We start from the raw sequence: 144,179 nt of genomic DNA on the forward strand, positions 1-144,179 counted from the left end.
AAATGATGCAGGAAAAGTTAAATGAGTAAAACAGAAGATTTCAGTAATACTTTTCACAACACTGACCTATGAATACCTATACAATGGAAATAAATGGGTTCCGAAGATGATTAGGTAGGATCTGGAGGTGGAACAAGGCCTCTCTCCCAGATTTCCAGTTCTTTGGCAGCTTACACAAGATAGAACAATGCTTAATAGCCTTCCTTTAAGCTTGTACTGAAGCCTCCAATAGTGGTTGTTGTCAAAAGCATAATAAAAGGCAAGAATGCAAGTAAGCCAAACTCATTCCAGTATATCTACTGGGTTGTATCCACTTATGTCCCTCTATTCATGGAAGGCTTTTTGCTACAGCAGAGGTTTGTGTGAACAGGAGATGCCTTCTCCCCTTCTTCTGCAGCACCCACCACCACCATACCGTTCCAATGGGTCCTCCAATCCTCTAGACCCAATTTTGTGGGGCACAGGAGGCTGGAAACAGAAAGGAGAATCGGCTAAACATCTTACCCTTATTTTCATTCAGGGAACCCTCTACTGGATCAAAGACCCTACCATGAGTGGAGGGACACGGTTGGGATACAAACCTATGTTTAATGAACGCCAACAGTATTTTAAGTGAACCATCTACATTCCAAAGACCTAATATGTATGCCTGGGAAGGGCATGTGCACTAGTTCAGTGCTAAATTAAAATACAGGAGAAATTCTCCAAGAAGCAAGAAAATATGCAGTGTCAAATACTGCATACCATGCTGCCTCTGATGACTCCATGGCTACCTCCTCCTACAATGCAGATGGGGGGGGGGGAGAGAGACAGGCGTCAGACCCAAGAAACAAAACATTCAGATGCATCTGGACTTCCATTTTTCCTCAGAACAAATATTTGGAAAAGTATCTTCATTTGAACAATCTGAATCAATAGAACCTTCCCCACCACATAGTCCCTCCATCACCAGCATTTATAAAAGACACAAAGGCTTCAATGCAAGGTGAAAAGATTTTGCCTTTAATGTACACTCAAGTCACAATATCTATTCAGAGGCTGTTACTCCAGGTAACGTTGTAATTGTCTTGTCAAGGGCAGCTATTTTAGCAACCTGCCTGAAGAAGGGACAGGCTTGAAAAAAGGTAACCCTACAAAACAGGGTAAATCAGAAACATTAAGGAACACATCGGCCAATGTTCTTCACCGTCAACTCAGTTATATCAGGAGCTGATCAACACTTTTAAAAAAATATGGAAAATCAGACTTAGTGACATTAATCCTACTCCCCCTACACATATACTAACATTAATTTTCCATTCCCAGAAATCAGTAGCATATGCAAACTTTATATGCTATTAAAGCATACAGACTGTCCAATTGAAAGTTTCACCCATATTCTTATCAGTTTCTGAAGCTTTCTCAAAACCAGAAATGTTTATGCTATTTTTAAAACACAGAACACATCTGAGACAACTCAATGCCCAAAATTTAATTTAGCTGACTTCATATCCTTGCTGATGGGTTCACCCCCATTGAGGGTTGGATCCATCTTTCTACTGATCTTGTTAAAGCCAACCAGCAGACTTAACATGACTGGAGAAGAAGAAAATAACTGCTAAAAAAGGTGTGCCTGCAAATGGTTTTTTTTTTTTTTTGCTATGTATTGAGTGCATAGCAAAAAAAAGTGCTCTGCAGCAGTTAACTTATTAAGACCATAGGGCTGAGGTGTCTTTCTTTGCTGCAAGCTATTTCACATGATACAGTGTACAGAGTAGAAGTGAAGTGCATTCCTTGAAGGATCGGAAGGGGCTGTGAGGAGAAAGGGAGGGAGAAGGATGTTCTGCATAAGTTCATGTGTCTCTAAACATAGAAAGGAGACCACGGCCTCCACACAGCTTCATTAGCTTGATCCCTCCTCCTCTTTGCCTACAGAAGGACTAGTTTCTAAATCTTTGCTCTGCTTTTCTTCTTCGTCATCATCTTCTTGAGGGTACAGATCCGGGTACTTCTGCATGCACTCTTGCATTGCACGAAACTGGTCCACACAATCTGATCCTTTTATTTCTTCCTTGCTATAATGGAAACAGGAAAAGGCTGACTTGAATTGTTCCCCACAAGGACCGCTAGCCATCCCGCCAAGGCAAGGACAATTCCAGTTGATATCTCCATTAGGTAATATCAAACCTAGAAAGGAAAAAAGAAATCAGGAACTTAATAGTAATGGGGATTTTTTAAAAAGACTAATACATCTATCTCATTTGAATGAACTAATGTGTTGTAGATTCAATATGGTGTAGAATAAGACTACCTATTTTATGCTGAGACTTACAGTAAGTCCCCTAAAAAAAACAATCTGATAAATTCTGTATCTGAAGCAACCTATGCTGACAGAATACTGCTTGTAATAGCAAACGTGGCTGAAGCTGAGGAAAGTCCCTTTTTTGCTTACATGAAGCCAAATTTGGGGCTGAAAATATGAAGTAGGTTACATGGGACCTTTGTGCAAAGCAGAAGGAATATAGTTTTGTTTTGCAAATAAGAAAACACAGAAGATGCCAAACAAAGAACAGAACAGCTGTCTGACACTTCAGGCCATTGGCTAACACTTTAAAAGAAAATCTGAGCCATTTCCAGAAGCAAGCCTTCCCTGATCGCCCTGTGCTTACTAAGTTCTCCATGTGCAATTAACTAAGCCCGGCTGCTACTTATCCAACATAAACAGCAATCAGGCTGGACATTAATAAAGGTTGCGCAGCAGCAAAAATTAACATATTGAACTCTTCAGGGGATTTTTTACTTGAGTCTGCTGTTCTAGTCACACTTATTGAAGAGTAAGTCCCATTGAACACAGTGGGGCATACTTCATATTGTATCATAGAATAGTAGAGTTGGAAGGGGCCTGTAAGGCCATTGCAGGAATCTACCTTAAAGCATACCTGACAGATGGCTGTCCAGATACTTCTTGAATGCCTCTAGTGTGGGAGAACCCACGACCTCCCTAGGCAATCGGTTCTATTGCCGTACTGCTCTAAGTGTCAGGAAGTTTTTCCTGATGTCCAGCTGGAATCTGGTTTCCTGTAACTTGAGCTCATTATTCCGTGTCCTGTACTCTGGGAGGATTGAGAAGAGATCCTGGCCCTCCTCTATGTACTTGAAGTACTTGTGTACTTGAAGTACTTGAAGAGTGCTATCATGTCTCCCCTCAATCTTCTCTTCTCAAGAGATCCATTCTTCCAGAGTACATACAAGAAACCTGACACAATTCATCAGGAAGTTCTCCTGCACAAGTCCCATTGAAACAAATGGGAGGCTGCACAAGAGCATTTCTGCCCCAGGGAAAACTGCTAACTGTGACAGACAGCTGCAACCAGGACTGAAGCAAATTCACAGGATCAATTTAACACATCTGTTGTGTGCTTGGTAATAATAATAATTTTATTTTTTAACTGCCTCTCCGTTTGGATCGAGGCGGGGAACAACAGTAAACATAAAATACATAAAACTGAATTAAAAACATAGTATACATTATTAAAATTCTATAAAACCAACTTTGCTATCTTGAAGAAACTTTTGCTTTTAAACAAAATTGTATTAAACATCCATGTTGATTTTCTCCTCAACAAAACTGCTTTTCACCAAAACAAAAAAAGAAGGGGGGGAGTCTCCTTCATTCATCTTTTTGTATTCATGGCCAGTAAGCAATTCAGTTCTACATCTTTAGAAGCTCCTGCAGAAGTCTCAGATAGGGGGATGCTGATGCTGACAGCCTGCAAAAAGCAGAAATCATTTCCACCCAATCTATAGACTCCAGGCTGGCTCTTGGCCAGTAATATGTCTTGTCTGAAGTTATAAATGCTGAAAGAGAAGGCAAGACACTCAACTTGTGCTTCTGCACATCTTTCTGGTATAAGATACAGATGGTGGCTAAAGTTGGGGGTGGGGGAGATCAGCTATTTCTTTTCATCTCAAGAAGGGTGCAAGGTTAACCTGAATCACATCAAGCCTGTAAGTCCCTTACTGGAAGAAGTGTGTGTGTGTGTGTGTGTGTGTGTGTGTGTGTGTGTGTGTGTGTGTAGGGGGGGAGGGGGGATAAATGGAAGGGTGTGCTTTTTTAGCATGAAGTGCATTAGCAAATACAGTCTAAGCACAGCTGTTTCTAATTATATAACTAAAGTTATACTTCATCAACCTTCTATGATGAGTCTCTCTCACAAACCCCACATGGCTTCAATGCACAGATGATCTCGCTCACCCTCACAGCTTGGGGAAAAGGTTGGCTGCTCACCAGAGGGCGATGCCACACTCCCCACGGAGAGTTTATTTATTGAAACCTACACTTTACAGATCTTCAGCCAGATATTAAGGGTGCATGCATGACATACATACGTATATTCATGCAATAAGTCTTTAAAAATAAATAGCGGAAATTGCAACAGATTCAAAATTCAGTGGCAAGGCTGCCAGTTGGATCTGGGCCACCCAGGTGCATCATGCCCTTGGCGCCTACCTATTTGTTTCTGGGCTTATTCAATGTGCTGGTCTTGGGATTTAAAGACCTGAACAGCCTGGGACCAAGCGTCTGAAGGACCACCTACACCTACTCGAACCTGCTCAATCAAAAGGGATCCTCTTCAGAGGCCTTCCTCATGGCTCTGTTTTATAACACTCATCCTACATTATGCCTCTTTTCGAGTTTAATACAACTATTTTACAACAGACAAGAATAGAATTACCAACTTCTACTGCTAGCCAGGCACTGCGTGCATATTTCAAAACAAATCCATGTGGCAAAGTTTTATGCTAAGAGAGAAGGCTCAAACAGTTTCATATCTAGAAGATAGTCAAAAGCACAGTGGAAATACAGCTTCCTCAGTGTGTGAATGCTGCCCCCTAGAGATTAAAGCCAAATGAAGAGTCCCAGCTACAATTTTTTAAGTAAAGTAATCTACACTAGGAAGTGATGGTTTTCATTTCTAATGCAAACACTACCTGAGGTTCTCCAGCTCAGTCACCTCCATGAATCAAGTAACCTGTTTGACCCTCCCCTAAAGAAAGTGGCTGACCCATTTCTCTCTTATTCTAGACCACAAAAATGCCGATTGGGTCACAAGACGAGGACAGGCCTGTGGCTCCAGTTTCAGTCAAGGTTCACATAAAGTCAGGGCTATGAGGTCAAGAAGGTGTTGATAGTTCTCTTTGCAACCACTCACACAAGAACATACGAAGCTGCTTTATAGGGAGCCCGTATAACATGTGTTGCCTAGCACAAGTGCCCTGTCCTCCACAATTCCCCCCATAACACATGCTGCTGCCCCACTACGCTGGGTACAAAAGAAGGAATGTCTTCCCCCATGCTGCCTGTGTAACAGCAAAATTGGGCTCCTGACGGCGTGCCCATCAGCTATTTGGCAGGAGCCCAATTCTTCTAGGCAACAGGTGCACAAAGATGGTCTTCCTCATGCACCTGTTTCTCAGCAGAATAAGCCCCCGCAAAAAGCCACTGCCGGAGAACGGATGCACAAGGAGAGTCACCCCTGCGCATCCATTTCCCAGCAGAATCAGCAGGGAAACAGGTGTATGGGGACAACCCTCCCTGCGCACTTGCTTCTCAAGTGAATCTGCTTGCGATCCAGGTTGTTGGGACTGGGGATGGAGAGGTGGGTGGGGGACCAGATTAAAACTCTATCGCCAAAATCCCAGTGACTTGGATCATGATCACTGAGAAGATGCTAACAGCACCCTCCTCCCAGCAATCATGATCCAAGTCGCTGGGATGGGGGTAGGGGAAGAAGAGTGTGTGTGTGTGTGTGACTGGGGGGGGGGTACAGGCATGGTAGTGGCGGGGGTGTGGCCCTCAGGAGGATGACACACACACACACACGGAGCACAAGAAGCTGCCCATCCCTGCCAAATAATATAAGTCTATCTAGTCCAGTACTGTCTATGCCAAGTGGCTGTGGCTTATTTGTGCCAAGCCTGGACATAAACCCTTAGTATAACATATTAGATTTTTCATATAAATCATGAGGAAAGGAGAGGTGGGAGACTGCAGGATTTATAGTCAAAATAGCTGGCCCATATTTCACAAAACAATATAGGGTATATTTGGATGCAATACAGGAATCCTAGTGATTGACTACTAAAACATAATGGTACGGAAGTGCCACTGGAAAAGGTAAAAAGGGAACACTATAGCCTTAAGATGTAGCTGAAGTAAGTCAAGAGTTCTCAAATACTGCCATAAAGCTCTTGGAGAAGGAGGTGGCTCCTATGGCAATGCTGAGTCTTACTTTAGGGATAAGCTGATGAAAGGAGGTGGAAGCAGGGCCATATAGGCCCAGAGCAGGTTGTAGTAATTTATTTCTATGCTGCCTTTTGGGCAGAAAGCCACCCAACCCCCACAAAGAGAGCTCAAAGAGACTAAAATGCAGATACCACATACAAACAATACAATAAACTACAACATTTTTAGGCTATTAGAAAAAGATATAAAAAGAAGAGTTGACTCCAGTACTGGTCATCAGCACAACAGAAAGAAACACAGCCTCTGCCTAGTCAAAACACATGGCAAGGGGAAGATCATACTAGGGTCAGACCTTCCTTGAAGGGGGCCTACCAACACTCCCAAGAACCCGTGTTTGTAAGCGAATGAGCTTGAGTTGGTCTAACATTCCTTTCAAAACTGCAGTTCAACTTGCCTAACTTGGAAAAGGCACTAGTGAACAAATTAACAAATGAGCTAGATTTAGAGGAGGGCAATTTATCAGAATAAACAATATGCAAACATTTGGCCATAAAACTACCCAAACTGACATATCCCTTGATTACTTAAGCATACAGGTGAGCATACAAACTGGAAGATCCTAGAGTCTCTCTAGGACCATGGGATCTTCAGGGTCCATGTGTTCACCTTTACACCCTAAGAGCGAAGTAGAGGTAGAAGACATGGACTTGCTGCTGATCTTACAACTGCAAAGCGGTTCAGGTTCCAACTTGTTAATTACAGAACACGAAAAATGCTACAAGTTATCAACTATAAGTTGATGGCTATGTAGTGGAAACATGCATGGCCATAAGGCGCAATTCTAATTTATTCCCAACATGTTTCAGTTGTCTACATCAGAATTTCAACAGGAAGCTAGGCACACTAGAGCTACCAAGACAGAGACTGGGCTTGGATGATCGTGCAGGGGGAAGAAGTTATCATGGCTTCTCCCCTTGCCCCTGTACATGCCACATGCGTGATGTCAATTACATAATTCCCCGCAATAATCCCCTGTGATGCAGCATGTTATCTGAACCCAGTGTGGAGCACGTGTGTGTGTGTATGGCTTCTTACCCACCCTACAACCCATGATATGCAGTAGAGTTTGCAAGGTAGGTACAAAGCCATGCCTGCCATGCCATGCTCCAGGTTTGCCATGCACTGCATTGCAAGGGGATCATGCAAATAGAGGTCACGTGCGGAGAGAGGAGCCACAATGGCGTCTTCCCCCTATGTGATTGTCCAAACACATCCATAATGTCAAACCATGGTTTGGTATTAGGAGCACAAACAGGCACGAGGCTTGGGTTCACATGCTTCCAATTTGCAAACCATGGTTTAGCCACAAACCAGGACTGGAAACTCCAGTTGACCATGGTTGGTTGCAAACTGTAATCAGAAGTTTCCAATCTCACCACATGAGGGAGCATGTGAGCCTGAAGCGAATTCTTGTAATGCTAAACCATGGTTTGGTGTTATATCTTAATAGCCTTATTGTTCCTAATTGTAGGCAGTGAAGAAAAGTACTAATTTTTACAATTAGATACTCGTTAGATCTAATCGTTAGATACTACCTGCCATCCAGTCACAAACTAAAGCATGTATAAAGTACGCTTGCTTGTGAATATTTCATTTCATTTCCGGAATTAGAATATACCCAAAAAATTATATTGTGCCTTGGACCATTTCTGAGCTTTGAGGGTTTATTTAAGTGGCCAACTGCTATTTTTTTAGGTTAGAACCAGAGTTAGTCAAATTAAACCTGTTGGTATCAAAAGGACTTGTTAATCATACAAATATAGGAAGCAGGCTTATACTCAGTCAGACCATTGGTCGATCTAATCCAGTAATGTCAACACTTACAGGCAAGCAGGACTCCAGGGTTTCAGGCACAAGTTTTTCCAACCTTACCTGGAGATGCCAGAGATTGAACCCAGGACCTTTGACACATACAGCACGGACTCTAGCTCTGAGCTATGACTATCTTAAGTCCTATTGATTTCAAGTAACTAAGTTTGATCCACTCTGTTAATGATTATTAAGCCACAATGATACATAACAAATATGGTAATACATTCAAATAAAATTAGTTGGATTTTCTTCCAGATCCACTTTATTTCAATATAGGAAGAAACTAAACACATATTGGAGCATGCTTAAATGAACACTGCTCATTCCCATACCACTGACCATGGTCTTCATAAGGATCATTGGGATCATCTGCCACCAATTCAGCACTGCTTGGTGTCTCATGGTCTTCTTTGGTCACAAATATAATTCTGTCCTTTCCTGAAAATTAAAAACATGAACACAAAAACCTCAGAAGAACATTAGGCACAGGTAAAACTGGGCTTCAAAGCTGTTGCCAAAAGAAGTCTTTGAACAATTCCATAAATAGATGCATTCCTCTTAGATGCTAACAGTTCTCTTCCACGTGGCCCTGGAGAGGCTTGTCACAGCCATGTATGGATCCTAGTATTACATTTGGTTAGAGCAAACTGGAGGGCATTCAGAAATTAAGGATAAACATAGGCTTGGATCCAAAGATGCTTTAGCCCCACTGGATACAATCTATGATATTTTCCAAACTTCTATGAAGCCTTGCAATGAAAGTGTGAGAGAAGTAGGCTGTGCTAATTCTAAAAGGCAGATTACAGTCTACAAACACTTTTTTTTAAAAAAAAGAAAAGATGGTATAAAGGGGTCAGAGATCAATTAATCTCATTAGTCAACAAAGACAGGACAAATAGTAATGAGCTTATGATGTCAGCAGGGTAATTTAACTTCCATTGTGAATCAATTTGCTTTGATTTTATAGTGTGGAGCTGGAAAAAGCCGAATACGGTCACATGAAACAGCTATCCTGGGATGACCCTGCAAACGAGATTGTCCTAGGACACATCTCACTGTCTAGCCCCGGAACACTGAAATCATGCATCAGCACTTCTATGGAAAGGTTCTGCCTAACCCAAAGTAACCTGGATAAGCCAGAGACGACTGAAGCATTAAACAACCTTAGAGCAAAAATATTATATTTTATTTATTTATTACTTTTCTGTACTGCTCCATAGCCAAGCTCTCTGGGCAGTTGACAAAAACTAAAACCTCAAAGTACAGCATAAAACATTGTAAAATATAAAAAAGCTTAAAACTACAATATAAAACATATTCACCCCAGTCATTTCATAAGAACCACAGTAGAACCAATTAACATAATTCTGATCTAATTTTAGCCAAGTGAGACTACTTAGTTAGAAGGCAACACTAAAGAAGAAGGTATTAATACAAATAACTTTTGTCCAATTCTGCAACAGCTAAGGTAGCCTCAAATATTTTGTCAATGTCAGATTTCAGTTTTGTTCTGAATCCTAAATACTAACAGCATTCTCCAAGTATGAATCCTTATGTTGCCAAAATAGCACCAACCACGCATGCTAAGGAGGTTTGAGCAGGCTTGGGGGAACCCGAGGTTTGTGAAATTTTAACACTTAATTTTAACTTAAATTTAAATTTTACTGTTTTAACTCTGTATTTTAATCTTATAATCAACTTTGCTGTGTGGTTTTATCCTGGTTGCGCTTTTTATACTGTATTTCGTAATTGTGTTTTTAACCTGTTGGGTGTTTTTTGCGGTTTTAATTTTTGTGAACCGCCCAGAGAGCTTCGGCTATTGGGCGGTATAAAAATGTAATAAATAAATAAATAAATAAAAGCACACACACAAAACTTTAGAAAAAAACTCAAGAGGGGAACCCAAAACAGCCCAATGAGAACTGAGCATGCTCAGTGCACATCGAATGTCGCCTGACTGTTGAAGGGGGGGGGAGCAGAGAATGGAATGGAGTATCCTAGAAGCAGGCATGGCTTCTAGGGTTTTGCTGCAGGTCACACTTGTTTAAAGCAACTGTATTACATTCAAGAAGCATCATGACCTCCAACGAAACGGCTGCTACAATCAATTTCATGGCCCCATCTGCACTTGCTTAAAACACCACCAACACTGGACTATCTGGCAGAGTTGTCATATACTACACTAACACACACACACACACTTCCACAAAATGGGAATAGCAATGCTGGGCTACTTTGCAGGATTTGTGTAGCTCATGCTTTCTCAGCCACAGCCCTGCCTCCTGCAATATGGGTATACTAATGATGAACTTTATCTGTACATATTACCAAGGTAATTTTTAAAATGTTTATAAACTCAGGAAAAAACATATATTAAAAGACCTGTCTTTGCAGCTACCTTTTGTTTTTTGGTAGATACACTACTGACCACTACTGGATGAAATTTGAAATGGCTGTCTTCATAATGTGACAGCCATTCTCCCCATTTTTCTTACGTTCTCTTTCAGTAATTTCCCAGCCTTTGTAGGTGAAAGCACAGGGTTTTATTTATTATTTATTTATTACATTTTAATACTGCCCAATAGCCGAAGCTATTTAAGGTGCTTTAAGTTTTAAGGTGCTTTCACATGCCAACATTAACAGCCCAATCCTATGCATGTTTACAGGTGTGCGTTGGGGAGTGAAGCCAAAAAAAGCCAGTGTACATAAGGAGTGCATCTTCCCGCATGATTCTGGGACGGACAGGGATTGTACTTACAAGCAATACACACACATTTCCCAGATGGGTGACATTTCTGTGTTCTCCCCCCATCTCTCGGCTGGAAAATAACTCAATTGTTCACTTTAAATTCAAATTAAAGTGAACAAAGCCAGGGGCCCATACCAGGTGGAACAGGATAGGGAGTCTGGGATCTTCATAGTCACAGTCAGTGAGGGAGCCTGTCATACTACTGCTTGTAGGCACTCCTACAAGCTACCAGACCAAGAGCAATCAGGCCACAGCAATGCCTGGCTGGGTCTGCCAGGAAGCGAACCTCACTGCCCCTTCCAGATCCACATTCCACCATTTGCATTGCAGCCACTCTCAATTGAATTCAATGGAATCCCCACCCACCCAGATTTAATTTACTGACATCCCCTAGCTGGGCGTCACCCACCCATGTTGTTGCAGGGAACTGATAAGCAGAGATAGATAGGGCAGGAGTGCACAACATGAGGTGCTGTTGCCTCTCTCAGAATGGAGCAACTTTCTTATGCTGCGGCCCGCTACTACCTCTTTGCCTTACAAAGAGGTGCTCACACGATGCCAATTAAACTTAAGGGCATACCCCCCTTACTTAATTTACTGACCTCCTCTCCTATCCTGAACTTTGCTTGAGTGGCTGGAAACTGAAAATATAGACAGGCTGGGCAGATACAGCAGCTGTTGTTGCTGCTCTCAGAATGTCATGTCTGAAATCTGGACGGGGGCAGTTGCACCCCCTTTGCTCCTATAAACGAATGCCCATGTGAAGGCCCGTTCTTGGTGTCCTAAGAATGAGAGTTGGGAGATTTGAACTAGGGACTTTTCTGTAGCCACAAACTCACTAGTAAGCCTTAGCTAAGCCAGTAGTCTCACACTGTAATCCAGGGAGAACAACACTAGTTTACCTCACAGGGCTTTTGCAATGATTACCGAAATGGTTACAGGAAGAATTTTGAACATTTGAAATGTGCTATACGAATGTTTATTATTACATAAAATTTAATCTCCGAGCGTTGTACACTTCTATGAAGAGTCTGGAGCTTACGGGGGATTTTTGTAAGATATGTGGCATGCCGACATCTACAGCATAAACTCATTTAAGAGCAGATTATATCTTTCTACAATTGACAGGCTCAGCCGTTTATTTGGGAGAATGGTAGGGTGGGGGGACAGAAGAGGAAATGTACCCTCACTTAAAGGAAATAACAATTTGTTATTGTTTACATATGGTGTTATTGAATAAGGTAAGTGAAGAATCTTGGGACACTAGCTGTTCTTGGCTTTCAGCCAATTCAGCCCTTGAAAATATAAGCAAATTCAGGCACTCTCAGTCCAGAGTAACAGGCCTAGTGAGTGTATGAACATATGTTCAGAAAAGTTACAGAAGAAAGAATGAAAGAGCATTGAGGCTACTTTAAAGGTCAACAAATTGCTGTATATGCTTGGGCAGCTAGACCCACTAATCCATTAAAGCCACAATCAGTTTGCTAGCCTTTACGGTAATATAAGACTTGTTTTTAGACGAAACGTGTGCTCTTCGGCACAGCAGATAACTGCAAGGCAAAAAGTCACAGTCATCGTTGTAGTTTTCAAATATATTACTTTGTAAAGCCTTTGCTCCAACAGCTATTAAATATAATTATAAGCATTCGTTTAAGTCTTCACTTGACTTTAGACTTAAATTACCATTTGTTGCTTTCATTTAAATTTCCTTACTTAATCACTAGCATTTTATTACTATCATTCAGTCAATACTAATTGTTTACCTAGCTTTTTATTATATACTTGATTCTCAACAGTTTAGTCAATTACACATTTTGTAATTTATACTGCTAGTGGATGTTACTGTTTGATCTTTACATTACTTGACAGAAATTGCTAGTCAGTGTCATCCTTTTATTCATTCTGTTCTATTGGGAAAGAAAGGGAAATGGGGCATGAGGGGAGAGAAAGACTGAAAGAGCCTCTATTCAAGAATTACTGGTAAAAGGAACACCACCTTACTATCAACATCAAACCAGATGCTAGTATTTTTTTAAAAATAGCTTTGGGCATGTCATCCAAGTTCAAGGTCTCACTCAGCCATAATTATATGCATGTATCAAGTAGACAGAATTGGTTGGGGCTGCCTTTTGTAAATTAAGATATTGGAGCCATGCCGTGAAATTGTCTTCCATCTAACCTACTTTACAGTGCCGTTAAGGAAATAAAAATGTGATAGAAGCCCAGCATAACTCTCTATGAGCCCTTAGGTTAGAGTAGTAGTATGTTCAGTTGGAATTCTTTACTTAAAGGCGTCAGAAGTCAATATCAAGTGTTTTAATTTCACGCGTGTTTTCATCCTGCAGAGTTACAGCGTAAGTTTGAACATTTGTCAAATTTCACCTAGCATCGACAATATAGGGCAGCTTTCACCCAACTTGATACTCTGCAGATGAGCTAGACTACAACTCCCAGGCCAGCATCCAAGCCAGCCATGCCGACTAGGGGATCCTAGGAATTGTAGTCCAACATATCTCAAGAGCACGAGATTAGGAAAGGCTGATATAGGGATGTGATGAATCAATAGGTGCAGAGCTCTATTTTCAAAAAGAGTCTTAAACGAATGGCACTAGGAAATGTTGTGATTATGTTTTAAGCAAGTTTAAGCGCAAACTGACAGTGAACTTTTCTTAAACCCTACTCAACTGACAATACTTGAGAACAGACCACAGGTGATTTTTAAAAAAAACTGCCAGCATTGTTAAGGGCACAATCTTATGCGTATTTAGAGAGAGAAAAGTCCTACAACTCTCAGCATTCCCCAGCCATGGCTGAGGAACGCTGGGCGTTGTAGGCCTTTTTCTAGCTCTAAACGTCCATAGGAGGGCACCCTAAGAGAGATGAAATATGCCCAGGGTTCAAATCCCTGCTGAGCCACATGACCCTCACGGAGTGACCTTGGGCCAGCAATTCTCCCCTAGCCCAGCCGACCTCACAGGATTGTTTCGAGAGGAAAAGGGCACCGCATACACTACATTGAGTCCTTTGAGCAAAGGGCAGATAAAACTGTAGCAAAGGCACACAGTAAAATAAATATTGTAGCCGTTTATTCTGAGTGGCATTTTTAAAATATAGCTTAAACTGCTTTGAGCGTGCGGGAAATTGGCATAAAATATTGTAATGAAATTAATAAATACTCCTCCTCCCGCAGAACTAGGCGAAGTTCTGGACAGAGGCTACAAGAAGGGATGTGGCCGCACCATCATTAATCCTACTGCTACCACCACCACCAGCACCTATTTCTCCTTCCCCATCCTACCCATCCCCCTTTTCATTCGGCCCGCGGGCCCCGGTACCTTCTTGCCTGCAGTAGGACATGGCTGGGGAAAGCAGAGAGCGCGTTACCCCCTCCACGACGCAAAATGATCCAAACCCCGACCCGTCGGCTGGCCTCACCACAACCACTGCTACTGTTAGCCGGCGGTACAGTGGAGCGCGCGAGGTTTTTTTTTCTTCTCCTCCTGCTTCCAGGCTCGCTCGCGACGACCTCTCACCCCACTGCGCGAGAAGGACCCCAGGGAGAAGGCCAGAAGCCGCCTGAGCGCCTCTTTCTTCCCCTTCACGGGTCCACAAGGAAGTCCACGAGCGATGCAAGACCGCCCCGGCAAGGCCAGAGTCTTCCTTGTTGCGTGATCAAAAGGAAAGGGGAGAAAATACAAACAGAGCCGTTATTCACGACGAACTACATCTCCCATCACGCTGTGCGCCTTATCCCTCTCCTCCCGCCGTTTTCCCGACATGCTTTGTGTGACCTTTAGTCATTATCCCTCCCCGCCCTCGCCGCGCGTTCTCATGTAGCCTCAGAAAGTTCAATGATATTCCCAGCAATGCTTTGCGGAAAATGTGATTACCTGGCCTCTCCTGTTTAAAGACTACATTTCCCAGCATGCTCTTAGGTACGTGTTAAAAGCTAGAGAGAGCCCGCGCCTAGACAGGGTGGAGTTTTTTTTACTTGGCCGTAGATGGGCGGGGCAGTCTGTAAGGGTGCGACTGCTTAACCCTTGCTGGGTGGGGAGGTTTGGTCCAGGACTTGTCTCAGGTCTATTGGGATTTGCATTCTGCACTTTTCCTTCCAGTTTAAGCCTCGTTCGTTGGAGTTTGGAGACTTAAGCGCTCGAAATGTAAGCGTGTCTTTCTCTTTCCTTATTTAGTTCCTTTGACGATGGGGAGAAAGGTACAGAACTGTACAGATCCTACGCATGCTGATCACTGGGGTGTAAGCCTCGTTGAACTGAGATGTCTTTTAGGATCTGTTTGCATGAGAGTTGCTGACTTGCCAGCATTGGCTTTCTGCAAGAAGCTTTGATGGGGCAATTGAGAAGATTCTAGGTTAGATGGACTTACATAGATTGGGAGGTGTTGGAGAGCAACGGTTTCTTAGTCCGATTTATGCTACTGGTGAAATACTGTGGCTCTGGAAAGATGATGGGCTGTGTATGTTCCATGGGTTACTGAGCGCTTTTCTGCTGCTACCAACTTGCACTGATGTTCCCTTGGAAAGGGGCGTCTGTTCCTAAATTGTTCCAGGGTGTTGTCACTTACAATGCTGGGAAAAAAGGCCTTTTGTTTTTCAGTGCATACAGACACGTATGAGCTCCTTACTTTGGCTACAGTATATACACAGTTTAAAACTCTTTCACGGTTCCTGCCCCCTCCCCCCATTAACAGCATTCTGTTATAGTAGTCAACGACTTTCCTTGAAATAAGCCCCTTTGAAGTTAATGGGACTTGCTTCGAAGTAGTTATGCATAGACTGCTCTGTTAAAAAAGCTGTTAGGTTACATTGCTTAGTGTAATAAAAGGCAACAAGTTGCAGCAAACAAGATTTCCCCAAATTTAACAGTTTAGTAGGACTGTTAAATTGCTTGTGGTGTGTATATGCTTGTCCCACTTTAAGCTCTGGTGAGCAGGTTTTTGAGTTATCTGGTTAACAAACCATCGTTTATTATCATGGCTCGGTATAGACAACACAACAACCCATACTTCAACAGCAACCCATGGTTCAAGGACAACCCATACTCAACCTGGAATGTGAGCTGTCATGTTGTGTGAACCCAGTCAGTGGGTTGGAGCCAGGATCTGCCTCCTGCAAAAGGAAGGGCTGTGGTCGTGATCATGATTTTTGGAGATCTTCGATCTCCCCTATTCCCCCCACCCCCATCTTGCACCATTCAGCAGGCTCTCTTTACTCCTTGTATAGCATTTTCAAGGGACTGGAGGGGCTGCCATGGGAAGAAGGGAATGAGGATATCTGTTTGAGTTTTGAAAGAAAACATCAACAATGTTCTTCAGAGCTGCAAAATTCTGTAACCTAAGGGATCAGTATTAGAAGGCTGGTGCTGGAAGTCTGGGAAGAAGAAAAGTACTGGCTGAAGGTAGTTTATAGTTGCTTGGCTGCTTTGGAGCACCAGCAAATTGGCTACATTGGGCAGAATGGTGGCAACATGAGACAAGGATGTGAACAAACCTTGAGTGAATCGTTAGGTTTCATTCCCGGGGCCGAACTAGGGAGTCAAGAGTAAGTCTGAACAAATGATTTGAAGGAGGGAGTTAATAGATTAAAGACAAAGTCCTATGCATGTTTAGACAGAAAAAAAGCCCTGCTGGCTGAGGTAAGGGAGTTGTAGGCCTTTTTTTCTGTCTAAATGTTGTTGTTGTTGTTGTTGTTGTTATTATTATTATTATTGTTTTTCCTTAACTACATGAACGTGCTTCTTTCTATGCTGCTTTCCCCAGTATCATTCTTGTTACAGTTGCCAGGTGAATATTATTATGTAAGTTCTTTGTTTCAGCATCTAGGGTTTGTTTGGCTTTTATAGCTTCTGGATCAGAATTTTAACAGTAAAAGATAATGTGAAGTGATGGAGCTTTTTCTGTATTGTACAAATGATGCTTATTATGTTTTGTGCAGTTTTGATATTCTGGGCATGGTACTGGTTGACAATATTGAAGTTGGTTACTAGTTCCTTATTTGCATGGAAGTTCAAAACAGAATTCAATCAGTAAACTTCATAAAGAACTAATGCTTATAGTCCCCAAATAATCTTACTGTTACCCCATATTGTTCTATGACAGGGAACTATCCCCCTCACTATCCACAGTAATTACTTCCAATCAGTTGTCATTTTTGCACAATGCTCATTAATGTGTGATGACAACATATGTCAATTATAAATAAGGAGGTGGCATAGTGCACCCTACAATAAGCTTTGGGCCACTGCAAATGATACGCTTGCACCTCCAGGACAGTGTCCACTACAAGATGGCCTTCCACTGTGTCCATCCCAATTTTTTGTTTGGACACGAGGGACTGTCAAGGGCATGGTCTCACATAAATAATAGCCAAATTGTGTAGAAAAGAATAAGGAACTGGGTGTGTGTTCTGCATAATAAACTTTAGGACACTCTTAATCATACACCCAAATTTCAGGAGAGTGTCCACTGTGAAATGCTAATATTGGCACAGAATTACTATGCTAGCAGTGTCTTGCACCTAAACAAAGCATTGAGCTGGACACAATTCTATGCCAGCTCATGAAGGACAATCTCCCCGGAGGCATGGGTGTATGATTTGAGGTGGCCCAAAACTTACTTTGCGATGCTTGGCTCCAGGTTCTGATTTTTAATTGTCATGACACTTTAAAGAGTATTGTGGGGGGAAATAGTGTTAATGGCTGAACATTTTTTCAAATGTCAAAGGTGACAATCTCCTGGTTGTGGAGATAAAGGCTTAGTTCAGACATCACGTTTCTCAATGGTGGTTTTAGAACTCCACGGTGGAGTTTTAACACTACCGTTGAGAAATGTGTTGTCTGACGGGAAAACTCTGTGCAATGGCAGAGGTGTTTTTTTTGGAAAACACTCCATGCAGAATATCAGTGCTGTGCAGAAGAGAGTTCCTGCACAACCTGTGTGTTGTGTGGTGGGCTCTGTGGAGTTTCCCAATGTGTTGAGTTGACTTTTCCCACTGGCTACAGAGTTCTCTGGCAAGAGCAGTGAAAAGAGGGAGTGCCACTCTAGGAAAGCTGCCAGGATTGTTTTTTCGCAGCAGTGGTTGATGGGATACCATCAGGAGGAGGGAGGGTGGAGGAACTGTCAATCAACATCATGATGGATTTTATTCAACTCCACGATAGCCCACGGTCACGCAACGGTAGAGTAAGAATATGTTGTGTGGGAATTGCCCCCTAAAAACTCAAACGTTGAGTATTGTTTTCACACTGCATTGACATTTTGTCTGAACTGAGCCTAAGCCTATTTTTGGATTTAAGGATATATAAATTTCAGTTTCTTATTAAGCCTTCTTACTGAACTGTGTTGTGAACTTCCATGCCAATAAGGAACGGAGAGCTAGTGACCAACTTCAGCCTCATTGTGGTTCTGTGTTTTTATTTTATATATTAGTATTATTATTAGTATTATTTATTTCAATTTATATCCTACCTATCTACAAAATATCTTAGGTGGTATACAATTTAAACAAGATAAAAACAATCAGTAAAACAATACAATAGGCAGCATGAAAATGTTAAAAACAATAAAACTACACAGCAAAAAACAAAACAATATATAACATTCATCAATAACATTTTAAAAAGGGAAGGCCTGCCAGAATAATAGAACTTTAATGCCTGCTTAAAGGCCTTTCATTGTTTTAGTCAGAAAGGTGTTGGCCAGACAACCCCAAAAGGCTTACTTTAGATTACTTTGTGTTTTCTTTCTACTAACTTGTGTATAAACGCATCAAAACAAACCTTTAAGCATGATCTTGTTCTAACTTCTACCCTGGGGTTTAAACATGCTGAAGTTAGCTAGAGTAGCACATGACATATGAGCCTGTATGGAGGTTCTTTGCATGTTGCCCTGGGAAACAAGTGTGTATCAATACTTGGCTCCAAAACATGTTACTACAGGCAACTATAGAAAATATTTTGGAGTTGACACACCCTCTGATGTGCTTACACCTAGACAACTGATAAACCTTCAGTGCCAGTTCTTAATGCAACTTTTTAATTGAATTATTTAACTCTGTGTCCTAGTATATTTTGAGGGGCAGGTCCTGTTAATGATGTGGAGTCATACTGAATGTTTAATTTGAGTGTGTTGTGCTCCACTAGCCCTATCGCAACCTTAAACAGTTAAAAAAACAAAGCAAACATGTAAAACCAGGTGCTACCACTCTGCACAATGCTCATTAGATCTTTAGATCTTTGATTCAGAAACTATTCACTGTGAAGACAGTGGATTGCTTCAAACACAATGTGCACACTTCTCTATTGTGCATATAGGGCATTACATGATCTGGATGTTCGACGAAGAGGTGTGAGTCCACATAGGCTTGAATCACGCGGTGTTTCCACCCAACTCACCCATACAGGTGGAGTGGCCACTTAGAAGGAAATGCAAAAGAGTTTGCATAAAAATGCATACTCTAGTTTATATGTATGGATGTAAATTTAGAAAACATTGCTATAATTTAAATAGAAATACAGTACCACACCATAGCATGGAAGTCTGTAATCAGATGACCAGCTTGCTGTCCAGGACAGCCTTTCAAATAGAGTCCATCTTCAAATACAAGACAGTCCTCTCACAGCCCTTCAAACAGAGGGCTGTTCTCTATAAAAGAGGATACCTTTCCACCCTACAGAAGGGAAGGATTGTGGGAATTGCTGCTTTATGTGTACAGGCTGAAGTGTTGAGCATTTGGCTCATATAATGCCATATACTCTCAGTGGAAGATGCACATTATCACTGTCACAGAATTACCATCCTTGGATGACTGAGAGCACGAATCAATCCATTGTGACTGCTGTAATAGACCAGAATAGTACTCCAAAGTAAGTGATTTGAGGACTTCTGTCTTAGTCCTTTAAAATGATTTCCTTTCTAGACTATGCACAGTCTGTGTAGTGTGGGATTAATCATGCATTCAGTAGTGTGGGTCTAAAACTTGGCAGCTGAGATCCAAGATAAGATCGCAGTTTTTGACTGTCGCCATTTTGCCCCCAAATAAAAACTGCCATGTACCACTATTCCTGTCCCGCACCATTTTTCTTGGGAAATTGACAACCCACCTATTTAGTGCCGGAAGTGTGCTATGTGGAAATATAGTCTCTGTTGTTTATAAGTCTTTAGTGTAGAAAACTCTTTGTAGGGGATTGCTCCATGGCTGCCAATTTCTGACATTCTGGTAGGAACTCTTATGAATAAATATTTTCTGTTCTTTTTGTTTCTCTTTAGCAAATTCTTTGCCATGAGTAGCAAGAAAGAACATGTTAAAATCACGAGTGAGCATAAGCCTGGGTTTTTGGAACGCCTCGGTGAGACTTCTGGTGGAATAGTCATTGGGCTTGCTACTTTTGCACTCTCTTTCTACATTCTTTTTACCAATGAGGTAAGTTGCGGGGGGTGCGGGTGGGTGGGAGAGAGAGATTGGAAGGATATTTGGGCTGTTTTTCATAAACTTCAGGGATATCAAAATTAAGGCCCAATATGGCCTTTGACATCCATACCTCACTTCATGCAATGGTGCTGTTCACACATAATTTCAGTCTGTGGGTTAAACAAACCATGGGCTGTCAAGGCTGAGCAGGAGATAGTGTGTCAGTCACATCTGCTTTTAATCAACAAGCTACAATTGGTTCGTTCATAGTTTTTTGAGCATGATTTCTGGACTGATGGATTATTTAGGGGCTAAACAACCCAGTGGTTAACCCAACAACAAACCCTAAACCCTTTAAAAAGAAATATTTAGCATTAAGTTCTATTGACTTGTTTACTGCCTTAGATGTGCTCTTCCCAACCACTGCTTACCTAACCTCTCTTTTAATTACCTGTAGGGGCGAGCTTTGAAGACCGCCTCCTCTCTAGATGAGGGGCTTTCTCTGGTGGTCCCTCTTGACAACATCCAGAATGTATTACAAGAGAATGAAAGGAAACTCGTGCACCTGTCCGGTGCTCTTAGAACATCAAAGGTAAACCAAATGGATTTTATTGCAACACTTCTTTTAAAAATATGTGCTACTTCTGCTGTTCCTGTTAGATTTGAATGCCTTACCTGAAAAAGCTCATGTTTGTCTACTTCATCCCATCCCACATTTTTAATGTACACTTGAGACTCTGCATCTGCAATCTGGATCAAAGGATTAATTTGGAGTGGGTACCTAGGACTTGCAACATTGGTCTGCAGATCAGTTTACCTTGTCGCCTGTCCTGAAATGGCTTCAGATGGGTCCTTGGCTCTAATCCAACAGGCCGCAGTACCTTACAACTATGTAGACAGGTCTGGGTTCAGACAACATGATAACCAGCAGTGGTTTATAGAGTCGATGGTTGGTTTTTTAACCCACCATGGGTTATCGTGTTGTGTGGAGGGAGCTTTTTAACCAGCAGTTGGTTATTTGGCCAAAATAACCAATGCAAATAGCCAACACTGTCCAGAATTGGCTATCTGAGCCACCATTGGTTATCGTCTTGTGTGGAGGGCACCATTGATTATTTCCTCAGGCAGTGTTGTTTATTTTGTCAGCCACAGAGTCGTGTGGAAGAGCGGTCAAAGTGGTGGCTACCGCTCCAGTCCAGCTGGCAGGATAGATTTTTGGCAGCAATGGCTGATGGGATACTAGTGGGAGGACTGAAGGGGAGGGGGAGAATGCAGGGGATGAATGAGTCAATTCAGTGTGGACTAATAGTCAACTCAACACTGATCCTAATCCACACCACGGTTGATTATTATGTTGTGGGGAGTATCCCGAAGATAAACAACTGTAGAGTTGATTATTACCCCACTGTTGGCTATTGTGTTGTCTTCATCTCAGATTTAAATGTTGCCTTTCTCTTCTTTATCTCTTTGCCTACCCAAATCCTATGAAAATATTTATAAAGTCTCCTACTGATTTAAGCTTTCTTTATATTTGTTAGCTTTTGTATGATCCCAGCTATGGCCTTTCTATCCGGGCTGTCAAACTCAAGCGTAACGTGGAGATGTATCAATGGGTAGAGCATGAAGAGTCCAAGTAAGATTCACACATCATTGCAGAGAAAAGAGTGTGTGTGGTAGAATTGGGGAGAGGTGCTTGTGTGTGTTGGCTTGTACTTTAAATCAAGTTAGAGATTAAGAGGAAATATTGACATATATTTATGCTGGCTTGTAGCTTTGCTTCTAATTTATTTCAGCATTCTGCCTTTTGGGCCTATAACAATGATTTGACCAAGTCTTTTCTTTTGGTGTCCTGTATTTTTTGCTACACTGGTGACTGAGGATTCAAAGCTATAAAGAGCGAATGAACACAGAACTATGAGTCATTTGTTTATACTTGGATTCTGGTGTGGAAAATAAGAGTAATTGAGCTAAGGTGGGGGGGGGGAAGAAAAAGAAAAAAGCCAACAACACTGGTAACCATGCCTTCAATGCCTTTCCCAACCATGTCTTGGGTGAGTTATGTGCCAAAAGGGGCTATAGCCAAGTGGCGCATAGGCTGGCATTTTGCCTATTGCTTCAGATTCCTCTGTCACACCAAACCTGAGCCCATTTTACTGAATATTCTGCCCACTTAAATGAGTGAATTTTTCCATGAGATTTTGAGAGTGGTCAAATCCCCATAGTCTATGGACCAGAAGGCTTGTCATTACTATCCGGGGTGAATAAACAAGGTAGCCTTTTTTGGATAGCCTATGGCCCCAGGAAAATTATTAATCATGACAGCCATCTGTAAGGAGTAGCTGTCACTGAAAAAACCTCACCTTCATTTTGCTGTAAATGCATCATACTCATTTGAGACTATAATTTGATGCCTTTTGCTCAATTAAAGGCCAAAACCGTTCAAGGTGATCAGAAACAATCCATACTGTAGCAAAGTAGTTTTGGGGAACATTACTGAAAAGAAGCAGAATACAGAAAGGAAAAACTGTAAGTCAGGAGTGGGAAAAAACCTAGTTTTTAAGATTTCATTAATGGATAAAATTGTTCATAGAGGCCAAGGTCTGTCTTTGGCATTTTATACACCAGTCCCCTCCCCCATTTAGCCTGTTATCTGACACTGATAAATGGCTGGTCGTAAGTCTATTGAGGTAATAGTCTTGGTGTATGACAATACTATTCCTTCACCCCACCCGTGTCAGCACAGTTCCTTCCAAATACATAGGCAACTTGAATGGAGTAGCTGGTACCATCTTGAGGGATTCAACTAGATACTATTTTTAAAAAAATGGTCTATGACCCTAGTAAAATTATTCACCATGATGTCTGCTGGTAATGTGTAGCTTTTACTGGGGGGGGGGGGACACCCCACACCATTATTGTGTAAAAATGGAGAGAAACCCCCCGAAAATACTTCATATTTAAATCTGAGCACAAGGTGATGAAACAAATTTGCAAATGCAACATATTCTAGGTAAAATAAAAATCAGAGAGATGAAGAGCTTTTCTAGATGAAGCGTTTAAAGTGCACTCACTATTTCTCACAGTTTATGGATGCCTTAGATAACATTGCCACACTACAGTTTTGCTTCTCTTTTTTAAGAGTACATTTGGGGGTGGGGGGAGGGGTTGGAGCAGGGAAAATGCAGTATTTTTTTGGCATTGTGAAACAAAGCGCATGTCCCCACCAGTGTAGTTGCATTATTTTGCTATACCACAGCACTGCCTAGAGGTTATGTAGTGGAAAGTACAGAGTGGTGGTGGTGGTGGTGGTGGGGATAACTTCATGTAGAGCCCCAATCTTAGAAACACTGAATTAAACAGCCTCATCTAGAAAAGCTTGAAAATGAATGAGAACTTGATCCCATGACAATACTTTTGTATTATATCAATACCATACCTGCATTCACAAATCCACAAAAACAGCAAAGTTGAAATACAAAAAATTGTTTTCAAATGTTTTAACTATGCATGAAAATCATTGTTGCGTGTTGTGTTTGTGTTCTCCTTGTAGAGAATATGAAGAGGATGGAGAAAAGAAAAGAGAAACCAAATATTCATATAGTAAGTTGACTATCACAAAAAATTGTTCTGCTAGAACTGTCACTGACTGTAGCTCTGTGTATTCAAACAGCTTTATAACAGGCAGAAATTCAACAGGGGCAGCTGTTACCAGCACTTTTCTCATCTCTAAGCTGGGAAAAACTGTCTAGAGTTGCTGGAACAAGTGATGATGAGAGCTGCCTCTGCTGAATTTCTGCCTGTCATACATAGCTGTTAAAGGCACAGAACCACAACAAGAGAATATATTATCCTCAGTGTTCTGAATGTAAAATTATGTTTGGGTATTATTTATTTAGTACATTTGTGTTCTGCACATCCTTCATGAAGCTCAGACTGGAATAACTAGGGCTATCCTTTTGATTGGCAACAGTCAGACCTGGTTCACACAACATGACAAGCCAGAGTACAAATTGAGTATGGGTTTGGTGTGGGTTATCATTGAACCATGGGTTATTGTTGAAGCGTGGATTGTTGCACTGTGTGATCCAAGTTGTGCTAACAAACCATGCTGTGCTAACTGCAAACAGCCTATAGCCCAACAACAAACCATGCAGCCTGTTCGCATGGCATGACAACTCACTGAGGATTAATTTACCCTCAAACAGCCTGGGTTTGCAGGAGACAACAAACCATGGCAAGTTGGGTGCCATACAAAAATAGTGCTGGTGTGTGCCCAGCACAACGTGACAATCCCTGAGGATAAATTAAGCCATGGGGTAGGCTGTCATGTCGCACAAACCACGTCATTGCTTGTGGTTAACAAAGCATGTTAGCATGGGACCCTTACATTACACAACAGCTCGTGGTTCAACAACAGCCCACACTCAAGTCATACTCAATCCATACTCTGGCTTGTTGTGTTATGTGAGCACTGCCAGTGTACTGAAGTAAAGAGAAGCCTCTTCCGCCCTTCAGCAAGAATACCTGTGTATTCTTAGTGAGGTGCCAGCATCTGTCTCCTGGCAGTGGCCCCCTCCCTCCTCAGAAGGGTGTCTGAGGAAACATTTTTTATTATTATTATTATTTCATTTTTATATCCTGCCTTTTTTCCTCCAAGGAACCCAAGGTGGCATACATAATCCTCCTCTGCTACATTTTATCCTCAGAACAGCAACCCTGTGAGGTAGGCTGAGCTGAAAGTCTGTGACTGGCCCAAAGTCACCCAGTGGCTGAGTGGGGCTAGAGTGGGGACTAGAATCCGGATCTCCTGACTCTCAGTCCGACACACTAGCCACTACACCACACTGGCTCTCTATCTTGCACGAAGGGGGCTGGGAGAGAGAAAAGATTAAGATTGAATTCAAAAGACGAGAGAGAAACTATAGAAGAGAAGTAAGAAAAGAACAACCCAGTAAAGAACATGCTACATAGAAGGACAATAGATATAGTGTAAACCTGAGTACAATTGACTCCAAAATAGGTTTCTTCTGGGCAACTAAATCAGCTATGACCACCATGCTTCCCCCCCCCACCGCACTTCCCTTATATCTTGTGCCTTTTTAGCTGGCAAGCTGCTCTGAGTGCCTTTTGAGTAAAGAGCAGGATCAAAATGCTTTGAAATAATTATTAAATCAAATTAATAATTGTTAATAATTTAGTACATTAAATAAATAATAGATAAGTGATGTCCAAGTCATGCCAAGGCTAACTGGGCTTCTGTTCTCAGAAAGTGCAATGAGCAAGCCTGCCGTTCAGGAACATAAGAGAGAAATGACTTGAAAAATGGCCAGAAATTCCATTGCCTTCTAGAAAATAGGCAAGATTCTGCTCCACTATTTGGCCTCCCTCTTCTATTTTGTTTTTATTGGCTTATTCTGGCATTACCTCTTGGTAATGGCACAATATTTGTGTAAATATGTTCAGAAACAGTAGAAATTGAGAGAAACATCCTGAAGTATCTCAGGGAGAGAGCCACACTATTCTGTGATCACCAAGACACCCTCCAAGGATCCATAGGACTGCAGCCTTAGTATCTCTAAATCTATCCTATTTTTCCTTCCCTGTTAGATACCGAATGGAAATCAGAAGTGGTGAACAGCAGAAATTTTGATCGAGAAATTGGTCATAAAAACCCTAGGTAAGGTCATTGTGAAGGTTTTGGAAGTCTGGCTCTTCCAATTCTGTTCTTGCGATACTGAACTATGGGGCATCCCACAGAAAGATTTGTTTTTGATTCACTTAATCCTGAACTGAAATTGTTAGCTATTCTGGAACCAGTATAGGTTGGCATTGTGAATCACTTAATACATGCGTTTGTGTATGGTTTTCTGACATAGTGTGCTTGTAGGGCTGTTGTTTTACTTGGGAATACATCTTTGCTGTGGTAGATGGCAAGACAACTTGACTGGCCTTTTTTGTGCCCATCCATTGCACCGGATTTCGCCTGGCTATTGTTTTTGTCCCCACAGTGCCATGGCTGTAGAATCTTTCACTGCGGTTGCTCCTGATGTCCAAGTGGGCAAGTTCTTTCTTTCCAAAGGTAAGGCGTTAGTTTAATTAGGCTATACTCTTTTTGAAAAGCAGTTTTAGATCATCCCACAGCTGGGAAATTGGGAGGGAAATTGATTAAGGACACTTTAACAATCTCAGTTTCCAGTTCCATTTTGTTTTTGTTGAACCCTTGCCGAGCAGAGATTACCTAAGACAAAACCAAAATGGCTGCATGGACCGCTGTGTTTAAATGTCTTGTACTCATGTACAGAACAGGACTGGTGCTCTCTTCTTTCACAGGCCTCATTGAGAAGATCGATAACTTCAAACAGATGAGCTTGTCAAAACTGGAAGATCCCCATGCTGATATTATCCGCTATGGGGATTATTTCTTTCACAGCGAGAATCCTCGACGTCCAGAAGTAAGAAACTAAAGATAATAACATTTTTTAAAAAAACAACAACCCCAAAACTGGTATCTCCTGAATCCCCATCTCCAGTAGCTGCAAACACGATGCTTCTCTTGTCTTACACTATGTCTGAAGAGCCTCATTGAGTCAAAGGGCCAAATTTAGTTTTGGAGAAACTCTCAGGGGCTGCATTCTAGTGGTGGGCAGCAAGCAAAGGGGGTGAGACCAAAATTGTAAAAAAATACCAGCATATTGTAGCTTAAAGCTCTTATTCTCAGTGACTAAGCCTTAGGAGAAACATTTCAACTTTTTAGAATTTGGTGTGTGTGTGTGCACTGCACAAGAGCCAGGGAACAAAATTTTCTTTTTTCTTTTCTTTTTCCTAAAGCTTTTAAAACTTAATTTTGTTCTGACTTTATACTGTTAGTTTTACCCTACCCAGTGCCTGTTTACCCTACCCTGTGCCTGTTTGCATTCTCTTCCCCTCCTTATTGTTTTACTATGATTTTATTAGATTGTAAGCCTATGCGGCAGAGTCTTGCTATTTACTGTTTTACTCTGTACAGCACCATGTACATTGATGGTGCTATATAAATAAATAAATAATAATAATAATAATAATAATAATAATAATATGATTGGTGGTCGGAGTAAAGGGGTGTGGCCAGGTGAAGGGTCGGGGCCATCTGGGGAACCCTGGAGGGCCAGACAGGCTGGACTCCTGACTTACGCCTTTGCTGCTTTATCCACATGCACAGTTCACTTCAAGTGAAAGAATCTACTACTTGTAGGAACTGAGGTATGCTGAGTCCAAAGACTGATGCTATTGCAGAATCAGGAACGCTGCCTGGGAGCTTCATTTAAAGCATAGGCAGAGCCTGGGCTCAGAGGAATGTGGAAAGCCCACACCCCAGTCCCCGCTTGTATGGTCATCACCTTTACTTGTTCGTTTCCTCTCACTTTCAGGTAGGAGACCTTCGTGTTTCATTCTTCTATGCAGGTTTGAGTGGGGACTCGTCCCACCTGGGTCCAGCGGATACGGTAAATTTGCCATTCCCCTCTAATACCTCCCCAAGAAAAAAAATAACGTTGCACAATTTAAACGTGAAAGACTCTTCTAAACCTTTTTCATTTTTCACCTCCGCCCCCTTTTCAGGTGACCATAGTTGCCCGTCAACAAGGGGACCAATTGTTCTCATACCAAACTAAATATGGGGATGTCCTGCAGATTTTGTATCCTGGTGAGCTCTCTGCTGAGGTAAGAGTTATTGATCAGTACAGTGAAGAATAATGGAAAGAATAGTATGTTCCCTCTCTGCAGAAACCAAGTTCTTCCCTTAATGGGGAGCGATGAATTATGGGGGCGAGCAGACCGGCAGCGAAGGGAGAAAGGCTGGTAAAGAGCAGCTGCACAGTCGCAGCAGCAGCAGCAGCAGCGCCTTCCCAGGAGGGGACTGCTGAGCCAATCAGCCTAATGATGGGGCCAAAGAGGCGGACCCAGCAGAGTGAGATCTCTCTTTCGTTCTGCCTCCAGTTCAACCTGTGGCTCCCATGCGGCTCCAGGATTGCCACCAGCAGTCAGAGTAGGCCGGGGTGGGGAGACCTTTTCAGGCTGGTGGCGCATTTACAATTCTTAGAAGGTGTCACACAAGAGACACAGCCAAGTTGCTCATTTTTCTCTCTCTTCACTGGTCTATGGCTGCTCCATTCTCACATCATAGGAAGCTGGGACCTTTCTCGCATCATAGGAATGACTTATGAAAGCACTTTGATAAATTGGTCATAGAAAGTCTTTAGAAATCCGAAAACAGGGTGTGACAAGAATTCAGATTTAGAGAAAATTTTCTAGGCTTGCAGAGATGTATCTCTAGTAGGGCCTTTTTTATAATACTGAAATGGTACACAATCCAAAATCCATTGTTCTTTTATTAAAAACTCATGCACCATTAAAAAAATAATAATCACAGGAATAGCAAGATGTGACTTTAGAAGATAAGTTGTATAAATTCCTGGAGGCAATCAATAGCTACTAGCCCTGATGCTTGTGTGCTGTCTCCAGTATCCGAGGCAGTAAGCCTGTACGCACCAATTCCTGGGGAACATGGATGGGAGGGTGCTGTTGCACCATGTCCTGCTTTGTTGGTCCCTGGTTGGCCACTGTGTAAACAGAGTGCTGTATTAGACGGACCCTTGGTCTGATCCAGCAGGGATCTTCTTATGTTCTTAAGAGATGACTACAGTAATGCCTCTCTGACTTTCTGGTTTGCATCTTTGTTCTGATTCATGTTATATCTTTGCCTTCTATTCCAGCAATATGATTTAGTCTCACCTCCCCCTTCCCCACTTCCATTGTCCCGGCATGTTTCCCACATCTTTTTTCAAGGCCCTGCTTTCACCCAGTCCTTGAAACTCCTGCCCCACCCCATTAGCAAAGTTCTAGAAGCAGCCTGTGTCTGTGTTGCCAGATACGGGTGGCTGGGTGTGTCCTTTACATTCTTGAGCAGCATAATTCCGCAGAAGGATTATCTCATACCTTGCCCCAAAAGAGTAATTTAGCATTGTTGATCTGCTGAGTGGACTGTCATTTCATAATGTGTCATAAAGGCAGAAGGTGCCATAGAGGGAATTCCGTTCTGCTTAAACCCAATGGGATTTTGCAGTGTTTCCAGTCATATTATTTTGTGCACATTAAATACACATTTTTTTTCAGATCCCTTGATCTTCACAAATAGGATTGTGGTTTTTTTCTTCAGGTCTTAAAATTTGTGCAACAGGGGTTGTAATTTTTTTTAAAAAACTTTTTGTATCAGGGCTCTTGCACAAGTGTGCATGTGCACAAGTCTGCTTGTCTGCTATGAAGCCCCGAAGAGGCATATTTCCGTTGTGAATATCTTTTTTTCCGTTTTATCCTCTCCATGCATACTTTGTGTACCCCAGCAGAGCCATATTCTGTACATGTCAATTCCATCCATTTGCACAAATTTAGAGACCCAAAGCAAGTGGGAAAGATCTCATTTGCACAAATCTCCGGACCTGAAAAATGAAGAGAGAAAAAAAGACCCTGAACAAAACAATCCCACTTTGCAAATCATGGGACCCAAAACACACACGCCCAATACACAATCCCATTTGTGCAAATTGCTGCCACCATGTTAAAAATTCTGAAATCCACAAATTGCATCGACTCACTACAGATAAAGTCAATGCCTGTGCGTGAAAACAAAAGGAAACCCGCCAGGACTAACCCATTAAAATCCGTTGAGTTTGTACTTAAAAGCAGAATTTTCATAATCCATAGTCTCAGATGGCTATTTTTTTTTTCTTGTGTGGTGTGGGGAAAAATCAAATAATCTTGGTGGGCTTCAACCTTTGTTGAATATTATAAGGAGTATAAAATGGTGTTTTCTCCCTTTGGCCGGGTTGAAAATGATGTCAGGTGGGCATACCCACGCACCTGACTTCATATGGCCCGTGGGGGCGGTATTCTGGCCCCCACCCAATTCCAGTTCTGCACTTTGATATAGGCCATAACTCAAAACCTATATACTATATCCCGAAGCCTTGGGCTTAATGCTGAAGCCTTGGGCTTATGCATTCCTCCTCTCCCCTTTTCTGGCCTGATGTGGCCAAAAGGAGGAGATTGGAAGCATTTGCTTCTGTTTTTAACTAACCTGCATTTCTTGTTATACCCATACTGGGATATCTTTCATTAGTTTTAACTATTAGTTTGTCTGGGAAAGCCGATTTCAAATCATGGCTTACAATCTAGGAGTGTTGAAATGATTCTCAGTTCCTGGTAACTACAAACTTTTGTTTTAATTGAAAAGCAAAGCAAATGGTTTCAATCTCCTCCTGTGCCCAAAGAAGAGAAGGAAGCAGAGTCATTCATGTAACACGAAACAATGGTATAACGTTTTGTCTGAACACAGTCTTTGCAGAACCTACCTAATGGGTTGTTGAACCATGGGGTATTGTGTTGTCTGAATGCAGCACATTTTCCACAGGATGTGTTGTTGATTTGACTGAATGCAGCATGTTTTCCACAGGGTGGCTTGTTAACCACCCTGAACAACCCAACAACAAGCTCTGGCTTGTTCGAGAAAAATGAACCTCGCTGCATGGTTAACATATGCTCACTGAACACTGTACCCTTTTTAGGAGGTGTTCCAGAAAGAACATGAGAGTAACACCATGAAGACCTGGGGCCTACGGGCTGCTGGATGGACGGCTATGTTTGTAGGCATCAGCCTTATGACCAGAATTTTTTACACCCTGGGTAAGTTTTGCTGATGGCATGTTGGCTTGATCTGTACATCTTGGGTTCAAGCAATTTCAGAACTAGGCAACTCTGCATTTTAAACATGATCAGGACATTTTACTTTCACTATAAAGAAGTATCAATCCTGACCCTAGGCTTGAACAGTGAGGAAATACAACTCCATCTTCTGCTTCCCATACTTTGCATGAGCTTTTATATTGATGGTCCAGGAAGCAGAGTTATGGAGAATCTTTCATTGCACTGGGCACGCTAGTTTTGAAGATGGCTCATTGGGACAGGAGGGAAGGTAATTGGTTATTTCAGCATCGAGCTACATCCCTCTCTAAGCCGCAAGAACAAGGAACTTTGCATAAGCTCTTACGGAACTAAATGGAAACCATGTTATACAGTGAAACATAGGCACACTCCTGCCACTATTTCTGCAGAATGTTGTCAAGAGCCTGGGTTAAAGCACTTAGTTTCTGCAAAACTTCTCTTTCCATCATTGTAAATGGGTGGATGATGTCCCTTGTCAGTCATGTTTCCAAACTGATTGGAAATTACTTCATTTGTTACATTGGCATTCCACCTTTCCTTCTCTAAGGCGCTCAGGGTGGCTTTTTTCAGTTTATCCTCACCATAACAACTCTGTGAGGTAAGAGAGGCTGAGAAATGGTGGCTAGGCCAAGCTTACTTTGTGAGCTTTGTGACCAAGCAGAGATTTGAACCTTGGTCTCTTCAATTTAGCTTCAACATTGTCACTCTTCATTAACATAATACACTAAGCGATGATGGTTTATTTTCTGTGGGAACACATGACTGGTTTGCATGTTGTCTGTGGGATGTTTCTGCCACCCACGATGGCTTAATCTGTCCAAATGCCCCATTCTGAGAACATACAATCTGCAGAATGGGCATAGAGGGCTGTTTGCATAATCTACAATGCATAGTGGTTAGCAAGTCATCATTGCTTAGCGTTACATGTGAACCCAGCCAGTGGCTCTTTAATGCTCAGAGATGTATATAACATAGAAGTAGGTAAAGGCCTGATCCCTCATTGATTTAATGGGGAAGAAGAAGACTACAGTAAAATCAGTGATCATTTAGCAGTCGCATATATCTTGCTGTTTCTTACAGGTGTGTTGATGTTTCTTTTTTTTCTTTACCATTCTTCTCTCCACTACAGTGGATTGGTTTCCATTAGTCCGGGACCTGGTTAACATTGGCCTGAAAGCATTTGCCTTTTGTTTAGCCACTTCTCTGTCCCTGCTGACCATTTCAGTGGGCTGGCTGTTCTACCGGCCACTCTGGGCCGTAATGATTGGATTGCTGTCTGCTGTTCCCATTGTGATTGCGAGATCTCGGGTCCCGCCAAAGAAGCAGCAGTGACAGCATGAAGAATGTGACTTGCTTTGGAACCATGATACATCTGGAGCTTCTTTCATATTCAAGGCAATTACCATCGTGTGTGTGTGTGGGGGGGGGGGTTAATACAAAACCTCCTTGACATTGCAATACAGATGATGGACACCAAAGAGTTCCATAACAGACCCGGATGCAAAATTTTTGTACTGTTTTGTATGATGTTATCAAATGAAAAAATTACAACTGTCCAAACTTGTCTTTGCCAAGAGGTTGATAAAACATGAGACAGAACATTTGTGTGCCTGATAGCAAGCACAATTAAGACACCTTTGTAACTTGATTAAAATACCAGCCGGTCCTCTTAGGGAAGGATAGGTGGTATATGGCTTTGAAAACAATCTGTAAATCATTGCAACATTAATCTACCTTTTCTTTGCTGTATCTTTATATGTTTTTAAATATTTGGAGTTCTTTTCACATCTCACTCCACCTTTCTCTTGCTGTACTAGTTCTAATCCTTGTGTTAGATTTCTTGTGTATTTAAGTTACCCTAACTGTAGAACCCTGAGTGATGCAAGGAGTAAAATGGACTTTCTCTTGGCTTTGTTAAAGTGTTTATTGCCCCTTTTTCTTCTTCTGTTATCCTTGAGTTTGAAACAGTTGTATCCCAGTTTTTAAAGTGCAAGAAAGCTTTATCTTGCTCCTATGTCCCCCTTTTTAAAGAATAATGCAAATATAAAGATGCTCAATGAACTCAATTAGATTTGTACCAGTCATAAAGTGTGTTCTTCACGTTGAGATTATTTCCCCCAAATACATCATGTAATAGTTTAAAATTCCAAATCAAATATACATCACCTGGCAGAGGGGTGTGTGTCTAATGCCTGCATTAAGCAGGTGCATGTATTATTTTTACTGATGGTTCAGTTTGTAAATCATCGTGTCTAGCAACAAGCATCCCTGTACCTCTTGGACAAATGATGTATGAACAGCTACAGGTACAGTTACTGTTAGTGTTCACGTCTCTTATACTTCTGATGTAGTCAGAAATATAGGGTAGGTGTCTGTGTATTAAACTTAATCACTGCCACATATCAGTCATTCCCAGGTGATTATTAGGGATTAATCATATTGTTTTTAACCTAATAGTAACCACTGGAAGAGAGTACTGGTCCTACTACTGGATATCCACACATAGGACCTCTACTGTTCATAGACGTCAATACTACCAGGCATGGAGTCCTGGGCCACATAATCTGGTCACTGCTTGAAAGGATAAATGTTCTCAACATTTCAACTCAGTCCAGAAAAAAAGGGATTGATACCACCTGCTGTTTAAGATGCTTGCAGGAGTACTGATTAACATTTTATTATTGCATCAACTGTGTGCTAGACTTTGGTACAGAATGGAAGTATTATGCCTGTTTGCAAGCTAAAAGTTAACCAGTGTTTGTGTGCTTTACAATAGCAACTTTTGAAATTCTTGTTTTCTATGGGTGGAAGTTCCAGACTTTAATGTTTTATGAATAAAGCTTCATAAACAGTGGGAAGTGTGTGTTTGTTTTAAGACAGAATTAACTATTAAGATTACCTGTTCAATTAATTCTTGGCTCTGGCATGGTAACATAAAAAGTTTGTTTGCAGTGGTAGGCAGAAATCTGATTTGTACTGTGTTCTGCAGATACCAGTGGCAGACACCACAAAGCAATTTGTGATACCAGTTTTACGCATATACAGGAATTATGCACAGTTGGTGTTATGCGGGCTCTGTGCAAGCTACTGCACTGTAGATTGTTCCTCAACCAATGGTTAACTGAGCAGGTCTGGACCATCTGGGAGGAGTCTAGGAGATGGCTCCTTTTGCCTTCAGCATTGCCCATCTGGAAATTGCATGAATGGTTAGGAGCCGTGGCTTTCTTCATGTGCTTGAAGGCTTCTGATGTTACCCCAGCACTGCAAGCAAAGGTGCTGCAGAACTTTTTTCTTAAGGAGTAAAGTTTGAGAAACATTTGAGGCATTTGCTTAGCAATATCTTTTCAGATGTCTTCTCTAAACAAGTACACTGCTGGAACGGTCACATTCCAGGAAAATGCAAGGTTCTATTCTTAAAAGGAATGGCTGGAATTTTTTTGATGTAATAATCATGTATCACATTTTGATTGTGTTTGAAGCTTTCCTGGATAGCCTAAAATCCCATTGTTGTATACCTATCGAATCCTCAAGCAAGTGATAGGCAAGTGCATTATGTCTCCTTTCAAAGGCTCTAGAGCAGGGTTAGGAACCTTTTTTGGTCAATGGCAAGCATGGTTGGGGCCACAACTGGGCGTGGTTGCCTAGACATACACATTCCATGTTCACACAAACACCCCACATCGAAAGGTGGCAAAATATCCATTAAGGGGAGGCATTCTACAACTTCCTTGAGCAATTCTTTTGCTCATCTTTTCTTACAAATAAGAGTTTCTCAACAGCCAACATTACCTAGATTGTTGTTCCTTTATATGGCAGGTTTCCTTACCTAATGCACTGTCAAGATGAACTGTCTCCCACCTATATAGCAGGGGATTTAAGTATAGAACCTATCAGCACAGTCTGCTTGCAGTATTGATGGATGCACCAAGAGATATGTCCTATGCCTAGGATAAGTTAAAAACTAGATGGAAAGAACAAGACCTCTGTAGTAAATTTCACATCCATGGAAGACTGACAATGTGCTCTTTAAGATGAGGGGGTGCTAAAAAATGAAAGACTCCCCCCCCCCACAAACCTATTTGTGATATTATTTTGACATGTTCCTTAAGCAACAATGCTTTACAAATCAGGCTTTGTTTTAAAAGTCTGCATTCTTGAAACAACTCTCCTCTACAGTTCTAGCATTTATTGCAAAGAACAGCTTAAGGCTGGGGTAGGCAAACTTTAGCTTCCAGGATCATTTTTTTTAAAGTATACCAGTAAGGTCCTCCAACTGTGAGTCAGATGCAAAATAGTGGCTCATGTCTGATCATATATCTAGTAGAATTAAGGAACGGGGTGCCTCGGAGCACATGGCTCAGACTAAAAAAATGTTTAACAGAACTGAGCTTGCACATAAATATCCACTTCTGCTTTCCACCCAAGCTTCATTTCAGCAGCCTATTTAGAGTAAGGGGTGGGGGTGGGTTCTTTTTATTGTTGCTATTAAACAACTGGGAGTCTGAAACCCTTACTGAGCTATTGCAAATTACTCTGGGGATCTACTACTAGACTGTGGATTATTTTGCTGAAATAATCCACACAAAGCCAATGACATGCGGAGTGGGCTATTTAAACCACTGATGGTTGTGTCATGTGGAGGGCACTGTTGGCTATTTTCATCAGCTACAGAGTCACTAGGCAAGACCAGTCAAAGTAAGTGGCTGCTGCTCTACTCAAGTTGTCAGAAATCTATTTTTGGCAGCAAGGGATAGAAGCGGGAGAACAGAGAGGAGTACGGAGGTCGGGGGACGAGTTAGTCAATACACTGTCGATTAATAATACACTCACGGTTAGTTGCTTATAACCATCTCATGGTTCGTTACTTTTCTGATCATGTGGGGAGTACCCACAAAATAAGCAACTTTGAGTTGAATATTAACCCACTGTTGATTGTTGTGGTGTCCAAATGCAGCCAAAGAGTCATGTGTTCATTCATGCCCCTCTATAGGCACAGGAGGCTTCTGGCATTTCTTGTGCTGCATCAGGGTGCTTTATCAAGGGTGTGGGGACTAGAAGAGATTACCTTAAAAAGCACTCCCTTTGTGGCCCTCTGGAATCAACCCACAACTTAAGCTACTCATAATGTTGAGAATCTGGAGACAGTAATGTAATCTGAATTGAACTATGATGAACTCCAAAGAAGTGTGAATCAGGCACCTGTCGCATGCATCCACCAATGATAACCTATGGAAAAGGATGAAGACTCTTGTATAAGATAGATCTTATTAAAGCTTTTATTTTTGCCAAGAGCTTAATATAAAAATATTTTTTTCCTGAACATATTTACAATACTAAAGTTAGCTCTAGTCAGGTCAAATGTAGGGAAAAGAGTTGTTTTTAAATCAATACAGATCTAGGCCAATAAAAAGAGGTAATGTTTAAAAATTCTTGTGTAAAACAGCTGGCATAGTTAACATCTTTTTCATGGGGGAAAACTGTACAAATCAAAGCACACTGAATAGCACAATATGCAAACAATGATAATGAAGTCTGTAATGGCACACTTCAAGCATGAATTCTTTTCCCCCCTTGTAAGACCCATTTAGATTACATTAACTTGCATCATAAAAAACAGGGACCACAGAAACTTCTCTTCAGTGCTCACTATGTAAAAATCAATGGGGATACAGAAGGGGTGGGAGTGGGGAATCAAAGCCCAAAAAACCCCTAACACATTCTTGAAAAGTCTTCCTCCCCAAAGGTCCTATGATACCAGCAAGAATGTTCACATTTGTCTCTCTTGCACAAGCTCCGCTGAAATGAATGGTAGTTGTGCAAGGCCATACGCCCTGCTCTTGCACAGTTCCCATTTATGGTGCTTGGGCAGGACAGCTTCCCGGTGGATTGCACCCTAAATGCGGACAACATTTCCTATAGCCAATAAGGATTCTAACTTACTTACAAGCAAAGAGCACGGCTTCACTACCTTCAGGATAATAATGACACACTTGGGACCTTTCTGTATCAAACAAGTAAATTGTTTTTGAACAAACAGAAGCTAGAGACAAAAACAGGAAAGGGCAGTGAAAGGATACCACTAACAAAGGGTGATGCAACTGAGGAATTATAAGGATGTCCAAGAGAAAATTAAGTCCACAAGAAGATGTCTCAAAATTTAACAGATCTGTTCGTCGTAATTCCACACGGCTTTAAAAGAGGAAGGCCCAAAGCTCTTTAAAAAAGATGAGAGTAAGACGTGGCTAACTGAGCTCTTAAAAAGAATTCAAGAAGATTCACACGTCAATCTGCATAACCTGATACTGTGTAATGGAGTAAGGTACATTTTATGGCCTAGATTTGTAGAGGTCCTCATTAGCTCTGTGATTTATTCCCATAAGGAGTACTTTTGCATATAATTAAACAATGCTCTCTTTATAGAATGCTTCAAAACCAAGTTTCCAACTTGCAGAAAATATACATAAAATATTTCCTAAGCTTGAAAGTATTTACAAATTGGTCTGAAAGAAGCTCAAAGTGCCTTTTTTTGCTTGGCAAAATTTCAGCACAAACTCTTCTCATCACAGCTTCTCAAATGGGAACAAGTGCTTTTCTTCTCCTTTCTTTTCCCTCTTGCTCTTTCTGGTTCTTTTTTCTCCCTTACTCTGTTCCTCCACTTGCCGGTTTTGGGGCCAAGAAGCAGTCACATCCCCAGCAGGTGTCTCTGGACTTGGTCCTTTATCATCATCATCATCGGAGGAGGAGGAGGAGGAGAACCCAGCCAATTTTTCCACCATGGCTCCTGCTGCCTCATTCTGGAAGAGAAAGGAATGAAATATTAAACTGAAGTTGTGTTAAACTGCCTTCAAAGTAAGAGGACTCTGCAAGAACACCAGAAACATAAAGAATTTTCCACTGGCTGTGCAAATCTGCACAGACCGATTTCCAACATTGACATGGCAATCTTTGACAATTCTACTGCATCCACAAGAAAGTGGAATAACCAGAATAAAAGGCAAATGTTTTCAAGGCTTTTTGCCACTACCATAACTTTAGGCAAGATGCTGGGTGTAAAAGAGAATGCTTTCTCTATAATGTTTTGGCCCATGGGAACCTACCTCCTGAAGTAGGACACCATGCCTCTTTAAAAAACAAACAAACCAGCCTCTTGTTACCCCTCCCACTTAACCTAGAGGAGCCACTATAAGTTCTGAAGTTATTAAACAATAAAATACACATATTTATTGCCCACTATCACCATTCCCAAATCACAATTCCCATCACTCCTTTTTTATTTATTTATTTATATCCCATCATTTTCCCTCCTTAACGATTGATTCCAAGGTAGCATACAGAATCCTCTTCCTCTCCATTTTATCCTGACAACAACGACCCTGTGAGGTAGTTTGGGCTGAGAGTCTGTGATTGGCCCAAAGTCACCCAGTGAGCTTCCATGGCCAAGTGGGGACTAGAACCCAAATCTCCTGACTCCCAGTCCAACACTCTAGCCACTACACCACACTGGCTCTCCTTATGGCAACTCGGTGGTACCTAAAGACTCCCCAAATAATGGGTGTATGTATGAAAGAAAGAGAGAGAGAGAAATAGTTTATATCTTGCCATTTCTGAAGTTCAGGAGAACTGATTCCCCTCTAACCAGCCTGTAACTACATTAATGTTTCTTTGCTCTCTTTTAAAACTTTTTTACACAATTTATGGCTATTTTAGACAAGCGGTCTTCAACATTTTGATGTGAGCTGCTGCCAAATCATTCTGTAATCCTGACAGCAAGATCACGACACAAACTGCAATTCTACATTTGTCTACTCAGTCAAATGTAAGATTGCAGTAAAGCTACTCAGTAAGCTTTACTGAATTCAATGGGGCTTACTCCTACATCCATGTGTCCAGGACTGCGGTCAAAAGCAATCAGTTTTATACCCTTGAAACAATAAAGAGTAAAGGCCTTTCAGTGCAGGCTTTTCACAGTTGTTGAAATGTATAAGGGATAGTTGTGAGCACACACAGAGAGATTTATGGGGAAGGACTGTACTTTTTAAAAAACTGGAGTGAAGATACAAGCACAATAGTCTATACAGTACATACACATTAAGTTGCATCCAATGTTAGTTGAACTTAAGTGCCATTTGTTTCAGTGAGTCTACTCTAAGCAGTACTAACTTTGGATACAACCCAATACTCTTTTTCTCCAGAACCAGAATGTCTTCTCCCCAATATCCACATTGCCCTGGATAATCTCAGCATTAACATTCTTACAGCAGTAAAAATAAAGGCGCGCCAATCTTCTGTTACCTTAGTAGAGTAGCGTTGCTTCAGTCTCTCTTTGATCAGAAGTCCTTTCACCATCAATTTCCAGTTCCCCAGCACTCTCTTCTCTCGCTTCTGTTTTTAAAATTCAATCAGAATTTTAGAGAAGGGCACACACACACAAACAAAAAAAGAAGTGGTTGGCTTCACATTTTACAAAAGAATGGCACGTCATCGAGAGAATTCCATCAAGACAGACAGAAGTGAGGGGATATTAGAACTTATAAAATCCACGCTCAAGTCAGGGCTTTGTAGAGATTGTTTAGCTTGGGCATACGAGAAGCAGAAAACCTTTGGGAATACAACACAGGGCTTAAATTAGGATGTTTTTAACCATGCAGAGTATGTTTTAATTCAGTTTTATGTATTTTATATTTACTGTTGTTCCCCGCCTCGATCAAAATGGAGAGGAGGGTAAGAAATATTATTATTATTATTATTATTATTATTATTATTATTATTATTATTATTAATGATTAAATTTGAAAAACAGGATTTCAGTTGCCTATGCAGAGCATTTCCTGACATAAAAGTTCACAGGGCAGTGTGGGAACATAGGCAGCAGCCTTATACTGAGTCAGACCCAGGGTCCATCTAGCCCAGTACTGTCAACACTGACTGGCAGCAGCTCTCCAGGGTTGCAGGCAGGATTCCTTTCCTTGCCCTACCTGGAGAAGCCGGGCATCGAACCTGGGACCTCCTGCATGCAGAGCACATGCTCTGTCATACTGAGCTATGGCCACTCCAACGGCACACTGGCTGACAGTCTGGGAAGACAGAAATGGGTAAGAAGTGCTACCGGAAACTGCAAAAATATTCACTACTCACCAGCTCTCATTTAAATTAGATGTTTAATTAGCTCGTTCTTGATGCCCACTTCTAGCAATACCAAGTCAATTCCCCTCTCCCCACCACAAAGGGATTCTCACCTCCTTTTCTTTCTTTTCCCTCTCTGCTTCTTCGTTTTCCCAGGCAGCAACAAGCACCTCTCTGTACTCTTCACAGATTACGTAACCTTCAGTGCTAGTAAGAAAATCACAACAGCTTGTCACTTATGCACTGAACCAGGAGTTTTATCTGATTGAGCAGGCCATCCAACACAGCCAGAGGGCACCGGGTTGGGGGAGGCTGTGATCAAGGTAGACAAATATTAATCCGGATGCTGTTTGCGTGTTTATGCCAATAGGGTAGATAGAAGCGTTTTCAAAGAACTTTAGGAAACTGGATTGAAAATATCGGGTATCCCATGAGTGGGCTGAAAGATGGGGATATAAATATTTGAATTAATTGCATCAGTTTCACCTATGAAGAAGGAGTCTTTACTGATTTAGTTTGATCAACTTCCAACTGCCTGAATGCCATGGATGCAAGTGGAAAAAACACAGCAGCTTGAACTGCTTTTGTCCACCGCTGGAAAGGTTGTAGGAAGGGGAGCATTTAGAACCAGGATGGGGAACCTCTGGCCCATGGAGGTTCCCCACCAACCCGCAAAGGCTTGGGATCTCTGCAGGCCCCACTCCACCCACCCCACCTGCCCCCTGGTCTGGAAGCTACAGACAGCTTGGGGAGGGGGCATGGAGTGGAATCTCCTTGTTACCTTTGATCTGTGATAATCCCTCTGATCCCTGTTTTAAATGTTTCTGTCCCTACCACAAACATCATTAAAATGAGAGAAGAGAGGCAGGGAAATAAAGGTTTAATTGAAAGAGGTCTATGTTTGTTCCGAAAGTTAAATTTCAGGACAGGATCCAGTCAAATAATTTATTGGGAATTTTGTAGGCTGCAATATGTTTATATATGTTTGGAATATTGGGAAGATGTATAAAAAATGAAAGACAAATAAGACTGGTATAGTTTTATGAAATGCAGATATTATGAAGATTGAAATAGAATTTAAAAATGGGGTAGGGGGCAAATGTTTAGCAATGATGCTGTTTTGAACATGGCAAAGTGACAGCTAAATCTCAGCCTACACCACCCTCTGACCTGATTTGTTATGGTGGCAATTCCTGGGTTAAAAAAGTCCAGGAATTATGGGGATGAGTGGAGAATGCAAGCTGTGTTCTTGCATTTACAGTTTTAATTAACAAGCCAGGAAGACTGGGTTGTTTCATGGTGTGCATACCCAAAACTCTGGGTTGTTTATAGGCTAAACCACCCAAAAGTTAACCCAAAAATTGCCCAATGTTTGTTGTTGGGTTATCTCTAAGTTATATAACCAACAAACAATCCAGAGTTTCTGGATTCGCACAATGTGAAACAACTCAGGAATGGCACATTCTTGGTTGTTAATTAAAAGCAGAAATGGTGAATACACAGTTTGCATACTCCATTCGTCCCCACAATTCATGGGCTAAACAAGCCAGGAATTGCCGCCATGACATGCAAACCAGGTCTTGTGATTATTGAGTAGCCACATATGAGAGAAATATCCAAGACACATTCCCCACTGACAGAACAAATATGAGGCACCACCAATGAGGACTATCACATGCCCTAGTAAAGCCAAACAGCAGGATTGTGACATACACTGGGTGTGAATAACCACCATGAAAATCAAATCCCGTAACAGCTGGAACACAGTCAATATCCAATTTACGTGCCACTCTATGAAGGTTAGGAAGCTTTAGTTGCACACAGCCTATTGGTAACATGCTGGGTTGGAAGAGATACACGTTCCCAAATTCATTCCGGGGAACCTGAAAGCAAGAAAAGAAGGAAGAAAAACAAATGTTTTATGCTAATGTTTTAAAGCAGAAATTTGCTCTTACTGAGATAACAAGTGCACAAGTGGAGCTACTTAAAATGATGCATAGTAGAAGGAATTATGTTGAAAGTATGAAAATCTATGCTGTATATTTACAGGAAAGCAGAGAGAAGGAATAAATGGTAAATTCTCTCAATGGAGGGAAGTAAATAGTGGGGTCCCACAGGACTCTACATTGGGACCAATGCTTTTCAACTTGTTCATAAATGATCTGGAATTAGGAGTGAGCAGTGAAGTGGCCAAGTTTGCCGATGACTCCAAATTATTTAGGGTGGTGGGGGGGAAAAGTGATAGTGACGAGATCCAAAAGGATCTCTCCAAACTGGGAAAATGGACATCCTAATGGTAAATGCAATTGCAAGGGTGAAGTGATGCACTTTGGGGCAGAAAGCCCGACCAGCTTACCCTTCCATCCACGGCCACTGGGGGCTGATACTCCTCTGTCTGCCAGAAGCCAAAGAGCGGCAAGTCCTTTTTGTCCCGGTTTGCGGGTTCTGCCATTCGGGCTTTCCTTGCTTGATTGGAGAAACCTCTGACCATCTGTGCAAACACAGCAGAGTCCAATATCCAGATCCCCTTCCCGCTTCTTGCTTGTAACATTCAAAGCGGTGACCCGCACACATCTCCCTCGTGGTGAAACACATGAGAGCTGGCTGTGCGCCCGCAGCTTGCGGATCTCACAAGGAGGAAGGAGAACCCTTTGTCCCTTCTGATGTCACACTGGACGCGTGGAAGAGGACACGCAAGTCACTCCTGCATTGCCTCTCAGCAACATGCAAGGCCACCGTCAGAATGCTCGGCTACAAAGCGACTGCATCATAGTAAGTGAACTGCCCAGAGAGCTCCGGCTATTGGGCGGTATAAAAATGTAATAAATAAATAAATAATAAATAAATAAATAAATAAGTTGCAGTGATGGTCCATTGGCTTAGTGCTACTTGCCCTGAACGGGAGTAGCTCCTGAACGCAGCTCTCCCAAGCACAGGTCTTTCCCAAGCTAGTTACCCTACCTTTAGCTTAAACAGGATATGAATGAGATCAAGCCACTAGTCTTGATGGCTAAGTGATCCCTCCAGGATCACAGACAGAAACAACAGTGGGAGAGGGTTAATGCCCTCACCCCATTTGGGGGCTTCCCAGAGGCATCTGGCTGGCCATGGATGCTGGAACTGATGGACCTTTGGTCAGATACAGCAGGGCCCTTCTTACGTTCCTTAGCTCATGAGCATCTCTGGCTATTGAGCTACAGACCACGAAGCCCCCTGACGACAGGTGCGATCGCCTTACCTTATAGGGCACTTCTCCAATCCGCACCACTCGGGCTTGCTTCAGCCAGGTATCCTTGGAGTGCAGTGTGTGGATACAATCTCTGAAAGAGCCCAAATCACCCTTGAAAATATATTCTCAGTGTGACTAACATACCCATCAACTTTGGCTACTATCATGTCATATTTGCAGTGGAGGGGGAGGGGGGATGATGCACTTGGCACTTAAAAAATAAGCATCAAAACTCTGTGGCATAGCAAGCAGAACTCTGTGAGCAAATTTGATTTGATGCTGAATAGTTTATTCCACTTCTACTATCCAAGGGGCTGCATAGAGTACTATCCTCCAACCAACAGACATTATTCTGGGATTTCAAGTCAATCTTCGCAGTCATAAGGGCTTAAACCCTGCTTGTTTTTAAAGGAAAAGACAGCCTAGATACTCAGGATGCTGAATTCAGTCCTCAAAAACAAATCCCGCCCTTTTCCTGTGCTTTCAAGAAAACCTACAGCCCTGATGATTATTTTAACTAACACAAAAACCTTTGGAGCTCAGGTTCTGGTGTTGGGGCTGGCTAGTGCTTTGCCTGCCAGCCACCAAAATGGCCATCCCCAACCTTCCCTTACGGAGGTGGAGATCCTATTGGCGGAGGATGGCCAACGCCCCCAGGGAATCTTGGCCAACTGCCATCAAAATAGCCAGTGTCTTTGGGTGGCAGAAGGCCGAGGTGCTCAGAGCCCCAAAACCCCCAGCCCCAACCTCTCCCTCTCTCTAGCCTGGAGAGAGGGAAGCAGGGAAGTTCTGTCTCCACTGCCTGAGACCCGCAAACTTGGTTGGGATAATCCTCACCCACTTCCCAACTCCAAGCTATGCAAGAAGGCGAGATGACCCTCGCCAGAGGTCGATGGAGCATCCACTGTTGCGAGCAGAAATGTGGAAGGCAATATCAGGGCCAAGTTCCATATGTGGGTGCATTATTCAAGCAAGCGAGGGCCTGCAATGCTGCCCCAACAGTGTATCCAGCGTAAAGCCTTTCCCCAACCAGGTGCCCCCCCCATTGCCAGATGTGTTGGACTACATTGGTTTACCGTTGGACTGCATTTTTTTTACCGTTTTCCAAAGGTACTTGTGTAATGGGGAATCTACTATCTGATCACAAAACAGCGTGCCAGATAAAGCCACATTTCATGGCATACACACCTGAGGGATGCCTCACCTGGAGTACACGGCCTCCCCTCGGCAATATCCTAGGATAGCAGCCGTCTCAGGGTAGATGGCTTCATATTTAAGGAGATGCCTCTTCAAGCCATAAAGCGGGTGGTTCTTGTACTCTCCGATGGCTTTCGGCAGAGGCTGATCTTGAAGCTTCACTTGAAACTGGGGATCAAGCCATTTGTGATAGACTTTAAGAGTTTATACTACCTACACACGGACGCACACACGAATGTACATATATTCTTCAATTCTTGGAAGTCTAGATTAAAAGCAATAGCCGGGCCAACTTCCGTATGCATATTCATTTCTCAATCAAGCAAAGGCCTGCATCACTGCTCTAACCAGTAGTGTAGTGGTAAATTTTGAAATGCAGATGCTCCTCGTGACAGTCCCTGTAGCCACGCCCCCAAGGGGAGGTAAAAAACGCAGGCAGCTGTGTTGGTCCCAATCAACACACCATTTCTAGCAATTTTCATCTCCACCAGGAGCAGGGCCTTTTGAAAATCTCATCGATCTTAATTGTCCATTCAAGACCAAGACACCCGAAAATATTTTGTGCTATGACAGGGATGACTCGCAAATATATGTGGTTGTTGTGAAGATTGCAGCTTAGCTCAAAAGGAATTTGGAAGTCCGAGAGGGGTGGCAGACGACCTCATCGTCCCTGCTGATCTAAAAGCCCTGGCGCTTCGACCCTACAAATGGCTCTACAGCACTGGCTGTATCACCACAGACAGAGCGTCTCTGTCAATGGAGACCACTGCCTCAGGCACCTGACACATTCAGCTGTGGCTCAGTTCAGACAACACATTTCTCAACAATGGTTTTAGAAATCCATGGTGGAGTTGTTACACCACCACTGAGAAATGTGTTGTCTGGAGAGAAAACTCTACCCTAGTGGAGTTTTTTTTAGAAAACACTCCATGCTGAATATCCACGCTGTGCAGAGGAGAGTTCCTACACAACTGCTGTGTTCCATGTTGTCTGGAGGGCTCAGTGGAGTTTCTTGCTGCATTGAGTTGACTTTTCCCACTGGCTACAGAGTTCTCTGGCAAGAGCAGTGAAAGGAGAGAGTGCCGCTCTAGGAGAGCCGCGAGGATTGTTTTTTCTCAGCAATGGCTGATGGGATAGCATTGGGAGGACTGGGGGAGGAGAGAGGGAGGAGGAACTGTCAATCAAATATTGCATTGAGTTTTACTCTACTCCATGGTAGCCCACATTCACATAACGGTGGAGTTCAAACATGTTGTGTGGTAAGTACCTCCCAAAAACTCCACCACTGAGTAGAATTTTCACACTGCATAGAGAAAAGTGTTGTGTGAACTGAGCCTATGAATCATTGAATGTGAAAAAAACAAGTGCGGAAACCTAAGCAATCTACGTGCATGTGAGAACCAGCTCTCAGGCACTTGCTCAGAAAACAGAAGAAAGATGTCCTTCTCATCAGAGCCTCATGCGAACCAGTTTTCCAGTTCAGGGCTCAGTCAGATAAGTGGCTTCTTTGAGCACTCTCCTCCTGGTCAGTGTTACTTTGATTGTACAGAGATATACCAGCATCTCTCTGCCTCGCTGTATCAAATTCTATCAACAGCTATCTCAACAGCATCTCTCAAATATAAATTCTGTGGATTGTTTTCCCCGTAACACTAGAGCAGCCTTCACCCACCTGCTGCCTCCCCAGGTGTTCTGTACTACAACATTAACCCCCGGCCAGCATTTCTCTGGTAGACAGCCGATGATGATGATGATGATGATGATGATGGCACTATTATAAAACTGCTCGGAAAAACCCTTCTGACACAAACACTCTTGAATCCCTTCTGCTTACCTCCTGTGGTGTACTGGAAGCTAAATGGCAGCCTCCTAACTAAGAATGTCGACATAAACCTCAGTACAAGGCTTTTGGGGTTTTAAATTACCATTCTAGCACTAAATTTCTATTAGACACACACACACACACACACACACACACACACACTGTGGAAGTTGACTGTAGGCTGCCAACTGCCTGCCCTTATTCTTCTCTTCCCCCCTCCTGTTCCTCTCTAAGACTAAGCTCAGGCCATGTAGAGAAACCCATTCAGCAAAAATGCAGAGTATACTTTACTCATAGAAAAACAGGTAGGGGTGTGCGTATGTGGAGAGAGGGAGAGGTTTTCAAATTGTTGTACACCATCTTGATGGTGTACAACAGATTCAGCGGTATATAAATGTGAACAATAAAGAAGATATCTATTTCCACACACACAAATATACATTTCCCTACATTTACACAACCTCATAATCCAAAACTATCAGAACAGAGTGGAGGAGTACTGAGCCAATCCGAACCTAGTTTTGGTCATGGGGAAAAAAGACCACCTGGTTCCATTCTATTTACCTCTCTTTCTTCTTTTCTCTCTCGTTCCACAAAAGAGCTCCTGTACGGCTCCAAAGTGTCCTCCCACCACTGGGCATCCACGCGGCATTTCCTCGTCAAAGTCATCCAGGCCGGGTCGTATCTTTGCGTTACATCCTTCAAGCACCCGTCGTTGTCAATGCCGACGACGTAGCTCACGGGCTTTGTGGCCGATTTGAAACACAGGAGTGGCTGACCCACAGTGCCATGGACACAGTCCACGCATACCCACCGATCTTCCCGTTCAAGAAAAACCTCCACCCACTGGTCTGTGCCTTTCAGTTTAACTGCCCCCTGCTCCCCTTCATCATCATCATCGCTAGAAATTATTTTGTTCCTTTTCTTTGATGGGTTGGAAGAACTTCGGTTGGTGTTTTTCTCCAGTGAACCGCCAACTACCTCCAATTTATTCATCAACAATGAAGGCGCAGATTTCCTCCTGTTGTTAACAGCTACTTTTGCTCGAGGGGTTCCTAGGAATGACCTCCGCTTCCTACTGGGAGCTTCAAATTCTTCATCAGAGTTATTACTATCATCCTCATCTTCCTCCGAAGCACGGAATTCAGAATCGCTGCCTTCGTCACTCCCACTCTCCTCTTTATATGACACTTTTGAGGCCACCTTTCGTTGGCGGTCATTTTTGGGCCTCCCCAACCCTCCCTTTTCCCTCAGGTGGCTCTCACCATTGCCAGATTCCTTTTCTTTCTGGGATTTAGTTATCATCTTTTTAGCTCCAGGGGGCTTTGATTTCTTCTCAGCTTCCTGGCTCCTTGACAGAACCTTCTCTTGGTCTGCCTCTTGCTTCGTCTTCCGTGGCCCTGTGCATTTTTTGGACACAACCTTAGGCCTTTTGGCAGAGCCACCCAATTCCTCAGAAACTGCACTGACAGAACGCTTCTTTGAGGAGGGCTTTCCCTGAAATACACAAGCAAGAGGACCGTGGATTTCCACGGGATAAAGCAACGGCGACCAACGGTGGCCCAAGACACCTTGTTGCCTGAAGCAGAGCAGCAAATGGTGCCACCTCCACCCCACAAGTCAAGACGTATAGCACCCAAATCCAACCAGATTATCCTGGCACCAGAAGTAGAAAACCTACAGACACCTCTCCTTTTTCCTGGCAATAAAAATACAGCAATAATAAATTAATGACTAACAAACGTCTGTCTTTTCACAATGCCAAAGAATTGCTGCCTGAGGTGGACGCATCACTCTGGCAGGGCCAGCCCTGCACCAAGGCAAAAACTCCCCTGCTCCATTGGATTCAATCTCAACCGGCTGGATGGCGAAAGAGAAAGCACTGCTATGCTCTGAATTTGCTGTTCTGTACATCCACCATTTGGAAGAGCCCATAGCCCCAAATGTACTATAGTGCACACATGGAGATGCTAGGCCTGTAGACTTTGCCATTCACCTCAGGGAAGGAGGCAGTTTTGTCAGCAAATCTCTGCGCAGAACTCCGTCCTCCACTATCTGTTGTGAGCAAACCATCAGACTCTCCCAGACTAGAAGGGACTGTGAAATCAGGATACGTTTACAATCCTCTCTAGTCCATAAGGACTAGAAACTTGCTTTTTTCAAAAGAAAAAAGAAAATTAAAACTAAAATTCTCCTAATGCCACACCAGTTGCAGATAGCAAATCCTATTCAGAATAATAGCTCTGCCTGTCCCTACCTCGTGATCTCCAGTCAGGTCCCCTTACCCCAGAGGTGGGCAACTTGCAGCCCTACATATGTTTTGGCCTACAACTCGCATCAGCCCTAGCTAGCAAGTTACCCTAGCTTACACCATCTATTGCTCATGCATAGACGACAGGCCCCAAACCACATCCTGACCAAAAATTCTAAATTCTGCAAACACTCAAGTCAAATATGCAAACTCTGAAATATTTTGGAGAAGTCACTGCAAATGCAATTCTCCCTCACTCAACCCACCCCCCTACCCCGACTTGGGGCAGATAATGGGCTTTCTTGGTGGAGAACCTGATAGCCTATCCTATGCCATGGTCAGGATAGATCACAGCAGTTTCAGTAAAAAAATGTTAGGTGGATGACCATTCCCAGGAGTCTCAGCGTTTTTCTGCTTTTGATGGTTTAAAATTTTTGTATATTTGTTTTTAGTGTCCACTGTTTTTACCTTTTGTAAACCGCCCAGAGAGCTTCAGCTATGGGGTGGTATATAAATGTAATAATAAATAAATAAATAAAATAAATCTGAGGCTGTAATCTTAAACCTAGTTATCTGGAGGTCAGAACCCCTGAACTCATGTGAGAGTAAACATGATTAGCAGTGGACTTACGCACAAAGAAGGCCTGGAGAAATAAAGAAAGGGAACCCAAAAATAATAATACAGATTTAAAAAATCTGAACACAGCTGCCAGTCATACTCTCACTACCCACCAGTTTAAGAACCGTTACTTTACAGCACGATTCTATGTACATTTACTCAGAAATAAGTCTCACTGTGTTTACTGGGGCTTCCTCCCAGGAAAGTATGCACAGGAATTGCAACCTTAATGTGTCGTACCTACCTTCCCCACAGACTCTTTCAGAGGAATAGGTTGTAGAGACAACACAAGCCGGCACAGTAGCTGCAACGCTCGCAGAATAAGTAAAAATATCTATTTAAAAAGCAGAAAGACACATTCATATATCTGAAATCAAAGTCACGCAAATAATCTTTTCTCCTTAATTAATTTTTAGCATTTTCCAACCCCATGATTGTTCCATTGTAACTGGTTCCATTGTAATACTGCTCTAACAGTCAGGAAGTTTTTTCCTGATGTCCAGCTGGAATCTGGCTGTTGTTAATTGGCATGTTTCTACACCAAATTAAAATCCGCTATGCTAAACATGCAGCTTTACCATAGGGATATAGAATCTCTTTCGACCTGAAGGCCAAATTCAATTTCAGAGAAGCTTTTGGGGACTGCATTCCCTGGGGTGGGGGTGCAATAGCAAAGGAGGTGGGACCAAAATACCCAAAACTCAGTTTTAGTTTAAAGCCCTTACTGCCAGCAACTAAGCCTTAGGAGAGGCATTTCAACCATTTAGAATAGAAAGAAGAATGCAAACACCAGGAAACTACCCAACAATTGTTTGTCACAGGAAGAGAGGCGGAGTCAAAGGAAAGGAGTGTGGCCATCTGGGGGACCTCAGAGGACTGCACAGGGATTCCAGGCAGGCTGGATATGGCCCCTGAGTCTGAAATTCAACAGCCTTGGTTTAACATGAAGACTTCCACAAATGCCACTTGAAAAATCTGAATGCCCCAAATCCTTTATCTCCTTGACATTCCCCACAGCCCGGTTGTTACAACAACAGTGATCTGTCACGTCCTGAAAAGCCTCGTGCCACTTACATGTACCAATTCCTCTTCATCTCGTGCAGCGTAGACAGCAAAGCGCCTCTCAAGCGTAGCCTGCCAACTCTCTTCGTTATCAGACAGCTCAGAGTTGACAGTGAAAGTTGCAACAAACCTTGAAGAACAAAACCACGTTTTAGTTCTCTTGTTTGCCCAGCTGGCATCTTAATAGTTCATCTCCGTCCTCCTGAGGGGAAGAAACTCTACAACTCTTACATTTATTTTAAAGGGATCAATCACTTAATTTTCAGCTGCTGCTGTCATGAAAGCCTTTCTTCACTTGTCGCATATAAAAGTACAATGACAACAACAACAGCAACAACATTTATTTATTATTTTATTATTATTTTTAGATCCTGTCTTTTTTCTTCCAAGGAACCCAAGGTGGAGTACTCTTCTCCATTTATCAACAACCCTGTGAGGTAGGCTGGGTTGAGAGTCTGTGACTGGCCCAAAGTCACCCAGTGAGCTTCCATGGCTGGGTGGAGACCTAAGCTGGACCTCCCAACTCTCAGTACAACACTCTAGCCACTACACCACACTGGCTAATAATAATAATAATAATAATAATAATAATAATAATAATAATAATGATGATAATAATAATGATGATAATAATAATAGAGAAGAGAGACCCTTACCATTTCACAAGATTTGACAGGTACAAGTGGTCTATGCGAGCTGCAGGAACTTTAGTGAAGTGGGTGGGGATGATCGATAGGCCGATAGCTTGGAGATCTGGCTGACTGCAGATCCTGTTTCTATGGAAACCATTTGCTAACAGGCACAGTAAGTGAACCTGTTGGGAAAAGGCAGTGGGTCCCAAGAGAGAAACAGCAATAGCAGTATGTTACGCCTCAGAATGCCCAGCCCAACTCGGACCAAATTCACTCCTCTGAGGGACTCTTTTAACATCTGTGGTTATTTCCCCCGAGACCTGTCATGGCAGCCAAGACACTGAGAACCAGACTGTCAGTTGGTATATTTGTGGACCGGGAGGAGTTTTGAGGGAGAGGCATGTAAACACATTCCTCCCCTTGATGTCTCTCTCATCTGCTTCCAAGAGACAAAGCTGCAAAAGTCATCAGCAGCCTGGTTGAGAGAGGCCTGCCCAGTGAGGGACTCCAAACCAGGAGCCACAATCTGGGGGGCAGATCCAAAGGAAAAAAGGGCTGGATCCACATACCAAAATACCAGCATATTTTCACTTAAAGCTCTTGCTGCTGGCAACCGAGCCTTAGGGGAGACATGATAGCCTTTTATAATGGGGTACGGGTCAGGGGGCGGGGGAGATGGCACGGACCCCAGGAATCCACAAAATGATCAGTGGTTGGGAGGAAAGGGGTGGGGCCCAGGAGAAGTGGGTGGGGCCATCTAGGAAACCACGGAGGGCCAGATTAAGACCCCGGGAAGGCTGGATTTGGCCCACATGCTTAAGGTTCTGCACCTCTGTTCTAAACATTCCTATTGTCTATTTAGTTTTATTTTGAATATACTATAAGCTGCCTTGAGAACTTTGTTTAGTAGGATATAAATATTTCAAAGCAAACAAAGAAATGAAACTGTAGTGACAATAAAACAAGACTGGCAGCTCCTATGTTTAGCAGAACTGGGCCCCACTCTAGTCACCTTCACTTTGTATGGTAAGAACATTGGCAGGTAAGAGCAGGGCCCTGCCTGTGATTGGCCCCAAACAACGGAACGGCCTTCCTGCGTGAAGCTACAGGAAGCTCTTCCTTCTCTGCCTTTTGTAAAGGTTCTATCTGGCATCTGGTTGCAGGTTTAACTGACTGCTCATTTACCAGGTGCAGCGTCTATGGTTTCGTTTTTTGGTGTCCACATCGGTTTGGTTTATTGTTGAATTGCATCACTTCATTAGAATACTACGTTGTGATTTTAATGTGTTTTGGGGGAAGGAAAAGCAGCATATAACTGATTTAAATAAATAAAAATAGTTTAGCCCCATAGGATGAGAGCTATAACAAGAGTCCAAGGAAGTTGTATGCTAGAGGGGAAACGGGTTCTTTCGAGGGATATCATGCGCTAATGTTTCTTAAAGTTCTTTCTACAGCCCCCTTCCCCAGAATGACTCAGGATGTATATAGCTCTAGTAACGATATACTGAATTACTACTTGGAAATTCTTGGATTTCCAATAAATGCCTCGAAGGGTGAGAACTGTTTGATACTGGAACATACTGCTTTTGGAAGTAGTGCGCTCTCCTTTGCTGGAAGGACTTGAAACAGAAGCCGGACAGCCACCTGTGACTCTAAGTGCCAGTATGAGCTAACCAAACAAATGCGAAAGCTTTCGGGAATCCCAATGTTGTCCCTTGAAGTCTCTGCCATCTTCTGACACATTACCATTGAGACATCTTACCTTGTGTGTATCTTCATGAACTTCTTTGTTGAAACGTTTCATCATTCTACGGAGATATGTCTCAAACTCGACCTGCCTTTTCTCTCTGCAAGATGCCCCATACAAAGCAAACTAAGGATGAGTGCTATGCAGCAATGACCTTGGGAGCTACTTTTCTAGATTCTGAGCAGGTCTGAAGCCATGAAACACAAGAGCACACGTGTTACGCTTTCCAAGAGGCTACGTATTCTATGGGCAGTATCCAACAGTGTCATTCCACAAACTCAAATAGCGGAAGTGGAACAGTGCTGAATCCTTCCATTGTGCAACCAGTTGCCCCTTACACTTGTGCAAGTGGTTGCACAAGTGGAATGGGTAACCAGTTTTACACTAGGTTGCGCAAGCATAATGCACAACCACTTGTGCAATTGTGCTTGTGCAAATGTAATTTTAGTTGGATTCTCCTCTTGCCCATAGTTTGGAACCTAAATCTCGCTAGAGCAATGTCATTTGACCTAATGGAACGACACAGCTGGATACTGTCCTGTGTGCTACTGGTTGTGAGAAATTATTTTGTAGTAAATCCTGCCTTTTGACCTAATCTAGGCAGCGAACAAAATAATAGAATGTATCACAAGAAAAGAAGGAAGAAAAACGAATAGCAATAAAAACAAGATGTGGATCCAGCAGCCAAAGACAACAAAAATACAAACTAAATACCAATTAAGTAGCACCAAAAGCTTAAGCAAGCAGGGTTTTTTTTTAACTTGGTGCCTAAAAGTGAACAATGCAGACACCTGATGAATACTGCTGGCGAAGGGTATTCCAAAGTATGGGTGTTCCAATGGAAAATCCCTGCCGACAGCAGCTACCTATCTCAATGTGGAAGGAGGAAGTGCTAGGAGCAAGGCCTCAATGGAAGTTTGTCGATGTCCCTCCATGTGGGGTAGGAAATCCAAAGGGGAAGTTAGCTCATAGTCCTCCAACTACTGAGCCTGCAGGTCTCAACTTACTTTCTCTCTCTTTTCTTTGCTTGTTCTGGGGTCTCAATTTCTATCTCAACGGTTTTGTTAGGCAGCGTCGGCACAGCAATGTCTTCCAGCATCTCAACCTCAGGCTCACGAAGCTCTGGAGATAAAAGTCCAAATCTATTCGGTGTGGTCCAGATAACGTCCAGTGAGATACTGAGCATTTCAGTTCTAACACAGGGCTGTTTCCACTGCTGTTGTTGTTTTAAAAGCATGTTTCTCAAGACCAAAGAATTAAGAGAAGACTCATGGAGCAATCATGTAAGGCTGCTTCACTTGCACAGAGGAGATGTACATTCTCCCAACTGATTGCCAAGACTTCGCCAAACATACATCTTGCCTGTGAAACAGGCAGGCACTGAGCTCTTTATAAATGATGCTTGTATGCCTCTTAGAGCATAGGACATATTGACATAGAGCACATTGACGCAGGTTTTATCATATTGGAAATATAATACTTGCCTGTTTCACACGTAATGATGGTAATTCATGCGTTACTTAACCCACAATTTGATATAGTGCATGCCAGCCATTTGCCATGGCCATTTTGAATATTTGACCCCCAATCAGGTCAATCAGAAGTTGCTACGTGATGTCCGAACCCAGACACTATAGGTCAATCATGGGTTAAAAAAACCCACAGTCAATCTACAATTAGTATTTAAGTTAACTGTGGGCTGTTTAACGATTTATCTATAATTCCATATTTAGATATCATGTAGCAGCCCCCAATTGGCCTTATCAGGGGTTGAATATTCAAAAAGGGTGTGGAATGCACAATGGCAAGTCGTAGGCTAATTAACACATAATTTGCTGCCGTTACATGTGAACAGCCCAAGAATGCAGCCGTCCAATTCTGTTAAAACTCATCCCAACCTCCACATGCTGGCCATAGCAGATCTTCACCAAATGAGCCAATTTTTATCTAGCCATACAAAAGGCAACTGAGTTATAATAAAATAAGTGCATTTAGTATGATAAGATGCCCAAAGAATGATAAATGGATATAACTCACGACAGAGAAGAATGATCTACAAAGCAAAAATGGAAAAATGCATTACCTTCCACATCTTCCCATTCATCCTCGCTTTCAGCATCCTCATCGTCTTCCTCTTCATCTCTCTTTTTGACAATGGATTCTTTTTTTATATTTGTCTCTTTCTTTAGAAGAGTGCTCTGTAAACCACTGAAATCACTGTAAAAAGAAATAATAATATATTACAAGCCTTGGGCTCAAGCATGTATCATGAGCCTTGAAACTATGGGTGCACTTTCCCTCTCCTCCTCCAACGCGTCCATAAGTTTCAAACTGGCTTGTTTCAAACAAACCATACTTAACATTAACCACTAGTCAGCCTGCACAACACAACAAGCTATGTTCAGGCAAAAGCAGAAGGGAAAAGCTTCTGAACTCCTCACGGCTATGCAAGACTAAGCACATTACACTAGACTGTGATTTAGTGTGGCATCTGACAGCAGACAACAGGAGAACAAGGGCATATTTTGGTTTTGGGGCTTTTTCTACAAAGTAGAAGTTTAAGCCTTGATTGCTAAATCTACACCAGTGTGGTGTAGTGGCTAAAGTGTTGGACTGGGAGTCGGGAGATCCGGGTTCTAGTCCCCACTTGGCTATGGAAACCCTCTGGGTGACTTTGGTCCAGTCACAGACTCTCAGCCCAACCCACCTCACAGGGTTGTTGTAAGGATAAAAAGGAGAGAAGGAGGATTACGTACGCCGCCTTGGGTTCCTTGGAGGAAAAAAGGCAGGATATAAATGCAATAATAAATAAAATAAATAATAAATTTCCACTGAGGTTTATACAGAGATCAATGATACAGAAACACCCACAGAATTGGGGCATTGTAGAACCATGTCTGTCTTCCTCAGCCTGAAGAGTATAGGAAACAGAACAGCTCACATCTGCTCTTAAATATCCCATTGGCAAGCCAGTTAAAGTTGGAGTACTGGAACTGAGCTGATTAATTCCCACTGAGTGCTAACCTCAGTTGAACTGGAATCTTCACAAAATTTCCAATGCAACAAAGGGAGGGATTTTTTCCCCTTGCATTACACACGAAGAGGGACGGCACTAGCACAAATCTCAGGATGCTGTAATTTGTCAAGGGTTTGCACAAGCAAATTTGTTCAGATCAAGGATTCCAATAATGCATCAGCATAAATTTTATTTGTGTATAGAGGATAAGGCTAAGAGTAAATTAAGAGGAAGAGAAGCCAACACAAATGCCAGATCCTTCAGTCACTTTCACCTTAAATTCCACCCAAGAGTTTCACATAAGTGGATGTTAGGATTCAGAAGTGGGGGGGGGGGATGGGGACCCAGTTCTCTTTGAAAACTCTATAGGCTGGTTCCCATGTAACAACAAACCAGAATTGCTGTGAATTCTGGTTTGTTATTTACAAGCAGCATGCTCATGCACACATCTTTTCTTCTGCTTGGCTCCTCCTACCAGTGGAAGTTACCACACCAGCAAACAAAAAGCTGAATGTTACATCTGAATTGGGATTCCTGAATTGTTGTTCTCCTAACAAGCCAAACTCTGAAGCCAGCATTTATTTGAATGATTGGGCAGTGTGAATTCACAGCAACCATGGCTTAGCTCTGTATGCAAACAAGGTCTATAAACACACTCACCTGCATTTCCGTCCCTTTTTACAGGACCCTTGACTTTCTACAATGATGTTATTTTCCTCCTTCACAACGGGTTTTGCTCTTTTCTGCCTTGCATTTCTGCAGGGTACCTGAGGCACGTCCCTCTCATGTTCTCTTTCCTTCTTTTTTTCAGGTAAGGCTTTGGGCAAGCTTTTCTTCCTTTGTGGTTTTTTCTCTTCAAAATCATCTGTATCAGATTGGAAACAAGGAACAAGAGTCAACTGTTTGGGAGAAAAGGCATGTTATGATGATGATCTTTTTGAGACAACTTTGTAATATCTTTCTCTCCTTAGCATCAGCATATTATTTTTTTAACCACTGAGTGTTGAGATTAATACTTTAACATTTTTAAACATGGGATCTAATGAAAAATCTTAACAACATTAGAGCCATGCTGGGTCAGACCAATGGGCTGTCTAGTCCAGCAAGTTGGACATGAGTGCAATAGCACTTTTCCACTTGTGTTCCCCAGAAACTGGTGCACATAGGCATAAATGCCTCTGATACTAGAAGCAGCATATAGCCACCAGGACTAGTAGCCAATGTTAGCTTAGAAAAGGCAAGGAACCTCTCGTGCAAGCACTGAGTGATTACTGACTCTTGGAGGGACGCCAGCTTTCGTTGACGTTTTCTTGGCAGGCCTTATAGCGGGGTGGTTTGCCGTTGCCTTCCCCGGCCGTTATTACCTTTCCCCCAGCGAACTGGGTACTCATTTTACCGACCTCGGGAGGATGGAAGGCTGAGTCGACCCGAGCCGGCTGCCTGAAACCAGCTTCCGCTGGGATCAAACTCAGGCCGTGGGGAGAGTTTCAGCTGCAGAAACTGCTGCTTTGCCACTCTGCGCCACACAAGGCTTATCCTCCATGAATTTGTCCAATCCCCCTTTAAAGCCCTCCAAATTGGTAGTCATCATTGTGACCTGGGTTGCAATCTGGTTTAATTAACCATGGTTTGTTAAATTGTGGGTTGTCATTGGGGATGATTGCACGACACGACAGCCCACCATGGGTGATTTAACCCACAATGAGGTTGGGGATGTGCAGGATGCATGTATGAAGGTTAACAACATAATTATGACTACACATGTGCAATTGAAACAACTACATAGTGCTTCCCGGTTGACCCCTGACCCCCTCTAATTTCCCTGTTTCAAATTTTAAATTGTAAGTTTCTTGGGGCAATTCTTATGCCATGCGTACTGCTGATGCTATAAAAATAACAACAACAACAACATGATGATATGTTCAAATAGCATTTAGCCAATCAGGGAATTATACCCTGAAAATGTTTATTCTTCTAGCAGAAGCTACTGCAAATCAACTTAAGTCAGTCCATTCTTTCTCTCTTTGATCAGGTATTTTTTCTCCTTGCCTCTCTTCTTTCCCTGAAACACTTTGTAATCCTCAACATTCATTGGGAACTTTCCTATTTCTAAAAGAGAACACCCTTGTTTATGTAACAGGTTTAACATCTGAAGTATTTAAATGAGGCAAAGAAAGCTACTAGGAGAAACTTCTCGTCATGTGACATCTTGTATAAGCTAACAGATCGTGGAATGTTTCGTTCACAGCTACATTAGTGAACTTTCATAAGTCTTTCACAGGGACATTCATTCATTACAAAAAAGGCAACATTTTAAATAGGAACTTCAATACAGAGCAAAGATAATTTAGCAGGCAATGTAAAACTACACATGTTCAGAGAATTTGTTTTGGGGGTTACTTTTATCAGGGTTGGCAAACTGTTTTGTGTTTAATCTCCGATTCACTATGTTTAATCATCAGATTGTGTTTAATCACCAGACTCAGATTTGTGTTTAATCATCAGATTCATTAAAAACAGATTTTATGTTTAATCATCAGTATCCACAAAAGGTGATGCCTGAAAAAACATGTTTGTCTTTAATGTTCCACAGTTCATTGGTTTTGCTGCAGCAGAATAACACCGCTACTGCTCTAGTTTTGTTTGTTTGGTGTAACATGTAGAAACAATCGCAAAGTATGGAATAGAATGGCTTTGTATGGGAGAGAAGAGAATTGTTAGTTGTGGGTTTCACATGAAGTAAATACACATGGCAGGGGGTTGGGGGGGGGCATAAAACCAGTAAGTCATAGAATCATAGAGTTGGAAGGGGCCTATAAAGCCATCGAGTCCAACCCCCTGCTCAATGCAGCTGGTCCAAGGTCCAGCTGCACCATTGGGGAAAGAGAAATACAGTTTTATATGGAGTTGCATGATGGAATTCTGGCTGGAGAGTGTGAAACGTCACTACATTTTACCTGCTGCAAGAGAGTGGGAGAGAGATTCTTCAGTGGCAATAAAATGAAATTAGTTTGCCAGAGGAAAGATGAGAATTATACTCATTTCGCATTTTCCACACCTAGGGTAAAATTCAATATAACTCTTGCATAGACTTTAAATGAATGGGACTGAAGTTCGACACGAGTAACAACTTCCATTCATTTCAACAGGTCTGTTTTATGTAGGACCTACGTTATATTTTACTCGATTGTTACTCTGGATGGATTTTAAGGACCCGACGAAATTTAGAGTCCCCTCCCCTTCTTATACAACCGCTGGCAAGAGGCTGTGGTTGAGGAGTCTCTTTCTGCACTCACCCTCTCGCTGCTCGTGGGGTTTAGGGCTGGAGGAAGAGGCAGCTCCACCTTTGACTTTCTTACTCGACCCCCGCAACTGCGGGGACCCCTTGCGCTTTTTGACCATGTCGGTTGCTGCCTTCCGCGCAGGGCGCCGTGGTGCGGGACACAAAGGAGATAAAAAGGCACACAGAGGAAGGAAGGCGACCTGAAAACAAAACAACACACACACACACACACACACAAAAACCCCTCTCTCGTTTGGAGGAAAGCGGTTGTCGCGCGCACCGCTTGAGGTGCTAGTCCCTGGTGTGTTTTTCCTCTGCAGGAGGCCCCGCGGCAAGGCAAAAAAGCGAGGCTCGTGGCAGACGGCTTGTGTAGTTCTCCCGGCGCTCCTCCTTTCTTTCGCTGCCTGACGTCCCTTCCGTGCCGGGACTTCGATGCCGGCAGCTGCAGCCTAAAGGAAACAAGACAGCTTCGCTTTGAAGAAAAACAGTCACGGGTTTTGCGGTGGCACCTTAAAGATCTGAAGCCCAACACTATGCATGTTTAGAAAGAGAGAGCCAAAAAGCACCTACAACTTCCAGCATTCCCCAGCCAGCGTTACTGGCTGGGGAATGCTGGGAGTTGTAGGACTTTTTTCAGTGGAGGCTGGTGGCTCCGATTTCGGCGGTACTTGTGAATCCATTCTGTGTTTCAGAGCCAGGCAGAACTCTAAAGGCGCTATCCAAGTGCTGAACCCCATAACTCCTTTAAAGTTCTGGCTGAAACCCAGAATGGATTCACAGCTCACTGAAGTTGAGTTTCAGCTCCACTGCTTTTTTTGTGTCTAAACATGCATAGGATTGCGCCCTTAACACATTTATTACTGCGAAAGCTTTCATGAACCAGAGTTCCCTTCATCAGATGCAGGTGTATATAGAATCACAGAATAGTAGAGTTGGAAGGGGTCTATACGGCCATCGAGTCCAACCCCCTGCAGTGTGTACCACAAACATTGCTTTGTTAGCTTTGCTGTAATTGCAGTCTATAACTTTTTGCACTTCCTTTCCCTCTGGCCTCACTAATTACAGGTTTCCCCATCATGCGTGCATATGCCCTTGTGTGGTTAACGCTCCATGTATCTGATGTAGTGGACTCTAGTCCAGGAAAGCTTATGCCAGAATAAATACATTAGCCTTCAAAGTATCACAAGACTTTATTTTTGCAAAATAAAATGTCAACATTTTAGTGGGGCTGATCCAAATCAAACATATATATATATATCATGGATACATAGCCAAAATCAATGGTATTTTGTGTGGAAATGTGTCCTGATGCATAAAATACTGGCAGATTTTTTTAAAAAATGCTTAGCATAAGTGCCTGTTCCTTCAACAGTGAATTTTCATACGGGCCTACTTATAAGTAAGCCTCATTAAGTTCAATGCGATTTACTCCCAGGTAAGTGAGTATAGGACTGCAGCCTATTTTATGGGGACAAAAGAGCCCTCAACTGGCACCTAAAACTGCAATCCTAAACACATTTTCTAGGGAGTAAGTGCACACAGAGCTCAATGGGACTTCTGAGTAAACATGGCGGCGGGGGGTGGGGGGGTTAAAGCAATTTTTCCAACTGCACAAATGCCCTGTCAAGCCTCCACACACCCACCCAAGCCAAACACATTATTTCTCTTTCACAACTGGACAGATTATCACCAACACTAGTAGCACCTTAAACTTAAAGACAGATTGACAGGGCCATATGGATACCCAGGAAGGACGACAGTCCAAGAGAAGTCACCTACAGCCCCTAATTGAAACCACTGCAACGGATCATCAGTGAACTCCAACCCATCATCAGCACAGACAATTCTCTCACACAAGCCTTGGGAGGCAGAGCAGTCCTGGCCTACAAACAGCCTCCCAACCTGAAGCGGACACAGACAGAGGGGACCAGACCATGCAATAGACCCAAGTGCCAACTCTGCCCCCACATCTATTCAGGCAACAGTGTCACAGGACCCAACAACATCAGTCACACCATCAAGGGCTCCTTCACCTGCATCCTTATATAATTTGTGTTACATGCCATCCCTGACTTTGTCTATTGTTAAGTTCTTAATAAACACATACACGTAACATGTGTCTTATTTTTTCACCACTTTTTTCAACTGCACATTATCAGATTTCCAACTGCACATTTTGTGTCCAACTGCACACTAAAAAAACACCCCGAAACATGCTTAGAGTTGTACTGCGGGGCAATTTACAGCTTGGAGGATTGTGATCAGCATACACTTTTGGGATGGTATACAACTTAAACCAATATTAGAATGTAAGCCTATGCGGCAGGGTCTTGCTATTTACTGTTTTACTCTGTACAGCACCATGTACATTGATGGTGCTATATAAATAAATAAATAAATAAATAATAATAATAATAATTCCACTGAAATTATTTTCAACTAGGAGCTAAAGCTCTCTATCATGAGAGCATTATCTTTATTGGCTCAAATGCACACACTGTCTCAAGTTTCACACCATGTTAAGTCACATGTCAAAATGCCTGTGTTCCTTACAGAAGGCAATGTGCACTGACTTATATCCGTGCAGGGCCTAGACTGCAATGATGGCTTGTTCATATGAATGAGCCATCAAAATGGTAACACCACAGACAGAACTTTCTTACCACCACACCTCACGTAAAAAAAAACCAACGTTAACTGTGTTGACAGTAAGAAAAATGCCAAAATCCATATTAGTGTAATACCTTTATTAGGTCCACCAAAAGATCACAAAAAAGTATCAAGCTTTTGGGATTGCTTCACAGGCAAGACAGAAGCATCTGTTCTCAGGCATGAGCGCATCTCGCCTGCTGATGAGATCTCAAAAGCTTGCACATTTTTTGTGATTTTTCGGATGACCTTTGGATTTTGGAATCAAGCATACAGTAATCCAAGAAATGTTTGGCATGCATGCATGAACCAAAGTTCATTGCACACATACAAAGCTTCGGAAGATTTAGCTCAGTACTGTCTATGTGCGCTAACTGGTAGTGGCTTTTTCAGAGGGAACTCTCTCATTTTAAGCCCTACCTGGATATGCCAGGGATTAAACCAGGAAGCTTTTGCATGCCAAGCAGGTGCTCTGCCCTCTGGGCTAGGACCCTTCCTGAACACACATACACCACATGTGAGAAATAAATAAACAGGAACCATCCTACCACCTGAGCCCATTTTTTAAATTTCATTTAGTTATTTGAAAATGGCTCTCAGAACAACTTATATCTACTCAAACAAAACAGTTCCTGCCCACAGGCTTAGGAATTGTAGGCCTTTTTTCTGTCTAAACATGCATAGTATTGAGCCCTTAAGGTACAATCCGATGCATGTTCAGACAGGAAAAAAGGCCTACAGTTCCCAGTATGCCTCAGCCAACATGGCTGGCTGAGGAATGCTGGGAATTGTAGGCCTTTTTTGTCTAAGCATGCATAGGATTGCGCTGTTAGAGACTTTCTGTAGACTCCGGATCGCAGTCTTCTTTGCGGCTCCTCCTCCTAGTATATCCTCCCCAACCCGCTCGCACTCCCGTTCTCAGGAAGTGTGCACGCGCAGCCATCATTCTGGTTGCATATAGAGATAAGAAAATGCATCTGAGATGGAACTTCCTGGTCCCTTACATTTTTCACACGAAATAAAGTTAGAAGAGTTAAAAGAAAACTATTACCGCCTGTATATGCGGCTACCTTTTGATTAGCGTTTGAGGACACGCTGCCGCCCAATCACAGGCACTCTCCATTGCTTTCTAAGACTAATTCCCACTTCCAACCCGGGACAGATCCCAAAAGGCGTTGGGTTAACCCGGAAGCTGAGTATGAGTTTATGTATGAGTCTATTAAGAAGTCTATACTCTCCCCAAAGCGAGCGACAGTCGGCATCTGGCTCGGCATAAAATCTCGCGAGAAAAAATCTAGAGCGGGCTTTGAAAAATGGCGGACGAAGTGGACCAGGTGGGTGAGGATTTTAGTAGGTTTGGACTTGTCGGTGAGACTTTGTGGGGTTTGGATGTGTGGGTAGTTAGCTAGCTAGTTCGTTTTCAATCCTGGTTTCTGATTTGAATGTCGCACAGCAGAGAGAGCGACGTCTTGGAAGGTGCCCGTTTCATTTTAAAGTTGTGCTTTTTGGTGTGGCATAGAGTTCCCTTGAGAGCATAAAGCAATAAAACTTGGTGTGTTGTGTTGATATCTGTGGTTTTCTTTTTCTTTCCGTGCCTCACTATAACCATTATTCGACTGAGATGCAAAATGTGAGATGCTGCTACTGCTAATAAATATGCTAGTAAAACTTAGAAGTGTATGTAGTGTAATGCTTTGGACTGCTTAGTGGTTTCTGAGTAGCTTCTTTTTTTAAAAAAAAGTTGCTAAAGAGTGAAGTCCTCTATTTTCCTTTACTTAATTACTGCCTGTTCAATTTGTGGTTGGTGGCTGTGTGACCTGTGCTGGACTAGATGGACCCTTCGTCTTATCCAGCATGGCTCTTATGCCCTTGTGTATTCTGAACCGAGAAAATATGCTGTGGTTAGGTTATAGTCTTCTGACTGTATGGCAGATGCTATTATACCTGAAATCATAGACATAGCTACTAGTTTGAAAGAAAGTTTTTGTTTTGTTTTATGCATATAAAGTCACAACATCAGTCTGTTATAAGCATTTGTCCCATGATCAGCATAGGAATGTTGCAAGTAAATGATACATTATCAGCTTTCAATAAATAAAACCCATTCCTTAGCACAGACACTAGTTGTAAACACAGACATTAGTTGTAAGAAATAGAGATTACACACTTGTGCACTGCATCTCTTTAGTTGAGGTGTATCTTCTGTATGTTTTTCTGATACACTTTTGTGAGGAATAGCTATGGCGTTGGACTTGATGATCTTTCGAGTCCTATGGTTCTATGCTGGAGCACGTGGTTTCCATAACAGTGGTGCTGTTACTGCTATATAGTGCTACGTAGCACAAATGTTATGTCCTCACATGAGACAGTACTGGCTTGTACAATGAAGTCTCCTTCTGTTTAGGGAACAGATGTGATACCTGATAAGGTAGAAGTTGGCCATCTCTAGAATAGATGTTTTAAAGAAAGCCAATGATTATCAATTGTTGTAAACCGCCCAGAGAGCTTCGGCTGGGGGGCGGTATATAAATGTAATAAAATAAATAAATAAAATAAAAAATCAATGTGGAGTTTTTGAGATGACTGAAAGCTCCCACTTCCCAGTGTGAGAATTGGCTGTTTGAATCATTTTTATGTTCAAATTTTGTTTCATTTAGAGCAGTTTTATCAGATAAGGTTAAAGCTTTAAAGGCGACTGTTTGAACTAATTGAAAGTGCCTGAAATCCTACGTGCTGCTTAAATCTTCCTAACATCGCTGAATTTTTAAGGTAGTAGTTGTGTTTTGCAATCAGCATCAGTTTATTATTTTGAGAGCTGTAACCAGCTTTTAATTCTCTCTCTTATTGCATATTAGCATTCTGGCATTTCAGTGGGGCTGAGTAATGAAAAACAGAGTAAATAGAATCTAATGCTAATTTCAGTGGTGCTCTCTGTTAGGGTGAAAATGTATCTATTTTATCATTTGTATTTTGATGGTATCTCTTCTCTTCCAGCAACAAACCACTAATACTGTAGAAGAGCCCTTGGACCTCATCAGACTCAGTCTTGATGAACGAATTTACGTGAAAATGAGGAATGACCGAGAACTTCGAGGCAGATTACATGTAAGTAAAAGTAGATGGAGGCTGCTGGTATAAAGGTGGTATGTACGGTGTTCTTTTAAACACTTCTGAAACAAAGGTTAAAGTTTCTAACAAAAGTAGGCCAGTTACCTTGGCTTTTAAATACTTTAGTGATGCAAAGGTATACCAGTCCCCAGCATTACTTTAATAGTGATGAGGAACTGAAAGTATATTCCCTTTGTCCAGATAGCTTAGGTAGGGAAGCCTATTTTAAAGAGGTGTTTCTGGTATATGCTCTAGAAGTTACAGGATCTGGATTCAGTCTGGTGGAAGCTTGCTCTGTGAACAGGTCTTTCCAGAGACAGGTTTATCTGTTGTACTTGCAAATGGATAAACATGTTTTCGCTCATGTTCCAAGAACATTCCATATATTGGTATAGAGAGAGAGAGAGATTGTGTTCATCCCTTAGCTGCCTGCCTTGTGAAATGTGACTTAGTGCCACCTCTGATTTTACTGTTTTTACAAATTATAACACCTACTAAACAGCCTAGCTTCTGAGAGGAGGAATAAGGTAAGAGACAAAATTTGTGTGGACAGACTTACCTTGTAGGACTTGATTGCAAAGTAGTTTACCTCCACGTGAATCTATGGAACAAAAAGTGGGGAAAACAAGAATAGAGTTTGCCCTGGAAATAATAATTCTACGGATAGTTGATACAATTTGAGAAATGCTTATGTAACTTGTTCTCAAGAGGCCCTCCTTCGGAGAGCCAGTCTATAAACTAATAAGCAGTTGCTAGTATTTCAAAGTGAAATATCCTCAGATATCACTGAGGCCTTATGGGATAGGGGGTGCAGCGTAATTGAGGATCACTCCCAATAGCAGAGACCACATACAAAAAAATATTAGGGGCTGGAACAACCCTCCATGTTCTACCCAAATGCACCAGGCTGGCAAGGGATGAGAGCTGTGCATACATGTGGTACGTACATACTGCTCTCATGTTGCCAGGGAATATCCCTGGCAGCAGAGCAAAGGTGTGAGCAATTATTCATCTGGACTGGAAGTTGGAGAGCATGACGGGAAGCAAGTAGCTTAGGGCCTAAAGTATGGTGGAAAGAGGAGTAAACGCTGATCCTGCTGTAAGATCCCTTTCTGCCCCAGTGAATTATTGGTAAGTAAATTGCTTGTTTACTATTGTACTAGCACCGTGGCTGAAGAGATAGAACAAATTGTTCCTGATACAGCAAAATAGGTCTTAAAATGGAGTCCTCCTATATTCTCATAAACACCTGTCTATTTTTCAGCAGTGCTGTTGCATAGCTTTGTGTTATACTTTGTTATGTTTTCTGCTCATTCCTACTTTACCTGTGGAGGTAGGGTTTTCTTTATTGTGTATGCTTTTCCCTTTGCACAAGGTACTAGTCTGTTTCGGGATTGGCACTATCTGGTTGAATAATTCATTTAGTGAGAGGGCACTTGTTAGGCACGTGTCTGGAAAATAGCTACAACCTTTACCTCATCCAAAGAGCAAACATCTTACTTGCTGCAGTCTTAATTATTGGGTTCAAAATCTGTATATTTTGTTGTGGATGCAATATATGAATTATCTGAAGCTAGTATACTGAGGATGCATTTACTCTGTAGTCTTTCATGAATAGCAAGCTGCCCACCTGAGTTACAGATTCTGAGACTTTCATTGTAGCTTTAGTTAATAATGGGGTTTAGTGAACAGTTTGTTGGGATAGTCATTGATATGTTCAACTCAAATGACATTTCGTTAACTTTGTTTTCTTTTCCTTCAGCACTGTCATTTTGTCATATTTCTTGAAAATATGAGCTCTAGTTTATATTTAGCAGATATTCTTTTTTTGTTTGTTACATTTTCTTGACTGTACATAGACACATGTATGTCTATATGTAGGCCAGTATAGTGTAGTGGTTAGAGTGTTGGACTTGGAGTTGGGAGATCTGGGTTCTAGTCCCCACTCGCCATGAAGCTCACTGGGTGGTTATGGGCCAGTCACTGACTCTCAGCCCAGCCTACCTCACAGGGTTGTTGGGAGAATAAAATGGAGAGGAGGAGGATTATGTACACTGGTTTCCGTGGAAGAAAAAGGCAGGATATAAGTTAAATAAACATATTGGAAAGTGCAAGGAATGTACATCTAAAGTGTAGTAGATAGAAGTTCTGGATATGTATATTTGATCTGCAACTTAGAAGAATTTAAACATTGTCATCAGCATCAAAAATAAACAATTACAAACTTATCTCACTTCCAAAGGCTTATGACCAGCATTTAAATATGATTTTGGGTGACGTTGAAGAAACTGTGACAACAATAGAGATTGATGAAGAAACCTATGAAGAGATTTATAAAGTAAGAGTCTATAATATTTTCTTACCTTCCAAAGCTTCAATACTATTTTAGAAGTACAGTGTTGGCTGAACTTAAATTCCATCTTGTTCTTTAGTAACATGATTGATATACCAACTTGACTTGAGCAATGTCAAGTATATTATAATTGGAATAAAAGCTATACTGTAACATGCAGTGAGTTGTATCCGGTTATGTTTTTCTGCTGATGGAAGCAATTCTGTCAGCAGAATTGGGGGGGGGGGGTTCCTCCCCCTCCTTTGCAGCCTCCTGCACACCCTCCAAATCTGCTCCAGAGGGCTGGGAAGTCTTCTGAAGTGGATTTTCGAGCAGAGCACTGCAGCAGGGAGGGGAGAAGGAAAGGGGAAGAAACACCATTGCCCTAATGGATTTCTTTATTGTTATGCTTGATTTAACCCAATGATTGCTTCACTATACAGATAAGATATTACAATTTACACTTATTTCCAGGAAATGTAATTCTTGTATCTTTTTAGATTTCTAATCTTTAATCTAAATGGAGTTAAATCTTTGCAACTGTTTTTACATTCTTCTTGGACATAGCCTGAATGTTCCTTCCTTTTCCCTCCATAGTCCACCAAAAGGAATATTCCAATGCTCTTTGTCAGAGGAGATGGAGTTGTACTTGTTGCTCCTCCATTGAGGGTCGGCTGAAACCATGAAAAATGATCTTTTGGAAAGTGTTGGACCTCAAGATATGGCTTCTTCTCCCCTTAAATATTAAGACTCCACGCATAATTTTACAGGAGACTTTCCAACCCTGACTATGTGTTCTGAATTCACAAGCTCATTTGAAAAATAAGTGATGTAAAAGTGTTTTCCTGGAATAATTTAAATACATTGTCTTCTGTATCAAATCGGTGGATTTAACTTCTTAGTTAACACAGCCACTGCACTCTTTTTTTTTTAAATAAAAACTTGTTATCTTATTTTGTATATATGCATATTTATAAGCACTTCTAACACTAATTATAGTCCATTGTATTGCTTATGCATTATTACGCCCGTTACCTGCTTGGTTACCATTGAAAATGTCAAGTGCAAAATCAGCCGGGATTTCATTGGGTATTTACTACTTATGTGGTGCTGACTCCAGTAACGTGAGTGGTCTGTATGCAGGGATGTGAATATGCTTCAATAGTAGTACCCATTTAAGAGAAGAATATACTAAGGCCCTTCATTATAAATCCACATAAACATATGAAGGAGAGTAATTGGAAAGAATGAAACCACAGCTGCCTCTCTTTCCTGGTACTTATACCAGCTGTGTGAATGTATGAATGGCAAGCAGCCACTCATACACTCACACAGAAGAAAATAACATCTACTGTGTACCATAGTTTGGAATGCATTCCCATTTTGTCTAAACCTGAACAGTGGGGTAAGATTGACACAGTTCTTGTATAATGAAGTACCTTAGCATGGTAATTCCTAATTGGCATAATCTTTAAGTCCCTCTTTTTAGTGTTGCTCCTACAAATATATCCGCTCTAGGCATTTGGCAGTACTTGCTTTAATTTTCCATGATTTAGCTCTCCGGGCTGTTATCTTTCCCCGCGGCTGTGCCACGGAATGATTTTTGCCTCTCCGGGCCATGTTGAACCTTCACTGAACGCTAGATGGTGCTGCTATCATTAAGATTGTGCTTGGTGTAGTGATCAGTAACATAATTTGCCTGATTCATGTTGGTAATGTAACATAATGTACTATGTTGCCCAAGTATTTTCATCAAATTAAGTCATTTGTTTCTAATGAAAGGCTGCCATGATGTGCCGTTCTAAGTAGGCAATTGCAACATGCTGAACATTAATGCCTGAAGAACGAAACGTTTCTTGGTCATTTTGTAAATAACTGTGGCATTCTCAAGAGACATATAGATTAAGAATGTTTATAGTATGATAGCAGTCTTATGGTTCTGCCTGGGATTGTATTACTTTTGATAATCCCAGTTGTGCATGAATGGCTGCAGGAAAGGGGAGGAGGGAGGGAAAAACTGAAGGAATGGGGGAGAGGCCTGGGCATTTGACAGGGGATTTCATAGCTGATACTTACTGGGAAGTTCTATTGAATGTAGTAGGACTTCAAAGTGATGCATGTTAAGGACTGGCCTTTCACTTGTGTATAGCATTTAGATAGCAGACAGCATCATGGACTTTAAACTACTCTTCAGGAGACAGCCTTTGCCCCATTTTTTACAGAAAATCTGGCCCTAGTCACCAGTCTGGGCCCCCAATTGCTATTTAGCGATAGCATCCATGACCTTTGCCAAAGGGGAAGATGGGCTAGGTCCATGCTGCTTGGTGCTTAACTCTGACATTCTCAGACTCATCTCCTGGTTTATATCTACTTTCATAGCACAGCTTTCCCCAACTTGGGGTCCTTCAGTTATTTTGGACTTCAGTTTCCATCAACTGAAGCCAACAGTAAAGAATGCTAGGAGTTGGTCTAAAACACCTGGTTGGGAAAGGCTGTCATGGAAGGTGAGCCTGTGTTATGTGCTGCGTTATGCCTCCTTGTTCCTTTAGACCAGCAGTGAGTCCCTCCAGATGTGTTGGCTTCCAACTCCCATCAGCCCTAACTAGCATAGCCCATGGTGAGGGCTGACAGGACTTGCAGCCCTCCAAATGTTCTGGCCCCCAATTGACCCACCCCTCTTTTAGCCATTCTAGAAATTTCCTTATCTGTCCACTTTTTAAAAGCAGCAGCAGAAGTATGTGCATTTTACAGCAGAGTATGGGATCAGGGGGGAGCCTCCGAGTACCTGTGCACAGCAGCTTCTTGCTTCCTTAGTGCATCATTGCCATCTGCACCTTGGCAGCAGCAGTTACTATTGGTAGTATTGTGCCATTGCTAGGCATAAGTAGCTATTGGTGTGAAGGGGGGGGGATTTGAACCCATGCCGGTGACATAAAGTTGGAAACCACAGCAAACGAAAAGCTGCTTCTGTAGAAATTGGCCTGAAGCAGGTCATGTAATAAAACCTATGAAAGTTTCCAGGATAGATTTGTTCTCTGGTTGGAAGCTTAAGACTTTGCTTGCTGCCATACCCTGCTCCTTTAACTCTCTTTATCCCCTTCCCTCCCATCCCAATGTGATAGGAGCTAGATCTCACAACAGGTGTTCTTGTACTGCAGCAAAAGGCCGAGAGGTTGGACCATCACCAGCAGCAATGAATTACTGTCATACACAGAGCCGGTGTGGTGTAGTCCTTAGCGTGTTGGAGTGGGACTAGTCCCCACTCGACCATGAAACTCACTGGGTGGCTTTGGGCCAGTCACTGACTCCCAGCCTAACCTCCCTCACAGGGTGTTTATGAAGATAAAACAGGGAGGAGGACCACCGTGTAAGCTGCCTTGGGTTCCTTGCAAGAAGGAAAAAGATGGGATATAAATGTAATAAGGTGACCACAATGTTGCGTGGTGTTACCTTATTTGATTTTCATGACGTCCTGCTTTACCTGTTGCCGTAATGAGCACCCGTTGCAGCTAAAGCCTAGGCTTTGGTGGGGCTGACAACTGCTAAGAAATAAAGTAGGTTCCCAAAGAGTGCAGTTATTGCCTGAACAGCCAGCCTCCCTTGTGTTTCTGTCTGATGCTCCTTACCCACTAAGCTAATCTGCATTATACAAAAAGCAATGCAATATTCTTATCTGAAAAGGAAGGTGGCACAGCTGTCTCATTTGTTTAGGATTAGATGAACCTTTAAGAAAGTAAACAAAAAGGTTGGAGTTCATCTCTCTGACTTCTTCTCCCTCCTTATTTTAGCCAAGAGCTAAGAAGAATGTTTGGCTGCATAGATTCTCTATGGTAACTGATGCAATTGTTCCTTTGTGCGTATCCCAGCTCTGTCTTGATGTGAAAGCTGTAAAGGGCAAAGCAGTCATAAACATTCAGTAAGCACTTGCCAAATATCTGAGTTGATGTTTTCTGTAGGCATCACATGGATCTCAAGGAAGCAATTGTATTTTATCAGAATAATGTGACACATTGTATTAAAAAAAATTCTGAAGTTGTTTTAAATATATAAAATCCCCTTGAAGAGGAAATGTAGTTCTTAAGTCCCATATTTTAAGTGAGAGTCATCTAAGAACATCACTTATTTACTGGAATCAGTGGGACTGTGTATAACTATCATAGAATATCTTATTCTGAACACCTTTGCTGCCAAAGAACCAACATAGCTAAAAATGTGCAACACTTGAACAGCTGGTTCATATAATAAAAGTTTTAGAGAGAATTATCAGTTATTTTTACTGGTAGTGTACGCCTAATTTTTATTTGCAAAAAGCCCAGTCATTTACAGCCCTGATTCAAGCTGGTCAAGGTTGTGATTCGTGTGTTGGACCTGAACTGGAAAGATCTAAGTTTCAAATACCATGAAACTCATGAATGGTCTTGATATGGGTCTTATCTAGCTCTATCTCATAGGAATTTCCAGAGAGATAGCTGTGTTAAGTCTGTTGCAGCAAAAACAAGAGTGGCACCTTAAAAATAATCAAGTTTATTATGGCATATGTTTCTGTGGACTACAATAGTACGCAAAAATGTGTGCCATAATACGTTTGTCCTTAAGGTTGCACAAGACTCTGTTTCTACCTCAGAGGGTGCATGGGGTGGGGTGGAGAATTGTCCTGTCCATATTATGTCTGGTGTTCTTAACACAGTGGCTTGGTTTGCCCAGCACCACACCAGCACTGTGTGGGTTGTAGTTAAACTGTGGGTTGTTGTGTGAACCTATCCATGCTAACAAACCATTGTTTGTTGTCCACAAACAGCCACAGTTTACACCCCAACAACAAACCATTGGTTCTGTCTGTGGGTGTTTCGTGGTTTGTTACCATGGCTGGGATCACACTACACAACAACGACCTACAGTGCAATGACAACCCATGCTCAGCCATGAGTATGGGTTGTCACTTTGGGTGAACCCAGTCATTTATCACTAATATGTTTCATTAGTGTGTGTGATGCTGAGCAAAGTCGAGAAGCAGAGCCCTATTTTGGAAGTGGTATAATCCAAGGTATGGATGATGATGGACTTTTTCATCCCAAGAGCCAATTTATATTTCAGAGAAGGTCTTGGGAGCATGCATACTAGTGGTGGGCAGGACCACAGGCAAAGTGGGTGGGGCTGAAAATTCAACTCCTCTCATAGACAATCCTTTTGTTGTCCATTTATAGTAGGAAGCAGGCCTACTCACAAATAAGCAGGGCAAGCTTCTGCATGTCTACATAGAGTAAGCAGGACCAGAGATGTAGTGGTAAATGTTGAAGTGCAGGTGCTTCATACCTATCCCTCAAGTAGAGTCTGCATTTGGGGTGGCATTAAGCTGCCCCAAAACAGGGTTAGCTCACAGCAGTATGTTGCTAGGAATATTCACATATACCCACACCCCAGCTACTGCAGGGCAGAGAAGACTAAAGGGGATTGGTAGGCAACATTATCGTCCCTGCTAATCTAAAATCAAGTCTCTGCAAGTCTACTCAGAAGTAAGCACAGCAGGATGTCTATTCAGAAGTAATCAGGACAACCTCTGCTTGTCTAACTTGGAAATAAGTAGGGCAGGTCTTTGCAGGACAAAGCTCAGAAGGAAGCAGTTCTGAACTGCTGAGCAGCAGGATGCTCTCCCCTTCTAAGCACTGAGACTAGGAACCCTTTAAGTGCCAAAATCAGCTGCTGATCAGAAATAAAAGCTTTACCCTTTGTGTTAGTGAAAGTGAGGCCAAGGCAAGAAGGTGCAGGATAGATGGGCAACATCTGTGGGCCTTATGTGGCTCACAGATGTGATGCTCCCTGTCCCTGATCCAAGGTTACTGTCCTAAATGCTAATAAGTAAATAAGGTATATACTTTTTTGTCCATGTTGTTCCTTGGTTAATACTGGAAGATAAGGAAAATCTTTATACCAGAAATTTCCCTTAGGGCAGGAAAGCTGTCTCCTGCTCCCGTATTTTCTTCCTCCTCTCCCTCTCTCCCGGACAACAGACAGATTGCTTTTGCCAAAGGTGTGAACTGCTTGCTTGTAGAAGGCATTTGAAATTAGTCCAATGATCACCACTTATAAGATATAAGGTGTTCTTTGTAATAATCTGGTTTTCATTTCTGGGGTGAAATTTCCCTGCCAACCAAATCCAGACTGTTGCTATTCAACTTTGCTTTCCCACATTTTCCTAATTCAGGTTAGGACGAGTCAGTTTCAGCCCCCCTACAGATGAGGGTGACCATTCAAATACCCATTAGTGGCCAACCAACCAAGTTTCACAAGAGAGAGCACTCTTCCCCTCCCTCCCCAATTTGTTTAATGGAACTGAATGACTCAGTGATAGGTAAGGTGGTATATATTCCACAAATTCTCAGCATCAGGACGTACTACTAAAGTTTGGCATATGATTTTGGGGCAAGGCTGGCCCTCCCATGAGGCGTAGTGAAGCTCCGACGTCAGGCGGTGGAGCAGGAGGAGTGGTGAATTGTGCCTCTCTCACCCCCACTCCTGCCAGGAGGGTCTGCTGCTTCCAGCAGGTGCCCCAGAGAGCCCTGCCAGCTGCCCTCCTGCCATTAAATTTGCCACAGCAAGAGAGGGCCTGGCAGCACTCTCCAGAGCAGCAACCCTCTGGAGAGCCATGTCAGCCAAAGAAGTGGCCAACACAGGTCTTCAGAAAGCTGGACAGGCCAAATTCCTGGCTTGGGTGCAGGTGCTTTTTAAGCTAAGCAAAGATACTAGCTCCCAACATTTGTGAAAAAGTTGGGAAATAGGTAATATCTGGCAAATGAGCAGTAATACCAAAGGGGGTTAGGGAAAACTACAGTGCCCCCTATTTCTCTAACTCCTCTCTCCCCCCACCACACACATACACCGTGACTGTAACTTTCCTTGTCCCTGCCCTTATTTGCTGCTTAACAACTAGTCTCCATCCTCTCTCCTATATTCCCCCTGGGCACTGGTCTTTGTCTTGAAAGTACCTCGGATTTGCTGAGAGAATCGAAACTTGGAAACAGAATGAACAATGCAGCATTGATAAATAGCCATTTTTGCATGTTTTTGGAGATTAAGATTTGTGTGTCTTTGGCACAGCATGTGTGTGTGTGTGTGTGTGTGTGTGTGTGTGTGTGTGTGTGTGTGTATATATCACATACATGGCCCTCCACCCAAGCTGTGGTTTGCATAATAAATCATTTTTGCGTTAACGCCGCTATCTGCAGAGCTGAGCACTCCCTAATTTCCTCCAAAGTCCTGAAACAGCAGGCACTAGCCTCTGCATAGATCCTCATGTAGATTATTTGGAGGCAGCTTTTAGATATTCCAGAGCATTGGTTAGCAAAACCCCTGGGATGAGATGTTTACAAAAACCAATTAACCCTCAAAAACCTCATTCAGAGAGGAAGCAGGAGCTATTAATCTCATAGGGATGCCTATTTGCTCTGGCCTTAGGTGAATTAGAAATGCAGAGGGAAATTGGAAGAATATTCAAGTGATTTAGACTCTTGGGCCATCCTAATGTTGTTATGCCTTTCTCTTTGTCTCAGCCTCGTTCTCACGTCCCTAACCCAAACTCTTGTAGATTACAAGCTCTGTTGGATTTTGTGGTTAGCTTGCATCCAACAGTGCACAATTTGGGATGCTCTATGGACCGTTTATAGTAGGTATCAATTATATAGCCCAAACCTTTCACATACAGTATTTTAGTAATCCTTACAACAGCTCTGGAAGGCAGGACAGTCGTATTCCCCATTTTGACAATTGATGAGCTGAAGCTGAGAAAAGAGAAACCTAGGCTAGGGAGGGATCCGCACGTCGCTCCCAGAGCGCTTCTATGCGACCCCAGTGCACCCCGAAAATGATAGTCTAACTTCCCTGTAAAAGAAACGAGAAAGAGCCGTCCATGCCGCTGCCGCCACCGCCACCCACAGACCTCCTCGCCGGCTGGGACGGAGAGCTCGGGGGAAGAAGGCAGGGTGAAGAGCGGAAGAAGCTCTCCACCCCACCTTCTTTTGCTGAGCTCTCCTCGCCGGCCGGCGAGGAGGTCTGTGGGTGGCGGCGGCGGCATGGACAGCTCTTCCTCGTTTCTTTTACAGGGAAGTTAGACTATCGTTTTCAGGGTGCACTGGGGTCGCATAGAAGCGCTCTGGGAGCGACATGCGGATCCCCCCTAGATCTACTACTGCTTTATAGCGGTATTGAAGTGCACCGATAACTGTTGGGACACAATCCACAAGCCATATACCACTTACATAGTGTTATATCCTCCTTGTTATTCCACATCCGTAACTATTTGACACAAGGTGTAGATCTGGCCCTAGTAAGTTTGTGGCAGAATGGGATTTGAGCCAGGTCCCGCCCTTTGCCACTCTCCCACCCCATGCAGAACGAGTGGGCAGCTTCTACCGGCCAGAGAGCCATGTTGGCCCCCTCCACTGGGGGCTGCCCCTCTGCCCCCTCCTCTCTTGCTTTAAAGCAAAAATTCCAGGAGCGTGATTCTGCCTCCAAACAAGGTGTGTACTTCCTGCGTTCTTTGTTTTAAAGCGAAATCGCCCCTTTTTGCTGCTACGTCACCAAATTTCAGTGGCAGATGGTGGGTTTTTTTCCCTGGGAAATTTGGCAGCAGAGGGCCATGAAGAAGGCCAGGGCTGTCTCTCCCCTCCGCCCTCCCCCCACCCTCGCCCCGGCCATACAGGCTTCGGAGTATTACATTCTCTGTAGTTCATCTTTCATTTCTGTTTATTTCAAATTTAGAGATGCCCTAAACATGAAGATCCTTGTCCTGCCTGTTTTAGGTAAATTATGACTGGTGGACCTCTGATGGCCCAGGAACCTCTTTGAAATGGCCTGCTACGAGTACTGTGCCCTTTTCTACCAGAGTGGCTACTCACAAGAGTGTCCCCCCCCCCGCCAGTCCTTGCAGTTCCAATCGTGCAATAACCGCATATGAAACAAGATCTGATCCATAAGCATTTATCTATCTTGCCAAACCTTGCACTACTTTCGTAATATATTTAGCAACGTTTTTATTACTAAAGCGCGTGATAGTCTGTGAAGAATGTTGAGGTTTGGCTTTGTACGAATGGGGAATGCATGTCTTGCAAAAACGGACATGAAACCGTGGGCGTGTTATGGATGTCACAAATGATGACTGATGAGACTACGATTTTACAAATTAAAGATTCACAAGCTAACGACCCTGGATCAGTCACCTTGTGTCTGATTTTGATGGTGACCTCGGAGGCTGCAGGCTGCAACGATGAATGTGAATTTTCATTTGTGAAAATAACTGAATCTGCAAGGGATGAGGAGGTTAAGTACTATAAAGATTCTAAAGCACTTAGCAAATTAAAAGTGTTAGACTCACGTTGATAAATAATAACTTGAAGTCTTTGCACTGGTAACATTTTACTGCAATGCAAGGAGTTACCCACAAGATGGCAATGTTGCATCAAAGTAGTAAATGGACAAAAGCTTCTCCTCTCCAACTGGGAGGGCTCTATCCTTCAAGGGAGTCGAAATGCGTGACAAGACTCAGGCAGGTTCTGGGGAAGGTGGCGACTGCTGTCTGATCTTCAAACATAGCTTTGGATTTGTGTAGGATGTGAGCGAACACTCTGACGTGAAGAAGGCGAAGGGAATCCAATTTCCACTGCATTGTGAATTCCTCCGTGGCAACCTGTGGCACGCTTTGGCGTAACGGCCCGTGTAATGTTCCACGGCCTCCTCCGCATAAACACAACAGACGGTTGCCGCTGGTGCTATGAGCCTCAAGGACTGAAATGTGTGATCGGCTGTTCCAGCTTGGTCTCAAGGGAGATGGTAAACATTTTTCAAGCAGAGCTGTGGGAGAGGAAGGCACAGTCATCTGAGTGCATGCTCAGAGAGCTTCCATACCAGACTGTCACAATTCACCTTAATGTTTGTGTATGTGACTTTGGGGGCGGGGAAAGGGGAGAAGATGGGAAAGTGGTGCTTATGGCTCAGGTTGCTAGGCAACAGCAAAATGCTGTCTCTCCTCATAGAGCCAGGCCTCTGTTCCTTCAACTGAACTTCTCCTTAATATGCAGGGCCAAAAGACTATTTGTCCAAAATACCATTTGGAACCCACGGAGGCAGCTCTTACGCACTCTAATAATTCTCTCTCTCTCTCTCTCTCTCTCTCTCTCTCTCTCTCTCTCTCTCTCTCTCTCTCACACACACACACACACACACACACACACACACACACACACACACACACGAAAGGGTGTAATGTTTGGGCAGGGAGATGGGGTCATCCGCAGAAGGAGAGACAAACACTCCCTTCCAGATGCCGAAGAAGTGATATAATCATGCCTACTCCCACAAGGGCAGAGAGAATGCTGGATTTCGCAAAGTGAGGGCCCAGACTGCAGGGGGAGAAAGGGAGGAGGCAGGGGAGTTGGTTAGGGAAGCTGGGGAAAACAGCTAAAGAGAAGGAGAGCAGAGAGAGAAGGCAAGGAAGCAGATACACTTCAGAAAGGAGAGGAAGATTATCACCAGCAACAGCTATCATTGGCTGGGACACTAGCAATACACAAAGGGCCAAATTACAGGCAACATTATTCTTGTTGTGTGCGTAACCTGGGCACTTATTCTGGATGAAAATCAGTTATGAGGCCCTCATTCGGACCAGGGCGTTGCACTGATTTTCTGCAGAAAATTGCTTCCTTCTGGCTGCTTTCCTCCCTCCCCTCTCTGAAAGTACCATTTGCTGTAAACAGGACTTTTGGGGGCAAGCAGCTAGGTGAGGTGGGGTGACTTAGAGCAGAAAATCCATGTGGGGCCCTGGTCCAGATTGGGAGCACAGCTGCTCTTTTTCTGAAATTAAAAAAAGGTCAGATTAAGCAGGCTTGCTTCAAGTATGTGAATAACATCACGCACAATTTGGCCACGAATGAACTGTGACGTGACGAGCAACAGTCATCTGAGATCGTGCTGCAGGATGAACTGTGGTTTTGGGGAGGCGGGTGGTCAGATCACATTGGTTTTTCTTGCTGTTTATTTGTGGTTTAGGTAGTGGATTACGTTTTTAATTTAAAAGAGAAATATGTTTTCCAATTCCTTAGGTTCCCAAGTGATTGCCAATCTATCTTTCCTTATCCATGGTAGAAAACTGCATTTGTAATTACATTCTGATTATTTCAGGTCACTCAGGAGCACAAGAGGACAACATCCTGTTCAGAGCCTCTGCAACCCAACTTGGTTCATCTTCCCCTTCTGCATCTCACTTCCTCTTGTGCTTCATCTCCTTCCCCTTCTGACCCTCAGAAGCTTAATATGTTTGCTGTGGTTGTGTTCCAACTGCAGTGTTCCCATCCAGTCTTGAGTTAGTCAGTTGCTATCTATCTATCTATCTATCTATCTATCTATCTATCTATCTGCTCCCTTCCACTGCATTTGAAACAACTCAGAGCAGCTTACAACAATTAAACACAAACACTAAAATCCAGCAGAAATTAAACAGCAGTCATGTTCTGCAGATAAAACTAAATTAAAAAGGAAGGTGGGATGGACAGCCATAAAAGAATAATTAATCTAGCAGGTTAAATGCCTGCCTGAATTTTAAAGAAAGTTTTTGCCAGGTGGCACAAAGCAAAGAGCGAGGGGGCCAAATGTACTTCCTGAGTCTCCCAATCCAGCCGCTGCTACAGAGAAGGTCCTTTCCAGTGTCCCAACCAGCCATGGTCAGGGTCAAGACACAAAGAAGGACTTCCCCAGCAGATCTAAGGGAGAGACTGGCATCTTTGAAAGGAGATGGCCCCTTGGATATCATAGGCTAAGGTATCTTAGGCTAAAGCTATTTAGGACAGTCTATAGGGGATTGGCCTAAGTGAGTTATCCTCTTTGGAATTGGATGGCGGAGCTATGAACAAGAGTGTCACAGTGCAATCCTAAGAGGTAAATCCTACTGAGTTCAATGAGGCTTACTCCTGGGTACGTGACTATAAGATTGTAGGAGAGGAGAGGAGAGGAGAGGCAGCTTGTCCACCTGGCCTCATTGATTTAAAAAGGTGCAAGCAAGAGTTTGTCTTATCCGAATGCATCTACAGTTGAGGACCACAGAAAGCAGAGCTTCTGCACCTGGAGGACCTTGAACACATCCAACCCATTCATCTTTTAAGGCAGTTATTTTCTGAGACTTCTTGGATCAAGTTCCACCTGGCTGAGGCTGTCTTCCTCCCAAAGTTTTCCCTTTGTGCCCTTTTGGCAACACATTCTCCTTTTAGAACAACTGACAAATCCACTCTGTAGTTGGCATCATCGCCTGAATGGATCCTGAGTCGATTTCCTTACTTTTAAAGAAGTAGCTTTCTTTAGAAAAAAAAGATGTTGCCAGTTAATTGGATTCGGAAGACTAGACCAAGGACAAGATGACCTTAGTGCATTCACCCTGCTGGGCCCCATATATGGTGGGTGGGGAAGAAGGATTGTATATTGATGCCTGCCTTCTTTCCAAGGTTACTTTCCATTTTAGCCCTCTTTGCTTTCTCACTGAAGATCCTTTGAAAGGGGATGAACTCCAGGTCTGGGTGTTGCGTATGTAAGTTCATTTATTTAAATACATGCTGGATTTAAGTTGTCCCTCATTGGGACGTGTCTCTTAACCTTGAAATGACTTTCTCAGTGTTTTAAATAAGTACAGAGTTACTTGCTTTGTGATTTATTTTTCCTGTTTCCATTTCCAATGCATATAAAAGTATCTGTTGAGTTATCAGCACCCTGTTTTGAAAAGGGTAAATGTTGTGGCCTTTTTTAGAGCTGGAGTGATCAACATGTGCCTCCTTCCTTGTAGGACCTATATTTTAGGGTGTGGGTCTGAGACCCTTCCTGCGGCATATTAGGAGCATGAGGCACAGCATCGCTCCTTATCCGGTTAAACCCCCCCCCCCCATTTCCCAGGAAGGGAGCCTGCAATATAAGAAGCAGCATGTAGGTGGAAGTATCACAGATCTGACCACATTCCCGTATAAAACAACCAGAAAACTGTCGTGTAGAAACTAGCATGGTAGGAGAAAGCAAGCTATTCGCTTTAAAAACACGCAAAACCCATCATGCTCCCCTGCCTGCATTCTGAAATGGTACTGTCCGAGGAGGACTGTACATATTATTTTTTCTGAACATATAGATCAGCCTTCCCCAACCTATATCCTCTCCAGATGTGTTGGACTGCAAATCCTAGCATCCCCCAGTCAGCATGGTTAGCTGTAGAATGTTGGGAATTGCAATCCAATATATCTGGAGTGCATCAGATTGGGGAAAGCTGATCTAGATTGACCCTTAAACAACCATCCTCTTCCTGCTTCTGTGACACTGCCCTCCTCTATAAGGTTGTTCCTACCAAAAGGAAATTCAGTGGGATTGTAAATGAGTCTACAAGGAGATCCTCAAATGTGCCTGGAAACCGGAAGGGTTCTTACTAATGCTTTTGACTGGTGATGATCCCAAGTGAAGCACTTTTCTTAGCAAACTTGTCTAGAGATTTGCTTTTTCCATATCTGTGGTTTTATAGTTGTTGCGTCTCTCCACAATAAATTGAACAAAATTCCTGAACCCTTGAACTTACGAAGGTTGGAGGGGAGAGTCTTGCTCCAGTTCAGAAATTCCGGCTCCATCTCTAATTATTGCCACTCTTGATCTACATGGGTAGATAAGCACAATTGTTGAATGTTATGGTAAAATGATCTCGTTCTCCAAAAAGAAACTCCTTTCTTCTGCCAAATCCTGCGGGCTTAATATCTTTGTTCCTAAACTCAGCCTTGATTGCCAATTTCTAACTACTCGGAAAAGAATGTTCTACTTAATTCTCATTTAAAAGTTGTTCTTTGGAGCTAGCCTGAACTTTGAATGCACCTGTAAAGGCGCCGCTTGCCTGTGTTGCTGCTGGAAACTGCACAGATGGAGCCAAGGAGAGAGAGAAACAAGATTCCAAATTAAAGGCTTCATTTCAGAGAATGAAAGACAGCCAGTTTCTTTATCCCAGCTTGAAAGGAGGCATTTGTACAACTATTGCTGATGCACTCCTGCAAATTCAGTTGTTATTGTTTTAAAAGGCCAAATTCTATGAGAAGAAATGCCCAAGTTCTGTAACTTGTTTCTCGTAATTCAGGTGGCAAGTTTTTATTATCTTCTCAAGGAATTTGGAATCTTTTGTAGAGATAGATGGTGGCTAGCATGGAGGAGGCATCAACTGTGGTGTTAACACGATAAAAATGGAAGTGACTCAATCCCCCATAAATGTGGTCAGATTGTGCTGCCAAAAATGGAATAACACCACTGGTATTTCGGCCCTCATTGCCTGAATATTCCTTCTTCAGCTTTAGGTGAGTTCTAACTCCACATCTCCATCCTAGTTATAACCACATCGCTAGTGGGAATCATTGGTTGTGGGCATGACTTAATAACAGAGATGGTGTAATATCATGTTGTATGTATTGACACTATCTCCTTATCTCCAGAAATATATGCAAGCCTCTTAGGTTATGTATCCTATCACTTGACCTTTTGATGCAGATGTAGGCCACTTTGGCCTACAACTCCCATCAGCCCTAGCCAGCACAGCCAATGGTGAGGAATAATGGGAGTTATGGGTCAAAACATCTGGAGGGCCACAGCTCTCCACAGCTGTTTTATAGCCATGGAGGTGTTGATATGGGGTCTTTTCTGGAGAAATAGTTCAGCACATTAATTCTGCAAAAATTGCTGTCAAATCACAGCTTATGGGCATTATCCAATACTTCTGCTGTGCCTCCGCTGGTTCTGTTGTGCTCATGGGACACATCACCAGTGCAGCAAGAACTAGTGCTTCTGAAAGGAACCCTGAAAATGAGCTACTCATTTCAAGAATGGAACAGGTCAATAGAGCTCTCTTCTGCAAGTTGCACTGAACAGCGCTGTTCTGGAAATGAGCATTTCTGGTAGTTTCTGATTGCTTTGGGAACTGCTAGGTTCCCACTGCATTAAGGGTAGATCCCGCTAGTGCATAGGCAGTATTGTATACTATATGTGGTTTTTTCCCCAGTCCATGGGTTTTATCCAGTGTTAGCCCTACTTAAGCCCCATTCAATGGGTCTACTGTAAGTAGGACTAAATTTCAATACAACCCAGCATTGGCAGAATCAAAAACAAGTAAACGCTGGTAGGGGCATTGAACATGATTCCCTCCGTCCCTTGGAATGATCACTGTGACCACAGCTGAGAGTGATTTGGCATAAAGGATTCTAACCGTGAGACTCCTCTTAGTCATACAGTTCCATTTTTTCTTGTGACTCTCTGTCACTTGGAAGAACAGGAATGAATTTTGGCTCCACAATTCAAGAAGGACGCAGACAAGCTGGAGTGTGTTCAGAGGACGGCAACCAGGATGATCAGGGGTCTGGAAACAAAGCCCTATGAAGAGAGACTGAAAGAATTGGGCATATTTAGCCTGGAGAAGAGAAGATTGAGGGGAGACATGATAGCACTCTTCAAATACTTAAAAGGTTGTCACACAGAGGAGGGCCAGGATCTCTTCTCGATCCTCCCAGAGTGCAGGACATGGAATAACGAGCTCAAGTTAAAGGAAACCAGATTCCAGCTGGACATCAGGAAAAACTTCCTGACTCTTAGAGCAGTACGACAATGGAATCAGTTACCTAGGGAGGTTGTGGGCTCTCCCACACTAGAGGCCTTCAAGGGGCAGCTGGACAACCATCTGTCAGGGATGCTTTAGGGTGGATTCCTGCATTGAGCAGGGGGTTGGACTCGATGGCCTTGTAGGCCCCTTCCAACTTTGCTATTCTATGATTCTATGAATATTGTAGGCTGGTCCTATTTGTCAAGTCAAGGGTTTATAGCCTATGCCTGTTGACTTCAACTAGCTGACTCTGAGGTCATTGACATCTGTCTGTGTCCTTTGATCTCTAGATTCAGGTTTTCTCTGGTCTTGCTGACCTGCAAAGGTTCCCTCAGGCCATACTTACACTGTTATTTGAAAACACCCGGCTGATCCATCGTAAACCCTCCACATGGCCAGCTGTAATTGCTGGCAATTCCTCAAAGGCACTGCATCCTAAGGAAAGGTCATGAAAGTTTTACAATTCCAAGAAAGAGCTCCCTGTTTTGCTCTGATTACAGTTTTGCTCTCTTTTCTCCCTCCCCATCTTTTAGTATATGTGTCACTTCCAATATTTCATTTCAATTATCTTTAACGATCACCTTGTAAATATGGCTTTTTTCTTCCTCCATCAGTCTCAACCCTTGTTTATTTACAGTTAATCTGATATTGTCCAATTTATTATCTAGTTACGTATGATTTTTTTTTAATCTACAAAAGTTTACACTATGACTGATTTAGGGCACAATCTGATGCATGTTTAGACATAAAGGAGTCTTACAATTCCCAGCAATGCTGGGAGTTGTAGGGCTTTTTTCTGTCTAAACATGCATCAGATTGTGCCTTTTGTCTCAGGAATTTCGGCTGGTACGGATGTGACCCTGTCTTCCTCTGAACTGTGGTTCAGAGAAACCTCCCTGGTTGAGGATGAAAGCTTATTAGCAAAATGGACTCATGAGCAGTCCGGATATTTAGGGGGGAAAGGTACACACCAATATGTGTTACAGCACAGCATCTCTTGTCCCCATTCTGCTTTGCAGGAAATGATCTCTGCATACCTAATTTGTCATTTGGTGAAATGAATGCCTACGCAGCAACAAACAATTGGTCACATATATGGAGGGGAGGGGGCCCAGATAAAATTGGGCAAGTAGCCTATTTTAGGCCCCTTCCCCTCGCAGGGACACGCAAGTATGTCCTAGTAGTGGTAGGTACGTGGTCACCCATCCCAGTGTATGCGCAACACAGCAGACCACAATCCATGCCCTTGAGCATCTTGTGCACCGTTTTGGACCGCACTAAGAAATCCAGTCTCACAATGGAAGCCACTTCTCAGGCTTTGAAGTGAGAAAATGAGAAAGTGGAACATCAGCTGGGTGACTCCTATTTCCCATCCCACCCCCACGCCCCTGGGCTGCTGATCTTGTTGGAAGGCTCTAGCCTTGGGAACATGCACTTCTTCTTCCCTTCCCCAGCTCCATTTATTTATTTATTTATTTATTACATTTTTATACCGCCCAATAGCCGAAGCTCATTTTCAACAGTATGTGCCACAAACATTGATACACCTATCTACTTAGCTACATATAGCCTCCTCTGGAGTAAATTCTCCAGTCTTCTCTTAACTGCAGAAATGTTGGCACCAATCTTAACCAGCATTAACACTAACCAGGGTTCCCATTTACTCAGGATCTGAAACTACACTTTTACCGTTCAGATCCCAGTTAAACTTCAGCTATTGGGTGGTATAGAAATGTAATAAACAAACAGGGGAGATGTCACTAGGCGCTTAAAATATATGGCATCCATTGGCTTCAATGAGTCTAATCTTAATTTCCATAGGAAGGGGGATTTGGGGTGTGTGTGTTAACCCTTCTTTTGGGCACAGTTAACCCTTCCTTTCCCAACTGTGATCCCCCTAGAAATTCACTCCCCCTCCTGCTTCATAGCAGCTAAGTTTCGGAAAGAAAGAAAAAACTCTCATTGGCATCAAAGGAAAGTATTTTTTTTCTAAGCTCAACTGCCCTGCGCAGGGCATTGGAGAGGCAGTGTTACAGACTACGGACAGGGTGGGTTAATCCTTTCTTCCCCAGCTGCAACCCCCTTTGAACATTTCCTCTTTCACGGCAATTAAACTAGGAAAAAATGGCTTCCATTGACACCAGTGGGCACTCAGGACTCTGACAAATAGATCTAGGGCTGGGATCCAAGGGCCCAGCCTTAGCAACACCCCATGTTTAGCAGTAACTATTGTTGAAGCTGATGTATTTCTCTTAATAACGGTTCATGTGAGAGGTGGAATCCATTTTCAAAAGGGGAAGGGGCAGATATTCCAGGTGTTCTTTTGACTGCAGTTAAGAGGGAGCCAGTGTTACGCCTGCATTGGTCCTTTGGTCTTTTTGCTGTTCCAGACTAAGATCTACACCAAGCAGAATATAACACTTTGAAAGCAGTTTGAAAACAGTATATGGAATGTGTCATGGGTCCCAACAATTGTGAGTGCACTTCAATGCCATTATAAGGCAGTAGTGTAGATCCTGCCCTAGATGGTTATGCTTTTGGAGTTTGCCCAGTATTTATAGTAGTAAGAATAATGTAGTTTTTGATGATAAGGGGGCAACTTCAGTTCCAGGCTAAGGGGGTGACGTGTAAAGAAATGATCAAGGTCATGCACAGTTAGTTATTAAGCAGAACTACCTACAGATCCAGGTCTCTTGAACGCCAAAACAATGCTGTGGCCATTTAGCCCCATTGGCTGGAGTTCAGTTTGTCAATAAACAAAGTCCAACACCAGTCATCTTATCTAGCTGCAGATTAGAGTTCTCTTTGACGTCGCTCCAAAACACAGAGATCCTGATTCTTTTGAATCTGTCCTGTCAGCAAGAAAAATGATTGGCGGGTACCAAAATACTGTGGTGCTGACAGGAACCTAAATCACAAGTTCTTAAAGGAGTCAGCATTTAACCCATAGTAGCACCCTATATATTTGCTTTTCTCTTGACAAATCAGCTCTGAAATTGCCACCCCCAATTTATGCAGTAATTGCCACTGGGTAGTAGTAGTAGTAGTTTTAATGTAAAATACTGCATCAAGCTAATCTACATTGTGCTCCATACCATATGGTGTTGCCAATTTGGGGCACTTGAAGAATGGTTAGCAAAGTAGTAATTGTTTATTCTTGGCCTAACTTTGGCGAGTGTGCAGGTGGTTCACTCCAAGACTGGTGTCTGTACTGAAAGCCTCTGAAGAAAGACCCCTTCATGCAGAAATGCACGGAGGGACAGTGGGACCACAGCCGCTGCTGCCACCCATCAATGTCACACACACCTCCTGGTTCTACTCCCAGCATCCACTCAATGAGCAAAACACTGGCAAGCCCTCCTATGTGCATGCAACTATATGCGTCAGCAGGAATCCTGACTGTGCAGGGTTAATGCTGGCATTACGCACATAGGATTTCCTTCCTAATATTCCTTTCAATATGGGGGCATGGAGTAGGATGGGGAGGTCCAAGAGGTGCAGTCCTGCTGCCCCTTTCATGCATTGGCCATATCGAATCGAGAATTAGAATTGGATCGGAGAGAACTAGGTTGAAATCAGTGTTCAGCCATGAAGCAAACTTAGGTGGTTTGGGGTAGGTTTTCGTCTCCCGGGCTAACTAACCTTCCAATGTTATTGTGAAAGTAAAATGAGATAACTCCATGTACGCTGCCTTGAGTTCCTTGGAAGAAGAATTTTGTGAGAATCCCCCTTGACACTCTCTCAACATTCCAAATGTGCCGATCATTCCAAAGAGCTTGTGGACCCCTGTAAACTAGGCAAAAGTACAGAAAACAAAATGAAATGTAATACCTTGGGTTTACAATCTGAACAACTTGAGATGTGCAAGAAGATAAGATCTAAATGAGCCTTCCTTTTTAACTTTGATTAATAGATTTTTATCCACGGTAATTTAGGAAAAACAGTGAGATACATTTTGTCCATGATGGCTTAGGTCAGGGGTCCCAACACAGTGGCCGGAGAGCCCTCCAGTGGTATCCGTGAGAGAATGCCCAATGTGGCTCTTGTGGGCACTCGCAATGTTGTTGTTTTTTAATTCCCGTTTTTAAAATATATGTACATGGATTTGTATATATCCACAGTAATGAATACATATGAAATGCCAATGTATGAAAAGAAAACTTCTTAGCAATTATACATTGCCTTGCTGTTTCTCTCTACTCAGTCCCTTTCCTTGGTATCTCTCTCCCTTCCCCATCCCTTGCCTTTTCTCTTTCTCACCCCTAACCTTGCTCTTTCTCTCCCACTCACCCCTTTATCATGTTGTTTCTCTCCAGTCCCAGCCTCTCGTCTTGGTATTTCTCTCCCACACCTCTTTACCTTGCTCATTATCCCCACTCCTAGCTACTAGCCTTGCTCTTCCTCATCCTTCTACCCCTTTGCCATGCTATTTCCCCCTCACTCCTAGGCTCTACCTCGCTCTTTCTCTCCCCACATCTCTTTTGACTAGCCAGGCCTCCATGGCAGCCTTTATGCGACTAACTATATCCTTCATGGGTGCCGTTTTGTGGTGGAGCCCACAGCAGTTTCTCAAATTCCCAAATGTGCCCACAGGTCCAAAAAGGTTGGGAACTCCTTTCTTAGGCATATGGGTCCCTGTGGGAAGGCTGGACTAGAATAAAGCTAACAGGAAATATTTAATGTTTATTCCATCTGATATGGAATAAATATTTTGTGAACCGCCCAGAGAGCTTCGGCTATTGGGCGGTATAAAAATGAAATAAATAAATAAATAAATAAATAAATAAATAAATAAATAAAGTCATCCATTTTCCGTCTTCTCTACCAGTCCTTTCGTTAATTTAACAGGAACATAGGAAGTGGACTTCTACCAGATCAGACAATGTGTCTATGCAGCCCAGTATTGTGCGTGCTCTCACTGTCCAGAATTTCAGGCACAAGTACTTCTTGTTACCTGTGACATTATCTTTTTTCACCGAGGATGCCAGGGATTGAACCTGGGGCCAACGACATGCACAGCGTGTGCTCTACCCCTGGGCTGTTTCCTTCTGGTGTTCTGCAGCGTGCATCTATTACCCACATCATTCTGTGATGACTTAAAATAGCAACACATGTGCTGACTCAGCCGTTGCACAGGTTGTATCCTAAGATGCCATCAGACAAAGACGTTTCTATGGGGACCAGTTACAGCCTCCAAAGAATCAAATCGTCCTTTAGAAAGAATGACTTAAATGCTGTATTAAGAGCCAAGCTCTTTCCATTGTAAAATCCTAGAATGACTAGGAAAGAAAAGCATCTTCAAGCTCTTAACAGTCCTGTGGATTGGAATTAGTCTCTCTTAGAACAAATTGCTCTGATTTTCTGGCTGAGAAGCTCTATTCCAACACATCCCAGGTGTTGCTTTTTTGTAGTACATTTAATCTCCTGCCACCAGCTCCAGATTTAGACACAACAGGTTGGGCTTTTTTTCTTTTTTTAGTCAGTTCACGTATTATTAAAATCTTTGGAATTGTTGAGCATCCCTCCCCCACACTTTTCCCAGTCCTAAAAGGATTCAGCCTATATATGCTGTTCTGAGCACTTCTTGGAATCCATGGTTACAAGTGATGTATTTCATAAGGACGAGTCATTCCAGAATCATACTTATCACCTAGATGTATCTCAATCTCATTCCACAGCATTAACTCCTGACATGAAAAACAGTTGCCAGCATGGCTCTATATACTCTTAAGGTAGGAGGGAAGAGCTTGAAAGCTGATTTCAATTTTGCAGAAGCTCTTGGGAGCAATATTCTAGGCATGGACAGGTCCAAAGGCAAAAGGGATGGGGCCAAGATACCACATATTTTATCTTAAAGCTCTTACTGTCAATAACTAAGGGAGTCTCTACATTAAGGGGAAATCATATTGCTTTACTTTTATTTTAATCTTATATCAACTTTGCTGTGTGGTTTTATCCTGGGCCATAGCTAGACCTAAGGTTTATCCCTGGATCATCCAGGGGTCAAACCTGTTCATCTAGGTGACACACAGGGGATCCAGTGCTCAGGCAGGGGTGAACCCTGGATGATCCCAGGATAAACCTTAGGTCTAGCTGTGGCCCTGGCTGCGCTTTTTATACTGTATTTCGTAATTGTGTTTTAACCTGTTGGGTGTTTTACTGTGGTTTTAATTTTTGTTAAAATTAAAGCTTCGGCTATTGGGCGGTATAAAAATGTAATAAATAAATAAATAAATAAATTACTGGGGCTTTGTGCTTCCTGCTTCTTTGGCACAATTGTAATGGGCTGCATTCCATGGGCAGAGAGGGTAACCACATGCGTTGAATAATCTCTCAGTGCTGATATACTTGAATGGGACAGCACCCTTTAGTGGGTGCTTTGTGTGGCCTTTCTTATGTTCTTAACGCCTCTGATGTTCATCATAGGCCTTAAGAAGGCCGAGGGATAATAATAATTTACAACACTGCCTGTAAATAGAGTTTATGCTGCTGTTCATTTGTCCAAGGTGGATTGCCATCTATCCCCATGCTGTGCTAGAACTAACCTTATAGATTTTTCTTCAGTGAATTATCTGTAGCTGCTGGCTTAGAGACACATATGCTGCTAGCTAGAATGTATTTATTTGTTTAAGACATTTACATCCCACTTTTCATTATAAAATTTCCATGGCAGCTTGCAACATTATTTAATAACTTTGGGGTGGGGTGGGGAGAATAAAACAAAACCTCAGTAAAATAATACCAAACACACACACACACACAGAGAGAGCAATTTAAAACCAACAGACACTAAAAATGCAGGGAAAACTTCTTTAAAACAACAACCCTGATACCTAAAAGCTGAGAAATTTGGCACCATGAAACGACATAAAGGAAAATAATTTTAGAGGTCAGTTTCCACTACTGAGAAACTTCTATTGCTGGTAGCCACCAACCACACTTCAGAAAGTGGTTGGTGATCTTGGCAACCAAGCTGTTATATATAGTAGCAGGGAGTTCTTTAATCACTTAAATGCCAGAGCAGTAATGATGGGGCTGAGAATGAGGTCCATATTATGTGATTCAGGTACGACGCAAGATTCCAGGCTAATACCGACTTTGGTGTACGCCACTGCTGGCGTTTAGAGGCTTCTGCCCAGCCACAGTGCCTCAATTCATACCGTGTATGAGCTGAAACTTTCCCACTATGGTTGCTGTACTTGGTAGTGGTAGGGGTCTGGCAGCTCCTAGTACTATCCAAGCACTGCTCTTCTGCAATACATACAGAATGCTAGGCTAGATAGAGCCCTTCTCATGTTTTTAGATTTTCTAATTATATGTTACTGGCAGTCATTTCCAATTACACTGTAGCTGTCATTTCACATTTCCATTTTTGATGTTACTGAGAATGTTCCTTCACATTTCTGAACATGACTGTCCAAAAATAATTTTGCAATTTGTTCAGGCCTACCCAGATGAATCTGAAACCTAAGAATTTTTAAAGATGTGTTGATTGTTATTTTGTACTGATTTTTTATGCTCTTTTAATTAATTTTATGTATTTGATTTATATTGTATTGTTGTATTAATGTTGTTCCCCGCCTCGATCCAAAGGGAGAGGCGGGTAAGAAATAAATAAATGTATTATTATTAAAGGTAGGCCCTGTAAAACTGACATATTTACTGTACTAAACCTATGCTGTTGGTTATATAGTTGTGAAAATTAATATTTCTTAACCCATACATCTGATTCTGTCTTTACCCACAAACAAAATGAGGCTTTTCTAAAGAATGAAGAATGGCAATTTGCTTCTTTGGGGGTTCTCAGTGAGAAATGTAAACATAATAATTAAAAACATAGCCTCCAGAAAGCAAACATCTGTGAATAAATAACGCTAGTAACTTCATTACAAATGCAATGCATAGAGTACCTGGCTTAGGACCAAGTAACCTGAAGGAACACCTCCTCCCATATTTACCTATCTAGAGACTAGGACCATCGCCTGAGGTCTCCTCCAGATGCCCCTGCCAAATAAAGTGAGGTGGGTGGTGTAAGGGGAAAAACCTGAGGCTAAAATTCCAGGGACCCTGGTATTAAATACTCACCCCCTCACTTCTCAAATAGCCCTGGTGGCCCAAATACTGTAGGTGAGAACGTTGAGGTAGAATGTTCACATTCACTGAGATCATACCAATTAAATCTGAAACAATGGCCTAGACTCAATGTATTTTATTAAAAAATAAAATCACACACGCAAAACCTTCACTCAGCCAAGCAAAGATATGATCATATTTACAGTTTTTGCAGCTGTATGGTTACCATTCACACTCTACTGATGAAGGAATCCTTTAAGTTTAACATAAACTTTACCAGCAAAGGGGATTTATCTTTGCCGACAAAGAGAACCTTTCAAGGCCCTGCAAGAAAAATCCCCTACAAGAGAGAGGGTCTTTTCAGTGGTAGCACCTCATCTGTGGAATCCCCTCCCCAGAAAGGCTCTCCCAGGGCCTATGTTATGATGTTTTCAGGTTCTTGATGAAGATGGCTGATCTAGACGTACATGTTGACTGGAGAATTCAGGGAATTGTAGTCCAATACATTTTGAGGGCACCAGGTTGGGAGAGGCATGTGAACGTTCAGCCAAATGTATTCACATCGGAGCTGTGACAGTACTGACCCCAAGGAATTGGCACTGATCACATCCTTAGTAGAGAGAGGAAACCTTTGAAGATGAAATTATGCAGATGCACATATTAGCTAATGAGTTCTTCAGCTATTCCACACACATCCTCTGGGAGTGAAAGTTAATGGGGAAAGCAGCAGAGCATTTAAAAGGGAGTCTCTCAAGTCACTTCGTGCTGAGCATTCAGAAACCTAAGACCTGAGCTGCTGCATGGGGGTAGTGCAGACTCAACATTCAGTACGTTACATGAGCTGATGCCCAGTAGCAGGGCATGCTGAAGTACCTGGAGTGCTTCCCAAGTAGGCGTTCACTCTGGAATAGCCATGCTTCTGACAAATTTTTAGAGGGCACTTACATGACATCCTCAGCAAATTTTTGTTCTCCTGTTTTCCCCATGGTTCTTCCATCGCTTGTCAGAACACAGAATATCTGGGTTTTTTGTTTTTGTAAGAAAGCCCACTTTCCACGGGTGCTACCCCTCCATCACTTTCTATAGGTGTGCCTTTGAAAACCACCCAGAGAGCTTCGGCTATGGGGTGGTATATAAATGTAATAAACAATAATAATAATGTGCAGCACGACATAACAGTTGGATGAATCTATAGCCAAACCTTCAATATTACCGTTCTAATCAATACCATTTTATTAGCAAGTTCACTTTTTAATCATTCTTTGAAAATGTCTATTTTTAAAGGATTGTAATATTTGGGCAATTCAGTAGAACTCAAATGAAGAAAACACTGGTGATTATCATCATCGTGCACTGTGTGTGTGTGTGTGGACCCAGCGTCCTGGCTAGAGGTTGGCACTGGCGGAACAGCAAAAAGTAAAGGTGAGAGAGAAAGAACAAGGCTAGGGATGGAGAAGGGAGGGAGAAGTAGTGAAGAAAGAGATTGGAGGGAGAGAATGGCAAGGGTGGAGGCTGGGAGGGAGGGGGAGAGAGGGAGGGAGGAAAGGTCAGGGCAGGATCTACACTACTGCTTTAAAAGAGTTTATAACAGTAGTGACAACTGTTGAGGCCCAGGACACGCACCCTATACAGTTTTCAAACCGTCATATCCTGCTTGGTGTAGATCTGGCCAGAGAGGTACTGTATACACTGATTAGCAGCCTAGCTGACACATTTTGCACCAATTGAAACTTCCAGACACTGTTCAGGGCTGAGCCCATGTAGAGCACATTGCAATCATCCAAATGTGATGGAACCAAGGCATGGATCATTGTTGCCAGTCAGACCAATTCAGGAAGGGTCACAGCCGGCACACCAAATGTAACTGTACAAACACACACCTTACCACCACCGCCACCACCTGAAGATCCAGAGACTGTGTTGGATCAAGGAACACCCTCAAGTTATGCACCTGATCCTTCCGAGGGAGCGCAACCTCTGCCAGAACATCTTAAAGCCATCTGGAAGAGGTGCAAAATTCCTGTCCCCAAGAGAGTCTTGTGCCAGCCAGGAGCTCTGGCAAGGAGGGCTTTCCCCTCGCTTTTATGGGCAATGAGACGGAGCCGTTCAGCTCTGCCTGCTTGCCCCCCGCAGGATGCAGTGCTAGTCCGAGGAGGGAATACAATCAGACTGGCAAGCAATTAGGGTGACCATATGAAAAGGAGGACAGGGCTCCTGTATCTTTAAAGTTGTATAGAAAAGGGAATTTCAGCAGGTGTCATTTGAATGCATGTAGCAGCTGGTGAAATTTTGTCTTCATCATAAGAATTAAAGCTGCAGGAGTCCTGCCCTCTTGACCAGATACAAAAGAGAAGAGGGCGCCTGCACCTTTAACTATTGCTATGAAAAGGGAATTTCACCAGATGCTATCTGCGTACAAATGACACCTGCTGAAAATCCTTTTTCTCTACAACTGTTAAAGCTACAGGAGCCCTGTCCTCCTTTTCATATGGTCACCCTACAAGCAATACAATATTCCAGAGTGTGACCTTGAAGGAGTTATTGAATCTGTAGCGATACCTTGCAGGTGTTTTGATTGTAAGGAGGCAGCAATTATCAGTGGCACAGAATTAAAGTGTTATTGATTTGTCTATTGCCTACAGATCATCTAAAACCCACCCTCAGCACAGCATGATCTTGCTTGGCTCAGCACTTTCCCTCTTCAAGTGGAGCTTGCAAAACAATCTTGGTCACGCTCGCTTTGTCGTCTGCCTTCGTCCAATCTTTAACTTTGCATTTCTCCCAATGGATCAGAGTGGCAGAGAGGCTTATGAACCCGTCCATCATTTAAAACCTTTCCCCTCATTTTCATAATGAAATGTACTCATATTCCAGGCAAACATTTGCGTATTGACTTGAAACAAGGGCTGACAGAGCAGTAACGTCGTAATTAAAAAAAAAAAAAGGGGGGGGGAATAGTCAAATGTCAATTTTGTTTTATTTGTACACTTCATTCTGCATGTCAAGCAATTTGCAGTTTTTTACTCATTAGAAAAGGTGTCAAGAAAAATGTCAGAATCTGAGAATTCGTTGTTTGCAGGTTTCAGCTTGTAATGAATGAGAATAAGAATCCAGAAAGATATATCAGAGCAGAGCAGAGGAAAACATTAGAAAGAACACCGGTCTGCCAGCATCCATCATAAATCAATGTCAAGTGTCCCTCCACTCACTCCTGTAATTTTTAGTATAGGAGAGGCACCGCCCACTGCCCTCCCCAAACTCTGCCCTGTCCTAAGTCCCACCCCTGACCAGGAAGCTACTAGTGGTTTGGTAAGAAGGCAGTGGGAAAAGAATCCCACAAGGGATTCTTTTGTGAGTGGAGGTCACAACAAGGAGATTCCCCTGTGTGCTACTCTCCCTCTTGGTAGAGGGAGAGAAGTGCACAGGGGAATCTGGCAAGCGCCAGACATATAAGCTACCTGGTTTCACTCATCTTCTGCGTTCCCAGAAGATGAGTGAAGCCAAGTTGAACAGCTTCACTTGCCTTATCTCCTTTCCCAGATAGGAAAAGGCATGGGGCAAGCAAAGTAGCTTCGCTGTGCAAGGGCCGTCTCCAATGAGAGAAGCCCTGTATGCAGTGAAGCTGGTTTCCAGTTGGAACATCCACTGGTTTCCAGCTGGAACTAAGAGCTCCATCACACCTTGGAAGAAATGCTGGCTAACGCTACCTACTGTTGCTTCTCCGTGGACAGTCAGTTACTTCCTGTTTTCAAACAGGAAGTAAACAAAGTGCAGGAGGGCCATTCAGTCCCTCGTTGTGAACACGCTGCTTCTCCCACGCACAGCAGGAGACAGCAGCAACCAGACTTTTTCTGGTTTTTCTTGCCACGCAAGGAAAGGCATGCGAAGGGGCGGAAGGCATGCGATAGGCAGAGGATGTCTTGTGAGCTACCTCCGAGGAATCTGTGAGTGCCCAGTAACGAGCGTGCAATAAAACGTTCATTGGATGGAGCTTTAAATTATGTGTGTGAGGCAGGGGGCAGAGGGATGGTCCCACCCCCTTTGATGTAATTCAGCCTGTGAAGGGCTAGGAGGGGCGGCGTCATCTAGTCCACCACACATCTTTGGTTGCCTGCCCCTGGTCTAGTACAACATACCCCATGTTCTGAAGACATCACACTGTGCATTTCATTAGTCCACATAATTGGCTGCTGGTAAATACCACCATTTCCAGCAGCAGCAGCAGCAGCCTATGTTTCTTGTAACATTTAGAGATTCATTAGTCGAGTGTTTTATTGCACACTTGCTACTGCCAACTTATGGATGTCATTGTCTGCCCCCTGCACACCTCCTGCTCATTTTTCCGTAGCAAAATAGACCTCTTTTAATCCGACTTATTTTTTTAAAAAAAACAATGTGCGGCGACCTCCTGCTGTGTGCAGGAAAAGCGTTGCAATAAAAACAAGCTTCTGAATGGGCCACGTGGTCTTTGTTTACTTCCTATAACCCCCACCCACCCCCACAAGAATGAGGAAATGTGGAGAAGAGTCAGTAAGGAAAAATTATCGCCCCCCCCCCCCCCGCCCCTGTGTGACAATGCTCTTAGTTCCACTATAGATACTGGCCTGGGCAGAAGGCAAGAGATTGAAGCTGGAAATATAGGTTTAGGAGTCATTGGTTTAAAGGTGTACACCACTCTGAGATCTTAATGATATAGGGCGGGATAGAAATGTTTTAAATAAATAAATAAATATCAGAAGCCTTGAGAATGAATGAAAGACAGTGGGGAGGCTGGGAAAAAGAAGAATTAGATACACTCTCTCGTTCTCAGCCTGATACTTTGAGTGGCACTGCCCAACTAGCGACTTCCAGCCCCATTTGTGAAATGGTAGTAAGAACGTCCTACCTAAAAAAATTGTTGTGAGTTTAAACGACATAAAAAGATTGTAAAGCATTTTATATGTTAAAACTACCACAAAACGGATTAAGTGTGTCCTCATTGCATATTGCGTCCCATGTTACTTGGATGGAAATCAATAAGACAGAGTTCCAGCCAACAAAAACATATTTTGTCAATGTCCTCCTGTTAAATGTTTCCTTCTGAAACTCTTGTTCTCCTACAAGGTCGAGAAGCACCCAGTAGAGGGAGGTATAGATATACCTTCAAAGAACCAGCAATATTTCACTTGATTAAATAGTCACCCTTTAATGCAGCCTCCCTGTGTGCAGGAATAAAATACATGGGCATAATGGCCTTGTTATGGAAGGGCGTAACAGAAACCCACTCTCTGTAGAGGACAAGCCCTAATATATTCAGTTTTAAAACCTCAGAAAATCACTTTCCAGCATCATGCAGACAGCAAGAGTTTCTCAGGAGTTACTGGTATGGTTGACTCCAAAAGGCGCTGTAAGTAGCTTGTGTGCTGGAGTGCCGTGATTTCTACTGCTGAAGCTAAGTAGTCCTATCTATCCATATAGGTTGCCTAGATGGGAGGTTGCCTGGAAAGAATCCTATGCAAGTCGCTCTGAGCTCTTTGTCTGAATAGCAGGCTAGATAAATAAAAAGGGTTGCTTCCTGTCCACACGGAGGATTTCTATGGTTCTCAGGCATGCTGCTTCAGTACACTACCCAAGGCCCATAAGCCGCTAAATCCCACAGCCTGCAGTGGAACGAGCCATCATCTGGGTTTAGCCCTAGAGCTGCTTTGCTTTGTATTTGATTGCCTGGTATTGCCCTGGACTGGAGACTTCAGTGGTAACTGCATAAGGTGTAAACACCATATGGGTCCAAACACACTGCATCAGGAGCTGTGGGGCCAAGTGCGGTTCTCCAACATGCGGCCGCTGCATGTCCCCGTGTGCTTGGAGATATGCATTTCTCCTTTACGGATCGTGTGTTGACCATAGCCCCAAAAAGGGGCCAGATCTAGACTGCCCAGCTTGAGAAGTGTGAAGCAGTCCTAATTGCAGAGCAGCGTTGCTCAGGATTAGGCAAAACCCTCTAGTGCTGGGAGTAGGTCATGTTCTCTGTGCCAGACTAGCAGCTATTGGTGGTGGTAGTGCTGCTGTTAGGTTAGGACTTTGGGGCAGAGGTCCAGGACCCCTCTCAGCAGAATGGGTAGAAGCCCCCCTCCATACAGAGTAGGGCAGGTACACCATATTTTGAAGTAAGCAAAATAATACATTTTGAAGTGAACAAAGTAATAGGCATTGCCATCTTAAGAAAGGGCTCCCCGGTATAACCATTGGGCCATATCCTACATTGTCCATGTGCCAGAGGGACTCACCACTAGTGCAGTGGGCAGCAAGTGCTTCTAAAATACTTGTTTCCAGAATGGGGCAGGTCAGTGGATCTGGAAACAAGCATTTTTGCTTGTTTCCAACATTGCTTTAGGCAGCACTAACTCCTCGTTGTGCTAGTGGTTGTTCCTGCTGGTGCAACGGAATGAGTGGAAGCACAGCAACAGTATTGGATACTGCTCAATAAGTCCAGAGCCTAAAATTACCTACCAATTACTTCTGCTAAACCCATGTTGGCAAAATCATAGAATCGTAGAATAGTTGAGTTGGAAGGGGGAGTATAAGGCTATCAAATCCAACCCCCTGCTCAATGCAGGAATTCACATTAAAGCATGCCTGACAAGTAGCTGTCCAGCTCTGTCGTGAATACCTCTAATGGCCTTATGCGGGAGAGGAATACCACATCAGGAGGGTGGGCTATGACATGGAGTTCCGTGCTGCCCACAACTCCAGCCACTGCATCCAAAGGATCACTGAGCGAGAAGCCCCAGAAGAACAGTGACAACAGCTCTGCCCCCACCCCCACCCTCGCTTCATGTAGGAGTTGTTGCGGAACAAGCCGTTGCTTGCACAGCAACAGCTACAACAGGGATCAGACAAGATGCAGCAGGGAGAGGCTTGAACAGGAGAATTATAGAGAAGGACTCTTCCCCGCCCCCCGCCCCCACACACCAAGTTTTAAATGCCCACGGCGCGCGCACATGGCTCTTAACAGAACGTTTTGATCTCTGTCTCTGCACCATCGGTTCCCCCCCTCCTGTTTTTTTAAATTCTTCTCCACCCCAAAACAGACAATTTGATCTGCCCGAGGGAACCTTTTGAGAACTTATTTTTCTGTAACAGGCTCCCACTGGGAGCAGCTGGACGGGTATACGAGGCATGGAAAGACATGCCTCATTCCTTTTCAGACAAAGCCAGGAAACTGAAGGTAACTGGCTTGGTACAACGAGTTCAGAATGAACTTGGCACTGGCTAGCGCATTCGATCTCCTCCTCCTCCTCAAATCCTTTCTGTCCTCCTTCCTGGTCAAACATTCTGGCCATTCCTCCCGGCCCACGATGGTGTAATGAAGGGGGATCGCTGTCAGAGGAGCCCATGCAATGGAATTGCTGACTGCCTTGTCAAGCTCTGCTGAGCCCAAGACAAACATTCCGAGTATCTAAAGCTCATACCAGGGACGGGATCCAAGGAAGGGGCTTTTAGAGAGAGTGAAGCAGCTCTGGGTGGCTGGCACAGGCCTAGAACTGGGCCTAAGTTCCAACGAGAGGAGGCAGAAGTGACATGGGCAATGGGAGGCCACATGGGACGATTCCCTAGGAGCGCCACCATGCCTACATTTCCGTTTATCATGAGGCCTTAAAAATAACTATGACAAATGCTCTTAAAACGCAGTTATACTTGAATATATCCTAGAGCAGAATTGTGACTTGTACTGTGAAACAGGCCCTCCTCCTGACTAATAGCTCCATCAGACGGGGTGGGTGGGGTGGGGGTGGAAATCACTCTTGCCTACCGTCGCTTCTCTGCCCCCGCTTTTGTTGCTATTAAGATTTATTTATTTATTACATTTTTATACTGCCCAATAGCCGAAGCTATTGCTTCCTCCTGGCCTTGCTAGAAGGGAACAGAAGTGCCTGTTAATTGGGTTGGAAAGTGGTTGGGAGAGAAAGGGGGGTGTAGAATAAGCAGGAGAGTGCCTGAGGGACATTGCATGGGTGAGCAGCCTTTTTTGGTTGGGTTTTATTTTTGGTTTATCTGTAAATGTGAAGTTTCGCATTTACAGATAAAAAAAAAACAATGGGGGGAGGAAGGGGTGCTTGGGCTCTGCACATCTGCCCCCCCCCTTTTTAAATGATGGTTCACAGAGGCACGGAGGTGGTCCAGTGACCATTTGGCTCGCTGGTCCGCCCCCTTCCCTGTCCAGCCAATGGTGACCAATCAGGGGTCGCCATCGGCTGTTGCACACCTCCACAGCAAGGCAACAGACGGCAGATGCTATCGTCACCTTGCTGCAAGCAAAAAAAGCTGGGGTAAGTGTCCGATGTTTTTAAAGTGGAGCTTCGGGGGTTTGCCCTGGATGGCTTCGTGATGGCGGCTGCATTATGTAAATGACCTGCTGCCACTCCGAATCCACCCCGGGGCAAACCCATCATCAAGATGTACCTCCGCACTGTGCAAATAGGGCCCCTTCCTTGTGATCAGGCTCCCTGAGCTAATCAGAATTCCTGTTGCAAGGAGGAATCCTACGTATGTACAGCCCTTTCTCGCTAATACCAAACGCATGGCTGCAGGACCGGAGAAATGACTAGCGTATGCACCAGCATTAGGGCATGGCCAGTGGGCATGTTCTCCTCTCTCATGTACTCACTGAGCATGTAGGGGGGGCACAATTGTGTGAATACCTCTTTGCTTTACCTCAGGAGCAGGAAGCAAGAAAGCTGCACCTCGCTCTTATTAGGAACAAAGACCATCCAAAGCGGCTTTCCGCGTTGAGTAAAGTGCTCTGTCTTGGTGTCCGAATTCTGCTCAACAGAGCTACGAAGGGATTGACAGGTTAAACTTCGGATTACAAATCAGTAAAATACAGAACCCATCAGTGCCTTTGGTGCCAGCTGCTGAGTGTGCAGCTGCCCACACAACAGATGGCCCCCCGGGAGGGCAGAGTGACTGCTTGTGAAGCACGTACGTTGTGCCTTTAAGGGGACCGGGATGAAACTTTATGTAACTGCGTAGGCCGAGTAGACTGATTGGAGCATTTCCGCTGCCCGTGTCAGCCAGCAATGAGAGAGAATCTGCGAGGCACCAATCTGTTGCTGTTGTGGAGATAAACGCTCACATGCATTAGCTGAGATATAGCAAAAATATTATGGAAGGCTGGTTACCATGGCAACAGAAATTTTCAGAAGAACCGTGGCAAGCGCGTGCTGCTGTCAGCACATGTCAGAGAGCGACCAGAAGCTGGTGAGGGAGAACAAACTCAGAAACTGCACTGAGAGAGATGCTCAGATCAAGAAAGATCATGCAACACAGGTATGGAGACACCCTTATTGGACTGGCTGACTTGGTGAATGAGTATGCCAGCATGTTGAGTTACCCTTGAGTACCCTTCTGCTGATTTGGCCCAATTAAGAAGTATCACTCTTACCTATTTTATCTCTCATTGGGTGAAGCATTACCCAAATCAACTCTTTTATGTTATTTATTCAGTTATTATATTTCTCTTCCACCCCATAGCTGAACCTCCCTGGTGGGATCACAAAAAGTAAAAACACTAAAATACATTAGACAACATACAAAAAAACATTTACAAAAAATCATATTAACAGATAGGAAACACACATAGATTTAAAAACAATCTTTAAACCATCAGCCAAAGACAATCCAGAATCTGATTAAAAACTCATTATATGCTGCTGTTACACTCCTGCACCCCAATCCCAAAAGGCTTGCAGGGTCTTTAGTTGTTACTCAGACTTCAGTTTTCTAGAAGGTACTGGAGACCTGTGACATTTCTTTTATAAAAGGAAGGCGCACAACCGTTTTGACCCCAAGGGGCCACATTAGGTGTCTGCCAGGAGCCATACATATGCTCAAACTGGCACTCACGTGAATGCATGTATATAGGCACGCATGCGCATATATACACTCACACATTTATTCACTCCCATTCACATCTGCCCAACACATACACTTTCCCCTGCCCACAGACACACACTCCACTCTCATTCCTGGACAAGGCATTTCCCCTGCTGGCGCTAGCAAGGTAAACAGTTCCTTTATTTGCAATCTCTCAGGCGGGATCAGATATAAGAAAAGATTTTCCCTTGATAGCCCTAGTGCTGGCAAGGGAAACCCCAAGGCTCCACAGGCCACACAGCATGGAGCATGGGTTCTGCACCCCTATTTTAGGGCATGCCCTATGCTCCCAATGGGTATCACTGGTCAACAGCTGGTTGGCCACTGTGTGAACAGAGTGCTGGACTAGATGGACCCCCGGTCTGATCCAGTAGGGCTCTTCTTATGTTCCTATGGACTTGCTGTTTCTTTTTTTCTTCTAACTCCTTTCCCATCCCAGTCCCCATTCCATTAAGAAAGCCCAGGCAAAGCTACCTGGCTTTGTTTTGCCTTAGTTGCAACAGCCTGCTTTGAGAACCCTTCAACAGGTAGAGTAAAAACATTGATAGAAAAATGAATACATTTGGGATGGCTTACATTTTCTCATGTCTTCCAATATTTGGGGGGTGGGGAGGTCAACTTACTCTATTGATCGGTGGATATATTGCCACGTACTGTAGGTTGGAAAAATATATTAATTAATAATAAAATAGCCATTAACAAGAAACAAAACAGATAAAACATTAGCAATGCCACCACTACCTTGGCTTAATGTAGACCATGAAATGCCAAGCCAAATAAGAAACTCATATGGTGTTTGGATTTTTGCACATCCCTGGAGAAGACATCCAGTGCAAATGCTCCTCTCTAGGTAAAAAGCTCCTATCAGGATTGGACATCTGCATTATGCTGCTGCAACTTCTAAACCAGGGATGGACAACTCCAGATGTCATGGTCTACAACTCCCTTAACTCCTAGCCAAAAGAGCTGATGGTGACAGAGCATAGGAGCTGAAGGCCAAACCATCCAGAGGGCCACAATTTGCCCACCCCTGTTCTAAATGGTCACCAAGAGTGACCTCCTACAGAGCATACTATGCGAGTTTCCAGGTGAAGTAATGTATCTAGGCTATGAATTCTGCACCAAAGGCAGCGGAACTCTCCTCTAAGGAAGTCTAGGTTCGGTCCCTCCCTGCTATCTTTCCACTGGCAGGTAAATACTTTTTTATTCAAGCAGGCCTTAAGCGTGTAAGCAGGTCTGTTGGGTTGGATGCTGTTTTTATTCTGTTGCTATTGTGTTATTAATAGTATTTTGATGCATTTATTTTATTATTGCTTTAATCCTATTTTATGTGTGCTTGTAAGCTGCCTTGAGTGCCATTTTGCTTGGAGAAAGGCAGGGTTCAAATCAACCAATCAATCAATTAAACTTGCATGACCAACAGCGCAATCCTATACATATCTACTTAGGGATAAGTCCCACCAAATTCAGTAGGGTTTAGTCCCAGCCAGGTAAATGGGTACCAGGACTGTAGCTCAAGAGAGTCTGAAGAATATCAGTAATGGGATTACTCATTGATATTCACCTCATCACAGGCTTTGCCAGCTGCTATTTTTTCAGTCGTGTTTGGGTTCAGCTTCAGCCAGTTTATCCTGTCTTCCATCATGTTTTCCAGACACTGGGTAAAGGGGGGAGGGGGAGAAACACACTTCAAGATAAGGACTGAATGGAAAGCAGAACTGGCCATCATCACTGTATTGATGGCATCATATTCCATGTCTCCACACATCTCTTTTCCAGCCCTGAATAGGAGCCAGACAGAATAGAACCCTATGGGAACAGAAGGAAAGCTTCTGTGGGGAATGAAGAGTAGTCCCACCTCAACATCTTCCAGAAGATTCCTGCCCCAAATGAAAGGAACTGTTTAAGCAGTTGATTGGTAACACAAACTTGTGCTACCAACAAGCTGCTGTCAGTGGATTGTTTTGATCTCTTGACTTCCCCCTCCATAGACACCCTTGACTTCTATGATCTCCCACTGACTACTATTCTTTAAAAGCTCCGGGCATTTCAAGTACCTTAGAAATGCCATTCACCTCACTCAAGCCATATGGCTAGTCTGGTGAAAGTTCACCACATCTCACACGTGTTGTCTCCAACCCCCTCAAAGCCAGCTGGGTCAAATCATGCTACAAAAACATCTGTAGAATGAACAGGGTGTATCCTCAATTTATCTGTAGGTAAAAATCACCAAACAAAGATACACCTGGAGTGTCATTCTATGTGCAGGAGTATAGCCACATTGGCAGGGCTCTAGAAATCTGATCTATTCCATCTGTGTCTGAAGCTGCAAAGCCAGCATTGATACAATGCAGGGATAGACTGGAGAGAAAAAGCTGGAACTGGATCGTCAGTTACTCAAGGCCAATCCACCTTTTACAGTTTGATGGACCCTAGGTCCAGCCCAGCCAGCAAAGGGTCCAGCTTCTCCCAGCTTACTTTCACAAGCCATCATAGGCATGCATCCAATTGACTAGTGTATGCGCACGTGCCCCAAGCATTCTTTCTACCTCTGGGAGATACCAGCTGAAAAAGGATCCAAGTTAAGAGGATGATGGATCCCTGGCTGTTTAAATTAGCACCTTCTTCCTCTTGTCAAATCCAAGATGAGCATTTTTGCCTGGTCTGAAATAGGGGACAAACTCTTTACAGAAGGCAGACCAGCCTCCCCAACCTGGTACTTTCCAGATGTGTTGGATTACAGCTCTCATCATCTCCAGCCAGCATGTACTGGCTGGGTGTGATGAGGTGTATTTCAAGACATATGGAAGGTACCAGGTTGGGAAAGACTCACCTGGATTCACCAGGTTCCTTCTCACTCAAGTGAAACAGTGCCACCGTTGGACTGTGTTTGCAAATGCAAGGACAGCAAAGAAGAGTTTCTTCACTGCTGCCACGGAGGATGATGATGATGATGATGATGAAGATGATCTCTCTTTTCTCTTTTCTCACTCATGGCGGTTTTTCTAGATGGACATGATGGGCTTTGCTGTCATGCTGTCTTTTACTGATTCAGGAATTTCATGCTGCCTTTTACTGATTCAGGCATTTCCTGAATATTGAGCATGTTTTGAGTATGACTGCTTTCTGGATGTTGGTGTGGATGTATTTTGGTAGGCCCAGTTTCTGAATGTTTTCTGTATTGCTTTTTGATGTTATGCTGGTGACTGATGTGACTAACGGTATACCTGTTGCCATAGTTCTTTAACTTCCATAGCAAGTGGTGTATATTTCTCTTTTTTCTTTCTTTTCTGTAACGTTTCTGTCATTAGGTATTGCTATGTCAATGAGATGATGATGATGATGATGATATAATCTTTGTTTACAGGCAGTCAGCTTTTTGGAGGTAAACATGGGCAATATTTTGTAGCAGTACCAGCCATGGGATAAAATGTAATCCAGAAGTCTGACCCTCATCAAGTATTTAAAGAAATACTTTTCGCTTTCAGTGCTCTTTTTGAACCCTTCGTCATCCTCATGTGTTCAAGAAGTGCCACGGATTCCTGCTGCCCTGTGCATGCCTTTCAGCTGAGATGGTAGTTCTCTGTTGCAGATTTCAGATCTTCCAAGGTCAACTGATGTTGCTGAAATATAATAGCTCACATGACGTAAAGCAGTTGTTGGGGTGGGGGAGATTTTAGGGAAATTGTGGTGTGAGGCTAGCCTCTTTAAAGGGGAGGGTGCCTCATGTTCTTAAACTCCTCCTGGAATCGACACCTACTTGCTGATGAAAACAAAGCAGAGCGCTTGTGTTACCAACAAGCTGCCATCAGTGGATCGTTTTGATCTCTTTCTCTCTCCGTAGACACCCTTGACTGCCACAATCTCCCACTGGCTCCTATCCTTTAAAAGTGCCGGGGATTTCAAGCACCGTAGAAATGCTGCCCAGCTCACTCTGGCCATATGGCTAGATCTGCTGAATGCCAGCTACATGATTAATAACCTGCCATTTGCTGTAATATTAGATGGCCAAGCAGTTGTCAGTGGTCCTGGCAGCTGCTTAGCCATTGCAAATCTGGAATGTGATTTGAGGATTTTGTGATACACCCCAGGAAGGTCTACTGCGAGGTAATGTGTTGCCAGTGGCCTCATTCACATAGATCACTTGATTTGTCATCACTTGCTTACTTGGTTGAATGTGTGAACAGCGGGCTCCTCCCCATCTTCCTTTTTCACTGGACGAAACAGGGTGTGTCCAGAGAAGGCCATCCTGACAAAAAGGTGAAGGGAAGGCTAAATTCCTACCCACTGGCCAGAGCAGCCTTCCCCAATCTGGTTCCATCCAGATATCTTGGTCTGCAACTCCCAGCTGACTGGGGATTATGGGAATTGCAGTTCTGAGACTATTGGAGGGCTCCAGGTTGAAGACAGCCAGGCTAGAGAAACAAGGGGCATCAGGAGATTGCACCCCCTACAGAAAGGACAACCATTACAAGGAGAAGACCAGTGGGACCCAAGCCAGCGTTCAAGGAATGAGCAGCTTCAAGGAACTTGCTTTCCCCCGCCTCCCTGCTGGGGAACCCACCCACCCCCGCTCTAACAGCTAGCTACCCTGGAACTGAACAGGTGTAGTTCTAGCAATATGGGACGAGCTTCAGACCTGTTTTTATGGTTGCTTATAGTCGTTTTTAGATGTATGTTTCTGTGGTTTTGCATGTTTTTGTGGTTTAAAAAATTGTATATTGTTTTTAATTGTTTTTAATCTTATGTAAACTGCTTCAGCTAGGGGGCAGTATAGAAATGTAAATCATCATCTTCATCTTCTTCTTCATCATCATCATCATCATCTCTGCCACTCACCAGAGACACAAGGGTGGCCTGTCTGCAGCACTTATCTCCAAGGAAGAATCCCAGCAAGGGAAGAGCAGCCTGGACCCAACTAGATATAATTGCCTGTTTACAACTCAACACTTTGTCCTGGCATTGTCAAACAGATCTCCCTTATCTACCTCTTCCCTTGTGTGTCTCGCCTCTTTAGTTCGTAAGCCCCGAGGGCTGTGTGCCCATGTCACCTTGTTTTGATTGGTTGAGCCACTTTGGAGACAATATTTGTCTGAAAGGTAAGACTGAAAATAAATAAATGCCACCCTCCCCTCCATTTTTCTCTTACACGTGCAGGTACATGCCCAAGTGGGTGTGCACAAATGCACCCAGTAGTGGAGTTGTAACAATAATAAGCTGTCACCCTGTGACAGTTTGTTGTGTGAAGCTGCCCTTGTGTTCCATTTTGCTAGGGAAACTGATGGAACAAGGCTTAGTATCTCTGGGAATTGGCAGGATATGTGGGGCTGCTTTCACTCAGCATTGCGTTATCTGTCTGTATGTCTCCCTCTCTCTGTCTATATACTTCCAAGCCAAATTGTGCATATAGTTCCAAAGTAGCTCTCTTGTGAGCAGTACTGACTCCATTTTGAGGCAGCCAAAAAGCCAAGGTGTCTTCATCCCCCATCTCCAGCAGAGATGGGACAAAGGCACAAGAATGGGGGCTGAGAGCAATCATGTAAGGCTAGATCAAGCAATTCAGTTTCTAATAGACTTCAAATGCATTCCCCAGAGACAAAGGTGGGGGTAAAATTGGGCAGAATATGAATGCTGGGTGGCAAGAGTGATATCTGGTAATGTGCCTGGTCATCCACTTGCAATGTGGTCCTATTGTTGAACTCCAGCCTGGACATCTGTCTTTAAGGCAGTCATTATTATGTAAAGTCATCTTTAAGAATGTTTCCGGCAAGTACAGCCAACATCCCCAAGTATCCTCTTTTGTTATATCAGATGAAGGCCAGCTCCGTCTTTCTCCAATGGCAAGTAGCATCACTTCCAGTGCTTATCAACAGTGATGTCACTCTTTTTCTCTAGCCTGTATAAAAACTCTCAAGTTTTGAGAGTCTCTGGTCCTCCCTCTTCCCAGGGGCCTGGGGCCATGCTGCTGGAATCACTAGCTGCCTTACCCCCCCCCCCCAGTGGTAAGGTGCCACACAGCTGCCGAAATTGCTGAGTCTCTCCTCCCAGAGGAAAAGCTCCTGCTCCTTCCTTCCGCTTCACCTGAGACCAGGAGTCGCAACACTCATCAATTCCTGTCTACAGGAAAGGGCTTCAGCCCAGGAAAAGGTATATTGCTTTTAGAGATTCCATCCCCTCTTTCCCCTGCTGTGTGTGTATGCTCTAAGTCTCAAGAATACTCCTTCTCAGTCTTGAAACTACTTTTAAGATTCCATTTGCTCAGCTAATTTCCCCAAAACTTGTGCATTTGAGTCTGTTTAAACCTCAATAAATGTGCCATTGTGGCGTTATCCTCTTCAACGGTGTGGGTTTCTCTGGGTAAGGATTGCCTTACTTAGTCACAGATGCTGTATTGCCAATATCTAAAGATTCCTTATAAGCGGGTGTGAAGGTCTCATTAGAACACGTGCAAGTTTGTACATGAGTCTAACGAGAGTGCGTCATGTAACAGAAGATGCTGCCTCCTTTCCACAACTGGAACCTTTTTTTAATTTTACTTTTAAAGTTGGGGTGCTAAATCCTGTTCCAAATTCCAGACACCACTCGGAGCAGGATACTGAAACAACTGGCTATACAGCACCTTCTGCTGTGAATCTGAGCATCTTACATGCATATAAATATTCAGTTTCCACCGAAATCTCCAGTGAATTGAGAAAGGTCATTCCTGTCATGCAGGTGTAGAAAGTGATGTTCAGAAAAGCTACCTGGATAGTCCTAAGGGAAGTCTGGAAATGAATTATGCTTCATAGTCCAAATTCAGTCTGCTAACCACTGGAGCTTTTTATTCACTTCAGTCCAAGTTCCCGTCCCTTAGTACATGGAGCAAGGTATGTTCCCCCCCCAGTAGAGGCTGATGGCTCCGTTTTTGGTGGGGCTGTGAATCCATTCTGGTTTTCAGTTAGAACCAGCCAGGATTCTAAAGCAGCTCTCCATCCAGGGTGCTGAGCCCTATCTCTAAAATGGGTTCAGCACCTTGGATAGAGTCCTGGCTGGTTCTGACTGAAACCCAGAATGGATGCACAATCCCAAAATCAGAGCCACCAACCTCCACTGCCCCCCACTGTCAGCCAACACACTTCATTCTTGCTTTGGAACTGAAGTCCTCCTAAGCATAGGACTGCTCAGCTTGTGCTCCTCCGTGCTGAAGAGTTTGTGCAATTTCCTCTTTTTTGGTGATGCACAAGTGGCCACCCTATACAACACTGTGTGTGTTCTTTCAAAGCATAGGAGAAACTGGCTCTGAAAAGATGGCTTCCTTTGGGCAATTTTTGATTCTTCACCATCCATTTCAGTAAACGTTGGCATGAGTTGTAACCCTGTTTGAGGTGGCTTGGTATGTCTGGAATGGTAAAAGGTGTGGGAGCCCATCCGTTCTAAAGTGCCTTGACAGAGCTGGGTGAATTTTTGTATTTAGAATAACAGAAAATAGATCATATCTGCAGGCCTAGATGGAGTTATACAGGCATCACTGTAAGGGAGGCCTTCAAAACATAACACACCAAGCTTAAAGTTCATGTATTTTTGTCTGCCCTGTAAGGTAGCCTGGTGTCCTCTTTTACAGAGGACCATCCTCAGTTTGAAGGTGTTCTCTCTTTAAAGAGCTGTCCAGTCCAATTCTAGTTTAAAGATAAAGAACCATAAGAACTGTTGCCCACCTGAACACCTCGCTGGTCATAGTCTTCTGCCCTAATTTGCATCTATCCATATCAATGAGCACATGCAAAACGTAAGTGTTTTGTGTTTCCCTCTTTTTGGTGATGCGTAATGGGCCACCTTAGATACCATCTGGGAATTCATGAATACTTAGACGTATATTTAGTAGCTAAAAGCGAGATCAAATGAACATCTACTACACATAAATGATGATTTCACAGAGAGGCTGTGAGATGTTCTACTGGCTTTTTGCCCTAAGTTAACAACTACATCTGCAAGCACCCTGTGAAACTCTCTGCTGTGATTTCACATGAATAGAGACTTCCCTCAAAGCAAAAGGTCAATTGAACCACATCACAGCATGCGTCTTCGACAATCGATTGTGCCAAAATGACCAAATGCCACCTTTTTGTCTTTGTCAGAGGGAGCGATCATAAATTAGGCATGTTACTTACTTCTAAAAGTCAAACATAGGAAATGTGGTGGAACCAACCTGTTCCTGCAATAAAGGTATAAACTATTATAATCCAATGTGGCCTTCTGTTCCTTGTGTAAATACAGAGCTTAGTTACTGGCATTTCCAGTTTTAACCAGGTTTGATGTGCTCCTGACCCGCGAATGGCTGTTTGTTGTTGGTTTCTTTTTCTGAGCAGATGTAAGCAGAAACTCATCTCACAACAAGCTTTGTGAACGTTTGACTTTCACAAGCATTCTTACAAATCTGACTGCGTAAATTCCTCTCTGGTGGCCTGGTGTTTCTGTTTTCCCACGGCATCCACCACAACAGAGACACACGTTCTTCCAAGTCTCATATATAGGGTGACCATATGAAAAGTAGGACAGGGCTCCTGTATCTTTAACAGTTGTATTGAAAAGGGAATTTCAGCAGGTGTCATTTGTATATATGGAGAACCTGGTGAAATTTCCTCTTCATTACAACAATTAAAGCTGCAGGTGCCCTGTTGTCTTTTAAATCTGGTCACTCTTGTATAGCTCCTGCACTTTAACTGTTGTGCTGAAGAGGGAATTTCACCAGGTTCTCCATATATACAAATGGCACCTGCTGAAATTCCCTTTTCTATGCAACTGTTAAAGATACAGGAGCCCTGTCCTCCTTTTCATATGGTCACCCTACTCATATATCTCTGCCAGGCCAATTTAATGACACTGTCAAACAGGAGCTCTCCCATAGTTGTCCCACACACACACACACACTTCCTTTTTAAAATACATCACAGATAAATTGGAATAAACCCCTATGAACCCGCCGAGGAAGGGCTTTGAATGGAGGGAGAAGAGGGTAAAATGTCTCCCTGAAACAAAGGGAGGCAGATCCGATCCCCATGTGCCTACTCAGAAGTAAGTCCCATTGTGTTCATTGGGGCTTACTCCCAAGTAAGTGTGATGAGGGTTGTGAATTTACAGCAAAATCTTACTTCTACTCAGAAGTAAGTCCTGGCTTTCCTGTGGGCTGTTGGGAAACAGACAATAAGAAACCCTGACCTTTGCACACATGCTGTGGAGGAGGGAAGGAGGCACTCCCTTGATTCAACTGTGTCTGCCATTTAAAGGAGCCCCAGGAAAGTGCAGCAGGACCTTCTCTCCTGTGTAATCCAATTCCTATCAATTCGTATCAATCCCGCCAAAGAAACAGGAAGCATAACAGAGCCAAATAAACAACAGGATTTCCCTTAATACAGAGAAGCTCTTTGGTTTACAAGCCAGTTTGAGACATCCTTGATATGTGACTTGGGCAGGAGATGATTGTTATGTACAGTGAAATCCTATACATTTCTACTGGGAAAGAAGTCCTATTGAGTTCAATTAAGTGTGACCATATGGAAAAGAGGACTGGGCTCCTGTATCTTTAACTGCTGTATTGAAAAGGGAATTTCAGCAGGTGTCATTTGTATGCATGCAGCACCTGGTGAAATTTCCTCTTCATCACAACAGTTAAAGCTGCACAAGCTATACTAGAGTGACCAGATACAAAAGAGGGCAGGGATCCTGGAGCTTTAACTGCTGTAATGAAGAGGGAATTTCACCAAGTGCTGCATGCAGACAAATGACACCTGTTCAAATTCCCTTTTCAGTACAGCTGTTAAAGATACAGGAGCCCTGTCCTCCTCTCCATATGGTCACCCTAGTGGTTACTCCCAGGTAAAGTGGGTATGGGATTGCATCCATAATGGCTAACAAAGGATTTAGTAGCTGAAGCTTGTTTTATGCTCTGTCCAATTCTTTGTTTGTTTGTTTTAATACCAGTGGTTCTGAAACTTCCTGCCTTCACTGGGAAACTTTTCTACACTGAAGAATTCCTGTCACAGAGGTGACTACTTGGGCAGAAGGTCGATTAAGATCTATTGGTAGGTCATTTCCAGTAAATTGACAAAGGTTTTTAATGACTAGTTGCTTCCCCCCATTAGTCTGATAGTAACCCAAATGTATATTTGTATTTCTATATGCAGGTCATACCCATGGGGATGAATCTGGATTTACTCATGTTTAGAGCAAGTCCCATTGATTTTAATGGGCCTGCACTAAGCATGACTTAAGTCTGGATCCAACCCATTAAAGACTCATGGGATGCAGTCGGCAATTGGCTGTTCCAAGGGAGAGTCCTCAATTTGAAAGTTTACAGTATTTGAAGGGCTGTCCAATTCAAGCCTGTTGTAAAGATAAAGAGCCATCGGAACGAAGAGCAAAAAGGCCTTGAAGCTGCTCATCAAGACTGAGAGCAACCTGGAGAGCAGACTGAGATGGCATACAGGTCTCCTGGACTTCCCCACTATGGTGAGATGCATTGAATTTCTATTTAAATTATAGACATGACTTCTAAATTTGCATCTATACATATAAATGAACATATGCACCTTTTGTGCAAATCTGCATCCTTTTTTGGGCACATCTAAGTGACCACACTAGTTCAGTTTGAATAATTATAAAACAGATATTTTTAAGGCCTTTATAAACCACCCTGTGAGCGTCTCAGTCATAAATAAAGAAGCTAACTGGAGAGGGGAATACATACACAACAGCAGAACCTAGGGTGACTATATGGAAAAGAGGACAGGGCTCCTGTATCTTTAACAGTTGTATTGAAAAGGGAATTTCAGCAGGTGTCATTTGTATATATGGGGAACCTGGCAAAATTCCCTCTTCATCACAACAGTTAATGCTGCAGGAGCCCTGTCCTCTTTTGTATCTGGGCAAGGGGGCAGGGTTTAACTATTGTGATGAAGAGGGAATTTCACCAGGTGCTGCATGCATACAAATAACTCCTGCTGAAATAAATAAATAAATAATAATAATAATAATAATAATAATAATAATAATAAATTCCCTTTTCAATACAACTGTTGAAGATACATGAGCCTTGTCCTCCTTTCCATATGGTCACCCTACAGAACCAGACTTGGGGGCGGGCCTTTTGGCCTAGAATTGCTCCCTCCTGCTTCTGCAGATGGTCAGAACAAGCAGATGGTCAGATCCAAATGTGCTGTAAATTCTGTGAACCACGTCAAGGTGAGTTGTGGTTTCTCTGTAGGGCAGAACATGATCACAAGCAGAAACTTAAAGCTTTGCAAAGAACAGCAGGTGGCGTCAAATCTCACTTCTCACTAGAAGGCTTTTGCTCAACTGCTATACCGCGTTAGAGAGCCCTCTCTAAATGAAATTTGCCTCATTGGGAAAAACGCCACAAAAGAGTTAATGCAGAATTAACCCTATTAAGAAATATGAAACTCTATTCGGTTGTTTTGAAAAGCTGGGCACAAATGAATTCTCTGAAGGTTACAAGGCCTACAAAAACAAGATAGCATGTCCCTGAGCTGTGTCAGTATGTAAAGATGTTGTATATTTTAAATTCCTAGCCCAAACAGATTGAATCATCTACCAGGCCCCAGTAATTCCAGTAGGATTCACTCATACAGGGGTCTTTAGACTTGGGGTCACAATCAGAATAATTCTAATGACTAAAGGCGCAATCCTATGAATGTTTATACAGAAAAGGTCTGACAACTCCCACATTCCTCAACCAGCACAGCTGGCTGGGGCATACTGGGAATTTGAGAACATTTTTCTTTCTAAACATGAATGGGATTGTGCCCTAATTAACTCAAGAGTGGATTAGGGAAGTGGGTGGGTAACTTTTAGATGGGGTTTTTCTCCCAACTTTCTATAAACCTGCTTTTGACTAACCAAACTAATTCACACAATCCCTTTGTAAGACAAACCAAATCAACTTGCCATTTTACAAAAGTAAATTTCTTTTTATATTCCTTTATATAGTTACATTCCACATTCCACTAGGAAATACATGGAGTTCATTTTTCTATCAAGTTGTATATTGGCATACCTCCAAATCTTTGATGGATTGTGAGTATCATCAGAAGGGGGAAATCACGTTTCCTTCCCATCGCTATGGCCTCCTGCTGCTGCCCCACATTGGCACTGATTTCTTTGCATGGGGAAAGAGGAAGCAGCAATGACCAGTGTGCATTTTATTGTGTTGCTTTTCCTGCACACAGCAGGAAATGGCAGAAAGCGTGGCTTTAAAAAAAGAAGTCGGATTTACCGGGGTCTATTTTGTCACAGAAAAAAGACCAGAAGGCAAGCGCAAGGCAGACGTCAGCATCAAAAGGACACACGAAAAAATGAGTGTGCAATAAAATGCTTGTCTGATGATACTCTATATCAGTTATTTTGTCTATTTCAACAACGTCATCTATTCTTTGACCGAAAGGAGAGTACATATGCTGAGAGTGGAAGGGTCCTATTGCACTCATGCCCTATTCATTGGCTTCCCATAGACATCTGATTGGCCACTGTGGGAACAGAATGCTGGACTAGATGGGCCTTTGGTCAGCTCCAGCACAGCTCTTCTTATGTTCTTAAGGGAGAATACTGGGAGCTGTAGGACTTCTGTCCGTCTAAACATGCATAAAATTGTGCCCTAAGTTTGCAGTCCTATGCATTTCTATTCAGAGATTAACCTCATTGAGTGAAATGGGACTTTCTTCCCAGTAACTGTGCATAAAATGGTCTCTAGTCTTTTCCTGTACTTCTGTCTAAATGTGTACTTCTGAAAATGTTACTATTTCAAGAGTGAAGAGTTGTGTGATTATAACCATACGTGATTTTACACACCCCAGTGTGAAACTGGTTATTCTAGTTACTTTCTCTTTATTTAACTGAGTGTTTATTGGACTTATACCCTGGATTCTTGGCTAAGCTCTCATATAAAAATATCTTTATATAACTTGTCAAGTTAATATTTATTTTTAAGTTAAAGTTTCAGATGTTCTTGAGATTTGCATGTTACAAGACCCTCCCTGGGAGTGGATGACTAATAATAATAATAATAATAATAATAATAATAATAATAATAACAACAACAACAACAACAACAACTTTTCGAAAGAAGAGCCTAACTTTATAAGTGTTCCTATTTTTCGTTACTGAATATTGGACTGCATGAAAATGTGTTCAAATGCAAAACGTTGCATCACCATCCCTCCTGAACAATGCTATGATTTGGGTTTTCATGTGTAATTTGCATCAGTGTAGAGCAGGCAGCCAAAAAGGACATTGTTTTACATACACTTGTCATATGGATTGAGCACATGGATCATGAAATCAGAAATGCATGTTTGTTGATATTAGAAATTGCTGTTGTAAATGGGAGAAGAGGGCAATCTCTGATGTATGACAGAGCTCAAGATAGCAAGTCTACTGAAGTATTGAAGCAGCTATTATTACGTTTGGTTCTGACTCCGATGAAACACATGGCAACCAATGAGCTCTTCTTAGGCCCAGTTCTGGCTTTGAGGGAGCCCTCAGCAAAGTGCTCTCTTGTAAGCTTCCTCCAATGTCACTGCCCAAGCCCCTCTGTAGGTGAGACCTGGGAGGGTTACACAGGGATGGTAAGAGCCATGGCCAAGAGCAATAATGCTCTGATCGGCACATGGGGGTGTGGGTGGAAGCCTGGAATTTCCATTTTTCGCAATTCTTCCTACATAGCATTGTTTTGGGGCATTGTGGGAAATCCAAGTGGCAGCTCCCAGAACATGAAAAATAAAATAAAAGGGAAGCCTTGGAGCAGTCATCAACAGAGAGCCTTGCTAGTGCCCGACAATGCTGCCTGTTTGACCCTGGGCCTGGATCCTATATAGTTAAGGAACTGAAAAAAAAACTTGAGCTTCAGTATGTGACTTCAGCTTCACCCCTACATCTTTAGGAAAATGCCATATTCTTCATGAGCACAGCATGGGAAAGTATATATTTACAAAGTAAGAAAGTAACTTCTCTGCCTTCCATCTCATGATTGTGTGGGTGGGATCTCTAAAGCGCCTCAACCTCTTCAAGTCCTCTGCAGGATTCAGGTTTTCTCTCCATGAGTTCTTCCTATTAATTTTCCCGTTGGCAAAATCCACCAGACGAGAAGCAAGCAACATCACTGCACGGAGAGAATGTTTTCTTTGTCTTCTGGACTCAGTGGAAAAATGCATTACGCATTTCTTCACTTCAGAGGCAAATTTCTTGTATTCAGGAAATGAGATACATACATTTCGTAAAGGTGTTTGTTGCAGTTGCTGTAGTTAAATGTTTATGAGGCAATGATAAATTTGTTGTTTCCTCTGATTGTTCCTTTGGCACAACTTGTGATAGATGGTATTGCAGCCTTCCCCAACTGGATGTGTTTGACTGCAAGCCCTCTCCCACATCTTTCCCCGAGGATCATAGAAGTTGTAGTTCAACACATCCAAAGGGTGCCTGGTTGAAGAGGCCTGTAAATTGCAGAGGTGCCAGCTGCAGACAATGAATAATGTACTGAAATGGCAAAAAGGCAGCAATTGTATACACACTTACCTGGGAGTAACCCCTGTTGAACTCAGTGGGACTAATTCATGAGTAGACAGGCATTAAGAAAGCTATTAAGACTGATCTCTTCCGGCAAGCCTATCCAATGTAATTTTAGGATGTTTTAAAAATGATTTTAGGAAGTTTTAACAATGTATATTATGTTTTAATTAAGTTTTATGTATTTTATATTTACTGTTGTTCCCTGCCTCAATCAGAATGGAGAGGCGGGTAAGAAATAAATTGGTTATTATGGGATTGTGTAGTATTAGTGCACTGGGTTATCATGTCCATCTTACAGCCATCTAATGTATGACAGGGATAAAGTTATACTGGAACATATGAGGCTGCCTTGTAATTATTCAGACCACAGGTTGATCTAATTTTGTATTATCTATTTGGACTGACACTGACAATGAAGATTGTCTCAGGCAGAGAGTTTTCCAGCCTGGCCACCTGAGATCCTTTTAAATAGAAATGCTGGGGTGTGAACCTCTGGCCTTATGCACACAAACCATGTGCTCTGCCACTGGACTAAACATTTAAGGACAAAATATGTTTCTTCCTTGTTTATTTATTGAAAATATCCATAGGCCACCTTTTCGGGCACAGCCCATGCAAGGCAGCGTATAACAATGAAATGAGATGCATTAAGAGCCATTCGAAGCTTCAAATCCATAAGCATCATAAAGAATCAGTGGCATGAGCACATTTAAAGAAAGGCGGTGTAAAATAGATGAGTTTTCAACGCATGTTCAAAGGCTTGCACTGTATGGGCCATACATAGTTCCATAGGAAGGAAGTTCCATGACCAGGGGGGCCACCACTAAAAAGGCCTTCTCTCACTCTTCCCCGCCAACCTAATTGATCATTCTTGATTACTTCCTGCCCCCATCTGGTACTTCTAGCCTTGGCTTGATGGAACGAGGCCAAATTGGTGCGAAACATCTGTAGCAACATTAAAACCATCAGATACAATCCTCTGCAAAAGCTTTATTTCTCACAAACTTCAGCTTTAAATATCCATCACCCTTCTGACTCCCTGTTGCTACTAAACTCAGTGTCGCCTCAACTCCCATTCCTACTAAGGACAGCATTGGCTATTGGGCGGTATAGAAATGTAATAGGTAAATAAATAAGGCCTCAGTTGAGGGCTAGCTCTTGCACTTGGGACCTCATTGGTTTGGGTGTTTAGATATTTGGTCAATTGAATTAATAGCAGGGACTTGCTCCCTGATGCATTTCACTGTTCCTGCTGCTGGTTGTCCTCTGATACTTACTTCAGTAGGCTGCCAAGTGTCAATATGATCCAGTGGGTACCACAAGGCTAGAACTCAAAGAGACAGGAGTGTTATATACATAACGAGGCATTGGTGAGGTAATCTGCATTTGTCCCAGCTCTAGCTAATGATGGCAGGACACAGGTTTATTTATTTTAATTGAAATCCCACCTTTCTCAAGGGTTTGGTGTCCATTTCAAATTGTTTTAATAATATATTTAAAATGTGATGTTTAATATTTATATGTGAACTGCTTAGGGATTTTATTATATTAAGCAGTATATAAGTATTACTATTTAAAAAAACAGTATAGGAGAGAGTGGGAGAAGAAGAAGAAAAACCGCCTCCATATTTCACTGGCCTTGTGTGACTTCTGTTTTCTTTAACCAACACTTGTGGTTACCAAAGTATGATGATGGACAATGAACAACTGTATGATCTGTCTCCAAGGCTGATACAAGATGTTTGCTTTAATCCAAAGGAATCCAAACAGAAGACAACTCTGGAGCCTAGAAGCACAACGGTTTGCCCATCCTGGCAGGGAAAGCAAAGAGCAAAGAATTCAAACAGTGCCGGTGACAAGGGCAGCCAAAACCTCCCTGTTGCTCAGAAACCAGACTTTGGAATGAGCTGCCTGAAAGTTCATTGAGTACTCTGAGTACCAGCAAATGAAGGTCATTGACAAACTTCTTTTTTATATAATTTATTTTAGAACCACAATTGTCTATGGATGCAACAAGCAACACTGATTGAGGGCAAGACCTACCCTGGTATCATTTCTATAAGATCTTGTATTTTTAGAGGCCCTTCACCAGGGCAATTTGTTAGGCTTAGGAAGTCTGACATGGAAGGTTTCACCATTATACTAATTAGTATTGCAGTATAGGATCGATTCTTCCCAGAATAATGCCCCTGGCTTGTATAGCTATCACAGTTGCAGGAGCTGGTTCACCTACATATGTATTGCATTGAGAACTAAGTTGGGAGGACCCTTAACTAGGGTGGCCAAGCCAGGTTTGCAGAGGATAGTCCTCTATTTGAAGAGCTGTTCTGTCCAAGTCCAGTTTAAAGACAAAGAACTATCCGAAAGAAGAGATGGAGCCTTAAAGTTGCACATCAACAGCACATGGGCAGCAGACTGAGCCAGGCACACAGGTCACCTGTGCACAGACTTCCGTGTTATGGTGTGATATAATGCATTTCTATTCAAATTATAATAATTATGTCTAAATTTGCATCTATACCTAAAAATCACCACATGCTAATTCATGCAAATCTATGTCCTCTTAGGTTTTCTTTTGGGGGCTGCATTTCTTCACTTTGGGCAATGTGTAACTGACAGCCCTACTTTCTTCACATTCACAAATGAGATTGGGCTAACCAAGTTCCATCCAGACACCAAAAACAAGTTAGAAAACACCAGCTTCATTCCTGTCTTTGGAGCCAGGTAGGCAAAGGTACCTGGGGACATATAACCGTCAGGAGTAAAACTTATGTAGTTCTTTGTCAACAGTTCTTTAATAAAAGTGGCTTTCCAACTATACCGTTTACACTTCCTCTGAATTATATCAAAAGTAATGGCCCAAATCCAGTGGCTGCTCGTCATGCTTAAGTCTCATTGAAATAAATAGGACATGTTCAGTGTGTTATCTTAATTTCAGTTTGACTTTAGTGTGACTAACTTGCTTTGGATTTGAGCCAATGCAATTTCAAATAGCTGGAGCCATTTGTGGGTGTCAAAGCAAAGAAGAAAATTTAGAAACTGATAAACAAAAGAAAGATTAATTCAGGAAAAAGCAGAAAATAAATCCTCTCATAGCAGAAGAAAACAGCATTCTATCTAGTGCACTGCCTTAGCTTAGGCGGCAAATGCTAAAGAGCAGAGCTAAAAACCTAAATGTTACAAAAGCCCATAAAGTTCACCAAAGCCATTTCTTAATCCTCTGTTAAGAGATAGGGTCAAAACACACCCTATCAACGCTGAAAAAAATGTTCACGCAACTTTTGTATCAGCCTTTCACAAGTTTCCATAGCACATAGTCCTCAACTATGCCAACGTTTTTCAGAGCCCCCCATCCTTAGTTTAAGATGTTGTGATTGTTATTTTAATATTGTATTGTTTTTATATGCTCTTTTAACCAGTTTTATGCATTATAATTGTATTTAATGTTGTTCCCCGCCTCGATCCAGAGGGAGAGGTGGGTAAGAGATTTATTATTATTATTATTATTATTATTATTATTATTATTATTACTATTATTATTATTGAAAAGGTGATGTGTTTTGCCTTAGGGCTCTGGAGTACCCTCTTTGGAATGACCAGGACAATGGTAAAACCATGCACAAATAGTGGTAGGAGCCAAAGTGAACCCAGCAAATGTTGCTTATAGTTATTAATTACTCCTCACATCTACAGATGCTTAGCCTGATACCTGTTCTGTACATTTCATGTGAGAAAGGCCCTAGAGAGGGTGAAGAAGCAATATTTTATCTATTTTTATAATAGACAATTTTTCTGAAAATCACCACAAATAGTACCAGGAGACAATAATCCCCACTTTTTCTTCTTTTCTTTTCTTTTCTTTTCTTTCCCCCCCAAACCCCTTTACAAACCTAATTTTTAAAAATATATTTCCCAATTAAAACATTGTAACTCAGCAAAGCTGGTTTTTCCCCATCATAGCTATCATTTTGAGCAAAACATACTAATCTGGTTTTTGGGTCATTTTGACCTCAAATGTGAGACTCTTCTATAGTGCTTTGTGGCATATAAGAATAGTACAGGCGATGAACAGTAAGTGCCATTCAGTGAGAGCTGCCCAAGAAGGCTGTATACGCTATCCAAACCCACAAAGTATGGCATTAAATTCTAGCAGTGTTGCGATTTCAAAATATGACATCTTTATGATGCTGACCTACACCCACAGCTCAAAATCTAGGCTGGACAGAGTTTGATAAGCTAGCACCACATTTACAGGGTTCCAGATGATAATTGGCACCAGTGTGCCATTAGCCAGGGAACTAATTAAGAAAAAAACGATTCTGGTTGGGACACTGAAAACAGCAAACCAAAAATGTGTTCCGTTTCCACAATTCTAGATGTATGAACAGCAGTATTTTTGGTTTTCGTAAAGATTTGACATACGTTAGTTGTGTACAAAGAAATGACAGATTCTCTTTTCTTCAGTGCATAAAGATGTAACAATCTCAGATAATAAATCCAAGCTTAAGACCATTCAGGTGTAGACTCCTGTGACCAGATGGTCTCCATATAGACTTCCAAATATATTGTTTGTTTATTTGTGGCATTTGTATGCCTCCCTATAACAGAAGGTTCTGTGAACAGTAAATATAAAAACAAATGATGGCCAATGGTGTGCATTTTTCCATTGCCTGTTTTAATGCATATATTGTGGTGTAGTGGTTATAGTGTTGGACTGGAAGTCAGGAGATCTGAATTCTAGTCCCCACTCAGCCATGGAAGCTCACTGGGTGACTTTGTGGCAGTCACAGACTCTCAGTCCAACCTATTTCACAGAGATGTTATTGTGAAGATAAATGAAGAGGAGAAGGATTATTGGCTCCTTGGAGGAAAAAAGGCAGGATATAAATGTAATAATAAATAAAATAAATAAAAATTAAATTTTTTGGAAGCTGAACAACCAATGATGGCATGAAGATCTCAAAATATGACTCTTCCCACTAGACTGATGACACCATGAGAAGGAGCAGGTGCGATCTCTGAGGTAGACACAGCAACAGAAAATTGCAGCAAAGAAGTGCTACATGTAACTATTTTGACTGTCCTGCTTATGCAGTTGTGGAATGTGGTGATTGTGCACAAACCATTCAGGTAGCCTGTGCTATGGCTGCAAAGTCTGCAAGATTTGTGGTGTTACTGGTAATTCACAAGTTGTGATTATTGCACTATTATGCTTGTGCAACTGTTACAGTCTAATTATATAAGATGCATGTTAGTGACACAATATTTTTGGTTATGTTTTAAAAAATGTGGGGGTCAAATATCATCCGTGTTGGTTTTTGTATTTACATTGTGGGATATTACTGAACTTGATGACTTATGCGCAGCTATACTGGGAAGGGGAAGGCTTTAGTAAAGGCATGAGTTTCGTTTGCTTTTTGTTTATTTATTTTACTTACTAACTTGCGTTAGGTATTTTATTTGTATAACTTTTAGATATGGCATTTGATTCTAATACCAGATTGGTGCAATCAATTTTTCAATTGGCAGAGGGTTAAAAGAACAAAATATTGTCTCTTTCCCTCAGAGACATACCATTAGAGTTGGTTGAGACAGTTATTCATAATCCAATGGCTGTATCTTGTGATTTTTAAAAAGAGCCTTATGATGAGGCATGAGTTCTGTCTCATGATTTACACAAGCCTCATTTTACACATACTTTTTAGATTTCTACGTAATAAACAAAATGAAGAAGAAACAAGGGACAATCTCAACGGGGTGTGCAAATGGACTTAAGAATATAAGAATTTTCTTCCTGCTGGGTAACAACAAGGGTCCTTCTAGTCTAGTGCTCTTTCTCCATCAATGACCAATGGAAAGACACTCCTGTCCATGCATGGTGGAGACAGCCACCCCCACCAACAAGGTATCTGTACGTAACGTCTAGAAATAATCAGCTCTGCCCAAGACATTTTCCCGGCTGAGCCAAAGGGCAAGATAGCACCCCTTGATTTCCATGTACAAAAGTTGACCACATTGGCAGCTGAAGTTTACTTCAGCACTTAGCAACAGAACAGCATCTTCCACTGCACCTGAGGGCAACAGGCTACTTTGGGGTGGGGGGTGGAAGGCAGGCCATGTGGCACCCACAATGTTGCCCTCCAACATCTTGCTGCTGCTGCTCGTTGCCACTAGCCCTCCAGCACTTGCCACCTGAAGTGCCTCACTCAGCCTCATGGTACATCTGGCCCTGTCCCGCCTTTGAGCATGATGGTTCAATTTAGCAACCATAACTAACAGCTTTTGATAGAGCTATCTTCCATGGATTTGTCTAATCCTCTTTCAAAGCCATGTAACACTATAGCTTGTTGCCATATCCTCCGTGTAATGAAACCCATAAGGTAAACACACACACATAAATACTGAGAGAAATTGTACCTGGCATGTAGACAGGGAAAGGGAAACGGCATTTTATGGGGAAGGTGTATTATCACAGCTTCCATGTGAATAAAAGCTAGACAAGGAGACTGCCTCCTCCCATACCAGCCAGCTTAGTTCCAACCAAAAGTGCTCTCCTAAGGAGGGTTAATGGCAGTTAGACCCTGGGGCTGGATGAAAACATCTGGAAATCATTTCAGAATCAGAGAGCACTCACAGCTGAGATCTATAACTACAGCCGCTATACCAAATGGTGTCTGTTTCATAACACCGTATCCTTACCAAGATGAGTTTTGATAAGAATCTTGAAATATTTGGGCATTTTAAAAATCAGAAAGCGAGCAAGCAAGAGAACACCACCTTCCTATTTATAGACCAGTGCCTAGAGAGAGGCACATTGTAAATCAGTTTAGGCCTTCCAGATGACAGGAACTCTATAAAATGTCAATCCTTTTTATTTACTATCCGCCACCGCCAGCTGGGCATAGAAATCTATGTCAAGAGGAGAATCTTCCTCTTTGGTGGGATCAGAGAGAGATGCTATGCTATAAATATGATGGCACATTGTCACATTTGTCATGACAAATACAGAATAGTTGTCAGGATGTAGGAATGTTTGCTTGGGCTGATTCCCAGTGACATAACCAGCCCCTATTACAGCTTTAGCGTAATAGTTGTGAATGCAGCCACATAGATGAGATTTTTTAGGGTTTGTATTGGGGTCAGCAGCTTGTGCATATGCGGTATAGTGACTCTCCCCTCAGCGGCCACTGCCTGGAGAGCACCTCCACCTTCACCATTGCCTTATCCACACTTAAAGGTAAGGGCAGAAATTCTTCTCTTTGCTGTATCGCCACAGAGAGGCCCCTGGTAGTTTTGTCTCACCAGCTACCACTGTTCCTGTGCCTTTGTTGAGGAGAATGGAGGAGCCATTGTAGTTGTTGTGGGTGATATGTGAGTTCTGGTGAATGACATCCATTACACAGGTGTAAGCCTGGGGTCTCCAACATGGTGCCCATGAGCACCAAGGAGCCTTGGACACCTCTCTTGGTGTAAAGTGCCAATCTTCGGATGTCCTTTGTGATTGATCAAAGAAGTTGAAGTGTAAAACAATTGCTTTTATTATGCAAATTACAATCAGATCAACCGTGCCTCAGGTTACAAATGGATTCCACAAACAGCAGCAAAGTACTAAGTCAGCTTTGCATAACACAAGACCACTCAGGCTACAAGCCACTGTCTTTGGTTAATGCATTATATTAGATTGTTGCTATAAAAAATGGCACCTGCCATCTCTTTGACGACCTGAATGTCTACTTAGGCCCCTCCCTTACAGTGGCTCTTTTCAGTGGGACCTTCCATGCACAGCCAGCCCTTTGAAATGCCTCATGAGTTGATGTTGCTCCTGCCTAGCTCAACATTTCAGCCTGGGATCTCTTATTTCTAAGGCCTCCTCCTCCTCAAACTCTGGCATTCCCATGGGTAAAGAGGGTCCTGGTTGGCTACTTTCGAAGTGATTAGTTTGCACTTGGACAACCTCCACTCTGAGTCTGTTAGTCTCTTACAACCTTGGCGCTTCAGCAAACTCTTCACGCCTCCTCCCCCTCTGACTCCAAATCCATTCCCACCTCTTCTTGGGGTGCCTCTGCAAAGATGCTGGGCCCAACCCCTACACCTGGCCTGCCAGGTTTCCTGCCCCTCCTGATTTTAATTTTACTTCTTATATTTTAATTATTATTATTTTAACTGGGAAACAGGCATGCTGCAAAACAAAGTGCCGCCCTCCAGCACCATCCTTATTTGGGTTCGAAAGAGTGGTTTTGTGTTTTGGAACTCAACCCCCATGTCTGCCTTGTATTTAGGTTGTTGGGCAAGCTATTTTTATTTTAGTCTTACCAGTTGCCTTCTAGGAAATGAGTGTTTTGTAACTGGCCATGCCCACCATGGCTGCCATTTTTTGAGAGTGCCCATGACACTCACAATTCCAAATGTGCCCACTGCTCAAACTTATTGAAGAAAGTCCGTGCCCCTCGAGGGTATTTTTTTTCATTTATTCTACTTGTAAGTCACCCCATTGCAAAAGTTATGTGTGCAAAGTTTATAAATACAGAGCAAAACACAATAAAACCCAGTTAAATAAATACAATTTAAAAAACTAAGAGCAGCCAAAATGTACTTTAAAATAGTGAAAAATAAAATATTTTTAAAAACACTAATACCAAAAAGTTCACAAAATATCCATGGAGATAAAAACACCTCTAACACACAACTTTAAGTAGAGGGTATAGCAAGCTAAAGGCCTGAGAGAATAAAGAAAAGTCTTTGCGTGGTCCCGAGAAAGACACAATGCAGTCATCAGGCAGACCTTGTTTGGTCAGGGTCTCCCAAAATTGGTGGGCTACCACAGAAAAGGACTACTCTCACAAATGCTCTTAGGGTTGGAATGTCTGGGAAGAGGCAACCCTTCAGATGCTTAGCCCTAAGCCATGAAGAGCTTTATAGGCTACTAGTTGATATACCTGGTGTTGCTTGAGCCCCCTGAGATATATGTCTGCGAGGTAGTAGACTGGTGGTAGGCCTGTGAGCTAACTTTTAATAGAATTATATTTGTTTCTCCCCCCCGCCCTCTGACTGCCATGACAACCCTGCAATGTAGACCAATGCAAGGCCTGTGAGGTAACTTTAAAATGAATTGAATTTGTTTCTTTTCTCTCTTTCTCTCTCCCCCCTCCCCCATTGCATCGCCAGGGCTGCCTTGAAGCCACCACTATGATTTTCCTTGTACCCACAGAAAACAAAAACTACAACTCCTAGCATGCCTTTGGCCACTGTGCCCAACTTGCCCAGTGGGAATTCAGCCACTGAGACTCACGGGAAGTGAAGTCTGGCTGAGCCAGTCCACATTGCACTGTGCAATTGGTGCCTGTACGTAGGCTGTGAAGGAGCCAGCCAGATGACTGATGACTAGTTTGGTTGTTGCCATTGGCAACAGGTCCAGAGCTGTGCCTTCTTTCCCTCCCACTCCTGATGGTGCCTAGCAACTGAGGCAGCTGGCCCCAGGTGCTCTCCCTTCAGGCCCAGGATGGCTAGTCACTTCCACATGATGGCCGCCAAAGTCCAATAAACCTTCCCTCCTGCCCAAGGCATGATGGGAGTTGTAGGTGTAACCCTCGGTCCCTGAATAACAAGTTAATCTTTGAACACTGCCTGAGGTGTGAGACAACTGGAGAGTGGGCTGCCTTAGTTGTGGCACCCTGCTTGTGGATTTCTTTTCCCAGGCAGGCTTGCCTAGTGACTGCATGAATGGCTTTCTAGTACAAGTGATTCCCCACCCCACAAGGCCTTTCAACTTGATGAGAATTTTTATGTTGCGTTATCCCCCCCCCCCCCCGCCGTTATAACTAAATCATAAAATCCCAAGACAGATTCAGGAATTTCTGAGTAAGATTTATGATTTTCATGTAAAAGCCTGACTATACCATTTAAACAGAAGAGTGAGTGGAAGAAGGACAGATAGCTGAGGCTAGAATGGAATGGTGGGCAGGGTTAGTAGCAGTTGGAGACAGTCCGGTAGAAGGAGAACAAAAACAGGCCCTTTCTACACCATACTGGTGTAGACGGAGGGAGTGGGGAGGATCTCGCGATATTCTGATCGCGAGATCCTTCCCTTAGTCCATATGCAGGCACAACATCCTGGGAGGGAGGAAAATGTCACACCCGCCATTATTTAATTTTTTTTTTAAAGGAGATGAGTGCACGTGCGCTCCAACTAAACATAAGTGTTTAAAAAAAAAAAAAAGCCCCAACCCTGCTCCTCCCCACCCGATTCCTCCCGGTCTGGTTCCTTCCCTCTACTGATCTCCGCTACTTGCAGGGAGGAGGGAAGAAGCCAGGGCGGGCAGCCACACCTCTCAACAATCCCAAGACCGCATGAAGAATCGGGTTTTCCCAGGGAGTACTTATCCCTGGGAAAACCTGTTCTCATCCCTCCTTCCTCCCTGGAGTCTCTGTGCGTCATTAGAATGCACAGGTGATGGCCCCAGTGAGAGGTTTCATCTTTCTGATCAATGTAATGTGCCAAGGGTTAAAGATGGCTTCTCTGCCAAAGGGTGGCTACATATGGCTATATGCCAGATTTGCATTCCTTAATGGTGGACGTCATGTCCTAGCAGACAAAGGGAAAAACTTTTGACCAATAGAGCATCGAATGTAACCTATGACTCGTTGAGATTGTGCACCTTAACTTGAAAATTGAATGTAACTTAACTTGCTAATCCAGAACTGACCAATAGAAGGGTTAGAAAGAGACTAACACCCTCTTGTAGTCAGGTCCTATATAAACTGTGAGATTCCTTTGTTCGGTGTGCCTCCATCTTGTGGAACCAGAGAGCACCCCCATACTGCAGTATCGGAAGTAAATGGATTAAGTGTATTCTCCAGCCTCGTGTGTTTGATTGGCTATTAACGTGCCGGGGAAGCGGGCCTTTAAATCCCTGGTTAAGGGACAACACAGGGACTTCGCTGTGACCAGCCCGGATTTTGGGGCTGGTGTGTAGAAATGGCCACAGTTAATGAGAGGCCAGGAAAGTGGGAACAGAAAGATAGTGACATGGTTTGCACATAGTGACCTTGTAGTAAAAATAGTGGAACACGAACCAATTAAATCCAATAAAAAGGCATCCGGATGCAGTTTTCAAAGAAAGGTTTATTTTCCACTTCAGTTGAGGACCCCAGGTCATAGAATCATAGAACAGTAGAGTTGGAAGGGGCCTATAAGGCTATTGAGTCCAACCCCCTGCTCCATGCAGGAATCCACCCTAAAGCATCCCTGACAGATGGTTGTCCAGCTACCTCTTGAATGCCTCTAGTGTGGGAGAGACCACAACATGCTATAAGTACTTCAGCATGCTATAAGTACTTCTGAAATGACCTTCAGAAACAGTCCTTCAAGGCTGGGGCAAAATGAGGCAGACCTTGTGTGTAGAATTTAGATCCTAAGCGTAGAATTTAGATCCTGGCATGACCTATGCTGTCTAATGTGATGACAGAATTCTCCCATCTGTGTTGCTCAGAGCTGGAAAACAAATTCTTTGGCCAGGGCCTAGCGGTGGTTCCGCTGTTGTCAGTCTTCTGTTCCCGAGGAGGCAGAGATGGGATTTGTCTGCAAGTGTAAATCTGATTGGAGCATTTCAGAAAGCTAAAAATAAATGTCACCTGTTAAAAAGTCATTGGGTGATATTGTGGTTTCACTCCGATGCCTTCTTTGATTGCTGTAGTTTGAAGACACTCCCCACTCCCACCCCCTAGCTAAGTAATCTCACTCTGCGTGTGGAGGTGCTAAAAGTTTGACCCCACACAAACCTAGTGACATTGGTTGTGTGTGTGTGAAATTGGCCAGTACACAGAGTCCAACGAAAAGTACAAGAGGACTTAGTGGAGCTGCTTGATGTTTACAAATCCATAAGAAAGTGGGATTAAATTATTAAGAGTGACAGCTAAGGAGAATCATGCCTGTCTCCGTTTAATCTTCCATGTAGGATAATGTAACTAAGACAAGGGCAGGAAATAGTTTATGGGTATCACAACTTTGATACAGCTGAAGGAGAGAGAGCAGATGGCTTTGATCTTGCTTTGGCCAAGGTACATGAAGGACAGCCTCACATTTATCTCTCATGTTTATGAAACGTAACACAGAGACCTCATATTCCACAGAGAGAGGTGTTCATCTTCCATTCCAGCGTTACTTGTCCATCTTACAGTACGCAGATATATTATTTTATTTAGGCATTAATTTAGGGTGACCATATGAAAAGGAGACAGGGCTCCTGTATCTTTAACAGTTGCATAGAAAAGGGAATTTCAGCAGGTGTCATTTGTATATATGGAGAACCTGGTGAAATTCCCTCTTCATCACAACAGTGAAAACTGCAGGAGCTATACTAGGGTGACCAGATTTAAAAGAGGGCAGGGCACCTGCAGCTTTAACTGTTGTGATGAAGAGGAAATTTCACCAGGTTCCCCATATATACAAATAACACCTGCTGAAATTTCCTTACCAATACAACTGTTAAAGATACAGGAGCCCTGTCCTCCTTTTCATATGGTCACTCTACATTAATTAAACCAGCAGACCCACTTGAAAATTGCTGAAAGTCTAGCCAGTGCCATATTTTAAAAACTTAGGCCAAGCTGCTGAGAAGGGCCTCTGCAAGTAGGAAAAAAATGGATAGACTGCACCAACACTAGCACCATATTAAGAAAACCATAGCCCTAGAACAGAGCCTTGTTAGCCTGTCTGATAATCTGGCCCTGGTTAAAAAAATAAAAATAAAGTGCAGGGGCAGGTACATATATCCTCTGCAACCTTTTCATGGACCACCTGAATAAGCTCATGGATTTAGACAGTGAGCCCATGTGCAGAGTCCTATGCACAACACCTAGTATATTTTGAGCACCATAATTCATCAACAAATTATGGTGATGAATGTAGCAGTTATATATTCATCAATGCCTTTATGTTCTTGCAGAATGAATGTGAGAGAACAAGTCCCTTTTCTTAGAGGGACTATTTTTTATTTATTTTTTGGTGTGTGACTACTTTGTGAGATATTGGTTAGTATGCTGCCTCTGATTTTCAATGTGGAGCCAAACTTTTTTCAAACATCATTATATTATTATTATTATCATCATCGTTATCATCATCAACATCATCATCATCTATATACTGCCCCATAGCTGAAGCTCCCTGGGCAGTTTACAAAGATTAAAGAGATTAGATTAAAAAGACTGACAATTAAAAATCAATATACAAAATTTAAATACAAAAACATAAAAATAGCTAACATTTAAAACAATTTGTAAACACTCAGCCAGGCCAAAGCTCATTTTGGAGTCAGTTAAAAACTCAACAAACGCTGTTAAATGCCTGGGAGAAAATGAAAGTCTTAACCTGGCGCCGAACAGATAACAATATTGGTGCCAGGGAGGCCTCATTGGGGAGATCATTCCATAATCAGGGGGCCACCACAGAAAAGGCCCTCTCCCTTGTTGTTGTCCTCCAAGCTTCCCTTGGAGTACATACTCATAGGAGGACCTCATATGTTGAGTGTAGTGTTTGGGTAGATTCATGTTAGGAGAGGCGTTCTGTCAGTTATTGTGGTCCCAAGCCGTGTAAGGCTTTAGCACCTTGAATCAGGCTCGGAAACGTACAGGCAGCCAATGCAAGCAGGCCGGAGTCGGTCTTATATGTTCGAACCTTCTGGTCCCTGTTATCATTAGTTCGTATGCTTTTCAGTTAGACCTTAGGTTCTACTTCCCCACGGCGCCTTGACAGTGTAAATAATAGTGCTGATAGATATTCACAAGAAAAATATTCCTAAGAAAGCACTAGATTAAAATTAAGACCAATAGTTGGATGTTCCTTGAATCACGGAAGGTGACAAAATTGTTAGGCATTTTTTTAGCATCAAACTACGTAAGATACAGAGAAAAAAATGTCTCCCCATTGTTTTATCCCTACCCCAACTAATTTTTCACAAACAAAATGGTCTCCCCAGCTTCTTTTCTCTCCCTAAGGAAAATATACCGGGGTTAATCTATCCTTCTCCTGCAGGGAGAAAAATCAGACAGGGGAAATTTTTTATTGGGAAATTACCCCACCTGCCATGTCACTATCTGATCAAATTTGGAGTCCCCCATGGCCACAGAAGAGTAGAAACGAAAACCTCTGGGGTAACTTTTAATGAAAAATAAAACAAAACTTTAAAAACAATCACAAAATGGTGTGGCTATAGAGAGTTGGCACTTGTTGTTAGTGATGTCACAGGCACTACCCAATAAGCTCCAATATCATTCACACAACTGCATTATAGACAGCCACACTCTTAATTACAATGGCCGCAATACCTGAGGAAAGATAAACATTTTCCCAGTGCTGGAATATTGCAGCTTGCATAATTATAAAATGTGATATGTTTGGAGAAAAATAATTCTGCTTTGATATCTGCATTTTTCTCAACAAATGAGAAATAGCTGCATATTTCATGTGCTCTAAACCTATGACTATGCGCTAAGACCAATATCATGTACATTCCACTGGCCATGTCTGCATCATGAAGAGTTGAGGTTGTGTCAATAAAAAGCTTTTCATATTTAGGTTTGGGGCACACTCCAACAAAAAGAGATTAGGTGCAATGAAGTCTCATTGAAAGCAATGGATTAGATTTGTTATATTTCAATCCCATTCCATTGCTTTTCCATTCATGACTTTTGGGTGCAGGAGTGGCCTTGGTGACTTAGGGTTTCTCCACACAAGGCTCATAGCCTGCGATCAAGATTGGTTCATCACAGAAGTTTACAACTCCTTTACATGATGTTGTCAAGCTCCAAAGTCCCTCCCATGCTTTATGATCTTTATCTCGGCTTTGTAAAGCGCGGGAAAAGTGCAATTTTCTCTGGGAAGTACTATGAAGCACTTTACTGGCTAGGTGCATTTCTGTAATTGCACTATGGACCACACCGCCATCTAGTTGCTGTAAAATGAAACATATAGAACTTGCTAAGAAAGAAAACCCTGAAAAAAACAGCTTGTGTCAACCCGTGTAAAGAAGGAGATCTTAATACCACAAAGAATCCAGAAGCAGAAGTCCCAGTAAGGATGTGGGATTTTAGCCTCATGTAGAGAAGCCCTTCTTGTGAGAAGCCATACCTATGTGACTCCGGGGGGTTGGCACACTCATTGCTGTCAACCATACACATGTGAAATTCATAGCCCATGACTCCAACCCCTGCCATTACCTGCACTGCAATAAAGGTATGTGACATGGCTGGCTGTACATGGATGGAATGTGACTTGTGTGCCATTGTAGTCTCTTAACTGTTTGTAATCCACCCAGAGAACATTTGTTGTTAGGCAGATTAAAAATATAATACATAAATACAACACCAGCATTGAGCTGCCACACATATCTGAATAGTGGTGATGGTTCCCAATTAGGCCTGAGCAATAGTACCTCTTTTTATTTTTAAACTAGCTGTACCCTGCCACACGTTGCTGTGGCTCAGTCTGGTTAAATTGAAAAGAAAGAAAAGACAAAGCGGATGTTTCTAATGTTTAATTTCACAATGCTTGTGGATATACAATATTTTTAGTTGTTCCATTGTCTGTGTAGATATAGAGATTGTCTGGTTTGCCGACTCTAGAACACGCAACATATAATTGTCCATGTGAGAAGCAATCTGTGTCTAGATCTAAACCGCACAATTCTAAAGATTCGCCCTGAGCTTTGTTGATGGTGATTGCAAACGCCAATCGAATTGGGAATTGCAATCTCTTAAATTGAAATGGCATATCTGTTGGAATCATAGGAATGCGAGGAATGAGGACATCTTCACCTTTGAAAGGTCCTGTCAAGATTGATCTCCGACTATAACAATTGCCACTTCGTCTATAGTTGGAGCATTGAATCTTCGCACATGTTCTCCAGCAGGCGTTTTGTCAGCATGAATAACAATCTTGTGTGTATCAGATGGCATCATGTCAATTGCTGTTTTGAACAAATGTACTAAATTGTTTTTTTCGTGAAGTAGCTGTTGCAGTTTTGAAACGATGGACCTTTTTATGCCGGTATAAATTCCGCAGCGTGCATTCAATTCATCATTGCCATCACCAATGAAATACATTTGTAGGAATTTATGTTGACTATCTTGAAATGGAAGGAAGGAGCCGGCTTTATGATAAATTTGTCAAAGCAGAAATGCTCTGATTCTGCGGTATATCCGGCAAGCAAAGTTTGTAATGGCTCTGGTGGTCCTCCAAGTTGAGGCAGTTTAATTTTTCCAGCAGCGCAACACATTCCTTTTGTTTCTCCATTAAATTTAAGAGCCTTGCAATAAGGACACACTTCAGTCATAGTGCCGATGAGAACATGCCGCCTCAAACTATAATCATCAGCTGGGTTGTACCGGAATGCAAGGCGATTGTAATCGTGTGATTGTTTACCACGGAGTCGTGTTTGACGCTGATGTGCTGTTTCTCGTTGAGGTCTTTTTTATTTTTAAATTGATGTATCATTGCCAGTAGATGGCACTTGTTTCTTTAGAGAGCAGAGAGCAGTTTGTTTAGAGTCTTTTGCATATATGGGGCACAGACAGATGAGCTTTCCATTCAAATTCTTATGTGCTTCCCTTTGTACTGGTCAAATTGGGCTCATCCATCACCGCCTGCATTTTGTATCCTATTTTTATTGTGACCTAACCGTAACATACCCTTTGAATCCAACTAGCCTCCTTCCATGAACTGCTTTCTTCTACAGCTCTTAAAGAATGTAAGACAGACATCAGCTCTTAATACTTCTGTGACTGGCCTGCTTCCGTCCTGATGTTAAAAAAAGGATTCAGAGGGCTCAGCTAATACTCTATCCAATTTAAGAAGAGGATTTAATGACCCAGTTTTATTACTTAGTGGCTGCCCCAAAGGCTGGATCTGAAAACTGTGTTAAAAAATACGGTTGTCTCCAAAGGAAATAAATTGAAACAAAAACTTTTATAGGAAATGCTCATTTTTCTTGTGTAAAACATTTCAGTCCATGTCCACATTCCTGCATTCATGCAAAACAAATTTATTTTTTGCTGATAGTAGAGGTTTTCTCCTCCTGTTTATTTCTGCTGTAAGGTCATTCATTATATTTGGTAGTTACGATAGCTCCATTCATTTAAATGTCTTATCATCCACACATTAAGTTTAATCATGTCTCAGAAATGTTGATTCCAGTTATTTGGTTACTGCTATCCTCACTTTTTGAATACTCAGGGACATTACTGTATCCTCCCCACCTCTGCAAGATCACTTATTGAACTCCTGTGATTTAAGGCTAATTCATACGGCCTTTTGCAGCCTTACGCAATCTTTTTTGGGTTGGTGTGCACATTTGGAATCTTGCAAGTGTTGTAGGTGTTCTCACAAAATGGCTGTCATGGGGAGGGCTTGCCCATTCATAAAATGGCTACCATGGAGGGCATGGCTGGTCACAAAATGCTCATTTCCCAGAAGGCAAACAGGTGACAGTAAAAGAAAAGTAACCTCTCCAAGAACCTAAGTCAAAGGCAGGGGTGGGGCCTGAATTTTTTTTTTAAAAAAAAAACTTAAGAAATTAAATAAACATTAGTAAAGGCAGGGAGGCTGGCAGGGGCCAAGAGACTTAGGGGGAATCTATGCAAGGTTCACCACATAGTAAAGCAACAATGGGAGTGCTTCAACCCACACAATTCAGTTCAATTGATCATCCTCCACATTAATTGTTTTACCACTCAACTACCATTCTCTTTCCATGTTGCACAATAAAAACATAAGAAGAGCCCTGCTGGATCAGACCGATGGTCCATCTAGTCCAGCAATCTGTTCACACAGTGGCCAACCAGCTGTCGACCAGGGACCAACAAAGCAGGACATGGTGCAACAGCACCCTCCCACCCATGTTCCCTAGTAACTGGTGTGCACAGGCTTACTGCCCCGGATACTGGAGGTAGCACATAACCATCAGGGCTAGTAGCCATTGATAGCCTTCTCCTCCAGCAATTTATCCAACCCCCTTTTAAAGCCATCCATATTGGTGGCCATCAGTACATCTTGTGGTAGTGAATTCCATAATGTAACTATGTGCTGTGTGAAGAAGTACTTCCTTTTATTTGTCCTGAATAATTCTGGGTTGTTGCAAGTTGGGTGCCAGCTGCAGCTGAAGCAATCTCACATGGGCTTCAGCACAAGCAGAACACATCACTGAAACCCGCAGTCACAGCATGCTAACTGGATCAAAATTTGATTTGCATGTCCAGAAAAATGATGTGGTACCATTATACTGACACTGTGCCACTTCAGAATGGTACCACTATTTACACATCACATTTATACATTTTTTTTTTAAAAAAAGAAATACTCTAAATAAAGGCTCCCTGAGTTTGGAAAGTTAGTACATCAGGAAAAAAAAAGTCTTCTAGATTTATTTTGCTTAGATAGAAATTTATATCTTATCCTTCTAGTGGCTAGAGTGTCTCACAAAAATGTGTCTTCACTACAATGTGAAGTAACACCATCTATTCCATTAAAATTTAAAAAACAACAACCACAGAAGCAGAAGCATTAGATAAAATAAACTTTAAACAAAGAAAATGCTTAGTACGAAAAAGCTTGCTGGGATAGAAATGTGTTCATGAACCAGCAAAGGGCATCCAGAAAGGGGTCACCATCAACAGGGCAATATCAGTGCAGCCACTCCGAAGGCTTTATTAATCAACATCAATTGTGCCTCCCATCTAGGTGGGACACAGAGAAAAGGAGGCATAACATCCTTCTGATATTATGCAGAAGGCATTTTGGCATGGGAGGAGGTAATCCCATAGGCATTAATGTCAGGGGTGCGGTCGCACCCCCTTGATGTCATACAGTCCGTGGAGGGCTGGGTGGGGCTCATTTGGCCTGCTCATCCCTTTTTGGTTCTGCACCTTGCTCTTGGGAGAAAGGGTTTCTGTGCTGAGGAACTTTATGTAATCTGTACAAATCTCTTAGAAAAAACAATGTTTTTAAGACCGTTCTCCCCATAATAATGGATTTTTCTCCATTGTATGGTAAATAGAAGTTAATGTATTGACTCAATAACTAGCATATAATTTAGTGCATATTTTCCTTTGGCTTGGGCAAAATGCAAAATAGCAGGGGGGGGGGGACAAACCGAAAAAAGCAGCAACCTGTCATTGGTTGAAAGCTCTAATATAAATATGCGTAATTTGCTGGAATGAATGCAGTAATTGTGCTCCTGCTAAATCCAATAATAAGGTAATGACTGATGGTAGCCTAAGGGCTGACGACTTCATTTTCCTCCCTCCTCCTAAAAGGTTAGATCTTTTTAGGGCTGGTTCACACATGTATGTAATGTATTCAACTTGATCTCTGACCCTTGCCCTTCAAGTGAAGCTCACTGACTTGGCCTATTCTCCAGTATCTATGGTTCCCAGCATGAAAGGCCACCAAAAAAATTCCCATAACCCAGGGGTGAGCCCTGATGTACCCCTTGGGAATCATTTTCTTTAGCAGTAGCCTTAGGGAAGTAGCAGCTTCTGTAAGTCAACCTTGAGAAAAGGGGACCATAATGTTATGAACAAACAGATCATCTGTTCTTGGAAAGACTAATTCCGCAGTGCTATATTTAAACTCTTCTCCCGGTTATTTTTGAGACACTATGAAAAAAGAAGCAGCTCAGGCCTACTTTCTAAATTACTTTCTCATCCTGGCAAGACGTATCTGGTCTATTGCCTCAAGATCTACCATTGAATGTTGTGGTTCTTGCAGTGTGCTAAACAAAAAACATTGATCAAGATAATCACTGTAATGCATTGAAGCCCACCTACTAATATGCTCTGCATGCCACAACACTAAAGAAGATGTTGTGTCCTCAAGGTGGGGTGTCTATAAGACCCATTTACCCCACTGTAGCTGTGCAGTGGCACTGCGTTGTTTATATGACGCAACCACCAACTAGCAGCCATGTTGGGCTTTACCCCCTGAAACAGCTTTTTAAGTTTGGATTTACCACAACTTTTTCCTTTCTTCTGAGGTCACCACATTGTTTCTTCGTGTGTCAGTGGTGGCCTCGGTTCGGGTTATAGAAGTAGGCAGATCGGTAAGCATTTCCTCATCAGGGTAGTGGGTGGGCTTAACAAGCCAAATGGCTGCTAGTGCTGTGGCTTATAGCCTGCTCTTCCTTCTGTCATCTAACATCATCGCAACTGCTTCAGTGCTGTGGGGTTTTGAGGGAAATGCCAGTGCAGCATTGTATAGGTGAAAAAGCAGGAGAGTTTCTAAATCAAGACTTGGGCCAGATCTACACCAAGCAGGAAATGACACTTTGAAAAAGGTTTGAAAACTGTATATAGAGTGTGCCCTGGACCCCAACACTTGTCACTACTGTTATAAACCATTTAAAAGCAGTATTGTAGATCCTGCCTTGTTCACCTGACTCGCTTTGCTGTCTCACTTCATAAAATTGCCCAATTTTTTATGCTGAGAAGAAATAAAAAGCACAGATAGCTGCTTTAGTCCACTAAAAAACAAAGAATCCATAGTAGGGGAATCTCTCTTTTAGGACCATCAGGGGAGGGGAGGGAACCCACAGGATGGAATTTTTCTGCAAACCCCATCAACCCTGGAGCCAGTTCTGGTTAGAAATATATACTTACACAGAGATGAGGCAGGCGTGGGGGAAGAAGTTCGGGATGGTTGCAGCCCCATTTGTTATAGAAGGTGGAACGTCATTTGGGCAGAACAGAACATCAGGGGGAGTGGTGTTTAGTGGCTAGCATCCATGAGAATTGGGCCTAAATATCTTTAGGATCAGGGTGTCATTCTGTTTACAGAGATAACTCTTCTTCTTGATTTCCAGAGGGCAGCTGTGTTTGTCTGTTGCAGCAAAAAGGTGGCAGAAGACTAATTTTTGTTCTTCTTTGTGAGACTGCTGCAAAATGTTCATGCCTTCTGTTTGCTCTTTCAGCCGTAATGCCTACCACATTCCTCTGCCCACAATTGCCACCCAACCAACACCAGTGGCTCACTTTGGCATTAACTCCTTTCTCAGTTATTGGGTGGACATTTTAGGGTGGCCAGGTGGCCTATTTTACAAAAGATAGTTCTCTATTTGAAGGACTGCCAGAGGACTGTCTTCTGTATGAAAGGCTGTCCTGTCCAATTCCAGTTTAAAGATAAAGAAGCTTCAGAAGAGTTGCCCATCAACAGTCAGCACCAGGGCAGTAGACTGAGCAGGCAAGGACACAGGTCACCTCTTCACATTTCTCCACAGTATGATGAGATGTAATGCATTTCTATAAAATTTTCATATTTATTTATTATATTGCAACTTTATATTTATCCAAATACATATTTATTTATTTATTACATTTCTATACCGCCCAATAGCCAGAGCTCTCTGGGCGGTTCACAAAAATTAAAACCATTCATAATATAAAACAACAGTATAAAACCATAATATAAATACAATAAAAAAGCTCAAACAGATAAAAACAGCAGCAATGCAAAATTACAAATTTAAAACACCATGTTAAAATGTATTTATAGATTGTTAAAATGTTGGGAGAATAAAAAGGTCTTCACCTGGCGTCTAAAAACATATAATGTAGGTGCCAAGCGAACATAAATTAGCACATGCAAAATGTTGTAAAAATTAGGGATGTGCCCCGCTTCTAATCGGACCGGCGAATTAGAAGCAGAGCGGGGTGCTTCGCCTCCCCTTAAAGTGGAGGCGAAGAGGATTGGGGGGCCGGCGGAGCGTTGCGAAGAGGATCGAGGTGAAGGCGGATCCTTTGCCTCGATCCGGAGCTCCGCAAGAAAGGTAAGTGGGGTTTACCGGGCCCTGCCGCTGTCGCCCATGCGGCGACAGCGGCAGGGCCCGGTAAAAAACCCCTCCCTCCTCTCCCTTACCTGCGTCCGTCCGCAGTCCCTCGGCTTCTTCAATTGAGCCTGAGCCATGGGCTTAATTAAAGAAGCCGAGGGACCGCGGACGGACGCAGGTAAGGCCCCCCTCCCCCTTGGTCCCTTACCAGGCTCTGCCGCTGTTGCTGCACGGGCGCCGGTGCCGGCAGGGCCCGGTAAACCCCCCTCCCTCCTCTCCCTTATCTGCATCTGTCCGCGGTCCCTCGGCTTCTTCAATTGAGCCTGTGGCTCAACCAGGAAGTCTAGGCCACACTTGTGGCCCAGACTTCCTGGTTGAGCCACGGGCTCAATTGAAGAAGCCGAGAGACCATGGACGGACGCAGGTAAGGCCCCCCTCCCCCTTGGTCCCTTACCGGGCTCTGGAGGTAAGGGAGAGGAGGTAGGGGGCCTTACCTGGCGCCACTCCCCTCCACTGCGGGGCTCCGATTCGGAGCTGGAGCTCCGTGGCGAAGTGGAGTGGACTATGGGCGGAGCGGCGCGGGGCAGAGCGGGCCTGATCCGAAATTTTCAGATCGGCCCGCGGAGCAGATCGGGGGGTCCGTGCACACCCCTAGTAAAAATCACTGTCCTCTTTTTGGGTGATGCATTTTCTCTTTTTTGGTGTTCCATGAGTGGCCACCTTATATATATTCGAATATATAAATTAGCACATGCAAAATGTAATAATAATAATAATAATAATAATAATAACAACAACAACAACAACAACCACCACCACCACCACCACCACCACCACCACCACCACCACCCATCTCTCGCTCTGGATCGAGGCAGAAAACACTGCAAAACAGTGTCCTCTTTTCGGGTGATGCATTTCCTCCTTTTTGGTGTTTCATAAATGGCCACACTCCCCAGGATCTGTCATGATCTCTCAGCTTAACTTTAGGGTGACCATATGAAAAGGAGGAGAGGGCTCCTGTATCTTTAACAGTTGTATTGAAAAGGGAATTTCAGCAGGTGTCATTTGTATATATGGAGAACCTGGTGAAATTCCCTCTTCATCACAACAGTTAAAGCTGCAGGTGCCCTGCCCTCTTTTAAATCTGGTCACTCAAGTATAGCTCCTGCAGCTTTAACTGTTGTGATGAAGAGGGAATTTCACCAGGTTCTCCATATATACAAATGACACCTGCTGAAATTCCCTTTTCTATGCAACTGTTAAAGGTACAGAAGCTCTGCCCTCCTTTTCATATGGTCACCCTAGCTTAACCACCTTGAGCTCGGTCCAAATCCCCCATTCTCCAACTCAAATGCAGCAGAGGAGCTAAGTCAGAGGACAGTGCAGGGCCTCAGAGTCACAGGCAGCCTTGGGTGGCAGAGCCAGTCTGAAATGCAGCACTTCAAACAAAGTCTCGGATCAAACCAGGGCCAGATCTACATCAAGCAGGATATAACACTGAAGCAGGATATAACACTGAATATGGAGTGTGTTCTGGGCCCCACTGTTGTCACTACTGTTATAAACTGCCCTGGAAAGGCAGTGCAACAGAGAGCATAACAAGGACATAAGAAGAGTCCTGCTGGATCAGACCAAAGGTCCATCTTGTCCAGCATTCTATTCACAGTGGCCAATCAGATGCCCACGAGAAACTCACAAGGAGGACATGAGTGCAACAACACCCTCCCACCAATGTTCCCAAACAATTGGTATATATAGGCATACTGCCTCTGATACTGGAGGTAGGATATAGTCCCAATGACAGGATAATCACATGGACAGGAGCACTGGGCTCCTGTATCTTTAACAGTTGTATAGAAAAGGGAATTTCAGCAGGTGTCACTTGTATGCATGCAGCACCTGGTGAAATTCCCGCTTCATCACAAAGGGTCCATCTAGTACAGCGCTCTGTTTACACAGTGGCCAACCAGCTGTTGACCAGGAACCCACAAGCAGGACACGGGTGCAACAGCACCCTACTGCTCATGTTCCCCAACAACTGGTGTATATAGGCTTACTGCTTCTGCTACTGGAGGCTGCCTGCACATGCACCTTCTGGTGCCAGTGGTCTCTAGGGCTCCTCTGGCTGCAGTAGGTTCATCTGTGGCACCCCCATCCACAAGTCCCATAAGGCCCACTGTCGCTGAAGGGCCTTGTGTAGCCTCTCTGGGGAAGTCAGGGGTGCCTACAGTCATGTGGGAGTCAGGGCTTCCTGTGGGATTTTTGGCCTTCAAATCTTCATCAGAGGAGGCGGCATCCAGGCTAGGGCCTAGGCCAGTCATAAATGGTTGTTTGGGAGGAGAAAATGGTTGGTAGTCATTACAGACTGGTTGGTGGAGTTAGGATGGAGGGGGGAGAAAATGGTATGATCCTCTACTCTGAGCTTTGAAGGGGGGAAACAGTACACAAATATAATAAATGAATGAATGTTACCCTGGCCAGCTGATTACCTTTGCTACTTTTAAAGCCGCTCCATCTGTATTGACATGCATGACTACGCCATTTCAAACATGCCCGTCCAAAGCTCTTTATAATTACAGCCCTACTTCTCCCCTCCCCTTCTCTATAAGATCGAGCTCCACAGAGAGTAAAAAAAACCCACAAAAAAAACCCATAGGAGACACTGTAAGGTTTATTTGTATCCCCACCCAAAAGGTTGCAGGGATTCAAGGAAGCAGCTGTCCTAGTTTTGGCATTTCTGAGACATCCTCTCTGCAACAGACACAATGCGATTTCCTTTGCCTTCTGCCAACCTTGAGAGTTTGCAAAGGTGATGAATTAGCCAATTGACAACAAGTTCACGAATTGTTTTCTTCAACATTCAACTCTGCATGGTACTTGAGCAGCGCCTGTTACTCAACTTTCCAGGGAAATCTACTATATCAGGCTTTGCTAGCTCTTTCTTGGATTATTGATTTATCTCTGTGAGCTGTGTTTGCTGGGAACCATCTTCTTTTTTCTAAATTTACCCCTATGCATATACATTTCCATATGCAAATGTCATGCGAATTGGTGTCCTCAGGATTTTGGTGATATGTATATAGCCTACCTCAGGCATACCACGAGGAAAGGTGACAGTTAAATGACTCAACCGGCGATTCGGAGCCACCCAGGGCAAAGAGCCAAAGGTATGCAGCAGAAAAGTCAGGGACTTACCCTGACTTTTCCTGCCTGAGTGAAGTCAGCATGGCTCTTCTGGTGTCTGTTCTTGTTCCAGCACAGCTCTGGGGGCGTTCCCAGGTGGAAGGCAACCTTAGGGTGACCATATGACCGGATTTGACCAGATTTGTCTGGGTTTTTTGATGACAAATCCAGGAGGAGGAGGGAAAATCCGGATTTTTCCAAAGAGCAGCTCTAATGGAATTAACAAAAATGCTAATAACTCCGTCATTTTTAAAGATAAAGACATGAAACTTGGCATGATGGTAGCTCTTAGGAAGGGCTTTAGTCATACCAAATTTGAAATAGATCTGTTCATCCATTGATTTTTTAGGAGTTTTTTTTAAAAAAATTAAGGTTTTAAAATTATTATTTTTAAAATCGTCATTTTTAAATACAAAGAGATAAAACTTTGCATCATGATAGGATTTAGGTAGAACTTTAGCCACACCAAATTTGAAACAGATCTGTTCATCCATTGATTTTTTAGGAATTTTTTAAAAATTGAGGTTTTAAAATTATTATTTTTTAAACTGTCATTTTTAAAGCTAAAGAGCTGAAAGTTGGCACCATGATAGCTTTTAGGTAGAGTTTTAGCCATACCAAATTTGAAACAGATCCGTTCATCCATTGATTTTTAGGAATTTTTTAAAATTTGAGGATATAATTTTTTTTTTTTAAAAAAAATATTTTTAAAGATAAAGAAATGAAACTTGGCACCCTGATTACTCTTAACAAGGACTTCAGCTATGCCAAGTTTGAAACAGTTCTGTTCATCCATTGAGTTTTAGGATTTTTTTTAAAGTTTGAGGTTTTAAAATTATTTTTTAAAAATGTCATTTTTAAAAATAAAAAGCTGAAAATTGGCACCATGATAGCTCTTAAGGAGAGATTTAGCCATGCCAAGTTTGAATCAGATCTGTTATCCATTGTTTTTTAAGGATTTTTTTAAAAAGTTCAAAGTTTTAAAATTATTGTTTTTTAAAACTGCTGGAGCCATATCTTTCAAACTCAGGTTGTCAAACCTCCTCTTTGGGGTGTTGCCATATTGAGCAGTTTCAGCCCTTGGCATTAAGGGGATCTCCAGTCTTTAGGTAAGAAGTCCTGGGCAAGCAGAGCACCTTTCCTGTTGCAGATTTGGTGTGCAGTCGGGTACCTGGAGCTCAGCAGAGGCAAGGCATCCACAAATCAAAATGTGGGAAAGGAGAGGTCAGTCAAAGCCGCCCACAGGGCAAAACAGAATGGGCCAGAGGCCTTTTCCTCAAATTTCCACATCATGGGCAATGAAGGGTCATCTTTAGAGAAAAACTTGCATGACCAACACTAGGGTGCCAGTCGAGAGAGAGGCTCTCTTCTTTGTGGATGCCCTGTTGCTGCGAATGTTGGAACCTGGCATATCATTGCTTTGCTTCGCTACCACTTCCCTTCCACTTCACTTTGTACACTTGTGAACTAGGCTCTGACTGCACTGCTGGGATGCAATGCAGAACATTTGAAATGCATACCAGAGAAAAATAGATAGATTTGTGGCTTTGGCTGGCTGGCATATCTCTTAGAGACAGAGTTATACTGAAAACACAACTCAGAGATGGCTGTAGCTGAGCCCTGAGAGGCTGCTATACCACACAGAGCCTTTTTAAGAGTGTCTCAAGAGTCTAGTTTTGGTGCAGGCGGAGGCGGCTGGTGGTGGAGTTTTTAAAAAAACCAAGAGTCACCAGATGCAACCAAGCAATAAGCTGTTGCCCTACCCCCAGCCACAGGGTACAAGTGCACAGCCTGGCTGGACCGTTGGGAGACTTTGGCAGAGAGAGAAGGGTGTGGGGGATTATTTGAGGCTGGAAATGTTGGCAGGCTGGCATAAGGCGGAGAGAGGCTGAAGGCAACCCAGATGCACCTGTAGCTTGGCCCTGAGGCTGGCTTGCCACACAGAGTGTTTTAAGAGTTCACCAAAGTTGTGCAAGAGGTGAGGAGGTGGAGGCAGCTGGTGGCAGAGGTTTTTAAAGTATTGGGCAAAAGGCGGGATATAATTATAATAATAATAATAATAATAATAATAATAATAATAATGTACAGTCTTGTGAAAATGAAAGTACACCCTCTTGGAATTGTATGTTTTTACATATCAGGACATAATAACAATCATCTGTTCCTTAGCAGGTCTAAAATTAGGTAAATACAACCTCAGATGAACAACAACACATGACATATTACTCCGTGTCATGATTTATTTAACAGAAATAAAGCCAAAATAGAGAAGCCATGTGTCAACCTATACAAATACAGAGTGCTCCTCATTCAAGCCCTTGTCTTTATAGTGATGAAGCTGCCACCTTATTTAGAACTTTAGGGGCTTTTAAAGATTGCACACGAGGAGAACAACCAAAAAGGGCTACTGTCTTCTTGTGCCAAAAGAGCTGTGCTTAACCCAGGACCAGAAAATTAAATGTGTTCAAGAGCGGACAAATTTAGTTAATAATCCAAAAACAAAACAAAACTGAGCATTATCTTTCATTCTTGTTTTCCCTACAGTAATGAGGAGAGAATTCAGGCAGAAGCACACACCATGCAAAATTGTCAGCTGCCCTAAAGCTTTACCCAGGGAACATTCAAGGTTATTATCAACGTGGCTATCATCTACTTGCTTGGGAGTGTGTTTCGGTTGGGGACTGCTGCTGAAGCTTGCCTTGTGTGGTTTGTGGTACTATCCCACAAACACTATAGACTCCAGAAAACCATAATTCCTTGTTTAATCAAATTGATTTTAGCTCTAATTGCATAAAATAACCTACTTCTAATTCTCCTGTCAGGGAGTTCATCAGTAGTAAGCTAGGCCACAATCGGATGTCCGTGAAAGAATGGACACAGAGACGTTGTTTGGAGCCCTATGAGATGGGACAAAAAGTTGAGTTTGAAAATGCCTCTAGAGCCCAATGTAGTTGTAAATCACTGTATCAATAATGCTTGCATCTTCATGGATGCAAAAGGGGAACTTGACAACACATCCCATGACAGTTGATAATAAATGTCTCAGAGCTATTCCAAACTGAAAATTCTATCCTGGAATATCACTGGTTGGAATGCTAAAATGAGAGACAGTGATTTAGCTGAATTTATAAATTCCTTTGATGTCTTGCTCTGCCAGGAAACACGGCGTTAAAGGGGCACCCTGCCCCCGCCCCCCAGTATCCAATTGCTAGTCCGGGAATTGGGAAAGCGACCTGTTCTGGATGAGGTGGCGCTCCCTCTGAAGGAGTAGGTACGTAGCTTGGGAGTACTCCTAGGCCCATCATTGTCACTGGATGCCCATGTCGACTCTGTGGCATGGAGTACTTGGGGTCAGCTTCGGCTGACCCGCCAGCTACAGCCTTTCCTGGACAGGAACAACCTAGCCACAGTAGTGCATGCACTGGTAACTTCCCAATTAGACTACTGCAATGCACTCTACGTGGAGCTGCCCTTGAAGACAACGCGGAAGTTGTAGCTAGTGCAAAATGCAGCAGCTAGACTGCTGGCGGGTACATCTTACAAAGACCATATAACACCGGTCTTAAAGGAACTGCACTGGCTGCCTATAGGCTTCCGGTCGGAATTCAAGGTGTTGGTAATGACGTTTAAAGCCCTAAACGGCTTGGGACCTCAATACTTGAGAGAGCGCCTCTCCTTATATATGCCTGCCCGAGACCTTAGATCTGTTGGAGGAGCCCTTCTCCGCATCCCACCAATGCAACATATACGCTATGTTGGGACAAGGGAGAGGGCTTTCTCTGTTGTGGCACCCCAACTGTGGAATGCCCTCCCCTTGGAGGCCCGATTGGCACCAACTTTGATGGCATTTCGACGCCAAGTAAAAATATGGCTTTTTAACAAAGCTTTTAACTCACTGGCACATTGT

At 42.8% G+C, this 144,179-nt stretch overlaps 4 protein-coding genes across 5 annotated transcripts; 2 read left to right on the forward strand and 2 right to left on the reverse strand.

Annotated features, from left to right (window-relative positions):
• Window positions 1-981: 981 nt before the first annotated feature.
• On the reverse strand, window positions 982-14,271 carry CHCHD4 (coiled-coil-helix-coiled-coil-helix domain containing 4). The gene is made up of 3 exons (XM_063121395.1): window positions 14,183-14,271; window positions 8,438-8,536; window positions 982-2,166 (listed from the first exon to the last, which is right to left on the reverse strand). Exons 1-3 carry the CDS (start codon window positions 14,202-14,204, stop codon window positions 1,883-1,885), a joined length of 405 nt encoding a protein of 134 aa, XP_062977465.1. The 5' UTR covers window positions 14,205-14,271; the 3' UTR covers window positions 982-1,882.
• Window positions 14,272-14,883: 612 nt separating this feature from the next.
• On the forward strand, window positions 14,884-33,880 carry TMEM43 (transmembrane protein 43). 2 transcript variants are annotated; one of them, XM_063121389.1, is made up of 12 exons: window positions 14,884-15,007; window positions 20,130-20,283; window positions 20,729-20,863; window positions 21,810-21,904; window positions 23,822-23,871; window positions 25,879-25,948; window positions 26,280-26,350; window positions 26,602-26,723; window positions 27,678-27,752; window positions 27,868-27,969; window positions 30,870-30,987; window positions 32,156-33,880. In XM_063121389.1, exons 2-12 carry the CDS (start codon window positions 20,143-20,145, stop codon window positions 32,356-32,358), a joined length of 1,182 nt encoding a protein of 393 aa, XP_062977459.1. In that variant the 5' UTR covers window positions 14,884-15,007; window positions 20,130-20,142; the 3' UTR covers window positions 32,359-33,880. The 2 variants fall into 2 exon arrangements, with proteins under 2 accessions (XP_062977459.1, XP_062977460.1); XM_063121390.1 differs by lacking the exon at window positions 14,884-15,007 and adding an exon at window positions 16,642-16,660.
• A 2,425-nt stretch (window positions 33,881-36,305) lies between these two features.
• On the reverse strand, window positions 36,306-59,198 carry XPC (XPC complex subunit, DNA damage recognition and repair factor). The gene is made up of 16 exons (XM_063121391.1): window positions 59,021-59,198; window positions 56,385-56,589; window positions 54,792-54,916; window positions 53,716-53,830; window positions 52,724-52,808; window positions 50,986-51,143; window positions 50,342-50,459; window positions 49,512-49,601; window positions 46,962-47,894; window positions 44,583-44,743; window positions 43,388-43,469; window positions 42,506-42,640; window positions 41,863-42,032; window positions 40,263-40,356; window positions 39,319-39,408; window positions 36,306-37,820 (listed from the first exon to the last, which is right to left on the reverse strand). Exons 1-16 carry the CDS (start codon window positions 59,124-59,126, stop codon window positions 37,587-37,589), a joined length of 2,901 nt encoding a protein of 966 aa, XP_062977461.1. The 5' UTR covers window positions 59,127-59,198; the 3' UTR covers window positions 36,306-37,586.
• Window positions 59,199-62,910: 3,712 nt separating this feature from the next.
• LSM3 (LSM3 homolog, U6 small nuclear RNA and mRNA degradation associated) lies at window positions 62,911-68,049 on the forward strand. The gene is made up of 4 exons (XM_063123398.1): window positions 62,911-62,990; window positions 64,651-64,761; window positions 67,007-67,102; window positions 67,694-68,049. Exons 1-4 carry the CDS (start codon window positions 62,970-62,972, stop codon window positions 67,772-67,774), a joined length of 309 nt encoding a protein of 102 aa, XP_062979468.1. The 5' UTR covers window positions 62,911-62,969; the 3' UTR covers window positions 67,775-68,049.
• The last annotated feature ends 76,130 nt before the right edge of the window (window positions 68,050-144,179 follow it).

This window comes from Elgaria multicarinata, chromosome 3, assembly GCF_023053635.1.
Source record: "Elgaria multicarinata webbii isolate HBS135686 ecotype San Diego chromosome 3, rElgMul1.1.pri, whole genome shotgun sequence".
NCBI lineage: Eukaryota > Metazoa > Chordata > Lepidosauria > Squamata > Anguidae > Elgaria > Elgaria multicarinata.

What these genes read in the sequence shown, in the direction of transcription:
- CHCHD4 (XM_063121395.1), bottom strand. Translation starts at nt 14,204, where the DNA reads ATGTCCTACTGCAGGCAAGAAG. An exon ending in GTCCTACTGCAGGCAAGAAG is followed by an intron (nt 8,537 to 14,182) that starts GTACCGGGGCCC and finishes TTTAATTTTCAG; the next exon opens with GAAAGGACAGAATTATATTT. An exon ending in TGATCCTTATGAAGACCATG is followed by an intron (nt 2,167 to 8,437) that starts GTCAGTGGTATG and finishes TTTCCTTTCTAG; the next exon opens with GTTTGATATTACCTAATGGA.
- TMEM43 (XM_063121389.1), top strand. Translation starts at nt 20,143, where the DNA reads ATGAGTAGCAAGAAAGAACATGTTAAAATCACGAGTGAGCATAAGCCT. An exon ending in GTGCTCTTAGAACATCAAAG is followed by an intron (nt 20,864 to 21,809) that starts GTAAACCAAATG and finishes TATATTTGTTAG; the next exon opens with CTTTTGTATGATCCCAGCTA. An exon ending in GTAGAGCATGAAGAGTCCAA is followed by an intron (nt 21,905 to 23,821) that starts GTAAGATTCACA and finishes TTCTCCTTGTAG; the next exon opens with AGAATATGAAGAGGATGGAG.
- XPC (XM_063121391.1), bottom strand. Translation starts at nt 59,126, where the DNA reads ATGGTCAAAAAGCGCAAGGGGTCCCCGCAGTTGCGGGGGTCGAGTAAG. An exon ending in TGAATGGGAAGATGTGGAAG is followed by an intron (nt 53,831 to 54,791) that starts GTAATGCATTTT and finishes TTTTATCTCCAG; the next exon opens with AGCTTCGTGAGCCTGAGGTT. An exon ending in CTGTCAAATCTTGTGAAATG is followed by an intron (nt 50,460 to 50,985) that starts GTAAGGGTCTCT and finishes TTGTTCTTCAAG; the next exon opens with GTTTGTTGCAACTTTCACTG.
- LSM3 (XM_063123398.1), top strand. Translation starts at nt 62,970, where the DNA reads ATGGCGGACGAAGTGGACCAG. An exon ending in TGGCGGACGAAGTGGACCAG is followed by an intron (nt 62,991 to 64,650) that starts GTGGGTGAGGAT and finishes CTTCTCTTCCAG; the next exon opens with CAACAAACCACTAATACTGT. An exon ending in CCTATGAAGAGATTTATAAA is followed by an intron (nt 67,103 to 67,693) that starts GTAAGAGTCTAT and finishes TTCCCTCCATAG; the next exon opens with TCCACCAAAAGGAATATTCC.